We start from the raw sequence: 134,456 nt of genomic DNA on the forward strand, positions 1-134,456 counted from the left end.
GGGTCTCCACGGGGTCGAATATATGGAGGGAATTCTGCTGAAAAAATATTATGAGATATTTCATCACACCAGCTCAGAAAAGGTATCGGGGCGCGGGCGACGCCTGTTGGAGATGTGGGAGCGTGAGGGCCAATCATTTTCATTTTGGGATTGACAAGTTATCCACCCTTTCTGGTCCGAGGTCCACCATCACCTGCAAAACGTGCTTTTGACTGTTCTCCCCCTCACATTTGAAAATATGTATCTGGGCTCTATGGTAATGGATCATTTCAAAGACAAGAGATTGCTCTGTATTCTGTTGGCAGCCAGTAAAAGGCTATTACGAGAAAATGGCTCAGACCCGAACCACCAACAATTGCGGATTGGATTAATATTATACAAGAGATTTATATGATGGAAAAACTGTCTTTTCCCCTCAGAGTACAGAGAGATTCTTTCTATAGAATATGGTCACAATGGACTGAATATGTCAAGCCTGTTAGATCTGACTTTTGTTGAAATGGTGGTTTGGTACTAATGACACTCTGATCATTTTTTCTTTTTTCTTCATTTTCATGTGTAATATCGATCTAGCAAGCGGTTCCCCTACCCGTTTGTTCTTACGTTTCCCTTGTTAAGCTCAAAAATGGAAAGGCAAAAGAAATGTTAAACATTGTATACTTGAATGTAACATATAAATTGCTTCTTCAATAAAAAAGTAAATTTAAAAAAAGAAACAAAAAAAAGAAAACTCACAGTCATGACTGGCCAGTTCTTAATCTCAAGATTTGGAATTCCATCTTATATACTGATAGATGCAAATTTTACAACAGAAAGGAGATTTCCATCTACCAGACCCAGATTATACAAAACCTTTCTCCTCCTGAGCCTCCCCCAAATGTTGACATCACCATCATTAGGCATAGCCCAATGATGACAGGAAGTTGCAGAGTGAGAAAATCTCCCCACACCTAACCCTCCCAGCCCCCAGCTATGAATAATGAAAACACACCAGTATAGGATCTTTACTCTATTTTCATTATTTTTTTAATTTCATTTATTATCACGTCATAATGTGAATCTCACAGTAAACTTACATGAGAATACTGACATAAAACATGTCATACATTGCTGCATGATTAATCAATGAGAATTATTCAATCATGATATGTACATATGTATATTTATATTCATCTTAGTCTCAGTGTTTGCAAGAGTTTTCTCTATTGTGTCTACTGTATGTTCTATGCAGTTGTATTTAAATTGCTCTCTTTTCAGTTCTTACTCCTAAAGCTTCTCTAAAAAATGAAACTTAATCAAACTTTTAATTGCCTAAATGTCAACAAAGGGAACAATCTAAAGTGGCTGATTAAAACAAACAGATTTACTTTTAATAATATGCTTGAAATCTGTGAAGCCTTAAATGACATGAAATCTGAATGGAACAAATATACTATCTGCTGAGATGGTAACTCAAATTCCTCTCAGTGTCTCACCATTTCACACATTGCTTCATATAGATTAGGTTGTGTCTATATCAATTTATTTAGAAAACCAGACCCCACTAACTTGGAAGACCAACAGCTTAACAGTAAAAAAAAACATGACACATTCAAAGATTTTGCTGAGCATTGGGCTTGATTCTCTGGGTAGGAATGCTGAGCTCAGGTGAAGATTAAACATGGTAGTGTAAAGGTGGAGGATGAAAAAATGAGAAAAACACGAAGGACTTCATTTTTTCATCAGCTTCTGTCGGTCCAAAAACTTCTGTCGTCTCTCAACTGGAATCTCATCAAGACTGATGCCATGATTACTGGCCCTGAGAGACAGACAGGTGGAAGCAGAAAGACGGGTAGGGACAGACAGACAGGTGGAAGCAGAAAGACGGGTAGGGACAGACAGACAGGTGGAAGCAGAAAGACGGGTAGGGACAGACAGACGGGTGGAAGCAGAAAGACGGGTAGGGACAGACAGACGGGTGGAAGCAGAAAGACGGGTAGGGACAGACAGACAGGTGGAAGCAGAAAGACGGGTAGGGACAGACAGACAGGTGGAAGCAGAAAGACGGGTAGGGACAGACAGACAGGTGGAAGCAGAAAGACGGGTAGGGACAGACAGACAGGTGGAAGAAGAAAGACGGGTAGGGACAGACAGACAGGTGGAAGCAGAAAGACGGGTAGGGACAGACAGACAGGTGGAAGCAGAAAGACGGGTAGGGACAGACAGACAGGTGGAAGCAAAAAGACGGGTAGGGACAGACAGACAGGTGGAAGCAGAAAGACGGGTAGGGACAGACAGACAGGTGGAAGCAGAAAGATGGATGGAGACAGACAGACAGGTGGAAGCAGAAAGACGGGTAGGGACAGACAGACAGGTGGAAGCAGAAAGACGGGTAGGGACAGACAGACAGGTGGAAGCAGAAAGACGGGTAGGGACAGACAGACAGGTGGAAGAAGAAAGACGGGTAGGGACAGACAGACAGGTGGAAGCAGAAAGACGGGTAGGGACAGACAGACAGGTGGAAGAAGAAAGACGGGTAGGGACAGACAGACAGGTGGAAGCAGAAAGACGGGTAGGGACAGACAGACAGGTGGAAGCAGAAAGACGGGTAGGGACAGACAGACAGGTGGAAGCAAAAAGACGGGTAGGGACAGACAGACAGGTGGAAGCAAAAAGACGGGTAGGGACAGACAGACAGGTGGAAGCAGAAAGACGGGTAGGGACAGACAGACAGGTGGAAGCAGAAAGATGGATGGAGACAGACAGACAGGTGGAAGCAGAAAGACGGGTAGGGACAGACAGACAGGTGGAAGCAGAAAGACGGGTAGGGACAGACAGACAGGTGGAAGCAGAAAGACGGGTAGGGACAGACAGACAGGTGGAAGCAAAAAGACGGGTAGGGACAGACAGACAGACAGGTGGAAGCAGAAAGACGGGTAGGGACAGACAGACAGGTGGAAGCAGAAAGACGGGTAGGGACAGACAGACAGGTGGAAGCAGAAAGATGGATGGAGACAGACAGACAGGTGGAAGCAGAAAGACGGGTAGGGACAGACAGACAGGTGGAAGCAGAAAGACGGGTAGGGACAGACAGACAGGTGGAAGCAGAAAGACGGGTAGGGACAGACAGACAGACAGGTGGAAGCAGAAAGATGGATGGAGACAGACAGACAGGTGGAAGCAGAAAGATGGATGGAGACAGACAGGTGGACAGACACAGAAATAGATCGTGTAAACAGACTAAAAACTAAAAATTACACCAACTTCTTTGGAAATTGGCCAGTTGTTTTTTAATTGCTGAACTTTGAATCCTACATAAGAGGAAATCTTTAAGGTTACACATGATATCACTGGTTTCTACATGGCTTCACACCATCAGTCTGACATGAATACTTTATTATTTACTAGGATGATTTCTAGCAGGAGCTCGGGTATGACTGGCCAGTGAACCCTGGTGTGGTCTGCTCGTAGTGTGATAGCAAACAATCTACTCTGTAAACCAAGAGAGGAATGGATGTCGGATTGTATCTATGTATCATTGCTCATTGTTTACTAGCACTGAACAATGGCTGACAGCTGCCATTTTCAGGCAATTTGACAAGCCAAATTTTATTTTATCTTCTTGGTCAGAAGGCCTGTCCAGGAATATCACCCCTAGTAAGCAGTTGATGTAAGTGTGTGGTCATGTTCAGGTGGTTTGGTCTGCATGAGGAGATTTTTATGTAAAAGGAACCCAGACCAAAGCAAGGTAAAATTTCTTGCAGAATAAAAGAGTCTGCTAGACTATCCTGGTTAATTTGCCCATAGAGAGCTCTACTCCTGGACCTCATGTTTATCATTTAATAATGGTAAATCATTTTAATTTTCATTTCAGACAGATAGGACTTGGAGATTCTCAGTCTATTATTCCTGTCATTATTTATGTTTTATAAATTTTGGGTTCTTACCCTCCAATGAGGTCTGGAGGAGTGGGAAGTGGTTTGTCAAAACCATCTCGGCCCATAAGCCAATATGTGTCCTCTGTGCCCTTTACCTAAGGTAGAAACAGAAGCATGAGTGTCAAAGACTGGATCTGACCAGTTTAATACTGATCAAACTGGTTCTGACCAACTGTTATCAAAGAATAGCCATCTTTTTCATTGACATATCTGTTTATTGTTCTCTTTATAAATGTCTGTGCTGGTGAGTGTACCTGTGCCTTCCTTGTCTCCATGTGGTACCCCGCTTTGAGACTGGTTAGGACTTTGACAGTATTCAGACTGATGTGGATCCTATAGGCTGAAAACAACACAAAAAATAAGTCAAACCCCAGTACTGATAAAAATGAATGCACTTTACAAATGATGGCGTAAGAAATCCTGAACTCTTGCCTCCCTCATATTTAGTCACTGACAGACTTCCTGAAAGGTAGACACCTTTTATTCTATTGAATCATCAACTTCTTAAGCTTGACTGAATATTGTAATGTCTTTAACCAGAAAGTACACTTTTGTTCTGGCCCACTATATTAGCATGCCTGCTTGTTAACTCACTCTTCTGAATTCACTGTGTGGGATGTTTAGTTAGTAGTGAGTCAGTGTTCTGAACTGAATTTAAATTAATCTGAGCTTTACATACGCAGGCCGCTGGATTCCATGAGCGAGGCTGTGGTCACCGTGTCTCCAAACAGACAGTACCTGGGCATAGTAAGGCCAACCACACCGGCTACCACAGGGCCTAAACACAAACAGGGCTTTTCAAAATTGTCTTCTTGTTTTCTAAGACAATGCTTCAAAACCAAACTCCTGATTGGGAAAGCTTTCACTGTTTACATACCTGAATGTAACCCAATGCGTATTTTGACTTTGATCTCAGGCATGTGTTTGATCTTAAAGGCTCCGATTGAATGAAGGATGTCCAGAGACATGTTTGACACCTCAGCTGCGTGTCGATTCCCATTCCTGTTGGGAACACCTGAACCCACCATGTAAGCATCTCCAATAGTTTCAACCTGTACATGGAATTTATTCTTCATTAGTACTTACATTTAATAAACACCTAATATTTACATGTGAAATGTGTGAAATCAGAGTAACATTAATGGGTATCAAAATTAACAACTGCCAACTACCTGGTGAAAAGTCTATCAGCCAGAATAATGGAAACTTAAGGCACATTTGCTGGGACTTAAGACACACCAAGTGGGTAAGACTAGGTACACACTTAAATAGAACCTGAGGCCCAGAAGGATCCAGTATATCATAGCATTTAATGCAGAGTGCAGAATTTATCAAATTAAAACATAAATTTTCACTTTATACATACATGAATATGAATAAACAGACACACACTTTATCCACACACACACACACACACACACACACACACACACACACACACACACACATACTGTATATACACACTGCTCAAAAGAATAAAGGGTTTAATATATGTATGTCTGTGTGTGTGTGTGTGTAGAAGGAAGAATAGAGATGTGTTGGTTGGACGGTGGAAACCCTAAGGCCATTTTCACAGATGGAAAAGATAACATGAGGGAGAATAATGGGAGGAGGCTAGAAAAAAAGGTATATCTACATTGGGCCTAGATGGGCCCACTGTGGAGATAATAAAAACACTTTGGTACATAAAACCACATAATTCAGACATTCACAGCATAGGAAAGCACATGGCGGGGGTTCTCTCATGTGTGGGCGTAGCTAAACTTGAGCACATCCAATCAACCTGCCACCCGGTAGAGGAGGGAGGGGGGAAAGTGTCCAATCAAGGCAGTAAAATCATAGGGGAGGTGTGTCTGTAATGGTGTATGTGAGTGTGCTTGCTTGTGTGTGTAAGTATAAGTAAGTAAGCCTGTGAACTTTCTCCCAATTCCTTTCTCCAGCCCCTGCCACCAGAAGATAGTGGGGTGACCTTGGGAGCTGATCCAGAAAAGGTCCACAGCCCAAGAAAATGGGATGGGGATGGGGGGCAGAGCATCCATCCGCATAACATTCCAGGGGACTTGATAACCGGCCATCCAAGGCCAGTACAGGGAGCCAGATTAAGATAATAGCATTTGTTTTGGTTCAGGCTAGAGCTGTTTCGTCTGCCTTGAGTCTCACAGTGGTCTCACTGTCTACTTAAAAAGCAGTGGAAAAGACAAAGTTGTTGTTTGGCATTTTCATTTCATTTTCTAATCAGCACTATTTTCCTAAAAGATGGAACATCTGGTTAACTTTAGGAATGTACCAGAACCATAAGCTGCTGATGAAACAAAGTAATTAAGAGCCCTGAAATATCAACGTTAGGGTTGAAAGGTCAGTTATGTTAGTGAGTAAAAGGCTCTAGATAAGGACATGCCTTACCTTATAGACATCATGCGTACCAATGATGGCATCAAACATGGTGTACAGGTCATTCAGCAGGTCAACAACCTGCACACACAGTGTCAGTTAAACATTGAAAGATAAAAACAATCAACAGTGGAACAGTTTGTACCTCAATGGGCTCACTGAGAGCTGAGATGGTTGTAAATCCAACTATGTCACTGAAATAGAGTGTGCAGTCTGAGTAATGTTCAGGTTGGACTGGTTTCCCTTTCTTCAGAGCCTGAGCCACGGACCTGAAACATACAGAAAGTCATATTGAACCACTTTTGCTGTTTTGCTGTTTAGATCCAGAAAAACTACTTCATTAATTCATTCTCAAAACCTGATGGTCACTGTCATGTTCAGAATACAGATGTTTTTCATTTAAGCCAACGTTTGTCTTCTAATGACTCGGCAGAAACTGCTGTTTTTATTTTGAAGGTCTGACGGTGACACTTACCCAGGTGAGTATGTACACCAGCTGGATCACCCTACGCTTCATCCACCCACTCATTAAGTCAGGAGGTAATCAAGCAGCATTGCTGGATTCTAACATTTTAGACAAACTGAGTCTCACTTTGGCAGCAGCTGTCCAACCAGCTTGTCTGTCTTGCTCCTCTCGACTTCCAGCTCATCTGTACGTTCTCTGATGAGATCCTCCAAGTTGGAGCTGTATTGCTCCAACATCCTCAACATGGAGTCGATGATGTTCGCTCTTTTCCCTCTGCCGATGCCTCGAAACTGTGAACACAAGGTCAAGGAAACGACATGAGACGGTTGATGATCATTGCAGACAGTTGGGGGCTCGTTCAGCATGAAAAGGCTGGGCCCTGATGTCTCTTCGGACTGGCTGGATCAGATGCTCATCAATCTCCTTCCCGCTGATTGGCTCTACAACCAGCCAATCACCTTGCAGCTCAGTAGAGTCCAGGTAATAAAGGACGGTTGCAGGGATCATTCGGGAGGGAGAGGCTGGACTGTGTCGGTTGCTTCCCTTAACATTTGGAGGGAGAGGCTGGGCCGTGTGGGTTGCCTCCCCTCACATTCGGAGGGACAAGTAGTGTTCAAATGTCCCCGCCCGTACTCCTCTGGCTTTCTAGGTGTAGGAATGGAACGCACCCAAACCACTGCCGAGTACTGCGCATGCTCCAGACTCCGTGTAAAGCATGTGAGAGTTTGTTGGTTCGGCAGGTCTGAGACTTCTGTTAAGTGTACGTGAATGAAGATTCAACCACACACATACACATCATCACACGTCCAGACCCACAAAGAGAACTGTACATGAGTACATCTGTTGGATTTAATAAAGAACTGTTGACCAAGCTCCGGGAGGCTGCAGTTTTTCTGACCGAAGACTTACCCCAGCCTTGTACAAGCCAGCATTACGATAAATAAACATTCACAAGTAGACTGCGGGTGCTGCTTCCCCTCACCTTCGACCATCTGGGCAGACTTATGGTGGCGTGCTGTTTTGTGTACTAGCTGTGCTAGTTGGTAGCTTTTTGTGTGTTGGGCTATTCTTGTGTGTGCAGCAGGACGAGTCCTGGCTGTTTGGGTTCCTGGTGGGGGACGGTATGATAGTCCTTTAAGGTTGGGTTTACCTTCGTGTTCCCAGTGGGGAACATTCTGGGCACCGGCTAGGTTTTGAGCAGCACTTCCTTTTGTGTGTGTTCTGCCACTTCGTTCACTTTGTGTTAAAGTTCGGGTGTGTCGTGTTGGGCTAGTTAGGCCACGTGTTTGATTGTGTCACACTTAGTTTAATGAGACTGCTGCCTTTTGTTATTGAGTTATCACACCAAGTTAAGGGCACCCTTTTGTTTGTTAAATTTGATATTGTTTACTGGCAGGTTTCGTGTATGGTTTCTGGTTTAACTTTTGTTTGTTTCAGCCGTTCCGCTAACCCCAACACTTGGATTTAGGTTAACTTCCTGTTTTACCCCTTTTATTTTATTCTCACCACAATAAAATGATATGTTCCAACTTTACAACTGTCTGCGACTGTCTTTTGTGTTACGTCCCACTCATACCCCCATAACTGGACGTAACACATAAAAACACATCATGCTAAAGTACTTTTCCAGATGATTTGGTTCCTTGTAGAGCTTCCAGGTGAAACCCATGTGAGCCATGGTGCTACAGGGCATGTGTTTGTGGGGTTGTAATCACATGTCCCACCAATGGATGGCACCTACGCTTTGGGAAAGTTCTTTATTCTTTTCTTCATGTCTCTATGTTCTTTTGTACCAGCTGTTAATATACAGGTGCTCGTCATAAAATCAGAATATCATGAAAAAGTTGATTTATTTCAGTAATTCCCTTCAAAAAGTGAAACTTGTATGATGTAGACATTCATTCTTCACAGACTGACATACTTCAAATGTTTATTTCTTTTATTTTGATGATTATAACTGACAACTAATGAAAACCCCAAATTCTGTATCCCAGAAAATTAGAATATTACTTAAGACCGATTAAAAAAAGGATTTCTAGAAATGTTGCCCAACTGAAAAGTATGAACATGAAACGTATAAACATGAAAAATGTGACATGTACAGCACTCAGTACTTAGTCGGGCTCCTTTTGCCTGAATTCCTGCAGCATGCGGCGTTTCATGGAGTCCACCAGTCTGTGGCTCTGCTCAGGTGTTATGAGCCCAGGTTGCTCTGATCGTGGCCTTCAGCTCTTCATTGTTGGGTCTGGCTTATCACATCTTCCTCTTCACAAGACCCCACAGATTTTCTACAGGGTTCAGGTCAGGCCAGTTTGCTGGCCAGTTGATAACAAGGATACCATGGTCATTAATACCGTAATTCCTTTAAAGAGAATTACTGAAATAAATCAACTTTTTCACGATATTCTCACTTTATGACGAGCACCTGTATTGCTTGTTTGTCAGTGTCTGAGTTACACACAAGGCTCTCATTTCCTTTCCTTAAGGAAATTGTGACTGTTGGGGAAATTTCATGTTATTCCCTTTATTATATTGTGTCTACCGATCACTCTCAGGGTAAACATGTTGTTTGGGTTTTTGGTAATTAAGTACTGAGTAGCCTGGCGCTATTATTCATTCTATTATTCATTCTTTAGAACAGTTCGCTCTGACCTGTGTGACTTATCTGATACCAGCCAGGCGCCTCAGGATGACCCAGCCGGGCATCTTGCCTTAAATGTCACTGAGGTTGTTTACGTGCTCAAGAAACTGAAAAACATCTCATTAGGTTTGCTGAAGTGTCTAATCCTGTGTGAGGAACAGACAATCTCTTTGTTTGTATTTCATGATGTGTTGTGACTGATCATTCTGCTTAAAAGATGCTGCATGTATGTTTCTTATCAGATTCTCTTCAGATCTCTGTGCTGTCAGACCTCTGAACAGTGTCTCGGATTGCAATTCTATTCTTTTATATTTTAATCCTGTGTTCAATAAACTTGTAATCTTTTTTCACTTCAGACCAGACTCCTCATTCCTTGACAGAGTAACTTTTTGCCTCAACAACCTGGTGTCAGAAGTGCTCCTGCGTGGTCAGTTTCGGGTTTTACGACGGGTGTCTGATCAACCTGAGTACGTCTCAGCCTCTGTTTATGGGGGACTCCTCGTGGATCTCCTTACTGGCCCGCCAGGACCTCGAACATCTTCCATCCTGTCAAGGAAGTCTGGTGAGTGAGAAATTACTCTAGGATTTTAATTTGCTCTCACGCACACACACATCTCTCCTTTTTTAGAAAAGTAGGAAAACGGGCAGCAAGGGGTTTTGGGAGCTCCGCTTACTAGGAGCAGGCCTGGAAGCCTCATTAGGAGATCTGGGCAGGTTAAAATCCCTTCACAAGGGTGTGAGTGGGTCTCTCGCTGGAAAGCAGTGAGATAGGGCGGACGGATTAGCCGTTATTCCGTATTCTACAGAGACGTCTGTAGTCTAAGGTGTGGGAATATTCCTCCCCGTGCTTAAGGGTAAACATGGGTAATGTAAGCTCCAAAACACCGGCGACGCCCCGCGGTGAACTCTTTGAGTTCATGGAACGTAAGTATGGGAAGGTGTGTGTGGAAGTGTGTGCGGAGTGGATTCAGAATGGTATTTTTCCAGCCGAAGGCTCTTTGAGCCCGGCGGCACTAAAAATAACTAAAGAAGGATTAGATAAGATGAGGGACAAATTAAAATCACAGAAGCGGGTGAAGGTCTCAGATTGGGACCGCTTAGAAAAACATCAGGCGGGTTTAACAAACTGGCTCGCAGAATGTGAGCGTCGACAGAGAAAACAGAACGCCAGAGTTCTTCCAAAACTTACTGACCTTCCACAGACTGACCTGCACCGACCTGACAACAGCCATGATAAGCGGACGGCAACCTCTGTTGCTGTGTCTAATTTTTCTCAGCTGAAAACTAACTCATTGTATCCTCTCTACCTGCATGTCCACCATCGGGCCCGAGGGGCCAGAACACCTCATTCCCGTGCCCAGACCTGACGATGCTGGGAGCCTCTCCGGACCCAGACTTGGACTGCCTACCCCCAGTCCCACCACCTCCTCCTGAGGACCACGACGACGATCCATCCCTGGAGGGAGCTGCTGCCCCTGAACTGATACCGCCCAAGGCCGAACCACAGCCCGATCCGCAGACCACAGAGGAAAAGAAAAAGTCCAAAGCCCCTCACAAAAGCGGCAGAACCTCCCCGGTGACCCTGAGAAAAGATGGCCTGAAATCTGCTCATTTATGCCCCATGGTCGAAGTAGCGGGTCCCACAGGGCCCATTTTGGTCTTCCGAACATGGACTGAGACCGAGGTGGCGGAGGTGGGGGCCCAATTGCCAGACCCTGTCACCTCTGGGCCAAAGTTTGCTGATGAATTTCCTGTTTTCTGCCGGGAGTTCCGCCCCACAGGTGCAGAGATCCGCCGGATGATGGCCAGACGGCTTAAGGTGACTGAACTGTCTAAGATCCAGGCCAAACTCCCCGCCGCTGATCTGAGGCTGGGGAATCCTGACTGGGGCCATGATGATAATCTCCTCTACAAAACTGCGGTAGACAAACTGGCAGAGGAGGTACGTACCAATTTCCCGGCCTCAATGAACATGACCAAAGTTTTCACCTGCAAACAACAGGCAGGGGAGACTTCAGATGATTTCATCCACCGAGTCTGTGCCACAGTCTCAACTTTTGGAGGACAGACTGCACCCTCACCGGGCTGGGAAGCCCGTTCCTCCACCCCTTGGGAAAGTATGTGCGCTGATGCTGTCATTAAGGGCCTCCACCCTGAAGTCGCGGATGAACTGAAGCGACAGTTGGTTGGGTGGGATGTCAGCCCACGTATTGATGACGTTCGCAAATATGCCAGGCATGCTCAACGCCTGGTTGAGGAAAAGCTGTCAAAGAAAAAGACTAAAGAGGACAAGGAACTACATTTGGCCACAATGACAATGTATTCAGCGCTGTCTGGTCCAAAACAAAACCAGGGGGCCAGACGGCGTGACTTTCCACGTGGACGTGGGCGTGGTTTTCGAGGACGGGGCCGCCATCACGATGCATGTCATATCTGCGGACAGCTGGGACACTGGAAGGCTGAGTGTCCGTGTCGCCAGCAAAACGGGGGCCGGCAGCTGGCCATTTCAGACTGACTGGAGGGGGGGGCGGACAAGGATGGGTCCAGGAGATGCCCCTCATCTCTGGGTGATGTAACTCGCACACACACACAAAGTTTTGACCCAGTAACTGAAAGCTCTCTCTCTCTTCCTTCCTGCTCTGCTGCTGACACACAGACACCCAATGTAAACAATCCACAGATAACACAACACACACAACCTGCTCCCACACACACACACGTTGAAGGTCACAACACTGATAAAAACCTGCAGTTTTCCCTCGCTCTGTTGCAATGAAGAAACGCTTGCTGTTTCCTCTGACTTTGACAAAATTAACCATGCCATCTCTGTGCTCGAAAGCAGATGCATACCGACGAAGACTGGGACGTATATGCATTTAACGGCTGAGGCCTACAAGATTTTTCCAACCCTACAAGTCGAGGTGTCGGGTAAGACCGTTGAATTCATGGTAGACTCTGGTGCAACTAGGTCAGTTTTGAGGGCTTCTGAGTTTTCTGTGCCGCTTAAGATGTCTGGTAATTTTGTGCATTCAATCTCTGCGTCTGGGACCACCGTGAAAGAATGGTTGACCGCGCCCCTTGGGTGTAATTTGCTCTCGGGGTGTAAATTTAAACATTCATTTCTGCTGTCTGAAGTTTGTCCGGTCAACCTTTTGGGTAGAGATTTGATGTGTCGGTTAAACATTTGTCTCACATCTTCTCCTGATGGAGTGAAAGTTATGGCCAACCCTGACTCCGTCATCACAGCATGGACACACCCCCTGGGAAATCCTGTGTGCTATTGTTGGGAGTTCCCGAGTGAAATTTTTCTGCAGCAGCTGACTGAGGTAAATCCCTCCCTCTTGGTCTCGAGCCCTGCTCAGAACTGTGTGTGCATTGCTAACATCTCACGGGAGCCCGATGAGAGATTTGAAACACAATGGTTTAATCATTCTCCAGAAACTTTAAAGGTGTCTTCTGTTCTGTGGAATGAGCACGTGGCTGCAGCTGTGCTCAGTCTGACAGAAGAACAGAAGGAATGCTTCCTGCTTCCGCATTCCATCCCAACAATTCCCCTCTTTCGGTGATGATGAAGTTTAGATTGTGTGGATAGTTTTCTGTTTAGTCATCTTAGTTTGTTCTGATTCTTATTCTTATTCATATGTATTCTGATGTGTTTTTTTGCTGGTAATCACATGTGTTGGATTGATTTTGAGGTTTGTTTCCCCATTCAGAGTTATGATGATGTTTCTCGAATCCTCGTGAATTGCAACTTCTGATGTTTGTCTGTATGTATATTGGGAATATGGTGATTGGACTTGATTTGTTGAAGATAATCATTGAGGGTTTTTTTTCCCTAAAATTACATTACATCTATTACATTTCTCTTTTATGGGTTTTCCTGTGTTTTGTTTCTTTGCTCTTTTCATTGTTTTGATTTTGTTTGTTTCCTTTGTTTTTCTTTTTTTTTGTTTTTATGTATTCCTTAGCAGTTTGATATCACCGTAAGAGTTTTTGGGTTCACTAGTTGATTGTGGTGTTCTCCTTTTGTCCACTGTACGACTCCTTGTTTGATGCATCTTTGTGTTTTTTCTTTTATGCTTTGATCTTATGAAATTTTCTTTTCTGATGTGATCAATATGAAATGGGTTTCATTATGATCAAAAGAGGGGAATTGTTGGGGAAATTTCACGTTATTCCCTTTATTATATTGTGTCTACCGATCACTCTCAGGGTAAACATGTTGTTTGGGTTTTTGGTAATTAAGTACTGAGTAGCCTGGCGCTATTATTCATTCTATTATTCATTCTTTAGAACAGTTCGCTCTGACCTGTGTGACTTATCTGATACCAGCCAGGCGCCTCAGGATGACCCAGCCGGGCATCTTGCCTTAAATGTCACTGAGGTTGTTTACGTGCTCAAGAAACTGAAAAACATCTCATTAGGTTTGCTGAAGTGTCTAATCCTGTGTGAGGAACAGACAATCTCTTTGTTTGTATTTCATGATGTGTTGTGACTGATCATTCTGCTTAAAAGATGCTGCATGTATGTTTCTTATCAGATTCTCTTCAGATCTCTGTGCTGTCAGACCTCTGAACAGTGTCTCGGATTGCAATTCTATTCTTTTATATTTTAATCCTGTGTTCAATAAACTTGTAATCTTTTTTTACTTCAGACCAGACTCCTCATTCCTTGACAGAGTAACTTTTTGCCTCAACATGACTTTGTGTTATTAACTGTGAATAATAAAGCTAGTATTTAACTGCTACACTTCGCTTGTGTTTTGTTTTCTTGCCAGCACTCATTCTTTCATGCTCTTTAGTCGTTCCTGGGGCTTTCTGATACTGGTTTGACATGGATTATAGCTAATCTGACATTCCATCTTTACTTACCTGTCGTAACCACCACGCAGGCAGCAATTGTTTCTGGGTTTATGTCTTTAGTTTTAGCACATTTAGCCTCTAACAGTGATCCAACTTAGACTTTGGGACTATTTGTATGATGATGATCCTTTTGTTTAGAAAGACCTCTTACATTTAGAAATGAGGCAGTTGCATTGATGATCTCACCTGCTTGAAGATGTCATCAAAGCTTGGTCTCTTGCTAGGGTCTTCATTCCAACAATCATTCATCAGATTGAGACACTCAGCAGGAGCTTCATCCACAGAAACAACTGGCCTGAAGAGAGGAGGAGGCGCCTTTAGACGCTCCACAATCTCTGAGAGACAGGTGGACAGATGGGTGGACAGGTGATCAGACAGAAAAGGGTCAGACAGGTGGACAGATGGGTGGACAGACCAGGTGATCAGAAAGGTGTTCAGGTGGTCTCACCATGGGCAGGCATGTCCATCATGGCGTATGGCAGTGCTCGTGAGACTACTTCCTGTATGATGATAGCAAAACTGAAGACATCTCCAGCAAACGAGCCGGGTCGAACTGGATTCCTGAGAAGTTCTGGAGCTGTCCACAGCAGATCTAAGTCCAGAAGAGTTGGAAAAGAAACACAGCCCTTTTACAACAAATGTCATTTTTGTTTGTGTTGACATTTCTCAACAGGACAGAGATATTTTCTATGAGCTGTGATCAACCAGAGTAGTTTCATCTCTGTCTGTGGGATTTTTACTTTAGTTCTTGTTTTTGTCATTTTTTTCTTCATTTTGTGCTTTTTGAAAGCCAAAGGCGAATTTATTTGTATAGCACATTTCATATACATGACATTTCAAAGTGCTTTACATAAATCATTACAGCAGGGTGCAGGCAAGTGCATTATATATAATATGCATAATAATAATAATAATAAAGATGAAAAGAAATGCAATTAATGAAATAAAAGCAGAAGGAATATGCAAAAATAAAATAGATAAAATGCAAGAAATAAAAGACAATATTAAAACATGATTCCAGCTTAAAAGAACCAGATTTAGATTTTAGCTTCTAAATAAAAACTAGTCCAGCAGCAGAGAGCAGGTGGGTCTTTAACCTGGATCTAAATAAAAACTAGTCCAGCAGCAGAGAACAGGTGGGTCTTTAACCTGGATCTAAATAAAAACTAGTCCAGCAGCAGAGAACAGGCGGGTCTTTAACCTGGATCTAAATAAAAACTAGTCCAGCAGCAGAGAACAGGTGGGTCTTTAACCTGGATCTAAATAAAAACTAGTCCAGCAGCAGAGAACAGGTGGGTCTTTAACCTGGATCTAAATAAAAACTAGTCCAGCAGCAGAGAACAGGCGGGTCTTTAACCTGGATCTAAATAAAAACTAGTCCAGCAGCAGAGAACAGGTGGGTCTTTAACCTGGATCTAAATAAAAACTAGTCCAGCAGCAGAGAACAGGCGGGTCTTTAACCTGGATCTAAATAAAAACTAGTCCAGCAGCAGAGAACAGGCGGGTCTTTAACCTGGATCTAAATAAAAACTAGTCCAGCAGCAGAGAACAGGCGGGTCTTTAACCTGGATCTAAATAAAAACTAGTCCAGCAGCAGAGAACAGGCGGGTCTTTAACCTGGATCTAAATAAAAACTAGTCCAGCAGCAGAGAACAGGCGGGTCTTTAACCTGGATCTAAATAAAAACTAGTCCAGCAGCAGAGAACAGGCGGGTCTTTAACCTGGATCTAAATAAAAACTAGTCCAGCAGCAGAGAACAGGCGGGTCTTTAACCTGGATCTAAATAAAAACAAGTCCAGCAGCAGAGAACAGGTGGGTCTTTAACCTGGATCTAAATAAAAACTAGTCCAGCAGCAGAGAACAGGCGGGTCTTTAACCTGGATCTAAATAAAAACTAGTCCAGCAGCAGAGAACAGGTGGGTCTTTAACCTGGATCTAACTAAAAACTAGTCCAGCAGCAGAGAACAGGTGGGTCTTTAATCTGGATCTAAATTAAAAACTAGTCCAGCAGCAGAGAACAGGCGGGTCTTTAACCTGGATCTAAATAAAAACTAGTCCAGCAGCAGAGAACAGGTGGGTCTTTAACCTGGATCTAAATAAAAACTAGTCCAGCAGCAGAGAACAGGCGGGTCTTTAACCTGGATCTAAATAAAAACTAGTCCAGCAGCAGAGAACAGGCGGGTCTTTAACCTGGATCTAAATAAAAACTAGTCCAGCAGCAGAGAACAGGCGGGTCTTTAACCTGGATCTAAATAAAAACTAGTCCAGCAGCAGAGAACAGGCGGGTCTTTAACCTGGATCTAAATAAAAACTAGTCCAGCAGCAGAGAACAGGCGGGTCTTTAACCTGGATCTAAATAAAAACTAGTCCAGCAGCAGAGAACAGGCGGGTCTTTAACCTGGATCTAAATAAAAACTAGTCCAGCAGCAGAGAACAGGCAGGTCTTTAACCTGGATCTAAATAAAAACTAGTCCAGCAGCAGAGAACAGGCGGGTCTTTAACCTGGATCTAAATAAAAACTAGTCCAGCAGCAGAGAACAGGCGGGTCTTTAACCTGGATCTAAATAAAAACTAGTCCAGCAGCAGAGAACAGGCGGGTCTTTAACCTGGATCTAAATAAAAACTAGTCCAGCAGCAGAGAACAGGCGGGTCTTTAACCTGGATCTAAATAAAAACTAGTCCAGCAGCAGAGAACAGGCGGGTCTTTAACCTGGATCTAAATAAAAACTAGTCCAGCAGCAGAGAACAGGCGGGTCTTTAACCTGGATCTAAATAAAAACTAGTCCAGCAGCAGAGAACAGGCGGGTCTTTAACCTGGATCTAAATAAAAACTAGTCCAGCAGCAGAGAACAGGCGGGTCTTTAACCTGGATCTAAATAAAAACTAGTCCAGCAGCAGAGAACAGGCGGGTCTTTAACCTGGATCTAAATAAAAACTAGTCCAGCAGCAGAGAACAGGCGGGTCTTTAACCTGGATCTAAATAAAAACTAGTCCAGCAGCAGAGAACAGGTGGGTCTTTAACCTGGATCTAAATAAAAACTAGTCCAGCAGCAGAGAACAGGTGGGTCTTTAACCTGGATCTAAATAAAAACTAGTCCAGTAGCAGAGAACAGGCGGGTCTTTAACCTGGATCTAAATAAAAACTAGTCCAGCAGCAGAGAACAGGCGGGTCTTTAACCTGGAACTAAATAAAAACTAGTCCAGCAGCAGAGAACAGGTGGGTCTTTAACCTGGATCTAAATAAAAACTAGTCCAGCAGCAGAGAACAGGTGGGTCCTTAACCTGGATCTAAATGAACTGAGTGTTTCAGCTGATCTGAGGCTTTCTGGCTGTTTGTTGCAGACATGTGGATCTGACTCTGGGAACTGATAAGAGTTTTTTGAGTTCTCCATCTTGTTTCCTGTTTAATTTTTGTAGACTTGTGTTTTCGGTTCCATTTACTTCCGGCGTCCTGATAATGGGTCGTAATTGTCACACCTGCTTCTCATTTTGCAGTTTAGTTCCTCGGTATTTAAAGGGTTCTTATTCTGCTTTGTGGACTTGTCTGAGCTTTCTCCAGTGTTTAAGTGCTGAACATGAACATGAGCATAATAGAGCCCCTTTAAGCTCCGGATGTCCTTTGCTAGTTCATGGTGTGTGTTTTCTCATTGTGTCAGTTACTGTAGTCCATGTTGTTTTTCATCCTGTTTTTCTTTCCAGTTGTGCTAATTTCAGTTAATCAGTAAGTTATTCTTTACCCAGTTTGGTCTTCTGTTGAGTTGCTTCCTCCCTTTTAGCATCATCTTTGTTTATTTAATATATCTTCAGGTAGGTGTTAACCTGCCAGCCTTCATTCCTGCATTAACCTGTTGAGCCCGACGGACCCACCGGTGGGTCCAACAGGTGTAAACACAAGTTCATGTGTGTAAAAAAGTTACTTTAATGATGTAAGGATATTTTATTTTAGTACTTTGGGTTCAACATTTCTTTAATGTATTCATGTTATTACCTTGTGGATCCTCAGGAAGGCTGATGTTCTGAGACTGAAGGATCATGGGGAGTCCATAGTCTGTGATTTTCAGGACAAAACGTCCATCGACCAAGCAGTTAGTGGACTTCAAACGGCCGTGAGTCAAACCTCGCAGATGAAGATACTTCATCCCCTGAAACAGACCATTAATCCAAGCAATGAAACTGTACACCTGACTCCAAGAATATAAATAGAATAAATAAAAACAATTAAATGGTAAATTGTCCATATTTATATAGCACTTTATTGTACCTGGGATGATACCCAAAGTGCTGTACATCATCCATCACATTCACCCATTTACACACATTCACACGCTGATGGTAGAAGCTGCCATGCAAGGCGTTCAACAATGACCCATCAGGAGCCATCTGGGGTTCGGCGTCCGCTCTAACTTGTTGAGCCATGCCGCCCAATTAGAAAGGACAGTCTAGGTGAAAACCAAAGGATATGGACCAGGGGTGCCTAATTCCAGTTGCCAAGATCAACTATCCAACAACTTTTAGATGCGACCCTTTTCAAACACCTAAATCAAGTGGCTGAATTCCCTCATTACATGTTGTTCAGCTCTGCAGAGGCTGGGTAACAAACCATTCATGTGATTCTGGTGTGATGGAGAAGAGATGCATCTAAAATTTCCAGGATAGTAGATCTCGAGGACGGGACCTAGGCAATCACATCTGGACTGACTTCACAAGGTACCATCAGACTATAAAATTAGAAAAATACCCTCCTTTGTTCCTTTGTTATTAAGTTTAGTTCCAAACAGAAAAAAGATCAGCAGTGTGTTGGACCTTGCAATGCTTTATTACTTAAGATCTCAACCCATTTGAGTCCCGAGAGTCTCATCAACTCAGTGGTTTTGATTTTGTATTCACACAGGTGGAATTCTGGTACCTTGATGAGGTCCATGAGCAGAGAGGACTTGAACATCCAGTCAAGTCTCACATCACCATCAGCCAGCAGGTCTGCCAGACTTCCTCGGGGACAGTGTTCAACCACCAGAGCAAAGATCCCTGAATCCATAAACAGGCCAAGGTAAAGGTTCAGGTTCTCATGACGCATCTCTCGCAACTGGGGACAGAAAAACATATCATTTACTTTTTTGGTCAGAAGAGGCAGTGAGGTAAGTGGAAGTCAGGAGACTTGGGCTGAATCCCATTTAACCCCTTGGCCCTACCATTCCCCCCACCACCCTACCACCACCTTTTTTTGCGTGTTCGCATGTAGGGCGAGGGGTGTCCCAATTTCTTTTAGAACAGAGGGGTCAGGGTAAGTGGTAGGGCTATATTCTCCTTCAAACAAAGTTTTTTCAGAGGCACACAAACGGAGGGGTATTAAAAATTTCCTGTCCTTTATGAGAAAGTGTTTCTATGCACAACACCCTTTCTTAATGTGCAGGGTAACACACACTCACACAAAAAAAGCCACAGAGAAAAAGAGTATGCCCGCACACACAATGAATTTTAATTGCACACAGAAGTTCTACATTACATTCTGCATAGGCCTGTCACAATAAGCAATAATTAATTGGAGAAAAAATGAGTGCGACAAGTTTGCTGGCCGCAATAGTTTTCTTTTTTTAAACTTTTTTCTTCTTATTTTACCATAGGCTGTGTATAACAACAGGTTTCACTACGGAGTATCTCAACTGAACGCTCTAGCTTCGTGATCTCTCTTGTGTCATATTTGACAGCAGCATGTTGCAGCATGAGGCCGTGGTGAAGCACTAACCTGTACGAGCCACTATGCCGCATTTCTTTACAGGGCTGCCAACTATCATGCATCGGGCCATGAAACTCGTGCATTTAAGTGGTTTCATACACTCTCACGCTCCGATTTCTCATGCTGGAATACACATCAACAGCAATGCCGGATAAAGAAAAGGTTCTAGAGCACTGATACTCATTCCGGTCCTACGAGGGCCGCAATCCAGCAGGTTTTCCATGTATCCCTGCACCAACACACCTGAGTCAAATTAATGAGTCATTGTGTAGAACCTGATTGGCTGTTAGAGCCACCTAATTTGACTCAGGTGTGTTGGTGCAGGGATACCTGGAAAACCTGCTGGATTGCGGCCCTCGTAGGACCGGAATGAGTATCAGTGTTCTAGAGGATTCTCAGTGGGCCGTATTACTTTTGGGCCGGTGTCCCGGCGTACATTAAAAAAGGCGCAGTGTTGCGTCACGTTGCAGCAGCGTTGCAGCTGTGTGGTTCACTCACTGATCAGTCTGACACGTAGTGATGCGGGAGATATTTCAGCTTCATAAACAGCAATGATGCACAGTATATATTTTTCCGTTTTACCAGTTTTCTCTGTCTGAGCCCCATGTGTAATATTTGTTTTTAATATATTTTTTGAAAGACAATTTTGTTTACAGAACAGACTTATTGTTTTTGGTTGTTTTTGGTTTTCATTCATTGTTAATGAGAGAACGTTCCATTGTTTTTGTTTTGTTTTTAAAATTCCTTCCAGTTCCAGTGTAAAATGTTCTTTAGTGACTACTGATGATGCATGTGATTATTGAGGGGGTACTGAAAGGGAAGGGGTATCAAAGAGAAAACATAAAAAAACCAAAGAAATTTAAACAAGTTACAGAGAATTTAAAAGTAAAATAGCAGTTGGGATAAAAGATTTTTCACCGCCCACCCAGATGGAGTGCCCAGCAACCAGAAAGAAATATTATTTGACACTAAATAAACTGCTACCAGTCTCAGCTGTATCTGCACAACCCACCTATGCCACCTGTAGTTTGCTTTGCTATGTACAGTTTTATAAATAAGGTCCCAGATCAGCTTTCTGGACAACCTGATTATTGCAGAACAAAGCCAGGTCCCTCTGCTGCACTAATATGATTTCAGAACAAATTTTCACATTACTTTCTAAACTGTTCTTCTCTTTGATAGTTAGCAGTTATTCCAGCAGATAAATGACAAACACAGGAGGTTCTCACTTAAAGCCCGAACCTATACATGATGATGGGACTGACTGAAAACAAGTTCAGTCTCCTCCAGAGATGGATTCTTTATTGAGCCCATTTCAGAACAGCTGCAGTGATGACATCAAACTTAGGCTGGTTGTCAAAGGAAGTACTGAGGTACTTATAGGAGGAAACTATTTCAGTGCCCTCGTTAGGAATAGTACTTTCAGTGGAAAGAACTTTTCTATGTCTAAAATCAAAAATGAGTTCCTTTGTTTTTGTGACGTTTATCTCCAAGATATTAGTCACACCAAGAAATCAAACCAGAGTCCCGTGTTCTGATTCCAGACCGAGAAGCGACAACAGTGCAGTGTCATCTGACATCTTCACCAAGTAACTTTTCAAAGTGTTTTCACATTCATTAGTGTATAAAATAAAAAGAGATGATAAAATGCAGCCTAGAGACGAACCTGTTGATAAAGTCACACAGTCTCACAAACAGTTAGTAACAAGAACTCGGTTTCCTCATAGTCAAGAAATCTAAAATCCAGAGGACCAGCTAGTGAGGCAGTCTAAGTTCGTTTAAGAGCCTCTCCATCAAAAGATGTGGCTGCATTGTGTTAAAAGCAGTTTAGCATCCTCAACTCCTTTTCCTGTTTGGTAAGCAAATTGCATGGGGTCAATTTCCCCTTCAACATGCTCTAGAATAATGCTTTTTACAATTTTTCCAAAAAGTTTCATACACAAGGAGGTTAATGCGACAGGTCTAAAGTCATTTAGTTGTTTTGGCACATCAATCTTGTTTACAGTAGAAGTCTTCCAGCCATGAATGAAATGAAAAAAATGAAAAATACTTTATTAATCCCTTTGCAGGGAAATTCATGTTTTCAGTACAGCCCATCCAAGACTAGACAAAACAACATATGACACAAACAGAACAGGCATACACTGACGGAGCAGCCATTTCTACAGCGCTCCTTGTCTTAGATATAGATGAAAGGTAACATTAGGGGAGTAAGATGTAGCTGGAGAGGATAAAAAAGGCATCTCCACACTGGGCCTAAGGGCCCATTATTGAGATACAAAAACACTCCTCAGTACATACAGAACATAACTCAGACAATCACAACATCAGAAACACATGGCAGGGGAGGAGAGGGGTCTCCCATCACAGCAAGTGCAGACGCAGCTGCATTCACAGAGCGCGTCCAATCAACTCACTGCCCGGGAGTGGAAGGAGGTGGAAGGACAGCAAGGCAGTGAATAACGGGGAGGTGTGTCTGTAATGGTGTACTTGAGTGTGGTGCATGTGTGTGCATAGAAGTGAGCATATGAACTTTGCCCCAGTTCTCCCTCACAGTCTCTGCCACCTGATGATAGTGGGGCATCCTTGAGGGCTGATCCAGGTTGAAGTCCATCGCCCGTGAAGAGGGTGAGGGGGAGGGTGGGGGGACTGAGCGTCCATCAACAAAACATTCCAGGGAGCTTTCAGCCAGCCATCAAGGCCGGCACAGGGAGCCAAATTTGATAACAGCATTTGTTTTGGTTCAGGCCAGAGCTGTTTCGTTTGCCTTGAGTCTCTACAGTGGTCCCACTGGCGACTCCAATCCTCCGAATTTTGGGTCAATTTCCATCCAGCCGAGCTGACAACTTCTCCAAGTTGGTGACCACCTCACGTACAAGCCCAGAAATCGCAACCAGTTTGCCATCCAGAACTGGAATAGCCTCCAGTTTACGATTCAGCTCCTGTACCGCCACAGCCTGATTGTTCATAGCTCGGCACACACCAGCACAGAAATCCGGCAGCTTGTCAGTGACTGCCGACAGTGTCCGAATTTTGCGATATGCCAGGAAACCGCCAACTCCAAACAGCAGAAACCCAGTTATCATGAAACCGAATGTATAGATGTCCTCAGCATCCTCGACAGAAAGAATCGACAGACACATGACTTTCCACACTCCCCAGGAATCCATCACATATCCAGCCGAAAACGTTCCGCCAGGGCAAGCAGGCTCCCCCACGCCTGTTTTCCGGTTCGAATAAATTTGGTCGATTGCATTTAGGGACCAGCTGATCAGATCCATATCCCAAGATTTAGTTTTTGGAAGGAAATGCAGAGAGAGGCTCAGAGAGAGATGACAGGACAGTAGCAGGGCAGAGTGGTAGGGAGGGAGAAGAAAAAGCGTCTGCCTCGGTTGAGAGCCGGAAGAAGAAAGGGACATGATTCGTATTCAGAGACAATGTCATGGTTGCTGCTCTGCTGGGCCTCCAGTCCCTCATCATGCTGATCTGCTCCACCTGTGGCAATCCTGATTGCTCACTCTCTTCACCTGCTCCCCTCCCTACTTAAGCTCACTCCAGTCCTTGCTTCCCTGCCAGATGGTCAGCATTGTTTTCCCTTGTTGATGTCCAGCGTTTACTCTTGTTTTCTGATTCCTGTGTTTGACCCAGTTACGGCCCTTGGACTTCTCTTGCCTCATCCCCTGTCGGACTGCTCCTGCCTTGTGATCTCCTGGATTTTGACCTGTTTTGGAACGACCACGGATATTCGCCTGCCCCAGCTAAGTAGTCTGCCTGCTACCCCTGTTTATGACTCTTGGCTTCTTAAATCTCTGCTCGTTTGGATTGTGGATCATACTGACTGTTTCTGGAGCCCTTTCAGGATATTATTCCCTGCTTTACCTGAGGAAGGCGCCACCGCTTCCTTCTGGACCAAACCCTGCTCATCTCCTCCATTACCCAGACTAAATAAATTACTTTCTTGGAATCTATCACTGTGTGTGTGGCTGAATTTCCAGGTCCTCAGGGAGACACCATGATATGATATTTAGGAGGCCAATATATGACTGCACACAGTATAGGACAAGACGAACCCAGCTCAAAAACATTAAGTTCAAAGCTAGAAAAAGATGATAAAGAAAGCTGCTTACATTTGTAAATATTCCTGTACACAGTCGCTGTTCCTCCTCCTCGACCAGAAGTCCGTGGAGAATTTAAAAAACAGCAATTGGTTGGTGAGTTCAGAGAAGATGCCAGACTCGCCAGCATTCACCCAGGTCTGTCACAGCAATCAAATCCAGTTCGTTAGAGGTAAGAAAAGATGAAAGTTTTGTTTGACGGTGACCTGGCGTTCACCAGACCAAACCTGACAACAGCAGGAGGAGCCAGAGGCTTGAAAGTCCTGGAGACCCGACAGAGAGGCCACAGATTTCCCACATTCACCCCGCGGCACCAAAGGCAAGGAAAAGGGGACGGTAGAGCCGATGCGAGTCATCCAGACCCAGGAACAGGAACCAAGTAGGCGTAGATGGACTCTAATGAGCGCTGGGAAGGAAGGAAGCAATGCGAGACTCCACAGAACAATGTGCCAGATGTCTCTTAAGTCTTGCCAGCCTACCGCTGCGCATACCCCGGCAACGGTGGCGTTTCCTCCTTCAAGGTGGCATCAAGGCACGACACAGGTAAGCGGGAAACACAGATAGGAACAGGGGTAAACTTTTCTGATCTTCATAATTAAAATCCACCAAATTTCTGTTTGAAAAATGTATGGCCAGGAGAGACTGTTGATCATACACCAGTAAAGAGTCGCTATATTGACAGATTGTCAGTAAAAGTACTAAAAACTTAAACTTGCAAATGACAAATGGCCGGCCGCGTACACTGGCACCATCTTGATCCCAAACCAAAAACGGAATGCGACCAAAGGCTGCTGTTAAGTCAAACAAGACCAAACATGGTGTCCAGAGTCTGTTTGCTAAGAGAACATCAGTAAAATCTCTTAGCAGCACTGTGTCGGGGCTGTGCTGAGTGCTGGGTCGTTTCTACTGAGTATCCATTCATAATCATACCTGGCTGAACAGATTCTGGGTGTTTTGATGGACAGCTGTTGTTGCTTTTCCAGTGGAAATCTTCTTCAGCCATACCCAGTCACCCTGCAAACAGAACAGAACTGGTGTAATGGTCTAAGACTGGTAGACAAGTTCAGTCAATGAGAGCTGCAGTCCTGCAGGTTTTAGATAGTTCCCTACCCAGGCATACCTAATTTAACCCTCCTGTTATGTTCATTTGTCAGGAACAACAATGATGTTCACGGGTCAATTTGACCCTGTGCATATTTAATTATCCCAAAAATATCCGAAACCCAAAAAATCCTAACAAGCATTGCTAATATTTCATTACTAGCTCCATTACATACTATTCTATGAATATTGAGTGAAACTGTGTTCCTTACCTCTCACAGGTAGTGGTTCAATTAGGATAATTCCCTTGTTTTTCATAAAAGAAATACATGTTCAATCTAACTGTGTTTTGTCCAGCTCATCCACTTCTCCCCAAAACATGCCTCTCTTCTAGATTAGCCATTTCCAAAATGATTTTCTGTACTGAATTAGGCATGACCAGCCCAAAAGCTGACTTGATGTTTGTCACACGAGTACCTTCCATCCTAGTTGCCCCTGGTACTGTCTTTATTATGTTTTCTGCACAGTTTTGCCTGACACATATTTGGATATGAAGACCACTGTATTTCACCATTTTTTGACATGAATGTCTTCTCTTCAGGAATAGGAATATCATTTCCCTCATCTGGTTCAAAATCAGAATCATTAGAATCAGAATTTATCTTCAGACACATCCTACTCTATTTCACTGTCATGATCAAAGATGACTTCCAGAGCCTCCTGGACTGTCATCTTTTTTTTAAAGGTCTGCCTGACAGACTGTAACCCCTGTTTTACACCGGGTGTGTGTTCAGCCTACGCTGCTATTCGCTGCAGCGTGTATAAGAAGCGTTCCAGAAGCGCGCTGTCATGGCGCTCCGCTAAATTTACGCACCGAGTCTATTTTTGGTGCTTAGCACACGCAGAATGCATCAATTCCACAGTTCAGATAGAGGCAGATGGGAAATCAGACACGGGAGCGCTCACCATAGACAATAATTCTAGTGGATAACATTCTCCACTCCTGTGATTTTGTGATCTCGCAGATCCTTCTACATCAGGCATGTCAAACTGGTCCAGCAAAGGGCCGGTGTGGCTGCAGGTTTTTGTTCCAACCAGCCAAGAGCACACAGTTTGCCCAATCAGCTGTCTGAAGACTGAGATCAGTTGACTGAATCAGTCAAATCTGGTGTGCTGCTGTTTGGTTGGAACAAAAACCTGCAGCCACACCGGCCCTTTGCTGGACCAGTTTGACAGGCCTGTTCTAGATGAACTGCACTTGTGGGCGCACCTGACACGCTCCAGATAAAAATTGCAGAGATCGGAAGAAAACCGTGATGCAGCTGTAATTTGATGCAAACGCACCCATTTTAATGGAGGGGTTATGTTGGTAGAACTCCCATGCAGAGAACCCCGTATGTCTTGCTCCTGCCCTGTTGAGTGTCCACTGAATGTGGGTGGAGGTGTCCCGCGAGAACATAAATGGTTCCCATCAAAAGTCATAACACCTGCACCTGTGTGTCTGTGTGTGTCTCTGTGTGTGTGGTTGGGGTGGAATATGTCTAATAGTTGCAAAGAAAGACATAGTTTGATGCTTCTGACACCCTTTTACCTGCAGTTTGACTGCTGGGTCAAATTGACCCGAACAGTATCTATGTAATATAAACATGCAGGGGATGGTTGCAAATACATGAGATGAACCATTTTCATTTTACATGCTTATTACACCAATTAAGGCAAGCAGAATATTTAAATACCTAACTCTTTTTGCTAGATCTTCAAACTTAAAAACGGGTCAATTTGACCTGTAACATAACAGGAAGATTAAATTAAATGGATCCAATAGCAAATCATGTTCTGCTCAGTGACTCATTCATTTTGACTCAGGTGTGTTGAAACAGGGAAACATCTAAATCTTCCAGGACTGTGGCTCTCTAGACCCGAACTTGCCTTCCTCTGGTCTAAGAACACAAGTCGTGAACACGACAGGGACATGTGCAGGCAGGTGTGCAGGTGTAAATATAAGTACAGGTGTACCTCCAAAATTCCAATGTTGGAGCTCTCAGGTGTTGTTAGAATGTAACTTCTAGCAATGGAGCGGAGGGGAGTTTTCATTTCCAGAAGACTCCTCATGATTGACTCGTCATTCAGTTTCTAAAAGAACATCTCAGTGTTAGCTTGACAACATTCAGGTTGACAAACAAACGAGAAGTACACAATGTCCCCATGTGGTGGAAAATCAGAGAAAACAAAACCCGTAGGCACAAAATTCCATTTTTATAGTTTGTTTTAAATTAACAAGAGTAGTGCTGCTTAAGAGAGTCTTATTTTAACCAGAACAAATACACTGCTTATTTTACTTCATCATTCTCATTATGTTTAGAAGAAGTTACAGGTTTCCTTGCTTGTCCGTGTTGCGGACAGAGCAACCTAAAATTCAACATGTGGGATGAACGTTTGCTCTGAAAGTCGGTTAACCAGTAATAAACGTAAACGTACCTTTCTGCTGACTTGTGTGTCAATGAAGACGATGTCATCCAGAGTCATGATCAGTTTGGTAACGTTGGCGGATTTCTTGTACTTCCTGTACAACGATCAGCATTAATATCTTTAGTAACAGCATCATTAACAATACTTCTCACAGCTGCACTTCATTAATAATATAACTGATCAAGGACACGTTTCTAACTTTATTAGACATGAAATATTAACAGCAGCAATGTAAAGGTGTGAACTGTGTTTTAACCTGATCCAAATGATAAAGGCTGCAGTCAAAGCGCAGACCAACAGGAAGAGGAAGAACATCATGACTGGATCCACACCTGCAGATAAATGGAAACACCATTAATCTGGCTGGATGATCATCACAGTTCACATGAACTGGACAAGGTTCATGGCAGGCTTCCTCTTGAAACAAAACAAACTTAAAATTCCTACATTCTGTGCAGATCAGTGAACACACCTCCGCTGCAGGCTTCCTCTGGACTGAACCAACAGAAGCTGGCTTTGGGGGGTTTTCCTCCAGGGAAGAAGAAGGTGCGGCTGAGTGGTTTCAAACCGCCGACAGTCCCATCGGTGTGTGTTGGTGCAAGTGTGTGTGTTGGCACAAGGCGGTCACCCTCGCAGTCCAACACCACATACCTGGCTTGCAGTCCTCGTCCAGCTCCACCTCCATGCAGCATCTGAGCAGAGGGAAGAAAACAAGGCTGATGACAACATTTGTTATCTAACTGGCCATGCTCACAAACGTGCTTATCTCTCCATCCTCTTCTCACTAGATGTAGCTGATGTTTGTGTGTTGGTACGTTCATCTGCAGGTACGTTTGATGTCTATGGTAATTTATCATATCATCATCCTATTTTTCTTTTGGTATCATCTTGTACTGTCGTAGTTTATGTTGTTTTTTTTTCTCAGAATTCTATTTTTTTTCTTCGGTGACTCTAATACTCTTCCGTATGTAGAAAACCAACTTTCAGCGCAGTTGAATTTTTTGCATTCTTTCGCTTGCTTTAACAGTTTTTTTAATTTTCTGAAATTAGGAAATTATTTTTGGCTTTTTTTCTGTAGAAAATGTAAATAATTGAAATTACTCTGGAAAAAAATGCATATAGAGCCATGAGAAATAAATGCAACAGATTTAATGATTAATGTTGTTTTATAGGCAAGAACTAACAGCATCTGTTAGTTCCAGGCTCAATGTGTGCATTAAGGTCATTTTAAAAAGAGTTTTAATAAACACTGAACCAGTCCGGACCTCAATTTGTTCCGTTTGTTCTTTTTGGCCCACTGTGTTGGTGAGTTTGACCCCCTGCTCTACCTGAATGACCATTTAAATGTCTTTTTTTGTTTGTTTTGTTAAAGATCAGAGCAAAAAAATACATTTTGTGAAAAAATTGTGCCAGAGAATTATGATCTCACTTCTAAGCAAAAAAATCGGGACTTACATTTTTTTCAGAATTGTGCAGCCCTACCACAGATGTTAAAACATGGACGCTATTCACCATGCATGGAGGGTTCCACCCCAGATCCAGAGTCCAGAAACTACACACAAAGCTCAAAGAGGGAGGCCGAGGACTAGTGAGCATCAGGACCACTATCTAAGATGAAACACACTCCATGAATACATCAGGAAGATGGCCCCAAGGGATGAAGCACTTGGGGCCATCAGGTCTGCAGAGATGTGGATGCCCAGGAACCTAAAGGTGGAGACAATCTTCATTGATGGAGAGAGGAAAGTTTATTTCTATAGCACCTCACATCAACACTCCAGCTGACCAAGGTGTTTTACATCATAAAACATATAATACACATCAAAAAGAGGGATGTGTTCCTGCTTCTGGCTGCTGGTATCAAAGAAAATCTATTCTGTTTGGCCATTATTTATGTGGAGGGATTTTTGAGAGAGCCAGGGTTCAATGCCCTTTAAGCAGCAATTAATGGAGTTTAAACTATGTTGAGAACTGGGAGTGTCTGGCAGATAGTTTTGCACATCATCTGCATACAGATAAAGACAGATTATGGTGTTCAATAATCCATCCTAAAGGCAACACGTACACTGAAAAGAGCACAGGCCCCAGAATGGATCCCTGCAGCACACCAGAGGTCAGCGGAGTAGAAGAGGACAAGTCACCTATCAGAACAGACATAGACCTGTCCGTTAAATAGGATTGGAACCACTGTTCCCTGAAGGCCAACCTGCTGAGCCAGATCAGTGATGAGGACTGGATGGTCTACAGCTGTCCTAAGGTCCAACATCACCAGCAGAACAGATATTTTCGCATTAAAGGAGGAGAAAATGCCTATTGATACGTAGGTAATGCAGATTCAGCGCTCTGACGAGACCTGAAACCAGACTAGAATTTTTCTAATATGATGTTATTTTCTAGAAAATAAGTCATTCCTACAATTTGGTGCCGTTTGAGTCTCCATGATCTTACATGGTATATTTTCTTTAAATAACATTCACACCATCACATATTTAATTGTAAGCCCACTCCTACCATCACTTATATAATATTAATAAAAATGGTTACTTAATTAAGAATATTTTTTCTTATTTTGTTGCAAACAGGCCAAACTGACCTTTCCCCACTCTTGTATGCTCGACTAGTTACAATAAAAGTCCCAAAAAAATTTTGGTCAACTTTCTGAACAAATCCAATTTTTTAAAATATATTTTTATTGCTTTAAAACTTCAAAATAAGTTCAGACCATTCACTCCTCCAGTAACCTAACGTCACATCTTTGGACTGTGGGAGGAAGCTGGAAAACCCGGAGAGAACGAACACACGGGGAGAACATGCAAATCCCACACAGACGTTTTATGGACGCAGGTATGAACTGGAATCATGTGGTTTGTTTTACTGCACATACTGAACACAATGGAAATGTTAGAAAAAGAAAAGAAGAACCTGCATTTTACCAGAGGCAGCTGTTTAACTGGTTCTGACCTGATTAAAGCCCTGGAAATTAAAGCCTCCATCTGACTGGAAAAGTTGATCTCCTGTCACCCAGTGCCCGCCTCCTGCCTGGCGACGCTCCTCTACCGCCTTAGCAACAAAGTAGACCATGTTGAAGATGCTCCCAAACATCGGAGACACCTGTGAACAGATCCAGAGCAGACAGTCATACATAAAATACCTCAGAAACTGAGTAGACAGTAGATCTACACTCTTTATACAAAACAAGACAAAAGACTGGAAAACTAAAACAGACTGAAAAAGAACATAAACCCCAGATTATAACATCGCACATCATGGAGGTCATCCTTCTACTACCAAACTCCCTCCTGAAGGTGGTCGACAGCTCAAAGAGACCCTGAAGGAAGAGGTGGAGCCTCTAGAGCCTTTCATACATGCTCAGTGGATATGGTATCTGAGAAGTAAATAGAATATGTCGGATATAATAATAATACATTTTATTTATAAAGGCGCCTTTCTCACACTCAAGGTCACCGTACAATAAAAACACAACAATGAATAAATCCAAATAAAATACAAGAAAAACATAAAACAGTGATTGCAACAATGTACATATTATAATGAGTAAGCCAGTTTAAACAGATGTGTTTTCAGTTTGGATTTGAACAGATGAATAGAATCAGAGTTGCGGAGGTCAGGGGGGAGTGAGTTCCACAGATGAGGAGCAGAGCAGCTGAAAGCTCTACTCCCCATGGTGACAAGGCGAGCGGGGGTGAAGATGAGGTGAATTGCAGAGGAGGATCTGAGGGAACGGACCGGTTTGGCAACACGGAGGAGATCAGAAAAATATGGAGGGGCGAGGTTGTGTATGGCCATAAAGGTTAACAGCAAAATTTTATAGTGAATGCGATGGGTGATGGGGAGCCAGTGGAGCTGCTGTAAGATGGGGGTGATATGATGGATGGATGGGGTTCTAGTGATGATTCTGGCTGCTGCATTCTGTACCAGCTGAAGTTTATGAATTGATTTCTGGGGAAGACCAAACAGAAGGGAGTTGCAGTAATCCAAGCGTGATGTGACCAGGCTGTGTACAAGTATGGCGGTGGTGTGAGGGGTGAGAGAGGGGCGTAGGCGGTTGATATTGCGGAGATGGAAGTATGCGGACCGTGTTATGTTATTAATGTGTGATGTGAAAGAAAGAGTGCTGTCGAGGATGACACCCAGACTCTTTACCTGAGGGGAGGGAGAGATGGAAGAGTCATCAATGGGAATGCAGAAACTATCAGATTTAGAGAGGGTGGATTTGGTGCCAACTAGTAACATTTCGGTTTTACTACTGTTTAATTTGAGAAAGTTTGTAGTGAACCAGGACTTAATGTCATGAAGACAATCTGTGAGTGAGGTAGGTGGGAGAGTGGAGTTTGGCTTTGTGGAGAGATAGAGCTGGGTGTCATCCGCATAACAATGGAAATGTATGTGGTGTTTTCTAAAAATATAACCGAGGGGGAGGAAGTAGATGATGAACAACAGGGGCCCCAGGACTGAGCCCTGGGGCACACCTGTGGTGACTGGGAGTGACTGGGAATGGGATGATTTCAGCTGTACGAACTGAGTGCGGCCAGAAAGGTATGATTTGAACCAGTTAAGAGGGGTGTGGGTAATGCCAATAGAGGAGAGTCTAGTCAGAAGGATGGAGTGGGAAATAGTATCGAAGGCCGCACTCAGATCGAGAAGGATAAGAATGGATAATAAACCAGAGTCAGCTGCTAGAAGGAGATCATTGGTGACTTTTAGTAATGCTGTTTCAGTGCTGTGGAGTGGACGGAAACCAGATTGAAATTCTTCATATAGATTGTTAATGGATAGATGGGCTCGGAGTTGTGAGGAAACTATTTTTTCCAGTAGTTTTGAAATAAACGGCAGATTGGAGATGGGACGAAAGTTATTAAGGTTGTTAGGATCCAAGCCGGGTTTTTTAAGTATTGGGGTGATGGCAGCAGTTTTTAACAATGGGGGGACCAGACCAGTGGTGAGGGAGGAGTGTATGATGCAAGTAATGAGCGGCGCCAGTGAGGAAGCAGATGCTTTTACTAGGAAGGTTGGGATGGGGTCTAGTCGACAGGTGGATGATTTTGATTTCCTTATTAATTCAGTGATGGCAGTGATAGGGGGGAGAGTAAATGCAGAAAGAGAGATGGAAGGAGGCAGAAGGGGAGGTAATGGAGAAGGATTATAAGAAACATTTGGAGCGAGATGATATCTCTGGTCATTACTTCATTTGTTTCCAGGATCCCCATCAGTGTCTGCCAGGGCAGCAGCTAATCTTCCTGGGGTCCACGTATTGAGCAATAATACAAGAAATAATCCAATAAATCGTAATGATACAATTTAGTCCCACAACTCATAAAACATCCAACCCACACTGACCTCCCCCTCAGGGATTAGAATTAAACACAATAAAGATAAAATTTCCAGTACTGACAAATACACAGTCAAGTACCAACAAGAGACAGAATAGATGATTATGTCCAAATGAGTCTATATATCCACACAGGAAATCCATTTAAAAATAGCATTTCATGTCCCCTTAGAATATTATTCCTAATAACAGCAATAGAAAGTACCCGACAGAAAAGAACTTCTGTGGGTACTTTTTGTGTTTTTTTAAACTCATTTTACTGGTACGTGTTCTCAGGAAGCATGGCCCTGTATAAAGCTGTTTTCTGTGTAGCCTATGATGCTGGCATGGCCGAGCGTCGCCTGTCTAGTGATGCGAGTATTGTGAGTTCTGACCGGAATAGGCAGACACAATCGCAGGTAATAATCTAAAGAAGGTTTAATACCAGAGGTCAGTTGGATGAATGCAGGAGCATGAACCAAGACTAGACAATGAACAGAGTGAACTGAGGGCATAAATAGGGATGTGGACAGGTGTTGGTTATAAGGCAGATTGGTGAGCACAGGTGGTATCCAGCTTGGCAGAGTCAGATGGGTTATGGGTATTGTAGTTCATTCCAGGGATCAGTATTCAGGAGAGGAGGAGCGTGCTGGTGGAGGAGGTGCAGGCCTGACACTATGTCTGATACTGCCATGGGAAAAGTTTAAATACAAAGATGGAGACTGAGCCCTGGTCCAAATAAAATAAGACCAAGATATTAGTAGTTCGTCTAACATCAAAGAGCTTTGTGCATCAACACTCGCTGTGATAGAAGAGCTGAACGTGCAGCTTTATTCTGCTCCAACTGAAGATGGAACGGGTCTTCTTGATGACAACGACCCAACAACAACGTGGGCTAGTGCTGTACAGGTTGTACAAGCCTTTACAGGCATGTTGGAAGTCAGAACTCAGATTATTTACCGAAAAAATCATTTGAAATTTGAGGAATGACAAGTTTTTCCATGACTTTATGGAGAGTTGGAATAATCCTGTTGGGCCTGCAGTTAGATCCAAGGAAGGCTTTCTGATTATGTTTAGGTAATGTGAAAACTTTAGTGACTTTCCAAGTCTGGGAAAAAATACTTTCTGTCAATCTGAGGTTAAAATATGACGTACAGCTTCACAAATGCCATCAGTAATAAGTCTAAATTTACCATCAAGACCAAACTGTTCATCGTTTCTACGTGACTAGTTTGTCCACTTCTTCCAGTTCTATGGCCTAAATTTAAATGTACAATTTCTATCTGTCATGATATGTTTTTAAATTATTTCTATAGATTTGTCATAAATAACGTAATTCATGTTGGATCTAAGTGTCTTTACATTATCAGCATAAAGTTATGAAAATAATATCAGTTGGTTATAAACGTCTCTTCTGGCTTAGTGGATGAGGGAACATCATCATTAGGCCTGCATAAAGGTTATTTAAGGTCTGCAAACATTGCTTTCCATCAAGCCGTACTTCTGGAAACAGCTTTTTAACCTTGTTTCTGAGAGCCCGGTAGTATTTTTACAAGGTTTGATCACCTGATTTAACAACTGCACATTTTGTCTCATTCTAGTGGGTCATGCATGTTTTTAATTAATCATCCAGCCATGGGGCAAATGATTTTTTAACAGGTCATTTTTCATCGGTGTACCATGTCTGCAAACTTATTAAAGTAATGTCGGTGTCTTTTAGAGCATAAATTAGATCCCACTTCAGATTTTTAAACTTACCTTCACTGAAATATTTATAGGATCTATACCAGGGATCATCAAATCTGGTCCTGGAGGGCTTGGTATAGAAGTAGGCCCCTCCCACAGCCAAGACGTCCCCCAAGAAGGCTCCAGCCAAGAAAGTACCAAAAAAGGTGGCAGCCAAGAAAAGCCTCCAGAGGCCAAAGGCTGCCAAGAAGCCCACAGTCAAGAAAGCTGCTGTAAAGAAGGCCAAGAAGTCAATCCAAACAAACCACAACCTCACCCAATGTGTCCAAGCAGCACATTGAGGAACATTAGTGTCATCAACACAGACAGCATGTGGTAAGGCATCAAGACCATCACAGAGTCCGAGCCCAGAGACCAGCAGGTCAGCACGACCCCACTCTGTCTGACACCAGGAGCAGCTTCTTCCAGGCTTCGACGCTCCAGTAGCAGAAGTACTGCTCACCTCCACAGCCAGAGGCAGCATCAGCCTCTTACCCTGCAGCTGCACCAAGTCACCTCCACCCTGAGGAGGATCCACATCAGCAAGGCTGCGGGTCCAGATCAGGTGTCGAGTCAGACACAAAACAGTGTGCAGACCAGCTAGAAGAAGTTTTTCTGGACCTCTTCAACCTGTCCCTGCAGCTTTCCAGGGTTCCTGTCTGCCTGTAGTCCTCCATCATTGTGCCTGTCCCAGATAAACAACCATTACCTGCCTCAATGATCACCGCCATCATGAAGGTTTCCAGCAGATCCTCCTAAAGCACATCAAGGACGCCATCCCTGTTGGCCTGTCCCACAGAGAGAAGCGTTTACGGAGGATGCTGTCTCTATAGAGCTTCACACAGCCCTGACTTACTGTCATGTTTTGGTGTCTGAGTTTGCAGGTCAGGGTGAGCAGGTTACCATGGGGACTGAGGGCGGAGTCTGGAGCCACAATTGCTGCCACCTGCAGCTCATCAGCAGGCTCGTCATCTGGCTCTTCTCCCTGCTATTTAGGGGCAAGCAGGAGCTCCAGCCATCGCCAGATTGTCACACTTTACTGCGTGGTAACCAGGCCTCATTCTAAGTCTTACCTTGTGCCTTGTTCTCAGTAAAACTCATCTTGTCGTCTTTATTCCTCAGCCTTAGACTGTGTTTCCTTGGATCACCACAGCACCTTGGATAAGGACTGTCCCCATGCCAAGTCGACTGCCTGCCTGCTCGCCCTGCCTGCAACCAAACTCATTCCACCTCCACCAGAAACCATCTCCTGGCTTACTCCTCCACCGTCAGTCTTCCTCTGGAATACAGTAAGCCGCTGCCATAGCAGACATAACCCAGCACCCTCTCAGACCCACATTAATCCTCTGCCCTCTCATAGGAAGTGCTTCCCGGACCTGGACCAAGCCACTAACATTCATTATAAATAAACATTGTTTGCATCTCCCTCGTCTCACTGAGTGTTCTGCATTTGGGTCCACTTCTTTGTACCGCAGTCCCCGACCGTGTCACTTACCTGCAGAAGTTTATGGACTTCAGCTCAGCCTATAACACCGTTCTACCCGACGTGCTGGCCCTGAAGCTCCACAACTTAGAAGCTAGAAGACTTTTTGGTGGTACATGACTCATTCTTGCTAGTCGGGGTTGACAGGCTCTCATCTTAATCTTATCCCTCAGGTCAGTTGCTTTCTCATTCATCTCATTCATTGTCATTGGGGCTTGGTACCCAGTCTCTGGGGAGAAGTTGATGTTAACTCCCTCTTCTGACCTATTGTCCTGGTTCCCTCTAGCCTTAGTATTAGCCTGTTACTCTTTAGTCTCTCACTTGCCGGTTGTAGTTTGCGGATGCTGGAACACTGGGCTACAAGTTGTTTCAATATCAGTGTAGAATGTGGGTATCAGAGAATCCAGTCCATCTCTTTATGTAGCCTCGCCTACTAGGGTTACTAGAGTAGTAGTATTCCAACAGTGCCTTGTTAGCATCTTGTGTCCAGCAGCATCTATTTTGTGTTCCAGTAGTCCATTTCTCAACATAGTACTCTGGTTCCTCAGTACCTGATGCAGACCTTGTTTGACTGGATGACATCTGAGCGGGTATGTCTCTCTGTTCGATTGCACTCACGATGAGGTGGTTAGACAGTCGCATTAAGGGTCTCGCCTAAGGACCTGTCGGGACAGGTGCGCCTGGATGGATGTGAATGTGTTGTGGTGTTACTTTTAGGTGGGTGGGTGTTACGACCCCAGGCCTGCTGGCCGTGGTCGTAAGGATGACGGCAGCGTCTTCTGGACGACAGCTCCGCCCGTTCTTGCCTTCTGGCTGCTTTCTGATGAGGCTCCCTCTACACCTGGACAGATGTGATTGTCCCGCCCCTCCTCTCCGCCAGCCAATCCAACCCTCCGGCCGGGACTTCATAAGGGAGGAGAATACAGCAATCGGGGCAGCTGTGTTCTTCAGGAGCACAGTGTGCCAGGCTGGGATTTGTGGTGGTTGGAGATCGGTCTTCGAGCTTGCTTAGTGTTTTTGGATGCTATTGGAGCTAGACCTTTGCATACCGAGCGGAGAAGCTCTCACGTTATGTTTGTGTTAAGTTTCCTTTGTGTCTGGAGTTGGATAAACGCTCACCTTTTGTGAGTCGCTTTACGTACTTCTGTTTTGTAGACCTTGGTTAAGTTTCCTTTTTGTAATCATTACTAACTTTATATACCGCAAGGCGGACACCTTTAGTTTCTTCTGCTGTTCTGTTGTTTGTTTTGATTGTTTCTTTACTCTGGGCATTGCAATAAACAGTAATACTGTTTTAGCCCCGTGTCTGTCTTCGATTTGTTAGTGACCCAGATCCCCTAGATCGCCACGGGTCATAACAAAGTGGGGGCTCGTCCGGGAAATTTCTTCTATTACCATCTTGGAGGATCTCCTGGGGTTTTTGCACGGTGTGGTGAATTTGGCCATTTATTTTTTTTCTTGTGTTTGTGATTGGGCGCTGTTATTTTGAAGGGGAGCTTCCGGTTGGCAGCTTCCGGTGGAGCGTGGTGCCGATGGGTGAGTTTACTCCATGCTGCTGGCGGCATTCGGAGCTGCTGAGGACACGACTCCAGTGGGAGCGTGTGTGTGTAAAGGTGATTGGTGCCTGAACTGTAAGCCGCAGCTGTGTAGGGCGCTCTGGCCTAGGGGCGACCCGTCGTGAGGCTGAGGACGTGCCTCTCAATGGTTGCGAGGGTGACGCGGGTTGAGGGCCTGGAGTTCTCCCCTGAGACGCCGTCACTGACTCTGACACCCTGGTGGGGGTGTAGACGGTGCGGACGTGTGAGGGCTGCGCGTGTTCAGGCGCTCTCCTTTATTTGTGCTTTTGCTGCTCCGTGGTGAATTGTGTGCCTGTCATTTGTAGCGTGGTGGGGTGAACTCGCCGTTGGCCCCTTTCGGTTGTGGTGGCCGACAGGGTACGCTCGTGTGTGGTGGTGTTGTGTTTTGTGTGACAGCTGTGCGGATGGGTAGCCTTTTGTTGGTTGGACTGTTCGAGCGTGAGTAGCGGGATGGATCCCGCCGGGTTGATGTCCCTAGTCGGGGACGGTAGAACAGTCCCAGAAGGTTGGCGTACCACCATGTTCTCAGTGGGGAACGTTTTGGGGCACAGGCTGGATTGGAGCAACACTGCCATTTGTGTTTGTGTTTGTGTTTTTGTTTTGTTGTGTTTTTTGTTGTGCCAAAATCCTTGTGAGGATTTCGACACTTAAGGGGGGGTGTGTTACGGCCCTGCTTGTCGTGGACAAGCTGTGGCCGTTTATGTGTGATTAGGGGCGGCAGAGCGCTGCCAGGAGTGGCCAGGGCCAGCGTTTTTGCCCCCGCCCCTTTGAGACTGGCATCCCTCTGGACCAGTCAGGCTGCAGCCTATGGGACAGCTCAGGCTGAAAAGGCTGCAGCCGAGGCAGGTCTGGAGGGGGGGAGATGCCAGAGAGGTTCAGGCCGCTCTCCCCCTCATGTTGTGCACCGGGTGTGTGTGTCGCGACCACTTCATTTATCACAATGGGTGCTTAAGTGTCTAGTTAAGTTTACTTTGTGGATTATTTTAGGGCTGGGCTAGGTTAGCGTTTTATTGTGTTGTGACAACGGTCACTTTAGTTATGGGCCTGTTGCTTTTGTTTGGTTTTAGTCTCACCACCGAGTTGCTATTGTGTCTTTGTGTGCACTCGGTGTGTGTTTGGTATAGGTTTTAGTTTGTTTCTTGTGGGGGCTCGTCCGGGAAATTGTTTTGGACTAACTCTGTGAAGACAGGTTATTGTTTGGTGGTGAGAGTGTTTTCCCCTCGGTGTCAGGTTTCTGCATTGTATTGCGTAAGTGGCTTGTTTAGTATGGCGCCGTTCGATTTGGAGGAGTTCAAGGAGGACCCTTCCTTGGCTCGAGTGGCTGCCTGTCGAAAGGATGATTTGGTACTGATTGCTGACTGTTATGACATCCCCTTACAGAAAAAGATGTTAAAACGGGATATGAGGAGTGTGGTGATAGCGGGTCTAAGAGACAGAGGTCTACTTCCTTGTGATGTGGCTGAAGCACCTGTGCCGGGGTTGCCTGAGAAAACAGGCGCCGGCAAGGCAGAGCCTGCGGGCTCCACAGACTTCGGTGAAAGCGCAATGGCCTCTCCGGACGGAGACGGCGGAGTCACTCCGCCGGCCACGCTCCCTAAGTTCGTTCCTTTGTCCTTGTCAGAGAGCGGGTCAGAAACTACCGGGCTGGACGCTCGAACACGGCTGAGAATCGCAAAGTTGCGATTAGAAAGCCAGTGCAGCTTGCAGCTGGAGCTGCGCCGTATGGAGATTGAGGCTGACAAGGAGGTGCGCATGCGCCAATTGGAGCTTGAAGCTCGTGCTCAGTCCACAGCGGGAGCCTCTGCAGGACCTAGTCAGATGCCGTGCATGGGCACGAGGACCACGCCGACCCTCGACAATCCCTTTGACATCTCTAAATTCATACAGTTTGTACCAGTATTCGGGGATGTAGAGGCTGATTGCTACTTTGCTGCTTTTGAGAGGATAGCATTAACCTTACAATGGCCAAAAGAATGGTGGGCCCTGCTTATACAATGCAGATTGAAAGGTAAAGCACAAGAGGTGGTGGCGGCGCTTCCTCTTCTAGAAAGCCAACGCTATGACACGGTAAAGGCAGCGGTACTGAAGGCGTATGAGCTGGTACCGGAGGCCTACCGCCAGCGTTTCTGAGACTACCAAAAACACAAATCCCAGACCTATGTCGAGTTCGCCAGAGAAAAGAGTAACCTCTTTGACCGCTGGTGTTCAGCTGGTAGTGTGACTACCTTTGATGAATTAAGAGATCAAATTTTGCTTGAAGAGTTTAAGAAGCAACTACCCGAAAGAGTAGTTGTGTATCTGAATGAACAGCGGGTGGCTACTCTGTCCGCCGCCGCTACCATTGCAGATGAGTATGTTTTAACCCATAAGACGGTGTTTAGACCAGTCCAAAACGACTTTAGTAAAGAAAGAAAGAATACGAACAGGCCCTGTATGAAAGAAGAGCGCGCTTGTTTTTACTGTCATAAGGTTGGACATTTGATTGGGGACTGTGATTTATTGAAGAACAAGCCTAAAAGACAATCATCTATTCACCGTGAAAAGGGAGTAGGCTTGATAAGTAGTAACCGGGATACGGGGGTGGTTAATCCGTCTCCAGACCCTTGCTTCCGGCCGTTTACAATGGATGGGATGGTTTCCTTAACAGGAGATCCGGAGGATTCTATAAAAATAAACGTACTGCGTGATACAGGAGCCTCCCAGTCACTTATTCTTGCTGGTGCTCTGCCTTTCTCTGAGGCATCATATGCTGGATTTCGGGTGATTCTGAAGGGGGTAGAACAAGGATATGTTCCAAGACCTGTACATTTTGTGCATTTACAAACTAAACTTGTAAGTGGTGTGTTTCCGATGGCGATATGTCCTGAACTGCCTATTGCTAACGTTTCTCTGCTTCTAGGCAACGATATAGCAGGAGGGCGAGTGACTCCTGCATTAGAAGTACTAGACCAAGTGGAGGAGCTACAACCAAGCTGTGCGGTAACCCGAGCTCAAGCTCGTTTGAAAAACTCCGAGGAGCATGATCCAACCGAAATAACTTTAGCTGATACTTTCATGGTCTCCCTTTCAGACGCTGCACTGCCGGAGGGAGAGGCACAGATGGATAGAGTGGTCCCCGACAATAAAGTGCGGGAGGATCCACCCCATGCTGCTGGCTCTCCCCGACAGTTATCACGTGACATCCTTTGCGGGGAACAGAGGAGGGACACCACACTAGCATCATGTTTTCGGAAGGTGGTAGGGGCCGATCAGCTGACGGAGTCTCGCACAGGTTATTATGTAGAGAATGGTGTGTTGATGCGGCGCTGGTGTCCGGCTGTTCCGGGCTTGGATTGGAACGTGGAGAATCAAATTGTGTTACCCTCCCCGTTTCGAGCCCAGGTCCTGAATTTAGCCCACGACGATCACTGGTCGGGACACATGGGTGTCACCAAAACTTACAAACGAGTATTAAAACATTTTTTCTGGCCGGGTCAGAAACGAGATGTCGCTCGTCATGTCCGCTCATGTCACGTTTGCCAGATGACAGGCAAACCCAATAGCACGATACCTCGTGCCCCTTTACATCCTATTCCAGCAGTAGGTGAACCTTTTGCCTCGTTAATTGTGGATTGTGTAGGTCCTTTGCCCCGCACTCGTTCTGGAAATCAGTTTTTGTTAACTGTTATGTGTCCAGCCACACGATACCCTGAAGCCATTCCCTTACGCCGCATCACTGCTCAAACGGTTACAAAAGCATTGATGAGATTCTGCTCTACTTTCGGATTACCCCGCACTATTCAGTCTGACCAAGGAAGCAACTTCACATCCAACCTGTTCAAACAGGTATTAGCTGAACTGAAGATCCACCACGTTACTAGTTCCGCGTATCATCCTGAAAGTCAGGGAGCACTAGAACGATGGCATCAGACGCTAAAAGCCATGCTAAAAAGATATTGTTATCAGGAAAGCTCCAACTGGGATGAAGGCCTCCCATTTCTACTGTTCGCCGCCCGTGAAGTTCCTCATGAATCCCTTGGATATAGTGCTTCTGAACTGGTTTTCGGACACACATTAAGAGGTCCGTTAAAGGCCCTCAAAGAAACTTTATTAGATAAGAAGACGCCCTCGACCACCAATGTGTGCAAATATGTTAATGATTTTCGTGCACGTTTGCAACGCTCCCGTGCATTCGCCGCCACAGCATTAAAAGAAGCTCAAGTAGAAATGAAGCGACGTTACGATAAGAAAGCGGTGCCTCGCATATTCAGTGAAGGGGATAAAGTTCTGGCCCTTCTTCCAGTAAGTGGCACAGCATTAGATGCGCGATTTGCAGGACCATATGTAGTGAAAAGACGTTCGTCCGACACAAACTATATTATCGCCACCCCAGAACGGTTTAGAAAAACCAGAACTTGTCATATCAACATGCTTAAAGCCTACGTGTCACGTGGTGATACGATCCCACCAATCCGCTCCCGCGACGGTGTGTTGCCGGAAAAGCCGTGTGGACTAGTCACTGTAGCCAATGACGCATGCCCAGACAGCCTCGAACGGATTTCGGCCAAGCTGACTTCTCGTCTTTGTAACTCCGAAATGTTATCCAAACTGCCAGAAGAGCTTCGGAGCCTGACGGAAGCTCGACGACAAGACATCGTGTCCTTGGTTTCTGCCTTCGTTACCTTATTCCAAGATGTTCCCTCTCAGACTCATATAATCCAGCATGACATCGATGTAGGTCAAAACACGCCTGTGAAACAACACCCCTACCGATGTAGCATGGTTAAACGGCAGATTATGACCCAGGAAACGGATTACTTGTTGCAACACGGACTAGCGACACCCAGCCAAAGCCCATGGAGCTCTCCGTGTATTGTAGAAACCAAACCAGATGGCTCCCCGCGCTTCATTACTGACTACCGGAAAGTAAACGCGAAAACAATATTAGATGCCTACCCAATGCCTCGAATAGAAGATTGCATTGATTCGATAGGATCTGCCAAGTTTGTCACTAAATTAGATTTGCTCAAGGGGTACTGGCAGATCCCTCTGACAGATCGTGCCTCAAAAATATCAGCATTTGTCACTCCAGATCGCTTCCTTCAATACAAAGTAATGCCCTTTGGTTTATGTAACGCTCCTGCTACATTCCAACGACTTGTGAACACCCTGTTTTCGGACCTTCCCTGGTGCCGGGCGTACTTGGACGACATAGTGGTCTTCAATAACACCTGGGAAGAACATTTAGAGGCCCTAACTACTGTGTTTATTCGCCTTCGAGAAGCAAATTTGACGCTGAATTTGGCCAAATGTGAGTTTGGAGAAGCCACTGTTTCATACTTAGGCCATCAAGTAGGACGTGGAGTGGTGCGCCCTCTTGAGGCTAAGACAACCGCAATCCGCCAGTTTCCAATTCCTGAGGGACGGAAAGCCCTCCGACGATTCTTAGGAATGACCGGTTACTACAGACACTTTTGCCGCAACTTTGCCACGGTTGCCGCTCCGCTGACAAACTTGTTGAGCATCAAGCGTGACTATGTGTGGACAGAAGAGTGTCAACATGCTTTCGACAGTGCCCGAGCCCTTTTGCAGCACTCGCCAGTCTTAGCTGCTCCTAACTTCCAGCGCCCTTTTAAACTGGAGATAGATGCCAGCGATGTAGGCGCCGGTGCCGTTCTCCTACAAGCTGACGACCACGGGCTTGATCACCCCGTGGGCTATTTCTCCCGGAAGTTCAGCCGGCATCAGCAGCGGTATTCCACCATAGAAAAAGAGACCCTATCATTGCTGCTCGCACTTCAGCACTTTGACGTGTACGTGGGTTCCTCCTCGGCCCCTGTAATAGTCTATACTGACCATAACCCGTTGACATTCCTAGCCCGCATGTACAATCAGAACCGCAGATTAATGCGCTGGGCTCTCATTGTTCAGGAATATCCGTTAGAAATACACCACAAAAAAGGGACTGAAAATGTGTTTGCTGATGCGTTATCCCGAAATTTGGCATAGTGTTCTCTGGGGGTGTGTATGTGTGTGGAGTAACTTGTGTAATTTAAGTTGTTTATTCATTGTAGAGGTGATTCTGATCTTAGTTTCAGGATTCTGAAACTTGAGGGTGGAGGTGTTACGACCCCAGGCCTGCTGGCCGTGGTCGTAAGGATGACGGCAGCGACGGCAGTGGGTGAGATGTTCTGGTGTGGGAATAAAGCTGGAATCATGTTAAAGTACCCTGTAAGTAGATCTATACCACAACTATGCACCTGAATGTGCTCCCCAGTACAGAAATTCTGGAAATAAAGGGTTCACCCACACTAGCCAGTTGATGGGGAGTTTTAGCTGATCGTTAAGGTTACACAGTATGACTAACTCACGTGATCAGTCTGGTGATTAATCAAGTCATTGCTCGTGTGAATTGTTTACCTGTGAGACCCAAACTGTTTTGGTCACAAGACTTATCGTGTGTTTGTTTTCCTGTGGGTTATGTGTTTACCTCGGTTGCAGAGATGGCTGAGCGAATTTCTCGGCTGACCTGAGCCTGACGGAAAGCTTCATAAAAACTCTGGTCAGAGTCCATGGTAACGGTCAGGACAGCACTGTAGGCGTGCCGAAGCATGGTGCTGTTGGTCAGTTGGTGGAAGGTTATGTCCTGATTTAACAAAGGAAAGGAGGCAACCAATCAGAATGCTGCTTTAATGGACCAACAAGGAGATCTTTAGATTGAAAAATCTAGTTTGGAATGGTATAAAACATAACAATTAAGACCAAGAGATTTATATATTCATTCATTTACAAAAGTTTATGTCCGACCAACAAGAATATTCATTTTCTTTATCTTTTTTTTTTTTCTTTTTTGAGAATCTGAACTTGTTCTTTTTAAATAAAAGTCAGTCCTCGAGGGCTGATGTCCTCCAGATTTACCATGTTTTCTGCTTCAACACACCTGACTCAAATGAAAAAGATCCAACAGCCTATTAAGTTTTGCACAGTGACTCAGCAATTTGAGTCAGGAGGTTTTGAAACAGGGACACATCAAAAACCTACAGGATTGTGGCCCTTGAGGACCGGAGCTGGGCACCCCTGGTTTAAATCAACAGCAGCTCCACCTTGTGTCTCAAGTGGAACTACACTTTTAGAAACAATTCCACTGCGAGTCAAGTAGAAAGGTGATCAGTTACCTGGTATGGCATGGCATACAGCAAAGCGTCATAGGGAAGAAACACATAACCATCAGAGATCATCCCCATATCCAGGGCAGCCAACAAGAGCTCTTTCTGATGCTCTCCACCAACCAGAACGGAGCTCATGCACATGATGACCACTACAGAAAAAATAAATTTGTAATGTTTAATCTGTGGATCAGCTGGTTGAAGCTGAAATACTTATATCTAATCACAGAGATTATTAATTAGCATTTAGTTTTCCTTTGCAGACCCCGTTACCCAGGTAACCAGAGATCAACCAACTCTGCTAGTCTGCCATTAGTTCATTCGCTCTTTAGGGTAATCGTTTTATTGTGTATTCATTACCATCTGTAATGTCTTTGTTTTATGTGAAGCACTTTGAATTGTCCTGTACATGAAATGTGCTGTACAAATAAACTGCCTTGTCTTGCCTTCATTGCAACTTAGCCTCCAGCAGCAGCTACTAAGATATTAATAACTATCATAATAATCTAATGTACCTTACTAATCTAGCACTTTGTGCTGATATTGTATAAAAAGTGCTTTATAAATAAAGTTTGATTTGATAATGTGCAGTGATTGGCTACATTGTGACGAAAGAAGGTCACCTAAATGTTATATGACAAGCATTAGAGGCCCCTGAGGTTTCATGACCCCTGTTTCTTTGGCTTGTTTTCACATTAAGTGATGCATTCACTGACCGACAGCAGCTTAGCTATTTTGCTCTTCTCTGACCTTTGACCTTGTCTGCTTGTCTTATTTCCCTCAGCGCCTCCCGTGCTCCACCCTTGTTCTTTGCTTCCATGGTAACTACAGGACCAATTGGCAGGCCCATAGCACGGAGAGCAGAAGCCACTTCCTGTCCAGTGCTTTCCCACAGGTCAGTCGGAGCTGATAAGAAAATAAACAACATCAGAACAAAACATCTATGCAACAGGTTAGTCCATTTGGGTCCACAACATTTGAGGAGAATCCAAAGGCATGAAAATGTGAACATTGTACATCGCAGGTTTAAATCTGTTTATTTAAGTTTCTAAGTCCTATATTGTATCAAACAACAGTTTTTCCAAATAATGTTGTATATTTTTTTATTACATTTAATCAGTTCATCACAGTTTTTGCAAAGTGTGCAATAGCAAGCATTAAAATTGGATATGAATGATAATTCTGTTAAGGAAATTTATCTTATTTGAGGTTTGATACAGAACACTGATACAATCAGCTATGTTTATTTAAAACATGATCTTTGAGACAAAAACAATGTTGACTTGCCAGTCCATCATGTAAGTTACCTCCCCACCACATGAGTTATAACACCATCACATGAGTTATAACACCATCACATGAGTTATAACACCACCACATGAGTTATAACACCACCACATGAGTTATAACACCACCACATGAGTTATAACACCACCACATGAGTTATAACACAATCACATGAGTTATAACACCACCACATCAGTTATAACACCATCACACGAGTTATAACACCATCACACGAGTTATAACACCACCACATGAGTTATAACACCATCACATGAGTTATAACACCACCACATGAGTTATAGCACCATCACATGAGTTATAACACCATCACATGAGTTATAACACCATCACACGAGTTATAACACCATCACACGAGTTATAACACCACCACACGAGTTATAACACCACCACACGAGTTATAACACCATCACACGAGTTATAACACCACCACATGAGTTTTAACACCATCACATGAGTTATAACACCATCACACGAGTTATAACACAACCACATGAGTTTTAACACCACCACATGAGTTATAACACCATCACAGGAGTTATAACACCATCACATGAGTTATAACACAACCACACGAGTTATAACACCATCACACGAGTTATAACACCATCACACGAGTTATAACACCACCACACGAGTTATAACACCATCACACGAGTTATAACATCATCACACGAGTTTTAACACCATCACATGAGGTTTAACACCATCACCTGAGTTATAACACCATCACATGAGTTTTAACACCATCACATGAGTTATAACACCACCACATCAGTTATAACACCATCACACGAGTTATAACACCATCACACGAGTTATAACACCACCACATGAGTTATAACACCATCACATGAGTTATAACACCACCACATGAGTTATAGCACCATCACATGAGTTATAACACCATCACATGAGTTATAACACCATCACACGAGTTATAACACAACCACACGGGTTATAACACCATCACATGAGTTATAACACCACCACAGGAGTTATAACACCATCACATGAGTTATAACACCACCACATGAGTTATAACACCACCACATGAGTTATAACACCATCACATGAGTTATAACACCATCACACGAGTTATAACACAACCACATGAGTTTTAACACCACCACATGAGTTATAACACCATCACAGGAGTTATAACACCATCACATGAGTTATAACACCACCACATGAGTTATAACACCACCACATGAGTTATAACACCATCACATGAGTTACAACACCATCACATGAGTTATAACACCATCACATGAGTTATAACACCATCACACGAGTTATAACACAACCACACGAGTTATAACACCATCACACGAGTTATAACACCATCACACGAGTTATAACACCACCACACGAGTTATAACACCATCACACGAGTTATAACATCATCACACGAGTTTTAACACCATCACATGAGGTTTAACACCATCACCTGAGTTATAACACCATCACATGAGTTTTAACACCATCACATGAGTTATAACACCACCACATCAGTTATAACACCATCACACGAGTTATAACACCATCACACGAGTTATAACACCACCACATGAGTTATAACACCATCACATGAGTTATAACACCACCACATGAGTTATAGCACCATCACATGAGTTATAACACCATCACATGAGTTATAACACCATCACACGAGTTATAACACCATCACACGAGTTATAACACCACCACACGAGTTATAACACCACCACACGAGTTATAACACCATCACACGAGTTATAACACCACCACATGAGTTTTAACACCATCACATGAGTTATAACACCATCACACGAGTTATAACACAACCACATGAGTTTTAACACCACCACATGAGTTATAACACCATCACAGGAGTTATAACACCATCACATGAGTTATAACACCACCACATGAGTTATAACACCACCACATGAGTTATAACACCATCACATGAGTTACAACACCATCACATGAGTTATAACACCATCACACGAGTTATAACACCATCACACGAGTTATAACACAACCACACGACTTATAACACCATCACATGAGTTATAACACCATCACAGGAGTTATAACACCATCACATGAGTTATAACACCACCACATGAGTTATAACACCACCACATGAGTTATAACACCATCACATGAGTTATAACACCATCACACGAGTTATAACACAACCACATGAGTTTTAACACCACCACATGAGTTATAACACCATCACAGGAGTTATAACACCATCACATGAGTTTTAACACCACCACATGAGTTATAACACCACCACATGAGTTATAACACCATCACATGAGTTACAACACCATCACATGAGTTATAACACCATCACATGAGTTATAACACCATCACACGAGTTATAACACAACCACACGAGTTATAACACCATCACACGAGTTATAACACCACCACATGAGTTATAACACCAACACATGAGTTATAACACCACCACATGAGTTATAACACCACCACACGAGTTATAACACCATCACACGAGTTATAACACCACCACATGAGTTATAACACCACCACATGAGTTATAACACCACCACATGAGTTATAACACCACCACACGAGTTATAACACAACCACACGAGTTATAACACAATCACACGAGTTATAACACCACCACACGAGTTATAACACCATCACATGAGTTATAACACCACCACATGAGTTATAACACCATCACACGAGTTATAACACAACCACACGAGTTATAACACCATCACACGAGTTATAACACCATCACATGAGTTATAACACCACCACATGAGTTATAACACCACCACACGAGTTATAACACCATCACACGAGTTATAACACCACCACATGAGTTATAACACCACCACATGAGTTATAACACCACCACACGAGTTATAATACCATCACATGAGTTATAACACCACCACATGAGTTATAACACCATCACACGAGTTATAACACAACCACACGAGTTATAACACCATCACACGAGTTATAACACCATCACATGAGTTATAACACCACCACATGAGTTATAACACCACCACACGAGTTATAACACCATCACACGAGTTATAACACCACCACATGAGTTATAACACCACCACATGAGTTATAACACCACCACACGAGTTATAATACCATCACATGAGTTATAACACCACCACATGAGTTATAACACCATCACACGAGTTATAACACAACCACACGAGTTATAACACCACCACATGAGTTATAACACCACCACATGAGTTATAACACCACCACATGAGTTATAACACCACCACATGAGTTATACCACCATCACACGAGTTATAACACCATCACAGGAGTTATAACACCACCACATGAGTTTTAACACCATCACACGAGTTATAACACCACCACACGAGTTATAACACCATCACACGAGTTATAACACCATCACATGAGTTTTAACACCATCACACGAGTTATAACACCACCACATGAGTTATAACACCACCACATGAGTTATAACACCATCACACGAGTTATAACACCATCACACGAGTTATAACACCATCACACGAGTTATAACACCATCACACGAGTTATAACACCACCACACGAGTTATAACACCATCACACGAGTTATAACATCATCACACGAGTTTTAACACCATCACATGAGGTTTAACACCATCACCTGAGTTATAACACCATCACATGAGTTTTAACACCATCACATGAGTTATAACACCATCACATGAGTTATAACACCATCACACGAGTTATAACACCATCACACGAGTTATAACACCACCACATGAGTTATAACACCATCACAGGAGTTATAACACCATCACATGAGTTATAACACCACCACATGAGTTTTAACACCATCACATGAGTTATAACACCATCACACGATTTATATCTGTCTAACATGAAACCTGAGTTATATCTAGTTTACATTTCCTATTCACCAGTAATCATCTGACGCCCCCTACTTTGTTAAACTACAGACACTACTCTACAGAAAACACCATGGAGAAACACCACTGTGGTTACCAGCCTAAAAAGAGAAAGCAGAAAAACTGAGCGGAAATGGCGGAAAAATAAACTTTAAATTTACTATGAGCTGTAGAAACAAAGCCTGCGTAACTATAACAATGAGCTGTGAAGGCCAGAGAGCTGCTTTTATCTGGAATGATTAACAGGAACGTTAATAATTCTCTCTGTTTGCTATGATTGAAAAACTTACTAATCCTCCTAAACAGATAAGCCCTGAGCTCCTTTCCACTTAGAAATCAAACCAACTTTTTTAGCCAAAAAATTTAAACACTTAGGCAAAATATTAATTCCACACAGTCAAACAAGAAAACTAGTCTGTGTCTAAAACCTGGAAATATTTCTGATGTCATGACGCAATTTAAAATGGTGAATTTAAAAGTCCTACAAGAAACAGTTTGGCATTTGAAATCAACAACATGCACTCTGGACATGATACCATCCGACTTTTTAAAACCAGATTTTACCTCAGTAGAAAGTGGTCTCCTACTGATAGTTAACAGCTCGCTGGCATCAGGCATTTTTCCCAAGTCACTAAAGATGCTGCTATTAAGCCTCCTAAAGAAAAGGACTCTAGACGCCTCTATAACGAACAACTACAGACCGTCTCTAACCTCTTTTATTTCCAAGATTATTGAGAAAGTTGTATTTCACCAGCTTCATGACTTTTTAAATGAAAGTGGAAATCTGGATAAATTTCAGTCCAGCTTCCGACCTCATCACAGCACTGAAACAGCTCTGGTCAACGTGGCAAAGGACTGGTTCTGGTCTAGTATCAGTCCTGGTTCTGGTCCAGTATCGGTTCTGATTCTGGTCCTGTATCAGTCCTGGTTCTGGTCTAGTACCAGTCCTGGTTCTGGTCAAGTATCAGTCCTGGTTCTGGTCCTTTATCAGTCCTGTTTCTGGTCCAGTATCAGTCCTGATTCTGGTCCTGTATCAGTCCTGGTTCTGGTCTAGTACCAGTCCTGGTTCTGGTCAAGTATCAGTCCTGGTCCTGTATCAGTCCTGGTTCTGGTCTAGTATCAGTCCTGGTTCTGTTGGATCTCAGTGCTGCGTTTGATACTGTAGATCACAGAATCCTGTTTTCAGGCTGGAAAACTGGGTTGGACTTTCTGGAGCGGTTCTTAACTGGTTCAGGTCCTGTTTAGAAGGCCGGAGTTATTTTCTTACGATCGGCAGCTATGAATCCGAGCGAGTGGCCATGACTTGTGGAGTCCCCCAGGGGTCAGTCCTTGGACCTCTTCTGTTCAACTTGTATCTGCTCCCTTTGGGTCAAATATTACAGAACTATAACATTAATTATCAAAGTTATGCAGATGATACACAACTTTATGTCTCTGTCATCAGACAACTGCAGTCCAATAGACTTATTGTGTCAGAGTCTGGAGCAAATAAACACCTGGATGAAGGAGAATTTCCTACAATTAAATGAAGATAAAACTGAGATTATTGTGTTTGGTAGAAAGAGAAGAGGGTCAGCATCGGTAAACACCTGGAGACTCGGGCTCTTAAAATCACCGACCAAGTTGGTAACCTGGGAGTGTTGATAGACTCAAACCTGACTTTCAGCAGCCACATCAAAGCTTCACTAAGAAGCTTTTTACCATCAACAGGATTAAAAGTTTAGTCTCCCAGAAAGACCAAGAGAACCTCCTCCATGATCCATCTCCAGTAGGCTGGATTACTGTACTGGGTGCTCATTTATAAAACTCTGCGTAGGATTCCTACTAAAAGTGGACGTCCGCCAAGAATCCAGAGTTTGCGTAAGCAACAAAATATTCTGATTTATAAAACTGTGCGTGCGCACAGGTGCAAGCAATTTTCCCTTTATAAATCACACTCTGCCTGAAAGCTTGCGCAAGTGAATTCTGCTGCTAGCCCGCCCCCTACACGCCCACATTCTACTATAAATGGTCAATGCAAAGCACCTCATGGACATTTCTGCATATAAATGAACCAGCTGATCTCTGCTATTTAAACCTAAATCATGGCAACCGAAAAGACGAGGAAGCGTAATTTTACGGAGACGGAGGTGGAGGTACTTGTTGGTGAGGTGGAGGCTCGCAAAAACATATTATTTGGCGGCCTCGGTAGTGGCATCAGCAACAAACGGAAAACAGAAGAGTGGCAACACGTTGTTGCAGCTGTCAATAGTGTGGGGGTGACGGAGAGGTCCGTGCCAGACATTAAAAAAAAGTGGTCGGATCTCAAGGTGGAGGCAAAGAGGAGGATGGCACGCCACCGCCAGGGAATGTGTGCCACAGGCGGGGGTCCTGCCACACCAAACCCCACGCCGCTGGAGCTGAAAATAGCCTCCATTCTTGGGCCCGCAAGCATCTACGGCATAGTGCCAGAGAATGAGGGGGACACAGACCAGGCGGACGCCACAGCAGAGACCGGTAAATGATTGTTTATTTAATTTAACAGCCATGTAAAAAGCAGCGAATAACATTTTTTATTTATCTCCAGTCACTCTACAGATGGAGGCAGTGGGTGAGGAGATCCCCGGTACATCCACAGAGGAGATGGTCAGACCCACCACGAGTGCGCCCCGGGCGCACGGCACAGCTGGAGGTGGCCGCGTGCTGACAGATGCGGTCCTCCAAACACAAAGGGACACCATCGACACTGTGAAGGAAATTCGTGATGAATTACATCAAATCCGTCATGTAATTAGCGGAATGTGTGCTGTACTGTCTGAAATTTCCACGTCATTAAAAGAACTTGTTAAAAAATGAGATTTGCCTACTGTATTCCTTTCACAAACACTGCATGACTTGCTGACGTAGCCTGGCTCCCCGTTGGTGGTCTTCATGCCGGGGAGGGGGCTGTGCGTCAGGATCCTCATGGTGAATGGGAGGGAGGCCAGGTGGGAGGGGAACACCATTCCTCAGTGCCACGTTGTGCAGGACACCACACGACATGATGATCCTGCACACCTTATTGGGCTGGTAGAGAAGTCTCCCCCCCCGACGCATCAAGACACCGCCACCGGTTTTTAAGGAGGCCGATGGCTCGCTCCACAACAGAGCGCGCACGAACGTGGACGGAATTGAAGCGCGCCTCCTCTGCGCTTTGCGGGTTCGCAAAAGGCGTGAGGAGCCAGCGTCTCGGGATAGCCACTGTCACCTGCAGGTTATGCAGATTAATTCAGAACAGAGACTTTGTTGAGATTTCCACAGTGTATGTTGATACTTACCGAGAAGCCACCCATCCTGCGAAGCACCTGCCTGCAGTCTATTCCCTACACTGCTGTGTGCCAGGATGAATGAATCATGGGTTGACCCAGGCCACCGTGCCACTAAATTTGTCAGAAGCAAGTTTGAGTCGGAAATGACTTGCACGTTAACTAAATGCACATTTTTTCGGTTAACGTAGACAAACTCATTCTGACTTGGAGCCCTTATAGCAACGTGAGTGCAGTCAATCGCGCCGATTACATTTGGGAAACCGGTTGATGCTGCAAATTGCCTTTTAATGTTGGCCTGTTCCCCTACAGTGTATGGAAACTTTATGTATCGACTGCTCATTTTTATAATGCCATCCAAAACGGCAGGCATTACATTACTCAGCGATGGCTGAGATATTCCAGACCTAAAATGGAATGTAACAACTTATTGAAACCCACTGAGTGTTGGGCTGGAACATGTCAGCTTAGATTAAATTAAAATTACCTGTCGGCTAATTCCCGCTGGAAAGAGCCGGTTGCCAGAATCCCGAGAGTTGTCAGCACCTGCATATGCGCGGGTATGGCATGGTTCCGGCGGGTTGATCGCGCCAACACTGGGCCCAACTCAGCACATAGATTTAAGAGCACTGCTCTAGGAAATCTAAATCGGCATATCAGCCAGTCATCATCGTTGGCCAGGAAATCTTGATGGTCTCTAAAAACTCTCTCCATCCTGATCCTGCCGTTTGCGAAATCTTCAAGGAGTGCCAGCGCATCCATTGTGAAGTTCTGCATTACGCACGGTCGTAATTCACCTATTTATGTTTACTCAGTAATTACACTCATTACTACACACCTTGTCACAATTAGGCTTCTGTGAACAAATGAGTGCATTTGCTTTACGATCAAAACAAGTAAGACCATACTGCACTGACAACATTAAATTCCTATGGGGTGCCTATAAGTCGGCTACAGGTATGATTTCAGGAACGCATCTATATTTCAGGCTTCTGTGTTTATGATTCTATGGCACTAGTGTCGGATATGATGGCATGATGGCATGCATGAATGAAGGTGAAGTTCATCACCTCACCAGCAGCACCGCCAGTTTCCCGTCTCCAAAATGTTCGTAAGCAAGTTTCAGAGTTTACGTACCGGTACGCACATTTTCCCGCCACGTTAGTTTTTATAAATCAGAAACTTTCCGTAGAAAGTCACTTACGCCGCTTTTTGTGCGTAAGCAAGCTTTATAAATGAGCACCCTGGTCTTTAACAGGACTTCCTAAAAAGAACATTAAACATCTTTACATTGGTTTCCAGTTTATACTGGTTTCTAGTTTGTACTGGTTTCTAGTTTACACTGGTTTCTAGTTTACACTGGTTTCTAGTTTATACTGGTTTCTAGTTTACACTGGTTTCTAGTTTATACTGGTTTCTAGTTTGTACTGGTTTCTAGTTTACACTGGTTTCTAGTTTATACTGGTTTCTAGTTTACACCGGTTTCTAGTTTACACCGGTTTCTAGTTTATACTGGTTTCTAGTTTACACTGGTTTCCAGTTTATACTGGTTTCCAGTTTATACTGGTTTCTATTTCAAACTGGTTTCCAGTTTATACTGGTTTCTAGTTTATACTGGTTTCTAGTTTACACTGGTTTCCAGTTTACACTGGTTTCCAGTTTATACTGGTTTCCAGTTTGTACTGGTTTCCAGTTTATACTGGTTTCTAGTTTACACTGGTTTCCAGTTTATACTGGTTTCTAGTTTGTACTGGTTTCTAGTTTACACTGGTTTCCAGTTTATACTGGTTTCTATTGTACTGGTTTCCAGTTTACACTGGTTTCTAGTTTATACTGGTTTCTACTTTACACTGGTTTCTAGTTTATACTGGTTTCTAGTTTACACTGGTTTCTAGTTTATACTGGTTTCTAGTTTATACTGGGTTCTAGTTTATACTGGTTTCTACTTTACACTGGTTTGTAGTTTATACTGGTTTCTAGTTTATACTGGTTTCTACTTTACACTGGTTTGTAGTTTATACTCGTTTCTAGTTTATACTGGTTTCTAGTTTATACTTGTTTCTAGTTTACACTGGTTTCTAGTTTATACTGGTTTCTAGTTTATACTGGTTTCTAGTTTATACTTGTTTCTAGTTTACACTGGTTTCTAGTTTATACTGGTTTCTAGTTTATACTTGTTTCTAGTTTATACTTGTTTCTAGTTTACACTGGTTTCTAGTTTATACTGGTTTCTAGTTTATACTGGGTTCTAGTTTATACTGGTTTCTACTTTACACTGGTTTGTAGTTTATACTGGTTTCTAGTTTATACTGGTTTCTACTTTACACTGGTTTCTAGTTTATACTGGTTTCTACTTTATACTGGTTTGTAGTTTACACTGGTTTCTAGTTTATACTGGTTTCTAGTTTATACTGGTTTCTAGTTTATACTTGTTTCTAGTTTACACTGGTTTCTAGTTTATACTGGTTTCTAGTTTATACTTGTTTCTAGTTTATACTTGTTTCTAGTTTACACTGGTTTCTAGTTTATACTGGTTTCTAGTTTATACTGGTTTCTAGTTTACACTTGTTTCTAGTTTATACTTGTTTCTAGTTTACACTGGTTTCTAGTTTATACTGGTTTCTAGTTTATACTTGTTTCTAGTTTATACTTGTTTCTAGTTTACACTGGTTTCTAGTTTATACTGGTTTCTAGTTTATACTGGTTTCTAGTTTACACTTGTTTCTAGTTTACACTGGTTTCTAGTTTATACTGATTTCTAGTTTATACTGGTTTCTAGTTTATACTTGTTTCTAGTTTATACTTGTTTCTAGTTTACACTGGTTTCTAGTTTGTACTGGTTTCTAGTTTATACTGGTTTCTAGTTTACACTGGTTTCTAGTTTATACTGGTTTCTAGTTTATACTGGTTTCCAGTCAGTCACAGAATAGATTTTAAACCCTTCTGCTTGTTTATAAATGAATTTATGGTTTAGGCCCAGAATACATCTGTGATATGTTCAGAGAATATAAACCTAGCAGAGCTCTTAGATCCAAAGACTCTGGTCAACTAGTCTAGACCAGAATCCAGACCAGAGTCCAGACTAAACATGGAGAAGCAGCATTTAGCTGTTATGCTGCAAACAAGTGGAACAAACTGCCAGTGGAGATTAAACTTTCCCCAAATGTAGACATTTTTAAATCCAGGTTAAAAACATTTCTTTTTTCATGCACCTATACATGAAATCTGCACGGTAACTTTTTAACTTATCTTGCTTTTAATCATTTTAATGTAATGTATTATTTTATTGTGATTATGTGTTGATGCCTTTTACTATTCTAAATATCTGTAATGTCTTTGTTTTATGTAAAGCACTTTGAATTGTCCTGTACATGAAATGTGCTGTACAAATAAACTGCCTTGCTTTGCCTTACACCCTGTAACATGAGACTGGAGCCTCACCTGAGATGACAGCAACATGTGCCCAGCGGAAGAATCGGAGGACAGTGAACAGAACTTTGTTGGGAGGAGTGATGGGTGGCAGGTTTGGCCAATCAGCATCTAAGCAGCCAGGAGATGCAAGCCCCGCTTCCCAATGTTGGGCCAATAAAGAAGCAGCATGGCAGAGGGCGGGATTAAAGGGCCCAATGTAGGCGTGGCCATATCCCTCCATCTCCCCAAATTCCATCAGAGCTGGGAAGAGAATAATCTCAATGTGTTCCAAAGGAAATATGACTATATTTGTATTTATACAGCCAAAATGTTTTAACACTTCTGAATATTAGCTTATTTAATTTCAGCTGATTTTAAGCAAACCTTTGGAGGCGGAGCAATCCTCATCGAGAAGTTTCACATCATACCAATATCCTCGGCTCAGGTCACTGTCACTTCGTAACCGTGACAATGCCAGATTGGCTGCTGCTGTTGGCATTGCTCGGGAGAACATTGGGTCACATGACCATGGACCAACCAGGGCCAGCTTGAATGTTGCTGTCCAGACCTCTGTAATGCATAGCAACCACAGACATGCCCCTAGCAACCAGGTAAGTTTCTTCATGATAACCTGCAGGAGATTAAAGCCAGAGTTTATTTTCTGCTCTAAATTTATTTAAATATGCGCTAACATGTTGATAAATTTCAGGTAAACATTCAAAGTTGCAAAGAAGTAGACATTCATTTTTTTTTGTTTAAATTTGACACAGAACCACAGTTTGATAAAAAATGATGACATATACATCACAGACACGGTCAGAAACCAGAACAAACCCCAAACATTTGATGAACTGAACTCAAACAATAAGCTGGAAGTGTCCAGGAAGTGTCTTTTTAAAAAGAGACCTGGCCAAGAAGGCGTGCTATAGCAGTGAAGAAATTTTAAACAGCAACATGTAATAAAAAAGTTGAATAAAACTATAAAAGCAAAAGATCATGTTAGAAGCAGCATTAGATATGCATACACGAAATGGGTTTTCTAAAAAAAAAGTCCATCAGGCAGCTGCAGTTAGTCCAGAACACTGCTGCTTGAGTCCTCACTACGAAGAAGAAACATGTCCAGGTTCTAATGTGTTCCTACAAGTAACAGGTCCAGGTTCTGACAGGTCCCAACAAATAACATGACCAGGTTCTACCATGTCCAGGTTTTAATTTGTCCCAACATGTAACATGTCCAGGTTCTAATGTGTCCCAACAAATAACATGACCAGGTTCTACCATGTCCAGGTTTTAATTTGTCCCAACATGTAACATGTCCAAGTTCTAATGTGTTCCTACAAGTAACAGGTCCAGGTTCTGACATGTCCTGACAAGTTGAAACATATCCAGATTCTGACATTTCCAGATTTTTTTAAAAAATGTATCCAGATGGGACACATTTTTGTAATGTCCAGAGTCTAATGTGTCCAGGTTATATTATGTCCCAAAATGTAACATGTTCAGGTTCTAGCATGTTCTCACAGGTTGTAACATGTCCAGATTCTGTTGTGTCCCCACATGTAACATGTCCATGTAACATGTCAAATATCTAATATGTCCCTACATGTAACATGTTTAGGTTGTAGCATGTGGAGATTCTAATGCCTCCCAACATGTAAGATGTCTGTGTAACATATCCAGAGTCTAATGTGTCCCAACATGTCCAGAGTCTAATGTGTCCATAATCTAATGTGTCCCAACATGTAAAATGTCCATGTATCATGTCCAGAGTCTAATGTGTCCCAACATGTCCAGAGTCTAATGTGTCCATAATCTAATGTGTCCCAACATGTAAAATGTCCATGTAACATGTCCAGAGTCTAATGTGTCCCAACATGTCCAGAGTCTAATGTGTCCCAGCATGTAACATGTCCAGGTAACATGTCCAGAGTCTAATGTATCCCAACATGTAAAATGTCCATGTAACATGTCCAGGTAACATGTCCAGAGTCTAATGTATCCCAACATGTAAAATGTCCATGTAACATGTCCAGAGTCTAATGTGTCTCAACATGTAAAATGTCCAGGTAACATGTCCAGAGTCTAATGTGTCCCAACATGTCCAGAGTCTAATGTGTCTCAGCATGTAACATGTCCAGGTAACATGTCCAGAGTCTAATGTATCCCAACATGTAAAATGTCCATGTAACATGTCCAGAGTCTAATGTGTCCTGACAGGTTGTAACATGTCCCGGTTCTAATGTGTCCTAACATGTAACGTGTCCAGAGTCTAATGTGTCCCAACATGTAACATGTCCAGATTGTAGCATGTCCTGACAGGTTGTAACATGTCCCAGTTCTAATGTGTCCCAACATTTAACATGTCCAGATTGTAGCATGTCCTGATAGGTTATAACATGTCCAGATTGTAGCATGTCCTGACAGGTTATAACATGTCCAGATGATAAAATGATAAGTTTACCTCAGATAATTGAGCTGATTCCTTTGTCTCAGAGCTCCATTGGTCCACAGAAATGTTCAGCTTTAGTCCACAGAAGATCCCCAATCTGAAGAAGTAGAAGCAGAGCAGCAGAGAGCCTGAGTCAGAAGAGGATTAGCTGTAATCCTGTTTGGTGGATCAGGACTTCACTGTGTATGTGGGGGTGAATTGTCAACTTGTGGGGATTACCTGTAAATGTTGCATCCTAAGCTGGTTTCTGAGGGTCTCATTTTATACTTTATCAGAAATTAAACACACACATGTATATGTGTGTGTGTGTGTGTTTTGTGATGAAGCAGTCCTCTGCTGGCTCAGTGTGTGGTTGTCCGTTCTGTATGGGTTCAGGACGAGCTGTTAATCCTGATCTGGATTAGATGTTCAGAGATCACAGGTCTGCTGATCTGCAGCCAGGAATAGCCTGGAAAGACCCTGGAAAGGCTTGGAACAGGTCTGGTCCCCAACCCCGGTTCTCAAGGCCCCCTTTTCTGCAGGTATTCAATGTTTTCCTGCTGCAACACACCTGGTTTAAATAAAATCTCTGACCAGCTGCATTAGTCTGATAATGAGCCATTATTTTAAACCAGGTGTTGAAGCAGGGAAACACTGAAAGTCTGTAGGACAGTGGGTCTTGAGGACCAGAGACGGGGATCCCTGTGTTAGAGTGTCTGGCCGCAAAGTTATCAGAAACATATAGACTATTATCCAAACTAGAAGACTCAATCTGTCTTCCAACTTCAAAATGGGAGGGTGACTTATCCAGTAACTTTAATAAAGATAAATGGTCACAAATATGTTTAAACACCTTTAAAATGACTAAAAATTCAAATATGCAACTAATACAATTCAAAATTCTGCATAGAACTCATTATACAGGAGAAAGGATGTTCAGGATGGGTCTGTCACAATCAAACATCTGCACACACTGCAATGAAAACACACCAGATAACTACCTCCATGCCTTGTGGTCCTGCACACCTGTCCGCAGGTTCTGGCTTCAGGTATGTGTGGACATGTCAATGTTAATATTTGCAGTAATATTACATTCCTGGATACACATGATACGCACAGCATTATGCCTTGGTAAAAAGTTCCACCTTTGTCTCATGTGTCCATAGGACATTCTCCCAGAAGCTTTGTGGCTTGTCAGCATGTAGTTTGTCTTTTTATGGTTTGTTTTTAACAATGGTTCCTCCTTGGTCGTCTCTCATTAAGTCCACTTTGGCTCAAACAAGGACGGATGCTGCGATCTGATGTTCCTTCAGCTTGAAGTTCACCTTTAACCTCTTTAGAAGTTTTTCTGGGCTCTTTTGTTCTTATTATCCGTCTCTTTGGTTTGTCATCAGTTTTCCTCCTGCGAACACGTCCAGGGAGGTTGGCTACAGTCCCATGGATCTTACATTTCTGAATAATATGAGCAACTGTAGACACAGGAACATCAAGCTGCTTGGAGATGGTCTTATAGCCTTTACCTTTAACATGCTGGTCTATAACTTTCTTTCTAACCTCCTGAAACAACTCTTTCTTTGCTTCCTCTGGTCCATGTTGAGTGTGGTACCCACCATGTCACCAAACAGCACAGTGACCACCTGTAGCCGATATATAGACCCACTGACTAATTACAAGACTGTAGACACCTGTGATGCTAATTAGTTGACACACCTTGGATTAACACGTCCCTTTGGTCACATTATTTTCAGTCTTTTCTGGGGGCACCATCATTTTTATTCAGGCCTGTTTCATGAGTTTATTTTTAAATAATTCTGTTGAAACATGGTTGAAAAGCAACGTCTGACTTTCACTGGTTAAATTTCTCAGAATTTTTATTTATTATTATTTTTGTCAGATTCCAGTTATTTCTGTGACCGTTGTGTTTTTCTTAACCGAAGGGAACCAACAATTTTGTCCACGTCTGTATAAGCTAGCTCACTTTGCTCCATATTAGCTCATATTTCTGAAGAAAACTCTGGATTTTATTCATTTCACTGTTGTTTTAATCCAACAATCAAGGCAGGCAAACAATAAGCAAGCTGCTCTGCTAAAAAAAAAAAAAAAAAAAAATAGACGAAGCAGATGCTGCCAGACCCCGCCCCCTTCCCCACCTGAACATGTCCAGGTGGTCCTGAGGAAGGAGGTGATTAATTATTGTGTAGAAAAAAAACATGATATAATAGAAAAAAATGGTTCTGAATTATTAATAGTAAATAAAAACTGTTTGTATTTATTTCAGACGGATTTGAACGGTTCTCAGCTGTCTCTGTAACGTAGGTCAGGTCAGTAGTTTGGACTCATCCTCCTCTTTGCAGTAGGAACATTTCTAGAGCAGCAGACTGGGTGACCGTTTCAATCCAACCAGAGAAATATTTACATTTACAAGGACTCCTACCTGAGTAGTCTGGCGGGGCCCTTATCCACCCTTTGTATGGGTGGCAACCGCCACCAGGTTGGTGAATTTGCGGGCTGAATACCTCACCTTTCCTGGAGCAGCTGACCTATGGTTAGAGGACGCTGTCCGAAAAGCGAGGGCTGAATGCCGTCCGCCGGCTCCATGCCTCATGTCATGGGTGACGCCACCGGCTCCACGGTCAGAGTCTCTGGTCTTGCAACTGATTCCAAGGTCCATGTTCCCAATGTCGCCACTAGCTCCACAGTCCATGTCACAGGTGCCACTACTGGCTCTGAGGTGCTTGTCACAGGTGTCGTCACCAGCTCAGATGTCACTACCAGCTCTGAGGTCCATGTCTCCGGTCCCAATGCCTGCTCCAAAGTCCTGCCCAGCACCGCTGTGTCCGATGCCAGCTCTAAGGTTTGGTTCTAAGTGGTTCGATCTGTGCTCCTGCTAAAGACCCAGTTCCACTCTGCAAGCCTCCCTGAGTTCCAACCCCAGTCTGTGTGCGTCCAAAAGATCCAGTTCGAGTCTGCACTGCTTCCTGAGGTCCAGTGTCAGTCCATACAGCACTCTGGCCATCCACCAGAGTTCCAGCCTGCACATCTTCCACGGATTCAGCCTCAACCAGTGCGCCTCCCAGAGATCCAGCTCCATGCAATTGGCTTCCAAAGATCCAGCTTCTGTTAGTGTTCCCATGCATCAAGCTCCAGTTCATACTGCCCTATGGCCAGCCTCCAGAGACCCGGTCTGCCCATCTTCTGGAGGTCAGCTTCAGTCAGTGCAGCTTTCTGGCCATCCGCCAGAGATCCAGTCTGCTCATTCTACAAGTCTTCCTCCAGTGACCCGGCCCATGTATGCTCATCCTCCAGGTCTTCCTCCAGAGATCCGGCCCATGTAAACTCATCCTCCAGGTCTTCCTCCAGAGACCCGGTCCATGTATGCTCATCCTCCAGGTCTTCCTCCAGAGACCCGGTCCATGTATGCTCATCCTCCGGGTCTTCCTCCAGAGACCCGGTCCATGTATGCTCATCCTCCGGGTCTTCCTCCAGAGACCCGGTCCATGTATGCTCATCCTCCAGGTCTTCCTCCAGAGACCCGGTCCATGTATGCTCATCCTCCGGGTCTTCCTCCAAACACCTGGCCCACGTCTGTTCACCCTCCAGAGATCCTGCTCCGGTCTTCTCGGTCTTCGGGTCAACCCCCTGAACCAAGTTTGCTATCTATGCGGCCTCTGTTTGACCTTTGTTGCCCGGCTTTTCCTGCTTGGGTCTGGTCCCTCCTTCGGGGCCCCCTCCGCCTGCCCAGCTTCACCCCCTGTCATGTGTGGTTCCCTGTCCTGCGTTTGACAATAAACCTTCTGTTAACCATGTTTCTGTCAGAAAAAGAAAATCTAAACTGTGAGAAATGATGAATCATTAACTAACAGTGATTGTTGGACAGAGATCTAACATTAAGTACAGCTAGTTTTATGAAGTTTACTCTGGTCTCTGTTATATTCTGAGTTATACAAGGTGCAGTTAACAGATTAGATCCATTCACCCCACAAACTGACCGTGTTCGATTCCTTATTTTACTAACACAGGAATCCTACTGGGTCCAGGCTTAATCTCAGAACAGCTGTCAGTAGTAGCAAAACTACAGCAAGGACCCTGAACGCATCATGGATGTTATCTTTGTTGTGAATTCTGCTGCTCTGTGAACCTCCTGCACCTCCTCCCGTGTCCTGCTCTGCCAGGACAGATGATCTAATAGGAGGATGAGGAGGGGGAGGAAGGGGAGCCCTGTATTTCTTGGTAGATGGTGGTTGGTGGGGTCCGGTCCGGGATAGAGACATCCTTTGAAGACCTTGGGTGATGTGGAGAAGAGGGTCTGGTGAAGGGGGAGAGCTGGGAGTAGATCTCCTCTCTGCTGTGTCCTTCGCTCTTATCTGTACATCATGTTTGGGTTTACCGTCCCAACAGCATGACGCAAGTCTGCACCAAATAATCTGCATCCAGTTAGACCTGGATGAACACCATCAGGTCTGAATCGCTCCTTACAGTTCCAAAAGATACTGAAGTTATCAATGAACTTTATCCCATGGGTGATACATGCGTTTGATAACCATGTGTTCAGGCCAAGAAGTCTACTGAAAAGTTCAGTTCCTTTACGCGCTGTAGGAACGGGTCCTGAAATGTAAACATGGTGCTCCAAACTGACACAGTGTCTCAGGGCGGGACTGGGACAAAACGTCAGACCAGGAGACATTCACTCACTCAGGCCACCCCTGATCAGATACTGCACACAGAGGCTCACACCTATGTGTGCACAACCACAAATCCATGCACCCACATATGGGTATGCAACTGTCAAAAGCCCATTATTCTATTTCAAATCAAGTTTATCTTTAACAGCCACGAACACAAAACTAAAAGCCACCAGAGCTTTTCACTTCCCCACTCATCAAAAGCTTCAGTACGACAGCACAAGATTCCTGATGAGCTAAACATGACTTTTATTTTTATTTTACTTTTTCTATGCCAGATTACTATAATAAATTTAATAGAAAATGAAAAAGTTGACTCAACTTAAAAAGATAAGATACAGTCCAACCTTATAAATGCTTCCCAAACTCGTTCAGCCCACCTGTAGAGCCATGTTTGGTTCAGCAGAAGCCACCAAATATTAGTGTTTGTTCATGTTTAGCTGTTTAGGTTTAGGTTTCTGATATTAGTGTTTGTTCATGTTTAGCTGTTTAGGTTTAGGTTGCTGATATTAGTGTTTGTTCATGTTTAACTGTTTAGGTTGAGGTTACTGATATTAGTGTTTGTTCATGTTTAACTGTTTAGGTTGAGGTTGCTGATATTTCTGTTTGTTCATGTTTAACTGTTTAGGTTTAGGTTTCTGATATTAGTGTTTGTTCATGTTTAACTGTTTAGGTTTAGGTTGCCAATATTTGTGTTTGTTCATGTTTAGCTGTTTAGGTTTAGGTTGCTGATATTTGTTTGTTCATGTTTAACTGTTTAGGTTTAGGTTGCTGATATTTGTGTTTGTTCATGTTTAACTGTTTAGTTTTAGGTTGCTGATATTTGTGTTTGTTCATGTTTAACTGTTTAGGTTGAGGTTGCTGATATTAGTGTTTGTTCATGTTTAACTGTTTAGGTTTAGGTTGCTGATATTAGTGTTTGTTCATGTTTAACTGTTTAGGTTTAGGCTGCTGATATTTGTGTTTGTTCATGTTTAACTGTTTAGGTTTAGGTTGCTGATATTAGTGTTTGTTCATGTTTAACTGTTTAGGTTTAGGTTGCTGATATTAGTGTTTGTTCATGTTTAGCTGTTTAGGTTTAGGTTGCTGATATTAGTGTTTGTTCATGTTTAACTGTTTAGGTTTAGGTTGCTGTAAATCTACACATTCATTACTCATTCCTGTAACAATTACTAGTCCTGCTGTTGCTCTGTACCTGCTGCCAGTTCCTCTTTACTTCTAGTGGAGCGTCCTCCCTCTGAAACACCTGAATTATATCCAGATTTGCATCATATGGATTTGTGAACATAAACCTCAGACATCAAACAGCAGTGATAAAAAGTTGCATCATATCATTTATAGTAAAACCAGATAAACACACTGATAAACTGATTAAATCAAAAGAACAGGGACAGATGTGGACAGGGACAGATGTGAACAGGGACAGATGTGGACAGGGACAGATGTGGACAGAGACAGATCTGGACAGGGACAGATGTGAACAGGGACAGATGTGGACAGAGACAGATGTGAACATGGACAGATGTGGACAGAGACAGATCTAGACAGGGACAGATGTGAACAGGGACAGATGTGGACAGAGACAGATGTGAACAGGGACAGATGTGAACAGGGACAGATGTGGACAGGGACAGATGTGAACAGGGACAGATGTGGACAGAGACAGATGTGGACAGAGACAGATGTGAACAGGGACAGATGTGGACAGAGACAGATGTGAACAGGGACAGATGTGAACAGGGACAGATGTGGACAGACTGTTATAGCCAAGCGGTCAAAGTAATAAAATATCCAGCTGCCAGTTTAATAAAACACAAACAATGAACTAGTTCTTTATTTTATTCAGGTTAAACCAGGAAAGCCAGACATGAGCTGGTGTGTAGAAACGGTAGCATGTCCATGTGTAGGTGTGTGTTTGTGCTGATGTGGTTGAATAATAAAACATTTCCAGTAGAATGAAGTTTAGACAGCAGCTAGTATCCTACCAGCTCATTATTACAGCTACATAAAAGGCTCATGGAGAATCTCCACCAGGTCTTCATGTTATCTTCAAAATAAAAGTTTGCCCCCCCTCCTGCATCTCTCATCTATTAAACGTTAACTCAAGGTCACGCGATGACTGGACACCTCTGCTGGTGGAGGATTTGAAAATATCGGAAATTTTCCGGCATTTCCCGCCTCCTCTACAAGCATCTTTTTCTCTTTCTGCTCCCCCTTTCCTCTTTTTTATTTTTTTATTCGGCTACCAGCACCAATTCCTCTGTCTCTCTGCTGTTCTCTCCTCTCCTGTTGATTAGTTCTCCTGTTTATTAGTTCTCCTGTTGATTAGTTCTCCTGTTCATTAGTTCTCCTGCTGATTAGTTCTCCTGTTTATTAGTTCTCCTGGTGATTAGTTCTCCTGTTCATTAGTTCTCCTGCTGATTAGTTCTCCTGTTTATTAGTTCTCCTGGTGATTAGTTCTCCTGGTGATTAGTTCTCCTGCTGATTAGTTCTCCTGTTTATTAGTTCTCCTGTTGATTAGTTCTCCTGTCGATTAGTTCTCCTGTTTATTAGTTCTCCTGTTGATTAGTTCTCCTGCTGATTAGTTCTCCTGTTGATTAGTTCTCCTGTCGATTAGTTCTCCTGTCGATTAGTTCTCCTGTCGATTAGTTCTCCTGTTTATTAGTTTTCCTGTTGATTAGTTCTCCTGTCGATTAGTTCTCCTGTTGATTAGTTCTCCTGTTTATTAGTTCTCCTCTGATTAGTTCTCCTGTTGATTAGTTCTCCTGTTGATTAGTTCTGCTGTTGATTAGTTCTCCTGTTGATTAGTTCTCCTGCTGATTTGTTCTCCTGTTGATTAGTTCTGCTGTTGATTAGTTCTCCTGTTGATTAGTTCTCCTGCTGATTAGTTCTCCTGTTGATTAGTTCTCCTGTTGATTAGTTCTCCTGCTGATTAGTTCTCCTGCTGATTAGTTCTCCTGTTTATTAGTTCTCCTGTTGATTAGTTCTCCTGTTCATTAGTTCTCTTGTTGATTAGTTCTCCTGTTGATTAGTTCTCCTGCTGATTAGTTCTCCTGTTGATTAGTTCTCCTGTTTATTAGTTCTCCTGTTGATTAGTTCTCCTGTTCATTAGTTCTCCTGTTTATTAGTTCTCCTGTTGATTAGTTCTCCTGTTCATTATTTCTCCTGTTGATTAGTTCTCCTGTTGATTAGTTCTCCTGTTGATTAGTTCTTCTGTTGATTAGTTCTCCTCTTGATTAGTTCTCCTGTTGATTAGTTCTTCTGTTGATTAGTTCTCCTGCTGATTAGTTCTCCTGTTGATTAGTTCTCCTGTTTTATTAGTTCTCCTGTTGATTAGTTCTCCTGCTGATTAGTTCTCCTGCTGATTAGTTCTCCTGTTGATTAGTTCTCCTGTTGAAAATAAAATGTCACCACTGATAGTTTTAATCAATCACTAATTAGTGAAGGTGAAAACTAACAAACACAAATCAGTTTTCTGGTGGGCGGGTGCCAGTTTCTGCAGACCAATCAGCTGCACCGATGTAGTTCCCCCTGATTCCTGGCCACCGGGAAAAGTCCCGCTGCTCCCGACGGCCAGTCCGGGCCTGATGAAGCATCAGAGAGCCACAGAAAAGCCATGGTTTCTTATGTTACGTGCTGATGTGTTGATTCAGAACTGAGAAAACAGTTTGACGGTGAATGTCAGTACTGGACCGACGTGCTAACGAGGGTGGTTTCAGTCGTAAAGTTGTGGCAAAGAGAGGACGGCCCTTCAGGGGACATAGAAAAATTTTGGGGCAACCTGACAATGGAAACTTTACGAGTATTTTGGAAGTTATTAGTGAATCTGATCCATTCTTGAAAGCGCACATAAAAAAATACAGCAATGCAGGCAAGGGAAGGCCCTCTTACCTCTCATCAGCTACAGTGTTAAGAACTGATGGGGAAACAAGTCCTGACACAGATAATTAGCCAGATAAAAATGGCAAATAGTGTTGATTCGACTCCTGGTATTACACATGCAGACCAGCTCATGGTATGTGTCACCAGCTGGTTGCGTTGCAGAGCGTTTCCTTAAGGTTTTGCCAATGTGTTCTCAATATTGTACAAGTTATGGGGCTTGATATCAGTAACTGCAGGGGCCAGTGTTATGATGATGCTGCCAACATGTGGCCTGAAAGCACTCATCAAAGAAATTAACCCTTTGGCCGAGTGGGCACCGTGCACACACTTAATTTAGTGGGGCTTAACAGTGTTACCTGCTGCATTGAAACAGAGGAGTTTTTCAATTTTATACAGACGTTATATAATATTTAATCTAAATCCACGTCCAGTTGGCAGACTGTTACAGCTACAGGTTTACAGCCTAATGAAAACACAGGATAGAGACTTTAAAAGTCTGTCTGACACTAGATGGTCAACACGTTACGGAGAAAAGCACTAAAGCCAGAACCATGGCAAAATTCAGGAATCACTTCAAAAGTTGAGGGTTAGGGTTAGTCTAACTGCTCGTAATGAAACCAGAACTCTGCACATGAAGATGGGTTAGGGTTAGGGTTAGTCTAACTGCTCATAATGAAACCAGAACTCTGCACATGAAGATGGAGAAACTGGAGAAAGCCTAGATAAGTGCTGCTCTGCAGGCAGCTGAACCAGACTTATGTAACGCTGTTAACCGGATCAGTTTGTTGAGGGATTACGTGCTACCTCTTCCACATGATTGACAGCTTTGAACGTGATGCCTAAAACATGTGTCCCAAACTATAAAGTGGACACGCTCAGACCGAGGACGAAGAAAAAACATGCAGATGAATCAAATAAACCTGAGGCTGAGCTGTCAGGCCGTTACAAGTTTAGAACAAGTTTTTATGGCCATCACAGACAGAACTGGATCGGACGTATCACTCCTACAAAGACATTCAGCAGATATTTGGATTTTTTAACAACTTTGCATCATCTCACAGGCACGGCTAATCTCTAGAAGAAATATCCAGGTGATCTGGAGGAGGACTTGGTGAATGAACTTGGACAGTTTAAACAACTTGTTAAAGAAAATGAGGACACACCAGCCGGGGCACTTCTGCAGTTTTTAAGAGGATCTTCTCTGTTTCCAAGTGTTGACATAGCACTGCAACTATTTATGACTCTACCTGTAGCTAACGCCAGCGGACTAAAAATCTGCTATGGGCCAAAACAGGCTGAACCTCTCTGATGTCCACTGAAAGTGGATTTTACATGACTGATTAAAGACTTCCCCATCAGAAAAGCAAGAAAGAAAAGTTCTAACACGGTAGGAATGAATATCTGACGTGTAGCTGCATAATGATGCGGTGTGCCGCTTGTCTGTACTGCTGCAGATTATAATGCATTTGTTGGAACAGTTTTATTCTGGAGTTGCACCGTGCAGTTCTGTCTGCCTGTGTGTTGTAATTTTCTCTCACTAGTGCCGCATGTTTGCATTCAAACTGAACAAGTAAAAGCTTTTTCATCTGTAAGATGTTGTCATTTCATACATGAAAAACATGGGGCCCATGACCATCTTAATCACTGCCTGCACGTCCAACTCCTGTTTCAGTTTCCAGAACCAGAGCACACCAGAGCGCCTTGCCCCGCCCACAGGGTGGCTATAAAAGGTCAGGTGACCACCTGTAATAAATGTTCTTCACATCATTTCTATGATGGATTAGGAGGGAAAATGAGGGAAGAAAAGGATTTCTTTTGAGATCCTGATGAAACCGGCTCCCAGGTTGACTCCAGGAAGCGGGACCTCCAGCTATCGGACCCTCTCTGTGGAACCGGCTCCCAGGTTGACTCCAGGAAGCGGGACCTCCAGCTATCGGACCCTCTCTGTGGAACCGGCTCCCAGGTTGACTCCAGGAAGCTGGACCTCCAGCTATCGGACCCTCTCTGTGGAACCGGCTCCCAGGTTGACTCCAGGAAGCGGGACCTACAGCTATCGGACCCTCTCTGTGGAACCGGCTCCCAGGTTGACTCCAGGAAGCGGGACCTCCAGCTATCGGACCCTCTCTGTGGAACCGGCTCCCAGGTTGACTCCAGGAAGCGGGACCTCCAGCTATCGGACCCTCTCTGTGGAACCGGCTCCCAGGTTGACTCCAGGAAGCGGGACCTCCAGCTATCGGACCCTCTCTGTGGAACCGGCTCCCAGGTTGACTCCAGGAAGCGGGACCTCCAGCTATCGGACCCTCTCTGTGGAACCGGCTCCCAGGTTGACTCCAGGAAGCGGGACCTCCAGCTATCGGACCCTCTCTGTGGAACCGGCTCCCAGGTTGACTCCAGGAAGCGGGACCTCCAGCTATCGGACCCTCTCTGTGGAACCGGCTCCCAGGTTGACTCCAGGAAGCGGGACCTCCAGCTATCGGACCCTCTCTGTGGAACCGGCTCCCAGGTTGACTTCACGAAGCAGACACTGTCTTTATGTAAAAGCGTTCCTTTCTGTTGAATCTTATATCTATGTCTGGCTTCTTGGGCCTCATCCATCCCTTGACATCTGGCCACTGTGTCTCCAAAGAGACCAAATCTGGGCGTAGGGAGGCCAACCACAGCTGGGCCGTTCTGTCCTGGATGCATTCAGGCTGCATGTCAGCTAAACTTTTCACACCAAGACTGAAGATATCTGCCACAGTTCACAGGTTTAATGATTACAAGGAAAGTGTGAAACTGAAGGAAAAGTAGATGCAATACTTCACGTGAATAATTTGAACAAAGATATATACAACACACAATAGTAGCACAACACTAGCATGAAGCTAGTTTAAACAACATGGCTGAAGCTAGTACAATTTAACACGCTAAACATTGTGGCCATAGGTACCGAAGCTGCAACCGTAGAGCAAAAGCTGAGTGAAAGCACTGCTGACAGACAATAATGTTAAATGAAACTGTCTGTTGTCACTGTTAACTTTCCTTTTCTCAGTAAAACAAAATGGCAAACAACTTTAAGCCATACCTAAAGAAGCCAGTAGGTGGCAGCATTGCCTTAAAAACACTGGTTTGTGTAACATAAAAATGAAACTGCAAATACCAAACCCAGTTTGGTTCCATGTAAAACCTTTTTCAACTTGCATATCAGAATCTTAGCTCAGGCAGAACAAACAGGGGTTTCCTGTATTCCTGTTCTTGTTTTCTAGCACACTGCTTCAGAAACAAACTGATTGGTTCCTGGTTTCTTTTCAGCCTGACAGGAGAGCCGACCTATAGTTCAACAGTACGAATACACCGTCAGTATTTACAACCTACATCAGCTCATTTACACATTAAAATATGCCTTCAGTGTGTTGCCCACCCAGTCACAATTTCAGATTTTTGAACTGCTGAACGATAAGTTTCTATTTCCTTCAGCAGGGAAAGAAACAGGAAAACCAGCGGATTGCATGATAGAGACTAGGTCTGGTCTAGCTAGCTGAACAGGGACAAATTAACACTTTCCAAAGAAAGTTCTGTACAGCATCCAAACATCCAGCATAACCATGGAAACCGAGGTATGACCTTTAAAAGGATTTTATCCTTTTTCACATTGTATAGCGTGGAGCACTTCCCAGACTCACCTGCTGGCAAACTGAGGAGTGTGAACAGGAAATGACATCACAAAAGGAAACCAAGATCACATTAAAAAAATAAATAAACATAACACAGAAGAAAGTGCACACCCACATACAAGGTGGATCTTTGATTAGAGTCCTTGAACACACCTTCTATATTAACATGGATCATTTACTGTATTTACTTCAGGTGGATTCTGCCTGAACTACAGCTACTGGATTGAATTCTACACTATCTGTGAAGAGCCTTTAGATTGCTTTGTTCTGAACGCAGCTTCATGATTTATTTTGTTTATAAGGAATCAGGTGTTTTCCAGCCACAGCTGCTGGAATTCCTGGGATGCTTGGTGCAGTGGTGGGAATTTTTAATGAAACTGGCCCCGCTTCATTTTTCCTTCCCAATTATTTCCTAAACGTTACAAGAAAATTTGCTGTAACAATAAAATGTACAAAAAATCAATTTTTACACTTGTATTGCTTTCTGTACCCTGCTGAAAGGTTTTATGTAAAGCACTTTGAATTGTCTTGTACATGAAATGAAATATATTTGCCTTGTCTAAGTTAACCCAGCATTCCTGAATAGATACGGACTAAGTTAATCCAGCATTCCTGAATAGATACGGACTAAGTTAACCCAGCATTCCTGACTAGACTCAGACTAAGTTAACCCAGCATTCCTGACTAGACTCAGCCTAAGTTAACCCAGCATTCCTGACTAGATACTGACTAAGTTAACCCAGCATTCCTGACTAGACTCAACCTAAGTTAACCCAGCATTCCTGACTAGATACTGACTAAGTTAACCCAGCATTCCTGACTAGACTCAGCCTAAGTTAACCCAGCATTCCTGACTAGATACTGACTAAGTTAACCCAGCATTCCTGACTAGACTCAGCCTAAGTTAACCCAGCATTCCTGACTAGATACTGACTAAGTTAACCCAGCATTCCTGACTAGACTCAGCCTAAGTTAACCCAGCATTCCTGACTAGATACTGACTAAGTTAACCCAGCATTCCTGCCTAGACTCAGCCTAAGTTAACCCAGCATTCCTGACTAGATACTGACTAAGTTAACCCAGCATTCCTGACTAGACTCAGCCTAAGTTAACCCAGCATTCCTGACTAGATACTGACTAAGTTAACCCAGCATTCCTGACTAGACTCAGCCTAAGTTAACCCAGCATTCCTGACTAGATACTGACTAAGTTAACCCAGCATTCCTGACTAGACTCAGCCTAAGTTAACCCAGCATTCCTGACTAGATACTGACTAAGTTAACCCAGCATTCCTGACTAGACTCAGCCTAAGTTAACCCAGCATTCCTGACTAGATGCGGACTAAGTTAACCCAGCATTCCTGACTAGACTCAGCCTAAGTTAACCCAGCATTCCTGACTAGATGCGGACTAAGTTAACCCAACATTCCTGACTAGATTCAGCCTAAGTTAACCCAGCATTCCTGACTAGATACTGACTAAGTTAACCCAGCATTCCTGACTAGACTCAGCCTAAGTTAACCCAGCATTCCTGACTAGATGCGGACTAAGTTAACCCAGCATTCCTGACTAAACTCAGACTAAGTTAACCCAGCATTCCTGACTAGCTACTGACTAAGTTAACCAAGCATTCCTGACTAGAATCACCAACGACCTTCTCATAGCTTCAGATTCATGGTTTACTATCCATTCTCATCCTTCTTGACCTCACCGCAGCATTTGACACTATCTCTCACAGCATTCTCCTCAACAGACTATCATCCATCGGCATCACTCACATCCCCCTCGCCTGGTTCACTTCTTACCTTTCTGGCCGCACACAATTCATTCGACTAAAATCCCATGAATCAAACTCTTTCCCTGTCTCTGCTGGTGTGCCCCAGGGCTCAGTCCTGGGGCCCCTCCTTTTCATTATCTATATTCTTCCACTTGGTTACATCCTTCGCAGACACAATATCAATTTTCACTGTTACGCGGACGACACCCAGCTCTACCTCTCTACCAAACCATCCTCTTCACTTCCACCAACCTCCCTCACCACCTGTTTACAAGAAATTCATTCTTGGTTTTCATCCAATTTTCTCAAACTCAACAGTTCTAAACCAGAAGTCCTCCTGGTAGGCAAGCCCCCCACTCTCTCCAAATCTAACAGTTTTCCTATTTCCATGAACAACTCACCTGCCCTCCCCTCAGGTAAAGAGTCTGGGTGTTGTCCTCGACAGCACTCTTTCCTTTCACTCCCACATTAACAGCATCACCCGGTCAGCATATTTTCACTTAAGAAACATTTCTCGTCTCCGTCCCTCTCTCACCCCCCACACCACTGCCATCCTCGTCCACAGTCTTGTTACTTCCCGGATTGACTACTGCAACTCTCTTCTCTTTGGTCTCCCCAATAAATCCCTCCAGAAACTGCAGCTCCTCCAAAACTCTGCAGCATGCATCATTACACAGACCCCTTCTACTCACCACATCACCCCCATCTTACAACAACTTCACTGGCTCCCCGTAAAACAAAGAATTAACTTTAAAATTCTCCTCATTACATTCAAAGCGCTCCACAATCTGGCCCCTCCATATATATCTGATCTCCTGCACATTATCACTCCGATCCGTTCACTTCGCTCCTCCTCTTCTCTCCAGCTTCTTGTCCCCCCTGCCCGTCTCGTCACCATGGGGAGCCGAGCATTCAGCCGCTCTGCTCCCCATCTCTGGAACTCTCTTCCCCCTGACATCCGTACCATAGACTCTCTTCCTCTCTTCAAATCACAACTCAAAACACATTTGTTCAGACAGTCCTATGTTATCTAGTCATTCTCCATCTTTCTGTTGTCCTCCGTTCTGCTTAGTTTTGTACTTATTGTTTTAACTGTTTTAATGTTTGTTCTGTACATAGTGGTTTTTAAACTATTTTAATGTTCCTTTGTACAGTGTCCTTGGGTGTTTTGAAAGGCGCTTTTAAATAAAATGTATTATTATTTTATTATTATTAGATGCGGACTAAGTTAACCCAGCATTCCTGACTAGATACTGACTAAGTTAACCCAGCATTCCTGACTAGACTCAGACTAAGTTAACCCAGCATTCCTGACTAGATACTGACTAAGTTAACCCAGATTTCTCACTGCATTAAGACTAAGTTAACCCAGAGTGTCTGAATAGATTCAGACTAAGTTAACCCAGCATTCCTGACTAGATTCAGACTAAGTTAACCCAGATTTCTCACTGCATTAAGACTAAGTTAACCCAGAGTGTCTGAATAGATTCAGACTAAGTTAACCCAGATTTCTGACTGCATTAAGACTAAGATAACCCAGTTTCTGGCAAGATTTAGACTAAGTTAACCCAGAGTGTCTGAATAGATTCAGACTAAGTTAACCCAGATTTCTGACTGCATTAAGACTAAGATAACCCAGTTTCTGGCTAGATTTAGACTAAGTTAACCCAGAGTGTCTAAATAGATTCAATCTAAGTTAACCCAGATTTCTGACTGCAATAAGACTAAGATAACCCAGTTTCTGACTAGATTCAGACTAAGTTAACCCAGATTTCTCACTGCATTAAGAATAAGATAACCCAGTTTCTGGCTAGATATAGACTAAGTTAACCCAAAGTGTCTGAATAGATTCAGACTAAGTTAAACCAGATTTCTGACTGCAATAAGACTAAGACAACCCAGTTTCTGACTAGATTCAGACGAAGTTAACCCACGTTTCTGACTGCATTAAGAGTAAGATAACCCAGTTTCTGACTAGATTCAGACCAAGTTAATCCAGATGTCTGACTACAATAAGACTAAGATAACACAGTTTCTGACTAGATTAAGACTAAGTTAACCCAGATTTCTGACTGCAATAGGACTAAAACAACCCAGTTTCTGACTAGATTCAGACTAAGATAACCCAGATTTCTGACTACAATAAGACTAAGATAACCCAGTTTCTGACTAGATTCAGAATAAGTTAATCCAGATTTCTGACTACAATAAAACTAAGATAACACAGTTTCTGACTAGATTCAGACTAAGTTAACCCAGATTTGTGACTGCAATAGGACTGAAACAACCCAGTTTCTGACTAGATTCAGACTAAGTTAACCCAGATTTCTGACTGCAATAGGACTAAAACAACCCAATTTCTGACTAGATTCAGACTAAGTTAACCCAGTTTCTGACTAGATTCAGACTAAGTTAACCCAGAGTGGTTCACAAGATGCAAACTAAGTTAAGTAATCAATTAGACCAAGTCTAAGTTATCCAGAAGTTCTGACTAGACTCTAAGTAAACAATTTCTGACCTGTATTATGTAGTAATCTTAAATCTAATATGTAATAATCTGACTGAGTCTAGTCAGAAACTGGGTTAATTTAGTCCAAGTCTAGACAGAAGTTCTGGATTAACTTAGACAGGCTCTAATTGGTTACGTAGTCCAAGTCTAGACAGAAGTTCTGGATTAATTTAGACAGGCTCTAATTGGTTACGTAGTCTGAGTCTAGACAGAAGCTCAGACAGAAGGAGGTGAACCTGCTTTCTGACCTAGATATGAGACTACTAAAAGATTAATACATAATACAGGTCAAATTACTAAATGTTAGGGGTCAGATTACTACATGTTACAGTTTAGATTACTACATCTTAATTATGAGATTACTACATGTTAAATTTTCAGATTACTACATGTTAACGGTCAGATACTACATATTAATGGTCAGATGACTACATGTTAATGATCAGATGACTACATGTTTATGATCAGATTACTACATGTTAATGGTCAGATTACTAAATGTTAATGGTCAGATTGCTACATGTTAATGGTCAGATTACTACATGTTAATTGTCAGATGACTACATGTTAATGATCAGATTACTAAATGTTAATGGTCAGATTACTACATGTTAAGGGTCAGATTACTACATGTTAAGGGTCAGATGACTACATGTTAATGATCAGATAACTACATGTTAATGGTCAGATTACTACATGTTAAGGGTCAGATTACTACATGTTTAATGGTCAGATGACTACATGTTTAATGGTCAGATTACTACATGTTACTGGTCAGATTACTACATGTTAATGGTCAGATTACTAAATGTTAATGATCAGATTACTACATGTTAATGGTCAGATCACTACATGTTAATGGTCAGATTACTACATGTTAATGATCAGATTACTACATGTTAATGGTCAGATTACTAAATGTTAATGGTCAGATTGCTACATGTTAATGGTCAGATGACTATATGTTAATGGTCAGATTACTACTTGTTAATGGTCAGATTACTACATGTTAATGGTCAGATTACCACATATTAATGGTCAGATTGCATGTTAATGGTCAGATGACTACATGTTAATGGTCAGATTACTACATGTTTAATGGTCAGATTACTACATGTTAATGGTCAGATGACTACATGTTAATGGTCAGATTACTACATGTTTAATGGTCAGATTACTACATGTTAATGGTCAGATTACTACATGTTAATGGTCAGATTACTACATGTTAATGGTCAGATTGCCACATATTAATGGTCAGATTACATGTTAATGGTCAGATGACTACATGTTAATGGTCAGATTACTACATGTTTAATGGTCAGATTACTACATGTTAATGGTCAGATTACTACATGTTTAATGGTCAGATTACTACATGTTAATGGTCAGATGACTACATGTTAATGGTCAGGTGACTAAATGTTAATGGTCAGATTACTACATGTTAATGGTCAGATGACTACATGTTAATGGTCAGATTACTACTTGTTAATGGTCAGATGACTACATATTAATGGTCAGATTACCACATATTAATGGTCAGATTACTACATGTTTAATGGTCAGATTACTACATGTTAATGGTCAGATGACTACATGGTCAGATTACTACATGTTTAATGGTCAGATTACTACATGTTAATGGTCAGATGACTACATGTTAATGGTCAGATGACTAAATGTTAATGGTCAGATTACTACATGTTAATGGTCAGATGACTACATGTTAATGGTCAGATTACTACTTGTTAATGGTCAGATGACTACATATTAATGGTCAGATTACCACATATTAATGGTCAGATTACATGTTAATGGTCAGATGACTACATGTTAATGGTCAGATTACTACATGTTTAATGGTCAGATTACTACATGTTAATGGTCAGATGACTACATGTTAATGGTCAGATGACTACATGTTTAATGGTCAGATTACTACATGTTACTGGTCAGATTACTACATGTTAATGGTCAGATTACTAAATGTTAATGATCAGATTACTACATGTTAATGGTCAGATTACTACATGTTAATTGTCAGATGACTACATGTTAATGATCAGATTACTACATGTTAATGGTCAGATGACTACATGTTAATGGTCAGATGACTACATGTTTAATGGTCAGATTACTACATGTTACTGGTCAGATTACTACATGTTAATGGTCAGATTACTAAATGTTAATGGTCAGATCACTACATGTTAATGGTCAGATTACTACATGTTAATGATCAGATTACTACATGTTAATGGTCAGATTACTAAATGTTAATGGTCAGATTACTACATGTTAATGGTCAGATGACTATATGTTAATGGTCAGATTACTACTTGTTAATGGTCAGATTACTACATGTTAATGGTCAGATTACCACATATTAATGGTCAGATTGCATGTTAATGGTCAGATGACTACATGTTAATGGTCAGATTACTACATGTTTAATGGTCAGATTACTACATGTTAATGGTGAGATTACTACATGTTAATGGTCAGATGACTACATGTTAATGGTCAGATGACTGCATGTTTAATGGTCAGATTACTACATGTTAATGGTCAGATTACTACATGTTAATGGTCAGATGACTACATGTTTAATGGTCAGATGACTACATGTTAATGGTCAGATTACTACATGTTTAATGGTCAGATGACTACATGTTTAATGGTCAGATTACTACATGTTAATGGTCAGATTACTACATGTTAATGGTCAGATTACTACATGTTTAATGGTCGGTTTACTACATGTTAATGGTCAGATGACTACATGGATAATGGTCAGTTTAGTACATGTTAATGGTCAGATGACTACATGTTAATGGTCAGATTACTACATGTTAATGGTCAGATGACTACATGTTAATGGTCAGATTACTACATGTTAATGGTCAGATGACTACATGTTAATGGTCAGATTACTACATGTTAATGGTCAGATTACTACATGTTAATGGTCAGATTACTAAATGGATAATGGTCAGATGACTACATGTTAATGGTCAGATGACTACATGTTAATGATAACATTAGTACGTGTTAATGGTCAGATTACTACATGTTAATGGTCAGATGACTACATGTTTAATGGTCAGATTACTACATGTTAATGGTCAGATTACTACATGTTAATGGTCAGATTACTACATGTTAATGTTCAGATTACTACATATAAATTGACAGATTACCTCGTGTAACTGCAGGTGACAGATACTAGCATGACGAAAACACGCGGTGGACACAGATTACGTTCAAAGTGTGACTTTAATCCATAACTGAGTTCATTGATCACATCGGTCAGATGCTGCACATGAATGAGAAACAGAAATCTGGTAAAACACTTTAACTCTGACTCCGCCCACTGCTGGTCAGCTCTACATCCACATTGGTTTAAAACTGCTGATTGTCATCATCAAGATCAGTCATTGGAAGGATTTTTATTGCTCTTTTTGTCCACAGTGTTCGTTCTGCTGGTGTCAATAAAGTTTTTTTTTTCATTCAGGTTGTTCCTTTGAATTTTTATAAAGTTACCGCTGTTTGTCAATAAAGTTTGTTTAAAATGTTTAAATACTTGTTCTGTCAAAGCTCAGTTTGTGTTCAAAGCAGCTCACAGGCTAATTGTAGCACTGCAGGGAAGACATCATAACATCATCATCATCATCATCATAACATCATCATAACATCATCATCATCATCATCATCATCATAACATCATCATCATTATCATAACATCATCATCATTATCATAACATCATCATCATTATCATAATATCATCATCATCATCATCCTGGGTTCCCAGCAAGATTTTGGCCTCTTGAAACACTCCACTGGTTTCTGAACCTGCGCGTCATGTTGACATGACAACCACCAACACAATGATATCATCTTCATCATCATCATCATCATCATCATCATCATCATCATCATAGTAGTCCAGTAAACACACACACAGAAGTTCTCTATGAGTGTATGTTTGTACAAATAAATATGTGCTCATTGGTGCTCATTCTATATGTGTGTGTGTGTGTGTGTGTGTGTGTGTGTGTGTGTGTGTGTGTGTGTGTGTGTGTGTGTGTGTGTGTGTGTGTGTGTGTGTGTGTGTCAGTGCTCGTTGGGCATATGTCTGATGGTGTGGAAGATCCAGTCCATCTTGGTGCTCCATCCTCCATGATGGGCGTCGTTCATCTGCTTGGTGAAATACTCCAACGCTTCCTGCTGGCTTTTCTCTGAGAGATGGACAGAGAGACAGCAGGACAGGCAGAGAGAATGAAGAATTTATTGACTCTGTTGTAGCTTCTGTACAAGCTACTGAGTTGTCAAATGGATTGAGTCACATCTTCATACGTGAAGGCATGTCGAATGTGGAGCCTCCTGCTACAGACCAGGCTGATACACTTCCCTGGATGTGTTCAAATGACACTGGAATAGCTGAGGAAAATCCCAAACCGGACAGTCAGACTGATGACGATGAATGTAATGCAAGGACCTATAAAAATTCAAGAAATAGCCCTAAAAGTCAGCCCAGGGCTAACCAGACCAGGAGGAGAGGCCAGAATCCCACAAACAGGAGGACTAGAGAAGCTATCGGACTCAGTTCTGGTTGGAGACTCTATAACAGCATGTGAGGATGGAAAAGACGGGAAATCTAACACTTTTTGATACATCAGTCAGGGAACTGATGGAGATCTTTAGACCATTCTGTCTTCACATCCAGATGGTATGAAGATTATTGTCCACACAGGGTCTTTTGATATTCTGAGGAGGAAAACTGGCTCCGAGATCCTGAAGAAAGACTTTCCTCTGCTGTTGGAGAGACTGCAGGCCCGGACTGGCCGTCGGGAGCAGCAGGACTTTTCCCAGTGGCCTGGAATCAAGGAGATCTACATCGGTGCAGCTGATTGGTCTGCAGAAACTGGCACCCGCCCACCAGAAAACTGATTTGTGTTTGTTAATTTTCACCTTAACTAATTAGTGATTGATTAAAACTATCAGTGGTGACATTTTATTTTGAACAGGAGAACTAATGAACAAGAGAACTAATCAGCAGGAGAACTAATCAACAGGAGAACTAATCAGCAGGAGAACTAATCAACAGGAGAACTAATCAGCAGGAGAACTAATCAGCAGGAGAGCTAATCAACAGGAGAACTAATCAGCAGGAGAACTAATCAACAGCAGAACTAATCAGCAGGAAAACTAATCAACAGGAGAACTAATCAACAGGAGAACTAATCAGCAGGAGAACTAATCAACAGGAGAACTAATCAGCAGGAGAACTAATCAGCAGGAGAACTAATCAACAGGAGAACTAATCAACAGGAGAACTAATCAACAGCAGAACTAATCAACAGGAGAACTAATCAGCAGGAAAACTAATCAACAGGAGAACTAATCAACAGGAGAACTAATCAGCAGGAGAACTAATCAACAGGAGAATTAATCAGCAGGAAAACTAATCAACAGGAGAACTAATCAGCAGGAGAACTAATAAACAGGAGAACTAATCAACAGGAGAACTAATCAGCAGGAGAACTAATCAACAGGAGAACTAATCAACAGGAGAACTAATCAACAGGAGAACTAATAAACAGGAGAACTAATCAGCAGAAGAACTAATAAACAGGAGAACTAATCAGCAGGAGAACTAATCAACAGGAGCACTAATAAACAGGAGAACTAATAAACAGGAGAACTAATCAGCAGGAGAACTCATCAACAGGAGAACTAATCAACAGGAGAACTAATCAGCAGGAGAACTAATCAGCAGGAGAACTAATAAACAGGAGAACTAATCAGCAGGAGAACTAATCAACAGGAGCACTAATCAGCAGGAGAACTAATCAAGAGGAGAACTAATCAACAGGAGAACTAATCAGCAGGAGAACTAATAAACAGGAGAACTAATCAGCAGGAGAACTAATCAGCAGGAGAACTAATCAACAGGAGAACTAATAAGCAGGAGAACTAATCAGCAGGAGAAGTAATCAACAGGAGAACTAATAAACAGGAGAACTAATCAGCAGGAGAACTAATAAACAGGAGAACTAATCAGCTGGAGAACTAATAAACAGGAGAACTAATCAGCAGGAGAACTAATCAACAGGAGAACTAATAAACAGGAGAACTAATCAACAGCAGAACTAATAAACAGGAGAACTAATCAGCAGGAGAACTAATCAACAGGAGAACTAATCAACAGCAGAACTAATAAACAGGAGAACTAATCAACAGGAGAGGAGAGAACAGCAGAGAGACAGAGGAACTGGTGCTGGTAGCCGAATAAAAACATAAAAAAGGGGGAGCAGAAAGAGAAAAAGATGCTTGTAGAGGAGGCGGGAAATGCCGGAAAATTTCCGATGTTTTCAAATCCTCCACCAGCAGAGGTGTCCAGTCATCGCGTGACCTTGAGTTAACGTTTAATAGATGAGAGATGCAGGAGGGGGGCAAACTTTTATTTTGAAGATAACATGAAGACCTGGTGGAGATTCTCCATGAGCCTTTTATGTAGCTGTAATAATGAGCTGGTAGGATACTAGCTGCTGTCTAAACTTCATTCTACTGGAAATGTTTTATTATTCAACCACATCAGCACAAACACACACCTACACATGGACATGCTACCGTTTCTACACACCAGCTCATGTCTGGCTTTCCTGGTTTAACCTGGATAAAATAAAGAACTAGTTCATTGTTTGTGTTTTATTAAACTGGCAGCTGGATATTTTATTACTTTGACCGCTTGGCTATAACAGTCTGTCCACATCTGTCCCTGTTCACATCTGTCCCTGTTCACATCTGTCTCTGTCCACATCTGTCCCTGTTCACATCTGTCCCTGTTCACATCTGTCTCTGTCCACATCTGTCTCTGTCCACATCTGTCCCTGTTCACATCTGTCCCTGTCCACATCTGTCTCTGTCCACATCTGTCCCTGTTCACATCTGTCTCTGTCCACATCTGTCTCTGTCCATATCTGTCCCTGTTCACATCTGTCCCTGTCCACATCTGTCTCTGTCCACATCTGTCCCTGTTCACATCTGTCTCTGTCCACATCTGTCCCTGTTCACATCTGTCCCTGTTCACATCTGTCCCTGTCCACATCTGTCTCTGTCCACATCTGTCTCTGTCCACATCTGTCCCTGTTCACATATACTGTCCACATCTGTCCCTGTCCAGATCTGTCCCTGTCCACATATACTGTCCACATCTGTCCCTGTCCAGATCTGTCCCTGTTCACATCTGTCCCTGTCCACATCTGTCCCTGTCCAACACACAAGTAGCTGTACAGCTGTGAGAGTGAGGAAACTTTCATTATTCCAGGTTAAATGCTGATGAAGGAACTTTTGATTTAATCAGTTTATCAGTGTGTTTATCTGGTTTTACTATAAATGATATGATGCAACTTTTTATCACTGCTGTTTGATGTCTGAGGTTTATGTTCACAAATCCATATGATGCAAATCTGGATATAATTCAGGTGTTTCAGAGGGAGGACGCTCCACTAGAAGTAAAGAGGAACTGGCAGCAGGTACAGAGCAACAGCAGGACTAGTAATTGTTACAGGAATGAGTAATGAATGTGTAGATTTACAGCAACCTAAACCTAAACAGTTAAACATGAACAAACACTAATATCAGCAACCTAAACCTAAACAGCTAAACATGAACAAACACTAATATCAGCAACCTAAACCTAAACAGTTAAACATGAACAAACACAAATATCAGCAACCTAAACCTAAACAGTTAAACATGAACAAACACAAATATCAGCAACCTCAACCTAAACCGTTAAACATGAACAAACACAAATATCAGCAACCTAAACCTAAACAGCTAAACATGAACAAACACTAATATCAGCAACCTCAACCTAAACAGTGGAACATGAACAAACACTAAAATCAGCAACCTAAACCTAAACAGCTAAACATGAACAAACACTAATATCAGTAACCTAAACCTAAACAGTTAAACATGAACAAACACTAATATCAGCAACCTAAACCTAAACAGCTAAATATTAACAAACACAAATATCAGCAACCTCAACCTAAACAGTTAAACATAAACAAACACAAATATCAGCAACCTAAACCTAAACAGCTAAACATGAACAAACACTAATATCAGCAACCTAAACCTAAACAGCTAAACATGAACAAACACTAATATCAGAAACCTAAACCTAAACAGCTAAACATGAACAAACACTAATATCAGCAACCTCAACCTAAACAGCTAAACATGAACAAACACTAATATCAGCAACCTAAACCTAAACAGCTAAACATGAACACACACTAATATCAGCAACCTAAACCTAAACAGTTAAACATGAACAAACACTAATATCAGCAACCTAAACCTTAACAGCTAAACATGAACAAACACTAATATCAGCAACCTCAACCTAAACAGTTAAACATGAACAAACACAAATATCAGCAACCTAAACCTAAACAGTTAAACATGAACAAACACAAATATCAGCAACCTAAACCTAAACAGTTAAACATGAACACACACTAATATCAGCAACCTAAACCTAAACAGCTAAACATGAACAAACACTAATATCAGCAACCTAAACCTAAACAGTTAAACATGAACACACACTAATATCAGCAACCTAAACCTAAACAGTTAAACATGAACAAACACTAATATCAGCAACCTAAACCTAAACAGCTAAACATGAACAAACACTAATATTTGGTGGCTTCTGCTGAACCAAACATGGCTCTACAGGTGGGCTGAACAAGTTTGGGAAGCATTTATAAGGTTGGACTGTATCTTATCTTTTTAAGTTGAGTCAACTTTTTCATTTTCTATTAAATTTATTATAGTAATCTGGCATAGAAAAAGTGAAATAAAAATAAGTCATGTTTAGCTCATCAGGAATCTTGTGCTGTCGTACTGAAGCTTTTGATGAGTGGGGAAGTGAAAAGCTCTGGTGGCTTTTAGTTTTGTGTTCGTGGCTGTTAAAAATAAATTTAATTTGAAATAGAATAATGGGCTTTTGACATTTGTTTACCCATATGTGGGTGCATGGATTTGTGGTTGTGCACACATAGGTGTGAGCCTCTGTGTGCAGCATATGATCAGGGGTGGCCTGAGTGAGTGAATGTCTCCTGGTCTGACGTTTTGTCCCAGTCCCGCCCTGAGACACTGTGTCAGTTTGGAGCACCATGTTTACATTTCAGGACCCGTTCCTACAGCGGGTAAAGGAACTGAACTTTTCAGTAGACTTCTTGGCCTGAACACATGGTTATCAAACGCATGTATCACCCATGGGATAAAGTTCATTGATAACTTCAGTATCTTTTGGAACTGTAAGGAGCGATTCAGACCTGATGGTGTGCATCCAAATCTAACTGGATGCAGATTACTTGGTGCAGACTTGCGTCATGCTGTTGGGACGGTAAACCCAAACATGATGTACAGATAAGAGCGAAGGACACAGCAGAGAAGCGATCAACTCCCAGCTCTTCCCCCTCACCAGACCCTCTTCTTCAAAAGATGTCTCTATCCCGGACCGGACCCCAGCGACCACCATCTACCAAGAAATACAGGGCTCCCCTTCCTCCCCCTCCTCATCCTCCTCTTAGATCATCTGTCCTGGCAGAACAGGACACGGGAGGAGGTGCTGGAGGTTCACATAGCAGCAGAATTCACAACAAAGATAACATCCATGATGCGTTCAGGGTCCTTGCTGTAGTTTTGCTACTACTGACAGCTGTTCTGAGATCAAGCCTGGACCCAGTAGGATTCCTGTGTTAGTAAAATAAGGAATCGAACACGGTCAGTTTGTGGGGTGAATGGATCTAATCTGTTAACTGTACCTTGTATAACTCAGAATACAACAGAGACCAGAGTAAACTTCATAAAACTAGCTGTACTTAATGTTAGATCTCTGTCCAACAATCACTGTTAGTTAATGATTCATCATTTCTCCAGTTTAGATTTTCTTTTTCTGACAGAAACATTCTGAAATCGTAATCTTGTATTTAAATAAAATGACAAAAAAAAAAAAAAAAAAAAATTAATTACATGCACTGCACTAGCACTACATGACAGCACCTGGGTCCAATTGGACTCAAAAGCGGTCTGACTGTCACTTAATTATGACGTCCCATCTTGTTTGAATTCATGCTTGTATTGTTCTTACTCTCAAATGTAAGTCGCTTTGGATAAAAGCGTCTGCTAAATGACTGTAGAATAGAATAGAATAGAATAAATAGCAGATCCATCAACAACAAAACATTCATTTGCTACGATTTTATTACTAGCAATTACTTGGACTTGTTGGTTTTACCAGAGATCTGGCTAACCCAAGGCGACTGCACACCACTCATTGAAGCCCCAGGAGTCCAGGAGGCATCCTAACCAGATGCCCGAGCCTCCTCATCTGGCTCCTCTCGATGTGGAGGAGCAGCGACTCTACTCTGAGCCCCTCCCGGATCACCGAGCTTCTCACCCTATCTCTAAGGGAGAGCCCGGCCACCCTGCAGAGAAAACTCATTTCGGCTGCTTGTATTCAAGATCTCATTCTTTCGGTCATTACCCACAGCTCATGACCATCGGTGAGGGTAAAACGTAGATTGACCGGTAAATCGAGAGCTTTGTCTTTTGGCTCAGCTCCTTCTTCACCACGACAGACCGATGCAGAGTCCACATCACTGCAGACGCCGCACCGATCCGCCTGTCCATCTCCCTCCATCCTTCCCTCACTCGTGAACAAGACCCCGAGATACGTGAACTCCTCCACTTGGGGCAGGACCCTATCGCAGACCCGGAGAGAGCACTCCACCCTTTTCCGGCAGAGGACCGTGGTCTCGGACTTGGAGTTGCTGATTCTCATCCCAGCCGCTTCACACTCTGCTGCAAATAACTCCAGTGAGAGCTGATGATCACATCCCGATGAAGCCAACAGAACCACATCATCCGCAAAGAGCAGAGACCCAATCCTGAGGCCACCGAACCAGATCCCCTCAACACCTTGGCTGCGCCTAGAAATTCTGTCCATAAAAGTTATGAACAGAATCGGTGACAGAGGGCAGCCTTGGCGGAGTCCAACCCGCACTGGAAACGATTCTGATTTACTGCCGGCAATGTGGACCAAGCTCTGACACCGGTCGTACAGGGACCGGACAGCTCTTACAAGCGAGTCCGGCACTCCATACTCCCGGAGTACCCCCCACAGGAGTCCCTGGGGAACACGGTCAAATTCCTTCTCCAAATCCACAAAACACATGTAGATTGGTTGGGCAAACTCCCATGCCCCCTCAAAGACCCCAAAGAGGGTGTAGAGCTGGTCCACTGTTCCACGACCAGGATGAAAACCACACTGCTCCTCCTCAATCCGAGGTTCGACTATCTGACGGACCCTCTTCTCCAGAACCCCTGAATAGACCTTACCGGGGAGGCTGAGGAGTGTGATCCCCCTGTAGTTGGAGCACACCCTCCGGTCCCCCTTTTTGAAGAGGGGGACCACCACCCCAGTCTGCCAGTCCAGGGGAACTGTCCCCGATGTCCACACGACGCTGCAGAGGCTTGTCAACCAAGACAGCCCTACAGCATCCAGAGCCTTAAGGAACTCTGGGCGAACCTAATCCACCCCCGGGGCCCTGCCACCAAGGAGCTTTATAACCACCTTTAGCGACCTCAGCCCGAGAGATGGAAGAACCAGCACCAGCTACCCCAGATTCTGCTTCCTCATCAGAAGACGTGTTGGTGGGATTGAGGAGGTCTTCGAAGTATTCCCTCCACCGCATCACAACGTCCTGAGTCGAGGTCAGCAGCCCCCCATCCCCACTGTACACAGTGTTGATGGAGCACTGCTTTCCCCTCCTGAGCCGCCGGATGGTGGACCAGAATCTCCTCGAAGCCCTCCGGAAGTCATTCTCCATGGCCTCTCCAAACTCCTCCCATGCCTGAGTTTTTGCCTTAGCGACTGCCGAAGCTGCACTCTGCTTAGCCCACCGATACCCATCAGCTGCCTCTGGAGTCCCACAGGCCAAAAAGGCCCGATAGGACTCCTTCTTCAGCTTGACAGCATCCCTTACTGCTGGTGTCCACCAACGAGTTCGGGGGTTACCGCCACGACAGGCACCGACGACCTTACAGCCACAGCTGCGGCTGGCCACCTCGACAATAGAGGCATGGAACACAGCCCATTCGGACTCAATGTCCCCCGCCTCACCCGGAACATGGTTGAAGCTCTGCCGGAGATGGGAGTTGAAACTCTTTCTGACAGGGGACTCTGCCAGACGTTCCCAGCAGACCCTCACAACACGCTTGGGTCTACCAGGCCTGACCGGTATCCTCCCCCACCATCTGAGCCTCTGTTTTATTTCACATGAAAACAACCACATCTTGATGTCGTACCCACCAAATTCCTCAAAGATGTTTTTAGCACAGTTGGGCCCAGCATTTTATCCATCATTAACCTGTCCTTGTCAGAAGGTGTTGTCCCTCCTTCTTTTAAACATGCTGTGGTCCAACCGCTTTTTAAAAAGCCTAGTTTAAGCATCGATGATTTTAACAACTTTAGACCGATCTCAAAGCTTCCCTTTTTCCCTCGACAGCACACTCTCTTTTCACTCCCACATTAACAGCATCACCCGTCTGCATATTTTCACTTGAGAAACATTTCTCGTCTCCGTCCCTCTCTCACCCCCCACACCACTGCCATCCTCGTCCACATCTTGTTACCTCCCGGATTGGCTACTGCAACGCTCTTCTCTTTGGTCTCCCCAATAAATTCCTCCAGAAACTGCAGCTCCTCCAAACCTCTGCAGCACAGACCCCTTCTACTCACCACATCACCCCCATCTTACAACAACTTCACTGGCTCCCCGTAAAACAAAGAATTAACTTTAAAATTCTCCTCATTACATTCAAAGAACTCCACATTCTGGCCCCTCCATATATATCTGATCTCCTGCACATTGCCACTCCGATCCGTTAACTTCGCTCCTCCTCCTCTCTCCAGCTTCTTGTCCCCCCTGCCCGTCTCGTCACCATGGGGAGCCGAGCATTCAGCCGCTCTGCTCCCCATCTCTGGAACTCTCTTCCCCCTGACATCCGTACCATAGACTCTCTTCCTCTCTTCAAATCGCAACTCAAAACACATTTGTTCAGACAGTCCTATGTTATCTAGTCATTCTCCATCTTTCTGTTGTCCTCCATTCTGCTTAGTTTTGCACTTATTGTTTTAACTGTTTTAATGTTTGTTCTGTACATAGTGGTTTTAAACTATTTTAATGTTCCTTTGTACAGTGTCCTTGGGTGTTTTGAAAGGCACTTTTAAATAAAATGTATTATTATTATTATTATTACTATTATTATTATTATTATTATTATTATTTGGGGGCGGCGTGGCTCAGCAAGGTAGAGCGGTCGTCTTGTAACCCGAGGGTTGCCGGTTCGATCCTCAGCCAAGTCGTGTTCATGTCGAGGTGTCCTTGGGCAAGACACCGAACCCCTAGTTGCTCCTGATGGGTCGTGGTCGAGCGCCTTGCACGGCAGCTTCCGCCATCAGTGTGTGAATGTGTGTGTGAATGGGTGAATGTGCTGTATACTGTAAAGCGCTTTGGGTATCCTGGTACAGAAAAGCGCTATATAAATACGGACCATTTACCATTATCCAAAGTTTTAGAGAAAGTTGTGTCTAATCAGATTTTAGGTTTTATAAATGGAAATGACATCAGTCTGGTTTTAAAGCCCTACACAGCACTGAAAGAGCTCTCCTCAAAGTCTCTAATGAGCTTCTTTTAGCCTCAGATAGAGGAGAGAGCATCATTTTAATTTTTTTACATTTCAGTGCTGCATTTGATACGTTGATCACAATATTTTAATTGATCGTCTTGAAACCTGGGTTGGCATCACAGACACTTGATTGGTTTTATTCTTGTCTTTTAGATCGAACCTTTGCGGTTACCACAGGTCATACTGAAGACAGTCTCGGTCCTCTCTCCTCTAATGTCACCCCCTCTGCCAGAAACCTGGGTGTTATACTTGATTCCAGTCTTAATTTTCATCTTCACATGAAAAAAGTCAGCCAGTCCTGTTTCCTTCACCTCCGCACCATCAGTAAAATCAAACCTGTCCTCTCCCGGCCCGATTTAGAAAAGTTATCAATGCTCTACTTTTCTCCAGACTCGACTTCTGTAACTCCTCCTCTCCGGTCTGGAAAATAAATCCTCTCTCTCCTCCAGCTTGTTGAAAACTCAGCAGCTCGGCTTCTCACTGATTTTAGTAGAAGACAACATATGACCCTGTTTCAGCCTCGCTGGCTGTACGTTTTAGAATTGATTTTAAAGTTTTACTGATTACTTTTAAAACTTGTTTAGGTCTGGCACCCGGCTACATGACAGAGTTACTGACACCCCACAAGCCTCCCCGCAGCCTTAGATCCTCAGGCAGGTCCCTTTTAGCTGTGCCAGGGTCCAAACCAAAGACCAGAGGTGACCGAGCTTTTTCAGTCCGAGCCCCTCGACTCTGGAACGACCTGCCTGAGGAGATAAGGCTGGAACCATCAGTTCATCTTTTAAGTCACTTCTTAACACACATTTTTATCCACTGGCTTTGTTATAACATTTTTATTTACTTTATTTTCAAAATGTACTCGTGCACATATCTTTTCATTGTTGATTTTATTACCTGACTTTGCTGTGTGATGTTCAGCACTTTGTAAACCTTGGTTTTTTAAAAGTGCTATACAAATAAAGCTTTATTATTATTATTATTACTGAGACGCTCTGTAAGCCAGGGTCTCCAGGTCCTCAGCTGCCTTCCACTTGTGCAAAATGTGGCTGCCCAACGTTTAATGAGCACGACCAGATGAGAGCATGCGCCAGGATGTGCCCACGATCCGAAGTTCATCTGTGAAGCCCAGTGGACGGGACTTCTTCGGGCTCATTGATCTTCATGATGATGCAGCACAATGAAGAGAAAAAGTAACCAGAAACATTCTGACTGCTAATTTAAGGGATGATACAACCAAACTGACTGGAAGATGCTTCATCACAGTAGAATGATAGAGGAGCTCATCAGGGGAAAGATGTCAGCCAGATGTAAACGCCATAAAGCAGCATTTTAATGCCGTGGGAGGGACATGCAGCTAGATATGAAGTTCCACTTTAACTCCTGCTCACCTAGAAATGTTGTTGTAAGAATAAATTTATCTACCGAGGTGTCATATAACGAAATTAAAGCTGAAATGGGTTTTTTTTTGTCTCATATTTATCTTTTATATCAAATCCAAATGTTTGTAGTCTACAGCATAAAAACCTGTTCTCATACTGCTGGAGGGAAGTGTATGTTGAAGTCTGACGAGGACAGGATTATGGCACACTGACATCTATAGGGTGATAACTAGGACTTAAATTTTGCTTGTTTTATCTGCATAGGACCTGGAGGGGCAACATTTTACGTGGTCTTTTTGTTATTATTCTCAGCAAATTTTAACTAGCACATCACAGAAACTCACCGGTTACACGACATGCACCATCACATCATCATTTCTGCATCTGACAGTTATCACGTCTAATTATGTTTAAGAAAATGAAGATTTACACTTCACTTCTTCCTCTCCTTCTCTGTCTTACCCAGGGCGAGGGTCTTCCGCAGGTAGGCGATGTCATCAAAGCTCTGCAGTTCAGGCATGCCGCAGCCCAGCATGAGGGAGAAGAGGTTGATGAAGAGGCTGGCATGCTGACGGATGGCCAGGTAGGCTTTATAGCACATCTCTTGAAACCTACAGAACCCACAGACAGGTGAGCACAGGTGAGGCGGGGTCAAAGCTATACAGCAGGAGCAGCAGCAGACAGGTGAGTAGCAGGTAAGACCTCTCAAACTCTTTCGTCTTAGTGGACTCCTGGACCCCTTTACTGATGACGATGAGGAAATCCTGAGTCAGGACGAAGGGTACCCGTTCCCTTTTATAGCCAAACTTTTTCTTCTTGTGGTCCAGGAAGTGACCAAAGTCAATGTGGAACAGCTGTAGGAAGACCAAGAAGAAGAGTCAGGGGGAGGAGTCAGGAAGAGTCAGAAGGAGGAGTTAGTGGTGAGGAGTCAGCAGACGTCAGGGGAGGAGTCAGGCTCAGGAAAAGAAGTCAGGAGGAGGAGTCAGCGGTGAGGAATCAGGGGGAGGAGTCAGGAAGAGTCAGAAGGAGGAGTTAGTGGTGAGGAGTCAGCAGACGTCAGGGGAGGAGTCAGGCTCAGGAAAAGAAGTCAGGAGGAGGAGTCAGGAGGAATCAGTGGCTCACCTGTCCATTTTCCTTAAGCATGATGTTGGAATTGTGCCGGTCTCCAATTCCCAGGATGAATGTGGCGACACAGTAACCAGCACACGACCTGGTGAATAGGTCAATGGCCCGATCATACCTGAAAAATACAGACAGGTGTGAGAGAGAGAGGAGGGGCAGGTGTTAGCGAGTTAGAGGGAGGTAGCAAATGTTCAGACCGACAGGTAAATAGTCAGAAATAAAGATATGTAAGCACACAGACGAACTCTGTATGCTTACATTGTCAGACAGACAGGTACATTTTTAGAAAGGCAGGTACAATGTCAGAGTCAGGAACATTTTCAGACAGACAGGTATATTGTCAGAAGGACAGGTAAAATGTCAGACAGACAGGTGTTAGCGGACAGACAAACTGTCAGAGAGGTTTGTAAGCAAACAGAAAGGTACATTGTCAGACACACATGAAATTTGTCAAAAAGACAGGTGAACTGTGTAAGCCAACAGACAGGTATATTGTCAGAAAGACAGGTAAATTCTCAAACAAACAGTTGTGTGAGTTAACAGAGATGTACATTGTCAGAATGGGGCAAATTGTCAGACAAACAGGTGTCTATACAGACAGGTACATAGTTAGACAGACAGGTATGTAAGCAGACAGTCAGGTGGTGTACGTTGTCAGACAGACAGGTATGTAAGCAGACAGCTACAGTCTCAGACAGACAGGTGGTGTAAGTTGTCAGAAACACAGGTATGTTAACAGACAGGTACACTGACAGACAGATAGGTACATTGTCAGACAGACAGGTTTGCGAACCGACAGACAGTTACGTTATTAGACAGACAGGTACTCTGTCAGACAGACAGGGTTGTAAACCGACAGAGTGGTACATTGTCAAACAGACAGGTTTGTAAACCGACAGACAGGTACATTGTCATACAGACAGGTGTGTAAACAGACAGGTACATTGTCAGACAGACAAGTACATTGTCAGACAGGCAGGTTTGTAAATCGACAGACAGGTACGTTGTCAGACAGACAGGTTTGTAAACCAACAGACAGGTACGTTGTCAGACACACAGGTTTGTAAACCAACAGACAGCTACATTCTCAGACAGACAGGTGGTGTAAGTTGTCAGAAACACAGGTATGTTAACAGACAGGTACATTGACAGACAGATAGGTACATTGTTAGACAGACAGGTTTGTGAACCGACAGACAGTTACGTTATTAGACAGACAGGTACACTGTCAGACAGACAGGTTTGTAAACCAACAGAGTGGTACATTGTCAAACAGACAGATTTGTAAACCGACAGACAGGTACATTGTCATACAGACAGGTGTGTAAACAGACAGGTACATTGTCAGACAGGCAGGTTTGTAAATCAACAGACAGGTACGTTGTCAGACAGACAGGTTTGTAAACCAACAGACAGGTATGTTGTCAGACAGAAAGGTGGTGTACGGTGTCAGACACACAGGTGTGTAAACAGAAAGGTATGTTGTCAGACAGACAGGTACATTGTCATACAGACAGGTGTGTAAACAGACAAGTACATTGTCAGACAGACAGGTACATTGTCAGACCGGCAGGTTTGTAAATCGACAGACAGGTACGTTGTCAGACAGACAGGTTTGTGTACAGACAGGTACGTTGTCAGACAGACAGGTACTTTATCAGAAAGAAAGGCTGTGTACATTGTCAGACCGACAAGTGTGTAAACAGACAGGCATGTTGTCAGACACACAGGTTGTAAACTGACAGACAGGTACATTGTCAGACAGACAAGTGGTGTACATTGTCAGACAGACAGGTGTGTAAACAGACAGGCATGTTGTCAGACACACAGGTGTGTAAACAGACAGGCAGGTTGTCAGACAGACAGGTGTGTAAACAGACAGGTACATTGTCAGACAGACAGGTTTGTAAACTGACAGACATGTACATTGTCAGACATACAGGTGGTGTACATTGTCAGACACACAGGTGTGTAAACAGACAGGCATGTTGTCAGACAGACAGGTGTGTAAACAGACAGGTACATTGTCAGACAGACAGGTTTGTAAACTGACAGGCATGTTGTCAGACACACTAGTGTGTAAACAAAGAGGTACTTTGTCAGACAGACAGGTATGTAAACTGACAGACAGGTACATTGTCAGACAGACAAGTGGTGTACATTGTCAGACAGACAGGTGTGTAAACAGACAGGCATGTTGTCAGACACACAGGTGTGTAAACAGACAGGCATGTTGTCAGACACACAGGTGTGTAAAAAGACAGGTACATTGTCAGACACACAGGTGTGTAAACAGACAGGCATGTTGTCAGAAAGACAGGTGTGTAAACAGATAGGAACACTGTCAGACAGACAGGTACGTCGTTAGACACACAGGTGGTGTACATTGTCAGACAGACAGGTGTGTAAACAGACAGGTACTTTGTCAGTCAAACAGGTGGTGTACATTGTCAGACACACAGGTGTGTAAACAGATAGGTACTTTGTCAGACAGACAAGTTTTTAAACCGACAGACAGGTACGTTCTAGGACAAACAGGTGTGTAAACAGACAGGTACTTTGTCAGATAGACAGGTACATTGTCAGACAGACAGGTACGTTGTCAGACAGACAGGTACTTTGTCAGAAAGACAGGTGGTGTACATTGTCAGACACACAAGTGTGTATACAGACAGGTACATTGTCAGACAGACAGGTGTGTAAACAGACAGGTACGTTGTCAGATAGACAGGTACATTGTCAGACAGACAGGTGTGTAAACAGACAGGTACGTTGTCAGATAGACAGGTACATTGTCAGACAGACAGGGTTGTGAACTGACAGACAGGTACATTGTCAGACAGACAGGTGGTGTACAATGTCAGACAGACAGGTGTGTAAACAGATAGATACCTTGTCAGAAAGAAAGGTGGTGTACATTGTCAGACAGACAGGTGTGTAAACAAATAGGTACGTTGTCAGATAGACAGGTGGTGTACATTGTCAGACACACACGTGTGTATACAGACAAGTACATTGTCAGACAGACAAGTTTGGAAACCGACAGACAGGTATGTTCTAGGACAGACAGGTGTGTAAACAGACAGGTACCTTGTCAGAGAGAAAGGTGGTGTACATTGTCAGACAGACAGGTGTGTAAACAGATAGGTACTTTGTCAGATAGACAGGTACATTGTCAGACAAACAGGTGTGTAAACAGAAAGGTACCTTGTCAGAAAGAAAGGTGGTGTACATTGTCAGACAGACAGGTGTGTAAACAGACAGATACGTTGTCAGATAGACAGGTACATTGTCAGACAAACAGGTGTGTAAACAGATAGGTACCTTGTCAGAAAGAAAGATGGTGTACATTGTCAGACAGACAGGTGTGTAAACAGACAGATACGTTGTCAGATAGACAGGTACATTGTCAGACAAACAGGTGTGTAAACAGATAGGTACTTTGTCAGATAGACAGGTACATTGTCAGACAAACAGGTGTGTAAACAGAAAGGTACCTTGTCAGAAAGAAAGGTGGTGTACATTGTCAGACAGACAGGTGTGTAAACAGATAGGTACTTTGTCAGATAGACAGGTACATTGTCAGACAAACAGGTGTGTAAACAGATAGGAACACTGTCAGACAGACAGGTACGTCGTTAGACACACAGGTGGTGTACATTGTCAGACAGACAGGTGTGTAAACAGACAGGTACTTTGTCAGTCAAACAGGTGGTGTACATTGTCAGACACACAGGTGTGTAAACAGATAGGTACTTTGTCAGACAGACAAGTTTTTAAACCGACAGACAGGTACGTTCTAGGACAAACAGGTGTGTAAACAGACAGGTACTTTGTCAGATAGACAGGTACATTGTCAGACAGACAGGTACGTTGTCAGACAGACAGGTACTTTGTCAGAAAGACAGGTGGTGTACATTGTCAGACACACAAGTGTGTATACAGACAGGTACATTGTCAGACAGACAGGTGTGTAAACAGACAGGTACGTTGTCAGATAGACAGGTACATTGTCAGACAGACAGGTGTGTAAACAGACAGGTACGTTGTCAGATAGACAGGTACATTGTCAGACAGACAGGGTTGTGAACTGACAGACAGGTACATTGTCAGACAGACAGGTGGTGTACAATGTCAGACAGACAGGTGTGTAAACAGATAGATACCTTGTCAGAAAGAAAGGTGGTGTACATTGTCAGACAGACAGGTGTGTAAACAAATAGGTACGTTGTCAGATAGACAGGTGGTGTACATTGTCAGACACACACGTGTGTATACAGACAAGTACATTGTCAGACAGACAAGTTTGGAAACCGACAGACAGGTATGTTCTAGGACAGACAGGTGTGTAAACAGACAGGTACCTTGTCAGAGAGAAAGGTGGTGTACATTGTCAGACAGACAGGTGTGTAAACAGATAGGTACTTTGTCAGATAGACAGGTACATTGTCAGACAAACAGGTGTGTAAACAGAAAGGTACCTTGTCAGAAAGAAAGGTGGTGTACATTGTCAGACAGACAGGTGTGTAAACAGACAGATACGTTGTCAGATAGACAGGTACATTGTCAGACAAACAGGTGTGTAAACAGATAGGTACCTTGTCAGAAAGAAAGATGGTGTACATTGTCAGACAGACAGGTGTGTAAACAGACAGATACGTTGTCAGATAGACAGGTACATTGTCAGACAAACAGGTGTGTAAACAGATAGGTACTTTGTCAGATAGACAGGTACATTGTCAGACAAACAGGTGTGTAAACAGAAAGGTACCTTGTCAGAAAGAAAGGTGGTGTACATTGTCAGACAGACAGGTGTGTAAACAGATAGGTACTTTGTCAGATAGACAGGTACATTGTCAGACAAACAGGTGTGTAAACAGATAGGTACCTTGTCAGAAAGAAAGGTGGTGTACATTGTCAGACAGACAGGTGTGTAAACAGACAGATACGTTGTCAGATAGACAGGTACATTGTCAGACAGACAGGCTTGTAAACTGACAGACAGGTACATTGTCAGACAGACAGGTGTGTAAACAGACAGGTACTTTGTCAGTCAAACAGGTGGTGTACATTGTCAGACACACAGGTGTGTAAACAGACAGGTACATTGTCAGACAGACAGGCTTGTAAACTGACAGACAGGTACATTGTCAGACAGACAGGTGGTGTACTAACGCCTCTCCACGGTTCTTGTCCTTGATCCAGTGGTGCAGCGTGTTGGAGTTGAACTGCAGCGCCCCCTTCAGGCCTCCTTTACACTGAATCTGCATGATGGTGAAGCTGTTCTTCACCACCTCGATCAGACCCACACAGTCCCCAATGGACAGGCAGCCGTACGGCAGCATGCTGGAGAGGAACAAGAACGCGTACAGGTAAGCCCTGCCTGGTATGATGTCACACACTCTGATGAGGTCACAGACTCACCGCAGGTCCAGGCCTTGGTTCTGCCAGATGTTTTCCATGATCTTAATTATCTGGAGCGTCAGCATGTCCTGACGTAGGTCTGCACACAGAAAAGTCTTGGTTACCCACAATCCCCTGCACTGCTCTGCTGCTAGCACGGTTAGCATGGTGCAGTGAAAACAGTGCTGGGCCCGCTACCGTCTCCGTTCTTGAAGATGATCTCATTGTTGGTGAAGAGCAGCTCAGACATGATGTCAGGGTTCTCCCAGTTCAACCACAGGGGGCGCTTGGCCGAGGACATGATCCTGCACACCTCCAGTCTGCAGACAGTACGGGGTCTTACTGGAGTTTCGTCCTTCAACTCATTTTATTAGCCAGTCAGTCAGCCAGTCAGTCAGTCAGTCAGCCAGCCAGCCAGCCAGCCAGCCAGCCAGCCAGCCAGCCAGTCAGCCAGCCAGCCAGCCAGCCAGTCAGTCAGTCAGTCAGTCAGCCAGCCAGTCAGCTAGCCAGCCAGCTAGTCAGTCAGTCAGTCAGTCAGCCAGCCAGCCAGGCAGCCAGTCAGTCAGTCAGTCAGTCAGTCAGCCAGCCAGCCAGCCAGCCAGCCAGTCAGTCAGTCAGTCAGTCAGTCAGTCAGTCAGTCAGCCAGTCACTGAGGAATTATCTACCTGAGGTTTCCCAGCTGATGAACTGGGTTCAGAGGAGAGACAAATCCTTGAAGAGCTTCCATGTAGTCTGGACGAGACATGTGTTCAACCAGGAACTTCATCTGAGTCTGACAACCAATCAAAGCACAGCAACACGTCACTCTCAGCCAATCATAGCACAGAGTCAGATGTCAGAAGATGCTGGTTGGTCGTTTACTTTCTGAGTCTCATCTTTTTTCTCCTGCTTCAGTGTGTCAGTGAGATTCACCAGTTTCTCCATGGCCTCCACCTGCACACCCACCCACGCACACACACACACACACACACACACACACACACACACACACACACACACACACACACACACACACACACAAAACTGTGGTTTCACACTGAACCACCAGATGGCAGTAGCTTAAATAATTAATGACCATTAGAAACAATTACACTGATTCATTACAGAGCCAGCAGTCACTTTCCAGTTACTGGAGTGCTCACCTGTCTGTGCTCACCTGTCTGTGTTCACCTGTTTGTGTGGAAATGCTCACCTGTCTAGGTGTTGGAGTTCTCACCTGTCTCTCCAGGTGGCGTGCTCACCTGTCTGTGTTCACCTGTCTGTGTTCACCTGTCTGTGTTCACCTGTCTGTGTTCACCTGTCTGTGTGGAAATGCTCACCTGTCTGTGCTCACCTGTCTGTGTTCACCTGTCTGTGTTCACCTGTCTGTGTGGAAATGCTCACCTGTCTAGGTGTTGGAGTTCTCACCTGTCTCTCCAGGTGGCGTGGTCACCTGTCTGTGCTCACCTGTCTGTGCTCACCTGTCTGTGTTCACCTGTCTGTGTGGAAATGCTCACCTGTCTAGGTGTTGGAGTTCTCACCTGTCTCTCCAGGTGGCGTGCTCACCTGTCTGTTTAGGTGTTTCAGGTACATGCCGCAGGCTCTGCAAAAAGCTTCCAGCAGTAGACCGAACCTTCTGGAAACAGTCTTGTTGTGCATCTCTGACCTGTAACATGATCACACAGACAGGGTTTAGAACAGGTAGCGTGTTTATCACAGGTCCATTCAGGTAAGAATCAGGGCTTTGTACTGACTTAAGGTGCCAGAAGAAGAAGTGTCCTATCCTCTGATTGGTTAGAGCTTTCTTGATGAGAAATCGAGCCAACGGGTTGTCCAGGTACATCTCATACTTCAACACCTGCTGACATACAGATCTTGTACTGACATGCATGACCCAACGATTACACAGACCATGAAGGCAGGTTTGAAGGTATGAACGCACCTGTACGAGCTGCAGCAGGTACTGCGACAGCTTGTCGTCCGTCAGGCCCTGTACCAGGCAGCGCAAAGCGAACTCCCTGACCATCGGATCCGGAAAGTTACAGTCCAACAGCTCTAGAGCTGACTCCGGCTCCATCAGTGGCCATTCCCTCAGTAAACAGTACATCTGAGAACGAGGAGGCGGGTACAGGTGGGTGGCAAAGGTGAGTGACAGGTGGAACTAAAGGTGTGAGAGAATCAAACCTGACAATGGGTTTGTACCTGTGACACTTCATCTCTGGAGTTCCATTTGACGGAAAGAAGCAGCTTAGGAAGAGATTCTGGGATGTTAACACAGTAATGTCTGTAGACAGACAGGTGGAGACAGATGGGTGGAGACAAATGAGTGGAGATAGATGAGTAAAGATAGATGGGTGGAGACAGGCAGGTAGAGACAGATGGGTGGAAACAAATGGTCAGAGACAGACAAGTGGAGATAGATGAGTAAAGATAGATGGGTGGAGTAAGGTGGGTAGAAACAGGTGGGTGGAAACAGATGGTCGGAGACAGACAAGTGGAAATAGATGAGTAAAGATAGATGGGTGGAGACAGGCAGGTAGAGACAGATGGGTGGAGTAAGGTGGGTAGAAACAGGTGGGTGGAAACAGATGGTCAGAGACAGACGAGTGGAGATAGATGAGTAAAGATAGATGGGTGGAGACATGCGGGTAGAGACAGATGGGTGGAAACAGATGGTCAGAGACAGATGGGTGGAGATAGATAAGTAAAGATAGATGGGTGGAGACAGGCGGGTAGAGACAGATGGGTGGAAACAGATAGTCGGAGACAGATGAGAGGAGATAGATGAGTAAAGATAGATGGGTAGAGACAGATGGGTGGGGTAAGGTGGGTAGAGACAGATGGGTGGAGACAGGCAGGTAGAGACAGATGGGTGGAGTAAGGTCGGTAGAGACAGACGGGTGGAGATAGATGAGTAAAGATAGATGGGTAGAGACAGATGGGTGGGGTAAGGTGGGTAGAGACAGATGGGTGGAGACAGGCGGGTAGAGACAGATGGGTGGAAACAGATGGTCGGAGACAGACGAGTGGAGATAGATGAGTAAAGATAGATGGGTAGAGACAGATGGGTGGAAACAGATGGTCGGAGACAGATGAGTGGAGATGGACGAGTAAAGATAGATGGGTAGAGACAGATGGGTGAGGTAAGATGGGTAGAGACAGATGGGTGGAAACAGATAGTCGGAGACAGACGAGAGGAGATAGATGAGTAAAGATAGATGGGTAGAGACAGATGGGTGGGGTAAGGTGGGTAGAGACAGATGGGTGGAGACAGGCGGGTAGAGACAGACGGGTGGAAACAGATGGTCGGAGACAGACGAGTGGAGATAGATGAGTAAAGATAGATGGGTAGAGACAGATGGGTGGGGTAAGGCAGGTAGAGACAGATGGGTGGAGACAGGCGGGTAGAGACAGATGGGTGGAGATAGATGAGTAAAGATAGATGGGTAGAGACAGATGGGCGGGGTAAGGTGGGTAGAGACAGATGGGTGGAGACAGGCGGGTAGAGACAGATGGGTGGAAACAGATGGTCGGAGACAGACGAGTGGAGATAGATGAGTAAAGATAGATGGGTAGAGACAGATGGGTGGGGTAAGGTGGGTAGAGACAGATGGGTGGAGACAGACAGGTGGAGACAGATGGGTGGAGACAGACGATAATCAGATATAGAGGCAGAAACAGGCAAAACCACAAAAACTGTAAGAAACTACCTGAGAACAGAAACAGAAGCAGTCGAGTGGAAAAGCTTCATTTAGGTTTTATAATTATGTTTTAACTGAAGCTGTGAAATGATTAAAATATTTAATCAGATTATTTACAATTTACAAAGGAATTAATCACGATTAATCACTATTCACGACTTTGTAATCTGCCTGTTTTTATTGTGTCAACAGAAAGAGCCAAACCTCACTTGGGTTTTCTTTGCTTTTGTACATTAGATAATGACTTTAATCAGTTCATTATTACATAAAATCAGGAACTTAAAACAATCATTTGTGCCCCCTTTTCCTGGTCAGCGCTCCCGCCTGGTTCCCCATCAGACCTTTTCTAAACCCCTAGTTTCTACCTCCTGAGCTGAACGCTCCCGCCTGGTTCCCTATCAGACCTTTTCTAAACCGCTAGTTTCTACCTCCTGAGCTGAGCGCTCCCGCCTGGTTCCCCATCAGACCTTTTCTAAACCACTAGTTTCTACCTCCAGAGCTGAGCGCTCCCGCCTGGTTCCCCATCAGACCTTTTCTAAACCGCTAGTTTCTACCTCCAGAGCTGAGCGCTCCCGCCTGGTTCCCCATCAGACCTTTTCTAAACTGCTAGTTTCTACCTCCAGAGCTGAGCGCTCCTGCCTGGTTCCCCATCAGACCTTTTCTAAACTGCTAGTTTCTACCTCCAGAGCTGAACCATAAACACACGCAGCGAAAGAGAAAAGCTGATCAGCTGATCACCGATGGCGGTTCCGACTCCTCTGGAATGTCTTGTTGATAGCCCCCCCACTACCACTATTCTGTCTTTCTGACACCAGTAACGTCCACGCCGTGCCCACCAGGTAAACATTTTTACCTTTTCCAACGTGGTCCATCAAGTTCTCTGTCTCACACCCCAAAAATTCCACTTCTCCCCTCTGTTTCCCTCCCGAGCCGTCATGGAAATGATGAGAAATGATTAGATCAACATGTATTACAGGCGTCCACCTGAACATTTATAGCCACCATGTAGGCGGGGCTAGCTGTTCCCTCACCTGCGCCGGCTATTGAGTTGATACTGATTTGTAAACGGAAACAGGTGGACGACGTGCGTGGGCACGCTTTTATAAATCTGACAGTAGAAGTGCAGGATTTGCTTTTTGCGCTGCAGACGCCGCCTGTAGTTTGCTTTGCTAGGCTCAGTTTGATTAATAAGGCCCCTGGTGATGACACCTTTAAAACTCGGTTGGAGAGTTAGAAAAAGGGTGATGTTCCAAACAAGGTATATTTAGTTTTGCTGTCATTCAAGTGCAGAAGGTTTCGTACCAACTGCTGCTTTCCATCATTTCTACAGTCCAGAAGCTCAGTAAGGGGAGGTGTTTTCATCTGGCCTCATGGCAGGAATATCTGCACATCGTTAGCATAGAAAAGACACACTATGTTTTCTCAGGAATGGGAAAGCTAGTCTGAACCCCGCCCTCACATGTCTCCACCCAAGCCTCACTCTTACCTGTGTCTCCACCCGAGCCTCACTCTTACCTGTGTCTCCACCCGAACCTCACTCTTACCTGTGTCTCCACCCGAACCTCACTCTTACCTGTGTCTCCACCTGAGCCTCACTCTTACCTGTGTCTCCACCCGAGCCTCACTCTTACCTGTGTCTCCTCCTGAGCCTCACTCTTACCTGTGTCTCCACCCGAGCCTCACTCTTACCTGTGTCTCCTCCTGAGCCTCACTCTTACCTGTGTCTCCACCCGAGCCTCACTCTTACCTGTGTCTCCTCCTGAGCCTCACTCTTACCTGTGTCTCCACCTGAGCCTCACTCTTACCTGTGTCTCCTCCTGAGCCTCACTCTTACCTGTGTCTCCACCTGAGCCTCACTCTTACCTGTGTCTCCTCCTGAGCCTCACTCTTACCTGTGTCTCCACCTGAGCCTCACTCTTACCTGTGTCTCCTCCTGAGCCTCACTCTTACCTGTGTCTCCTCCTGAGCCTCACTCTTACCTGTGTCTCCTCCTGAGCCTCACTCTTACCTGTGTCTCCACCTGAGCCTCACTCTTACCTGTGTCTCCTCCTGAGCCTCACTCTTACCTGTGTCTCCATCAGAGCCTCACTCTTACCTGTGTCTCCTCCTGAGCCTCACTCTTACCTGTGTCTCCACCTGAGCCCCACTCTTACCTGTGTCTCCTCCTGAGCCTCACTCTTACCTGTGTCTCCACCTGAGCCTCACTCTTACCTGTGTCTCCTTCTGAGCCTCACTCTTACCTGTGTCTCCACCCGAGCCTCATTCTTACCTGTGTCTCCACCTGAGCGTCACTCTTACCTGTGTCTCCACCTGAGCCTCACTCTTACCCGTGTCTCTACCTTAGCTCCGTTCTCACCTGTCTCCACCCGAACCTTAGCCCCACTCTTACTCGTCTTTACCTTAGCCCCACTCTGACCTGTGTCCCCACCTGAGCCCAACTCGTACTGAGCCTCACTCTTACCTGTGTCTCCACATTAGCCCCATTCTCACCTGTCTCTCTACCTCAACCCTGCTCTTACCTGTGTCTCCACCTGAACCGCTCCTTCACCTGTGTCTCTACCTAAACCCTGATCCGACACGTGTCTCCACCCGAGCCTCACTCTTACCTGTGTCTCCACCTTAGCCTCGCTCGTACAATTGTCTCCGCCTGAACCCCGCTCTTACCTGTGTCTTCACCTGAGTCCCTCCTTCACCTGTGTCTCTACCTGCACCCTGGTCTGACATGTGTCTCTACCTGAGCCCCGCTCTTACCTGTGTCTCCACCTGAGCCCGTCCTTCACCTGTGTCTCTACCTGCACCCTGATCCGACACGTGTCTCCACCCGAGCCTCACTCTTACCTGTGTCTCCACCTTAGCCCCGCTCGTACAATTGTCTCCGCCTGAACCCTGCTCTTACCTGTGTCTCCACCTGAGCCCCTCCTTCACCTGTGTCTCTACCTGCACCCTGGTCTGACATGTGTCTCTACCTGAGTCCCGCTCTTACCTGTGTCTCCAGAGGAAGTCCTTCTCCTGCTCAGACAGCTCATACAGTGGATCTCTGGAGCAAAGAGAATGAAGCTGCTCTGCATCTGCGGCTGAAACACTGCTGTCACAGGCCAGACGGCTGCTCTATAAAAAAAATGGAAGCTACTATCACAACCTTTAAAGGATACAGTGATTAAAGTGAACAGAATTTTATTTGATTTTAATTTATTTAATTTTGTTTAAGTTACTTTATTTTCATTTTATTCATTTTAGCACATTATTTAATGAAGTCCTTTGTGTGTATTTTTAGTATTGCTACTCTTAGTTGTTCATATTGTTTCTAAAGGTAATTTAATCTTTGTTTTAACTCCAGTCCAAATTCAGTCCAATTGCTCAACAACAAACATCTGACTGGTGAAGATCTGTTAAAATGTTTGACCCATCATTACCAGGTTATGGTACTGATGGGTTTCTTTTATTGCACTAAATCACACTCCAGCAACTGGATATCAACAAACAGCCATTTTAATGCCACCATAGCTGATTTGATAAAGAAACCCAAGAGGATCTTATCGGACGAGGAGAGAAAAAGAAAGAGAGGAAGGGACAGAGTAAGAGAACAATGGTCAATATGAGACAGATTTTTACTGGCTGGATAGATGTCAGAGTAGAGACAGGTTGCAAGTTGGATGCTGGATTAGCCATCGTTAGAGGGTCCCAAAAGTGAGAACATCTGCCAATGTTCAGTTGTTGATAATTTGGGGGAATTAAATCACATCACATTAGCTGGCAATGTCAAATGCAAGCTGAAGAACAGGAGGAGGAGAAGTACCAGTCCTAGGCAGTAGTTGTAGCCCAACTCTCTGCTGATGGTCCAGTTGGCGTGTTCTTCAATCTGCTGTTCGTCAGGAAACACCACTGTCTGGTTGAACCAGGAGAACTCCAGCTCCACACAGGGAGTCTCCTACAAACCACATGATCAACGATCAGTCAGCTCAACAGTGGTAAATGGTAAATGGTCGGTATTTATATAGCACTTTACTGTACCTGTAATGATACCCAATCCATCATACATCACATCCACACATTCATAAACTGATGGAGGAAGCTGCCATGCAAGGCACTCAACCACCACCCATCAGGAGCAATTTGGGGTTTGGTGTTTTGCTCAGGGTCACCTTGACATGAGCTCTACAGGCCGAGGATCTAACTGGCAACCCTCAGACTACAAGACAACCACTCTACCCACTGAGCCACACCGCCCATGATAGGCACATGTCTGCATGTCTGCAGTAGTACCTTGTTGGGGTTTGAACTAGCAACTCCAATGGGATTGAGAAGGTCCTCGAGGCCGTGAGGTACTGGCCAAAGACTGAGAGCCACTTTACCAGAGACCAAGATGTCCTGGTAGTCGAAGAGGTTGACGTTCCCCCAGGCCAGAGGACAGTGCTCCTGTAGGACATACAGGTGAGACAGAGAAGCTTCAGACATCCACTCACTGATTCATTCATCTGTGTCCTCATCTGCTTCCTCTCCTACCTCCTTAGCTCCTTTCCTCCCCTTTACAGAGCAAATGGAAAGACAGAGTCTGGCTGATCGAGGAAGATCCGCCAAGTAGATGTCATAGGTCAGCCACTCATTCCACCTGTAGAAAGGTCCACACAAGTGAGTAAGAGCAAGGCCCTATTTACACAATGACATTGAGACAGTAAAACACAAAACGTTGAGTTTAGGCCTCACATTTCCACGGTAACAGAGTTTTGGGTGGACAGGAAACATGGAGAGGATTAGCCCCTAACCCCCCTGTCCATATAAACATGGAGTGGGCAACCATGACGTCTTCATGTCACCATGCATTTGTGCACTCAGGCCCTCGTTTAAGAATCTTCAATCAAAACCTGCTTCTTTGTTCAACATTTATGCCGTCAGCAAAGAAATAAAGATTGGATGCACAAGATAACCACTACAGCTCTATGCAAGCAGTTGTTATTTCCTCAGGTCTTATGAGGATGTCAAGCACATGTTGGGTTTGTCCTTACAAGGCTTCACTGCCCCCTACAGGCCTGCCATGCACACTACATCTTTCCACTACTACTTGTGTTTTCAGTTGGCATTGAAGTAGTTTTCACTCCGATGTTATGTACAGGCAGTTTTTTCAAATACACAAAGGGCAAGTATGGAGGCTTTGCATGAAAGCATTATGCAAACATGGCCTCAGATGATAAGATGAGATGAGATGAGATGAGATAAGATAAGATAAGATAAGATAAGATAAGATAAGATAAGATGAGATAAGATGAGATGAGATGAGATGAGATGAGATGAGATGAGATGAGATGATGAGATGAGATAAGATGAGATAATCATTTTTGTACCACACCGGGGAAATTTCAGTACTGTAGGTTTTCAGTGTGATGATTACCTGGGGTTGGAACAGGGGACTCTCTGTGTGTTGACGTTATCACAGAGTGGCTCTCCTCCATGATAGATACCTGTCCTTACATAAATCTGCACAAACACACATAAACACAGGTAAATATGTTGACATGTGACTTGAAATCACCCCAGACACCAAAAACACCTCACTGAGAACCAAAATAAATCTCCCTGGTTTTAACTAATCACATTTGTTGAGAAGATGAGAGACATACATGAAGAAGTCCTGAGAAGACAGCTGATGAGGAGATGAGAGACATACATGAAGAAGTCCTGAGAAGACAGCTGATGAGGAGATGAGAGACATACATGAAGAAGTCCTGAGAAGACAGCTGATGAGGAGATGAGAGACATACATGAAGAAGTCCTGAGAAGACAGTTGATGAGGAGATGAGAGACATACATGAAGTCCTGAGAAGACAGTTGATGAGGAGATGAGAGACATACATGAAGAAGTCCTGAGAAGACAGCTGATGAGGAGATGAGAGACATACATGAAGAAGTCCTGAGAAGACAGCTGATGAGGAGATGAGAGACATACATGAAGAAGTCCTGAGAAGACAGTTGATGAGGAGATGAGAGACATACATGAAGAAGTCCTGAGAAGACAGCTGATGAGGAGATGAGAGACATACATGAAGAAGTCCTGAGAAGACAGCTGATGAGGAGATGAGAGACATACATGAAGAAGTCCTGAGAAGACAGTTGATGAGGAGATGAGAGACATACATGAAGAAGTCCTGAGAAGACAGTTGATGAGGAGATGAGAGACATACATGAAGAAGTCCTGAGAAGACAGTTGATGAGGAGATGAGAGACATACATGGAGAAATCCTGAGAAGACAGCTGATGAGGAGATGAGAGACATACATGAAGAAGTCCTGAGAAGACAGTTGATGAGGAGATGAGAGACATACATGAAGAAGTCCTGAGAAGACAGTTGATGAGGAGATGAGAGACATACATGAAGAAGTCCTGAGAAGACAGTTGATGAGGAGATGAGAGACATACATGGAGAAATCCTGAGAAGACAGCTGATGAGGAGATGAGAGACATACATGAAGAAGTCCTGAAAGGACAGCTGATGAGGAGATGAGAGACATACATGAGGAATATCTGAGAAGACAGAGTGACACATGGAATAGGACATAAATTAAGACAGTAGCTGAGAGAGACTGCTGAGGAGACAGGTTGTTGAAAGTAAACAGTCCTCCAATTTCAAACATGGAACAAAGGACAGTCTGAGGACAACTGTGGACACACTACACCAAAGCAGACAGACCGGACTAGATCCTTGTCCCTGTCTCTGAAGTTTACGCTAACCCAGGTAGAACACACTGAAACAGAAAACAGGTTGAACATCTAACGTCTGTGGACACAGACTGTGACTACCGACAGACACAAGAGAAAAACAAACACAATGACAAGTATGAGGGACTGAAAGAGGACAAATGTAGAACATACAACATGAACAGATTAAGCCCAGACAGAAGACAGCAGACCTTGTCAACGTCTCTGATGTTAACAATAACGTAGGCAGAATAAATTGAGAGTAAGAAGAGTACCAGGCAGATAGAGGACATTGAGGACAGGGGACACTGAAGAAAAACATGGGAAACATTATAGACACGAAGGACCAAAGACCTTATCAATGTCCCTGATGTTGACACTGACATAGGTGGACCGATGGACCGAGACTAAGAAGAGTACCAGGCAGATAGAGGACATTGAGGACAGGGGACACTGAAGAAAACATGGGAAACATTATAGACACGAAGGACCAAAGACCTTATCAATGTCCCCGATGTTGACACTGACATAGGTGGACCGATGGACCGAGACTAAGAAGAGTACCAGGCAGATAGAGGACATTGAGGGCAGAGGAAATTTAGAAAACCTGTGGAACATTACAGAGATTGAAGACCAAAGACCTTGTCAATGTCCCTGATGTTGACGTTGACGTAGGTGGCACAGAGCAGCCGGACCCTTAGTAGAGTGTTGAAGGCCCAGAGAGAACGAGGAGGAGAACCATCCACTCCTCCTGGACAGGGAGATGGCTGAGGAGTCCTCCGACTAGAACATAAACATCATGTCATCGGGACACTTGCAGCACACCTGTACCTGCTCCTGATTGGTTATGACACTTGTTTCTAAGAGACTGCCCACTTACCTGTAGGAAGGCGTGACAAAGCCAGAGGCAGGGAGCTGAGAGTAAAGACTGTCTTTGGACACAAGCATCAGGTGGGGAAGACGTCCCACTATAATACATGAACGAATGTACTGCAGACAGATGAGGGGACAGGTGGAGACAGGTGGACATAATCAGATACGTCCACAGGAAAGAGACACACAGCTGAGGTTTCAGACTGGAGGGATTACCTTGTACTGGCTGAGAGGAAACTTCTCTAATAGGTACTCATCACAGCCACACACCTGAGGGATGCAAACATGTGATCCATACAGACAAGTACGTTCAGAATACGGGTGAAACAGACGGGTACCTTCAGGATGTACTGGCCCTGGTACTCCTGCACACAGAGACGCAGCTGCTGAGGGGACAGGTGCATTGATCGGCTCTTCTTCCTTATGGATTCAGCAATCAGCTGCTCAGGTAAACTGTCATGGTTCACCTGGACACAGAAACACCCGGTAAACCTTTCAGTTCTGTCAGCTGCCTGCAATCAGATGACCATCAGCAACTTTATCTGTCCTCACAGACCAGAACCCAGAGAGGACAGACATTTCCTCATAGACCAGAACCCAGAGAGGACAGACATTTTCTCAAAAACCATAACCCCACAAGGACAAAAATGTGTCCTCATAGACCAGAACCCAGAGAGGACAGACATTTCCTCATAGACCAGAACCCAGAGAGGACAGACATTTCCTCAAAAACCATAACCCCACAAGGACAAAAATGTGTCCTCATAGACCAGAACCCAGAGAGGACAGACATTTCCTCAAAAACCATAACCCCACAAGGACAAAAATGTGTCCCCATAAACCAGAACCAAGAGAGAGGACAGACATTTCCTCAAAAACCATAACCCCACAAGGACAAAAATGTGTCCCCATAGACCAGAACCCAGAGAGGACAGACATTTCCTCAAAAACCATAACCCCACAAGGACAAAAATTTCTCCTCGTAGACCAGAACCCAGAGAGGACAGACATTTCCTCAAAAACCATAACCCCACAAGGACAAAAATTTCTCCTCGTAGACCAGAACCCAGAGAGGACAGACATTTCCTCAAAAACCATAACCCCACAAGGACAAAAATGTGTCCTCATAGACCAGAACCCAGAGAGGACAGACATTTCCTCAAAAACCATAACCCCACAAGGACAAAAGTATGTCCTCATAGACCAGAACCCAGAGAGGACAGACATTTCCCCATAGACCAGAACCCAGAGAGGGCAGACTTGTCCTCATAGACCAGAACCCCACACGGAAAAAAATGTGTCCTCATAGACCAGAACCAAGAGAGAGGACAGACATTTCCTCAAAAACCATAACCCCACAAGGACAAAAATGTGTCCTCATAGACCAGAACCCAGAGAGGACAGACATTTCCACAAAAACCATAACCCCACAAGGACAAAAATGTGTCCTCATAGACCAGAACCCAGAGAGGACAGACATTTCCTCAAAAACCATAACCCCACAAGGACAAAAGTATGTCCTCATAGACCAGAACCCAGAGAGGACAGACATTTCCCCATAGACCAGAACCCAGAGAGGGCAGACTTGTCCTCATAGACCAGAACCCCACACGGAAAAAAATGTGTCCTCATAGACCAGAACCAAGAGAGAGGACAGACATTTCCTCAAAAACCATAACCCCACAAGGACAAAAATGTGTCCTCATAGACCAGAACCCAGAGAGGACAGACATTTCCACAAAAACCATAACCCCACAAGGACAAAAATGTGTCCTCATAGACCAGAACCCAGAGAGGACAGACATTTCCTCAAAAACCATAACCCCACAAGGACAAAAATGTGTCCTCATAGACCAGAACCCAGAGAGGACAGACATTTCCGCATAGACCAGAACCCAGAGAGGGCAGACTTGTCCTCATAGACCATAACCCCACAAGGACAAAAATGTGTCCTCATAGACCAGAACCCAGAGAGGACAGACATTTCCCCATAGACCAGAACCCAGAGAGGACAGACATTTCCTCATAGACCAGAACCCAGAGAGGACAGACATTTCCTCAAAAACCATAACCCCACAAGGACAAAAATGTGTCCTCATAGACCAGAACCCAGAGAGGACAGACATTTCCTCAAAAACCATAACCCCACAAGGACAAAAATGTGTCCTCATAGACCAGAACCCAGAGAGGACAGACATTTCCTCAAAAACCATAACCCCACAAGGACAAAAATGTGTCCTCATAGACCAGAACCCAGAGAGGACAGACATTTCCCCATAGACCAGAACCCAGAGAGGGCAGACTTGTCCTCATAGACCATAACCCCACAAGGACAAAAATGTGTCCTCATAGACCAGAACCCAGAGAGGACAGACATTTCCCCATAGACCAGAACCCAGAGAGGACAGACATTTCCTCATAGGCCAGAACCCAGAGAGGACAGACATTTCCTCAAAAACCATAACCCCACAAGGACAAAAATGTGTCCTCATAGACCAGAACCCAGAGAGGACAGACATTTCCTCAAAAACCATAACCCCACAAGGACAAAAATGTGTCCTCATAGACCAGAACCCAGAGAGGACAGACATTTCCTCAAAAACCATAACCCCACAAGGACAAAAATGTCTCCTCGTAGACCAGAACCCAGAGAGGACAGACATTTCCTCAAAAACCATAACCCCACAAGGACAAAAATTTCTCCTCGTAGACCAGAACCCAGAGAGGACAGACATTTCCTCAAAAACCATAACCCCACAAGGACAAAAGTATGTCCTCATAGACCAGAACCCAGAGAGGACAGACATTTCCCCATAGACCAGAACCCAGAGAGGGCAGACTTGTCCTCATAGACCAGAACCCCACACGAAAAAAATGTGTCCTCATAGACCAGAACCCAGAGAGGACAGACATTTCCTCAAAAACCATAACCCCACAAGGACAAAAATGTGTCCTCATAGACCAGAACCCAGAGAGGACAGACATTTCCTCAAAAACCATAACCCCACAAGGACAAAAATGTGTCCTCATAGACCAGAACCCAGAGAGGACAGACATTTCCTCAAAAACCATAACCCCACAAGGACAAAAATCTGTCCTCATAGACCAGAACCCAGAGAGGACAGACATTTCCCCATAGACCAGAACCCAGAGAGGGCAGACTTGTCCTCATAGACCATAACCCCACAAGGACAAAAATGTGTCCTCATCGACCAGAACCCAGAGAGGACAGATATTTCCCCATAGACCAGAACCCAGAGAGGACAGACATTTCCTCATAGACCAGAACCCAGAGAGGACAGACATTTCCTCAAAAACCATAACCCCACAAGGACAAAAATGTGTCCTCATAGACCAGAACCCAGAGAGGACAGACATTTCCTCAAAAACCATAACCCCACTAGGACAAAAATGTGTCCTCATAGACCAGAACCCAGAGAGGACAGACATTTCCTCAAAAACCATAACCCCACAAGGACAAAAATGTGTCCTCATAGACCAGAACCCAGAGAGGACAGACATTTCCTCAAAAACCATAACCCCACAAGGACAAAAATGTGTCCTCATAGACCAGAACCCAGAGAGGACAGACATTTCCTCAAAAACCATAACCCCACAAGGACAAAAATGTGTCCTCATAGACCAGAACCCAGAGAGGACAGACATTTCCTCAAAAACCATAACCTCACAAGGACAAAAATGTGTCCTCATAGAACAGAACCTAGAGAGGACAGACATTTCCTCAAAAACCATAACCCCACAAGGACAAAAATGTGTCCTCATAGACCAGAACCCAGAGAGGACAGACATTTCCTCAAAAACCATAACCCCACAAGGACAAAAATGTGTCCTCATAGACCAGAACCCAGAGAGGACAGACATTTCCTCAAAAACCATAACCCCACAAGGACAAAAATGTGTCCTCATAGACCAGAACCCAGAGAGGACAGACATTTCCTCAAAAACCATAACCCCACAAGGACAAATATGTGTCCTCATAGAACAGAACCTAGAGAGGACAGACATTTCCTCAAAAACCATAACCCCACAAGGACAAAAATGTGTCCTCATAGAACAGAACCTAGAGAGGACAGACTTGTCCTTATAGACCAGAAGCCGGAGAGAAGACACTTGAAGATCTTTCTTTCTCCCGGTAGGATGTGTTGGTACCAGTCCCAGGTCACGAGGTATCCTGACCAGATGCCTGATCCACTAATTTGGCTCCTCTGGATGTGGAGGAGCTCTGATCTCCTCCTGGATCACTGAACTTTTCATCCTATCTTCAAGAGGGAGTCCAGATATCCTTAAGAGGAAATTCATTTCATCTGCTTGTATTCATGATCTGTTTCTCTTAGACAGTACCCACAGCTAATGACCAGAGGTGAGGGTAGGAATGCAGATCAACCGGTAAAAATTCCTCATCACTGCTGAAGCTTCACTGATCCTCCTGTAGATCTCCCAGTCCATCCTTTCCTCACTCCTGAACAAGACCCTGAGATACTTGAACTCTTCCACTTGGGGCAGGACCTCATTCCCGACCTGGAGAGAACACTGCATCCTTTTTCCAGCTGGTAATACCATCTCTGCTCCAAACTGGATCTGGAAGAGCTGATTCTTATCTAAACTGCTTCACACTTGGCTGTGATTCAATCCAGAGTTGGAGATCATGGCCTGATGAAGTCAACAGAACCACATTATCTGTAAAGCAGAGACCAGATCTTTAAGCTACTAAACTGGACCCCCTCAACACCTCAGCTGCACCTACGAATTTTGTCCATGAAAGTTATGAACAGAATCAGTGACGAAGGGCAGCCTTGGAGGAGTCAAACTGCAGCTCCTCTATCCCAGGTTCAGCTATCCAATGGGTTCTCCTCTCCAGGATCCCTGAATAGACCTTACCAGGATTGTGATCCTCTGTAATTAGAACACATCCTTTGGTTCCCCTTCTTAAAAATAGGGACCCAGTCTGCCAGTCCAGGGGCACTATCCTCAATGTCAACGTAATACTGCAGAGGTGTGTCAACCAAGACATCCCCACAGTCTCACCAACCTCGGGGCCCTGCTATGGAGGAGCCAGCATTCAGCCTCAGAGATATGGAAGGCATATCAGTGGGGCTAAGGGAGTCTTCAAAGTATTCTCTCCATCAAGCTACAATGTCCCAAGTTGAGTTACTGTCATCTCATCCCCACTTTACAAAGTGTTGATGGCGCCCTGCTTCCCCTTCTCATTCCACCTGAAGCATGGAGCTCATACAAACCTTCAAAGTGTACTTCTGTTTGGAGTTAGATGGAGACACAATCACCCAGATGGTCACGATCAGCCGGCCTGCAAAGAGAGAGGTAAGTGGACTCAAACATTTCTGGAAAGGTAGACGTCCGCAGCAGGACAGGTACATACAGACATTTACAGGGAACAGAAGTGTCTCAGCACCTTTGTCCAGCTTGCTGTAGATGTGTGGGGGCAAATGAGGGCTAGACTCCACATTAGGGGGATAAACATATAGGGCCTGACTGTGGGCCCCACCCCCTTCCCTCTCCTCCATGGCTTCTCTGCACACACTCAGTATGGAGCGACGGAAGTCCTGGATTTCTGGGTCCTTCATCATCTCAAACTCACAAACTGGCATCCCAATTGCAAACCCTGTAGGGTGGCAGGGTTAGTCTGGAGCAGAGACGGTATTACCAGAATGATGACAACTGGAAGGGGGTGAATCCTACCAATCTCCCGGTTCAGAATCTTCTCCTCACGGTTTCCCAGCGGTTCAATGACCTTCAGGATTGGGTGAAAGAGTCGCAGGTCACACAGGCGACGAGTCTCATCGTAGAATTCCTCTCGCTCTGCCTCCTGGGTCACGCCCACAAAGATGTAGCATGACTCTTCCTGGGCAATCAGAGGGCAGAGGTCAGAGCTGCTAGGTGTAATGTGTGAAGTCCCAGGTAGCAGTAGGTGTACCTGAAGCAGGTGGTAGAGTGGGTACTTCCTGGCCTCTATAAAGAGCTGCTGCTTAATGCTGATGAGGGGCATTTCTCTAAGGCACTCCAGACTCACCATCATCCCTGAAACACATGAAACACTATGAACAAATACACAAAGTAGAAGTCCTGCAAAGGACCGGCGACCGGTCCAGACCCTGCCTCTCGCCGGCTGACTGCTGGGATAGGCTCCAGCTGAACTGGATAAAGCCGAATAGAAAATGAATAAATGAGCAGCAAAACACAGTGGAAAACACACTGGACATGTGGTAAAAAAAATACAGCAGAAACAGTGGAAAACACACTGGACATGTGGTAGAAAAATACAGCAGAAACAGTGGAAAACATACTGGACATGTGGTAAAAAAATACAGCAGAAACAGTGGAAAACACACTGGACATGTGGTAAAAAAATACAGCAGAAACAGTGGAAAACATAGTGGACATGTGGTAGAAAAATACAGCAGAAACAGTGGAAAACACACTGGACATGTGGTAGAAAAATACAGCAGAAACAGTGGAAAACACACTGGACATGTGGTAGAAAAATACAGCAGAAACAGTGGAAAACACACTGGACATGTGGTAAAAAAATACAGCAGAAACAGTGGAAAACACACTGGACATGTGGTAGAAAAATACAGCAGAAACAGTGGAAAACATACTGGACATGTGGTAAAAAAATACAGCAGAAACAGTGGAAAACATAGTGGACATGTGGTAAAAAAATACAGCAGAAACAGTGGAAAACACACTGGACATGTGGTAAAAAAATACAGCAGAAACAGTGGAAAACACACTGGACATGTGGTAAAAAAATACAGCAGAAACAGTGGAAAACACACTGGACATGTGGTAGAAAAATACAGCAGAAACAGTGGAAAACATAGTGGACATGTGGTAAAAAAATACAGCAGAAACAGTGGAAAACATAGTGGACATGTGGTAAAAAAATACAGCAGAAACAGTGGAAAACACACTGGACATGTGGTAAAAAAATACAGCAGAAACAGTGGAAAACACACTGGACATGTGGTAAAAAAATACAGCAGAAACAGTGGAAAACATAGTGGACATGTGGTAAAAAAATACAGCAGAAACAGTGGAAAACACACTGGACATGTGGTAAAAAAAATACAGCAGAAACAGTGGAAAACATAGTGGACATGTGGTAAAAAAAATACAGCAGAAACAGTAGAAAACATAGTGGACATGTGGTAAAAAAATACAGCAGAAACAGTAGAAAACATAGTGGACATGTGGTAAAAAAATACAGCAGAAACAGTGGAAAACATAGTGGACATGTGGTAAAAAAAAATACAGCAGAAACAGTGGAAAACATAGTGGACATGTGGTAAAAAAATACAGCAGAAACAGTGGAAAACATAGTGGACATGTGGTAAAAAAATACAGCAGAAACAGTGGAAAACATAGTGGACATGTCGTAACAAAATACAGCAGAAACAGTGGAAAACATAGTGGACATGTGGTAAAAAAGTACAGCAGAAACAGTGGAAAACATAGTGGACATGTGGTAACAAAATACAGCAGAAACAGTGGAAAACATAGTGGACATGTGGTAAAAAAATACAGCAGAAACAGTGGAAAACATAGTGGACATGTGGTAAAAAAATACAGCAGAAACAGTGGAAAACAGTGGACATGTGGTAAAAAAATACAGCAGAAACAGTGGAAAACATAGTGGACATGTGGTAAAAAAATACAGCAGAAACAGTGGAAAACATAGTGGAAACTTATTAGAAACAATAGGAATTTACTAAACACAATAGAGACAAATAAATGCAACAGAAAAAAACTCAGTAGAAAACACAACAGACACACAGTATAAATACAGCAAAAATACAGTGGAAGCATTAGAAAAACAATAGAACAATTAGAAAACACCATAGACATGGAAATTAAATAGAAAATGGAGACTCGCCATTAGGGAGGCAGCAGTCCACCCGGATCTGAGGGGGCATCAGATGGAGTCCCCATAGTTCACCTGATGATGGCCTAGGCGCCATGGCAACCACCAATCCCGATGTGGTTCACCTCAGTGTAGGGCTACCTGTAGAAACAGACTTCCTGTTATCATGTTCCCCATGATTCCGGGTTCTTTTTCTCCTCAGAATTTCTCATATAGAGTAAAATGACCTGGTGTTTGATATGGGCAGCGCTGGACACCGGGACACTGGGACACCGGGACACTGGGACCAGTAACAACACGATGGAACAACAACCATATAGAGGACAGTTGCTTGTGAACGTGTAGAGAGTTATGTTATGTGAAGTGTGAATCCAATTTTCTTTATACCAACTCTCTGAGAATAGAATGAAGTCAAATGTAGAAAAAAAATCTAAATAATAAAACTCACCAACAATGCTCTTATATACATCTATTTATCTCACTGTACGCTGGTTATTTTCAGTAGTGATGATAGTTAGCATCACTACTCATTTTAATGATGGAAGCATTGTTAATAATACCAATAAAGGTAACGACTGTCATGATCATGGGCTGTGTGTGGGTCATGTTTGTCGTTTTCTAGTTATGGTTTTGGGTTTATAGTTCTGGTTTTTGTCGTTAGTTTCTGCTTTAAGATCATGGTTTGGGTTTTTGGCTTTGTCATGTTAAGCTAGTTTTTTCCTTGTGTGCTCTGTGGTTTCTGTTTCTGCCTCGTTAGAACACCTGGTCTAATTATTCATCCACTTCACCTGTTTCTCATTACTCCCTCCGTGTCCTTGGTTTCCAGTTACTCCTCGTCAGATCCTTATATGTGGTACATGTTGTATGGATTATCCCTGTCGTGTATGGTTCCCTGTCTTGAGTTTTGGGAAATAAACCTTGTCACCTGCACCGATTCTGCCTCCTGCCCGGACTGCCTGCAATTGGGTCCTCACTTCCACCGCCAATTCATGACAGAAGGATCTGACCAGAAATGGACCCAGCAGGCAGAAAAAAACGGCTCAGCATTGACCAAGAGGGCCTCCCTACATTCCATCTGCAGTACTGGAGAGATGGCTATGGGGAGTGATCCCTGGATGAGGGATTCCCCTGACATGGACCGGTCTCATTCAGATGAGGCTGAAGTGGTGGCGGACTTCTCAGACAGGGGATTCATCTGAGAGATCCCCATTCTGGGGGTCCAGACTGGCGACAACCAAGACAACGTCAGAGACCACGACAACGTCAGGGACCAAGACAACGTCAGAGACCGAGACAACGTCAGAGACCAAGACAACGTCAGAGACCGAGACAACGTCAGAGACCACGACAACGTCAGAGACCGAGACAACGTCAGAGACCACGACAACGTCAGAGACCGAGACAACGTCAGAGACCGCGACAACGTCAGAGACCGAGACAAAGTCAGAGACCGAGACAACGTCAGAGACCACGACAACGTCAGAGACCGAGACAACGTCAGAGACCACGACAACGTCAGAGACCGAGACAACGTCAGAGACCACGACAACGTCAGAGACCGAGACAACGTCAGAGACCGAGACAACGTCAGGGACCGAGACAACGTCAGAGACCGAGACAACGTCAGAGACCGAGACAACGTCAGAGACCGAGACAACGTCAGAGACCGAGACAATGTCAGAGACCACGACAACGTCAGATACCAAGACAACGTCAGAGACCAAAACAACGTCAGAGACCATGACAACGTCAGATACCGAGACAACGTCAGAGACCGAGACAACGTCAGAGACCGAGACAACGTCAGAGACCGAGACAACGTCAGAGACCACGACAACGTCAGAGACCGAGACAACGTCAGAGACCACGACAACGTCAGACACCGAGACAACGTCAGAGACCACGACAACGTCAGGGACCGAGACAACGTCAGAGACCGAGACAACGTCAGAGACCACGACAACGTCAGGGACCGAGACAACGTCAGAGACCGAGACAACGTCAGACACCGAGACAACGTCAGAGACCACGACAACGTCAGGGACCGAGACAACGTCAGAGACCGAGACAACGTCAGAGACCACGACAACGTCAGGGACCGAGACAACGTCAGAGACCGAGACAACGTCAGAGACCACGACAACATCAGAGACCACGACAACATCAGAGACCGAGACAACGTCAGAGACCTGCTACTGGTGGTCCTCCCCCTGAAAACCGTGGGTCTGGAGGTCTGAATGAGCTTTGAATGAAGCGTGCGTCCTCTGCAGGGTCATTAATAAAAGACCGAGCCATGGTAACCAGAAAGGAAGCCTGTCTCTATCTATCTATACCTTCCTCCGTCCATCTCTTTAGACCAGCTTTCTCTCTTTAAACACCTCGGCCTGTATGGACGGGGCTCAGCTGATCCCAGTTTTACTGGTAGCCAACCAGAGACAGTGGAGGTCGGGTTCCTGAACCTGGGGAGGGTTAATAAGGTGTTAACTAGTTTTAATGAACACCATGTTCTTTTTATTTCATGTTCAGTACGTGTATAGTCGTGTTTCTTTAGTTAAACTGGTGCTGACACAGTTATGATGTAATATCAGGTGTTTCTTATTTTATACCAGAATGAGGCGGAGCAGCTCTACCAGGTGGAGCAGTTCTACCAGGTGGAGCAGCTCTACCAGGTGGAGCAGTTCTACCAGGTGGAGCAGCTCTACCAGGTGGAGCAGTTCTACCAGGTGGAGCAGCTCTACCAGGTGGAGCAGCTCTACCAGGTGGAGCAGCTCTACCAGGTGGAGCAGCTCCACCAGGTGGAGCTTTCTTTAGTCTGTATCAAACCTTAGAGACACGGCTAAGCTAAACGTTAGACTGCCCCCGAACAAGCTAGTTTTGGTGCATCGGTTACCATGGTTACACAGCAGCATTCACATAAGCCACGTAGATGGAACAGAACTCTGGATTAAATGAGCCAGACTTAAAGCTTTCCCTTCATCCAGCTTCATGGAACACCCCCCTGGTCCGGATCAGACTGGTTCTCCAGGACTAGTTACTATGGTAACTGAGATATAATCAGACTTTGATGATCCAGACTTGTGGACATAAATCCGGAATCCTGCTTTCTGGAAAACTGCTCAGATCTCAGTATTTGCTTTTTAACGTGTTTTCTGGCTCAGAGTAAAGTTTATCTTTCAGATTCAGAAACATCCAGAACGTCAGGTTTTCCCTCGTACGTCCACGTCTTCCTCACGTCTCATTGTCTCCGAGTCTTTGTGTTTTCTAACAAAGCGTCAAACAAAGAAAGTAGGACACACACACACACACACACACACACACTGGGAAACAAAAGCAGCAGAGTAATCAGAGTATTTCTGCAGATTATAGCACACATGCTGCTGCTTTTGTTTCTGTGTGTGTGTGTGTGTGTGTGTGTTTGTGTGTGTGTGTGTGTGTGTGCGAGGAAGCCGGCTTCCTTCATTTCACTTCCTGTTGACCAGCTGATGTAAAGGAGCAGTCCGTGATGTCAACCAAACCTCCGTCCACACTTTATTTACACTCTGATGGTAAACAAACAACGAACAGCTGATCTCAGTCAGGAAGGAATCGAAACACAAACAACTCAACGAATCAACAAACAACCATCGTTGTTGTTTATTTACTGACAAAGTTTATGTTTGTTGTTTCACTGATGCATCAAATGTTCAACAAAGAAAATGATGACATCACGGAAACATCATGTGATCTTTAACCTTCGGGTTATTGGTCCTTCCACAGTGATGGCTTGATTGACAGGTTTGTTATGATGTCACAAACAGAACACACACTTACATCACCTCTACATCACGTCCTCCTCTTCGTCTCCTCCTGACCTCAGACTATTAAATGGTTGCCATGACAACAGCAGTGAGAGCATCAGTGTGTATGAAGCAGATGAAGAGGAGGAGGAGGAGGAAGAAGGACTCTTTGTTCGGAGTGAGGCTCACCTGAGTTCGTTCCTGTCTCTCCAGTCATGCCGTCCTCCCCTCTTTGTCTCCTCATGCCAGAACCGGTGGATCCATCAGAGTTCCTGCCCTGTACAAACAGACCCAGACCCTGTTCCGGTCCTGGACCTGGTCCTGAAGCCAATCCCGGCCCCAGTTTGGGTCCCGGTTCCCTCTTGCTGTCAGAGAACAAGCAGTGTATCTGGGGGGCTCGGGGGGCTGCAGTGGCGGGAGGGAAGCGGCTTCTGGCCGGCAGCAGCAGAACAATGTGTTTGAGAGGATGAGGAGGAGGAAGGGGGGCTTAGGTGTGGGCGCTTCCTGCCATCTTAAAGGGCCAGTGGCCCCCAAAGACTGGAGAGAGCAGACAGAGCTCTCACTCTGTTACAGATCCATGATTTATGACAGATGTGCAGGATCTCCAATTTAAAGCAGAGACCAGGGCTGGTTGGAGCAGAATAACTAAGCTAGTAATCCTAAACATGATTCAAGTAGGAGTAAAATATAGTAATCCTAACAAAAATATACAAAGTGGTTTACAGAAAACATTAACAGCATCACAGATGGAGCAAAGAAACCATCAGATCTGAGTCTATCAACACTCCCAGGTTACCAACTTGGTCGGTGGTTTTAAGAACCCGAGTCTCCAGGTGTTAACCAATGCTGACCCTCTTCTCTTTCTACCAAACAGAATAATCTCAGTTTAATCTTCATTTAATTGTAGAAAATTCTCCTTCATCCAGGTGTTTATTTGCTCCAGACTCTGACACAATAAGTCTGTTGCACTGCAGTCATCTGGTGACAGAGACATAAAGTTGTGTATCATCAGCATAACTTTGATAATTAATGCTATAGTTCTGTAATATTTAACCCAAAGGGAGCAGATACAAGTTGAACAGAAGAGGTCCAAGGACTGACCCCTGGGGGACTCCACAAGTCATGGGCACTTGCTCGGATTCATAGCTGCCGATGGTAACAAAATAACTCCGGCCTTCTAAACAGGACCTGAACCAGTTAAGAACCGCTCCAGAAAGTCCAACCCAGTTTCCAGCCTGTGCAACAGGATTCTGTGTCTACAGTATCAAACGCAGCACTGAGATCCAACAGAACCAGGACTGGTACTAGACCTGAACCAGAACTGATACTAAAGAAAGTCCAACCCAGTTTTCCAGTCTGTGCAACAGGAAAGACAAATACAACCTGTGGGAAATGTGAAAATGTCCAGGAACGATGTATAAAATTACTGGAAAATATTAATAAATCCCCTGGGTACACTGAATAAATCTTCCAAAAAAGGAATAATTAAAAACACCTTGGAAAGATGAATAAAACCCCTGAATGATGTAAAACGTGGGAAAGATGTCTAAAACTTTAGAGAAAGTTGACTAAAATCCTGGAGAATGATGTACAACATTTGTGTGAAAGATTAATAAAATTCCTGACAACAAAGAATACACCCATCAGAAAAAAGCTCCCAGGAATAAAGAATTACACTCCCGGTTAACAACACTGTGGTAGAATTATGGACACCAGGCGTTCTTTGGTTACTGGCCTGTTTGTCAACCATGCCATGGGAAATGTATTTAAGACACTAAATATATTTACATCACATAAACTTTCTCTGAGACAATAAAAATATTTTTACTAGAAAATCATCATATTCTTTATCCATAAACGCAGTAGGTTCACATGAACTTAGCTAAAACCGGGCTCTGGGGTGTCGGGTCTCCCCCCTCTCCTGGGGGTGGGGGGTCTGCCGCTGCTGGGGGGGGCTGGGCCCGTCCGGATGTGCCGTGCCGGGGGTTGGTCCGTGCCCTGGTGCTTGGTCGCAGCCCCGGAACCTGGGTGGGGGTGTGTTTGTATATAGGTGGGTGTGTATGTGTGTGTGTCTGTAGGTATGCTGGTGTGTGGGTGGGTGTAGAGGGATGTGTGTGCTGTATGTGTGTGTGGGTGTGTATGAAGGTCTAGGTGTGTGCGTGTATGTGTGTGTGAGTGGTGTGCGGGTGTGTGTGTGGAGGTCCATGTGGGATGTGTGTGTGGGTGTGTGTGAAGGTGTGTGTATATGAGTGTGTGCACGTGGAGGTCGAGGTGTGTGTGGAGGAGTGAAGGAGTGGGTGGAGGCGTGAGTATGTATGGAGGTGCTTGTGTGTATATGCAGGTATGTATGTGAGTGCGTGTGTAGTGGTGTATGTGTATGGAGGGGTATGAGAGTATGTGTGTGTATGTGGGCACCGGTGTGTGTGTTTATAGGTATGTGCGTGAAGTGTGTGTGTGGAGGTATGTGCACGTATTGAGGTGTTGGTATATAGAGGTGTGCGAGAGGGTGTGTGAGTGGCTGGGGGGAAAAAAAAAAAAAAAAAAAAAAAAAAGTGTGTGCGTTTGCAGGGGGTTAGGACGTGTCCTCTGGGGGGCGCCCTGGCCGGGTGTTGGGGGCGTGGGCCTGGGGTTCCCTTCCTTTGCCTCGCCCCCCTCCCACTCAGAAAGAGGAAAGTGGCCCCTTGGGCTGGTGGCTGGCCCCTGGGGGGGTTCGTGGCGTGCCTGGGTTGGGGTGCCTGCTCCGGGCCTGTGACGCCCTTCGCGGCCGGCGGGGGACGGGGGCGCCCTAAGCCACTGGTGGGTCGTCTTCCAGGGGGGAGGCTTACTCCCCTCTGGACCTACATCTCCTGACCCCTCCCCTCCCCCACTCTTCACTACATACACAGGTAGGGCTGTGGGAGGTGTGCTTGTTGCGCTGGGCGGGGCAGGGGGTTCATCATAGTGGCCCTGTTGCTTCGCCGAGCGGCAGCATGCCTCCCAGCTTTTAATTCCACTTAGTCACTGAGCACAAATAACATTTGCAACATACAAACACGTTTTGGGGGGTGGAACATGCGAGGTCAGGTGGGTGGGACTGCTCAGGTGGCCCCGCCCCCTCCTCAATGCAGTTACTGCCCCCAATTTTAACCCTCTTTTTTTAATTGCAAACAGCACATAATATATTCCATCACTAGTGGGGGAGGGAGGGGGGATGGGGTCTTCAAGCGCCCCTGTCTCCATGGATGGCCCGGGGGCGGGGCGGGCCGGGTGGCCTGTCGCGTTGGCCCGGGGCGTAGGCGGGCTGTCCCGGGGGGTTTTGGCTGCTGGCCCTGGGGGGAAGGTGCTGTTTTGGGGGTGGGGAGTGGGGGGCGGGGGCGGGGTGGGGGGTGGGGGCCTGGCTCGTGTCTCCTCGCCTCCTGGCTGGGGCTGTCCCCCCGCGGCGTGGGGTGGCGGGAGGATGGTGGTGGGGGGATGGTGTTTGTGTGTGTGTGTGTTGGGGGGGGGTGGTGTGTGGGTGGGAGAGGGGTGTGGGTGTGGGGGGATGGGTGGTGGAGGGATGGTGTGTGGGAGGGTGGGGTGTGTGGAGGTGGATGCGTGGTGTGTGGGAGGGGGGGTGGTGTGGTTGTGGGAGGATGAATGGTGGAGGGATGATGTATGTGTGGGAGGATGGGGTATGTATGGGAGAATGTATGGTGCAGGGATGGGGGAGTGTGTGGGAGGATGGATGGTGGAAGGATGGTGTGTGTGCGGGAGGATGGATGGTGTATGGGAGGGAGGATGGTGTGTGTGTGGGGGAGTGGTGTATGTTTGGGAGAGTGGGTGATGGAGGGGTGGTGTGTGTGTGTGGGAGGATGGGGTACGTGAAGGTGGATGTTTGGTGTAGGAGAGGGAGGACGGTGTATGTGTAGGAGAATGATGTATGTGTGGGAGGATGGGTAGTGGAAGGATGGTGTGTGTGTGTGTGTGTGGGAGGTGTGAAGGTGGATGAATGGTGTATGAGAGGGAGGATGGTGTATGTGTGGGAGGATGAGTGGTGGAGGGATGATGTGTGTGTGGGAGGATGGGGTAGGTGTGGGAGAGTGTATGGTGGAAGGATGGTGAGTGTGTGGGAGGATGGGGTAGGTGTGGGAGAGTGTATGGTGGAAGGATGGTGAGTGTGTGGGAGGAAGGATGGTGTGTGTGTGGAAGGATGGATGGTGGAAGGATGGTGTGTATGTGTGTGGGAGGACAGAGTATGTGAGGGTTGAATGGTGTATGCGTGGGAGGATGAATGGAGGAGTGGAAGGAGAGTGTGTGTGTTTGTGTGTGTGTGTGTTGGTCTGGGGGGGGGGGGCAGGACTGGTTCTCGGGGTGTGCGGCTGGGCGCTGGGGTGTGGGGCTGGCCTCTGGTGGTGGCCGTCTGGGCGGGCCGGGTCCCCCCGGGTGGCGTGCTGGCCCTCGGCCTGTGGGGGAGGGGGGTGTCCCTGCGCTCCTGGGCCCGGGCCCTCTGCCCCGTCTGTCGGGGACTGCTGGCCTCGGCCCGCCGGGGCCGGTGCCCTGTGTCCGCGGGGCGGCTCCTGCTGGGGTCTCCTGCTGCTGCCTTCCTGGGCGGGCGAGTGGTCGTCTCTGTGGACCGGTCGGGATCTGTTGCCTGCGGGGGGGCTGGTGGCCTGGGTCTCGGGACCGCTGGCCTGACTCTGGCCTCTGTTCAAGTGAGGTGGCATCTGCATGATCACTCTGCATGGTCACTCCTTCCTGAACGTCTCCACACAATCTTTGCGTCGACGTGTGGCCGAGTTCTCCAACACATCCACACAGGTTTCTCTGCGCGTGTTCTTGAATACAGCAGTTTCACTTATATCTATTATCATATTTTTTTTTCTTTTTTTTATTTTTATTATTTCTGTTCTTATTATTATTATTACTCTTACTCTTATTATTATTATTGTTACTATTATCAACTAGTTGTGTAATGACCTACTGGCTAGGATGATCTTAGCTATGTATGTTGTAAGTAGTATGGATTACATGGTTTTCTGTATGATGTTTCAAGTCCCCACCCGCACTCCCCACACCCTTTCTGTCCCTCTCTCTCCCCTCCCTCTTCTCTCTACTTTCTTTTCTCTCTCTCTCTCTCTGTCCCCTCCGGTCGAGTCCAGCATTAAGAGTCTGATTTAATAAAGTTCCTCATGTCATCAAGAGGGACTTTATACATGTAGTATAAATCCCTGCTTGATAGAGTAAAATTGCCCAGCACCAGACAGCAGCCAGACAATCATTCTGTTTGCAACGATGCTGGACAAGACAGGTTAAAAAAAAATAAATAAAAAAAAAGAACTCAGCTAAAACTTCAGCACCCATAACGACAGAAATAAAACACAAGCCTGCTGCATGAGTCTGCTTCAGCCTTAGTGGCATGCCGCTGCAAACGTCTTCGAATTCTGACAGGATGTCATGACGTCCCGGGTTCGTGCATAACACAGAACAATCCTGACTCCAACACAGTGGTTCCACTGGAAATGCTCATTTAAACACATTTCAAATTACAATAACATAAATAAAGAATATTTATTTTTAACGAACATAAATTTATTAAACTCAAGATTATCAAGAGAAATTAAACTCTGCCACTGATGGTAGCTACACCTGGGAAAGGTGAATAAAACCCCTGGGAATAATGAAAAAAATGCACAGGAATCATGAATAAAATTTCCAGGAAGGATTTATAATATTCCTCGAAAAGATGAATAAATTACCTGGGGACAATGAATAAAACCTGTAGAAAGAAAGAATGAAAGTCGGGAAAAGATTAATGAAACTAACTAACTAATTAAGGCAACTTCAAGTGATCAAGGAGGACTTGAACTGCTCTGTGAGGTGGGCATGTGTGTTGGGCAGATTGTCCAAAGCCATCTTGAGTAAGGTGGGGTGAAATGAGGTAGAGGATGTCTCGGAAGGCCATATGACGTAGCAGCCAGGAGCTCCATGAGGTCCGTGTCTGGAGCCGACCTGTGACTTGGAGGTGGCATGGTCACTTGCTGTGGCAAAGGTGGCATAGCGATGTATGGATAAGGCAATGTATTGATAGCCTGTAGTGCTGGCAGTTGAGGTGGGAAAACTGGGAGCACATGCTGGGTCTGGGCTTGAATGTAAGCCATCTGTGGTTGACTAAGTGGGGCCTTAGATCGTTGTATGGCTGCTGCAGAGGCTTTGTCTAGCAGACTGCACTGCTCATCCACTAGCGTCTGTTCCACAATCTGCCTCTGTAACTCTGCTAGCTCCATGCGCTCTACCTGCTCCTCCAACATGGTCCTCTGTAGTTCGGATAACCTCTCTGCTATGACTTCCGGATATGTGAGTCAGTGCTGTTTTGTTCTGTCAGTGAGGAGGCATCATTACAGATCAAATGAGTTTACGCTCTAAACTTTATTGCGCTCTTGTTCAAGTGTCAATACTGGGCTTCTTCATGTCTACTAGCTTATATAGTCTTGTCAGTTCAGTAGCGCCCTCTGCTGTTACAACCACTTCACATAATACATCATCACATATCATAACAAGTGCTAGTTTGAGTACTCGGCCTGCTATGGTGGGAGGATCCAGAGGATCGGCTTGACCGTGCTCTCATACGGGGTAGAGGTGAAAGCGGATGTGGGGCAGTGGTGCCAATGGCTGGAGCGGATCCTCCTGGTCCCTCCACTCCGGTGGGTGGAGGTCCTATGATTCCTGGTAGGTATCCAACTTCAAAGTCTTCAAGGTATACTGGTAACTGTCTCTCTCGCTGGGGTCTAGGACTCACTGCTGCTTCAGCAGATGGTTATTCTGACTTGTCTCCAGAAAGTCCAGCTTGAAGGACCATGTGATAGAGTTGGACACTCTGATGTGGATGATACTGGATTGATAAATTCCTTTTGACAGAGCTCCGGTCAGAGACAAGGGCACAAAGAAGACAGTTCCTTAATCTTCTTTATTGTAGTTGGGTAACAGGATGGTTTGTGTTTATCTGTGGGTGGATGAGTGCAGGAAATGTGTGTGTTAGGCGTGTGTGGGAGATTGGCATGTGTCTCTGTGTGTGTGGTTTCTTATTCATGCATGCATACAACTTACACTTTTAGTTTGGAGTTGTAAAATGTCATTTCTAATTTTCCATTGCCCCTTTCCTCCGACTGATGGCAAAGCAACCCTCAGACAAGGTTAGGGTTAGTAGTTAGGTGCATTTGAAGTGCCGAAAGAATACAGAATATTCTGAAAGAATACAGAATACATCTGTCGTGCACACCGACCATAGTGAGCTACTTTTTTCTGCATAAGCTTGCCCCAACGTGTCCGATTCCATCTCGTATCGGATGGTAACATCAAGGACTAGAGCGATACTGCCTTTTGTGCATACCAGGTCAGGGATCCTGAGTTCCCCTCGGGGGTTGTTAGTTGGAATTCCCTGGCAACACTCCCGCCAGCCCGTTCAGCCTTGATGGTGAGAAGCTTGCATATCTTGTGATGCTGGCGTACCCGGCTTCCCTTCACGAAGGGACACTGTCCCAAGATGTGTAAACAAGATTCCAACCTGGCGCTGCAACGCCTTTTCACATATATGGACATCCTCGCAGCGGTGACCAGCATGCTCATAGTTCTGTCACTGCACGTTCGGCTAAAGAGTCCTCCCTCGCTCAGCTACTGAAGGTTTGAGACTCCGGAGTTGGAGACTGTGGCTTATCGTCTGATTGGTTGGTTTTCGGCCTTTCTCCCTTGTCTCTGATAATCTTTCACCTTTCCTTCAATTTGGCCACAACCAAGATGTTGTAGAAAACAGAGGTAACCTAAGAGAGAATGTTTATGGAACTGTTATATTGTGGAAACAATTGTGGCACTTACGTCTTTAAAGATTGTAGCAAAAAATACCCAAGCTAAGGTCAGTGCTAGCTAAGAAGAGCTGTATCTATTTTAACCATTAGCATTACCATGGTAAGTTAAAGAAACCTTTACACTAATGTTACTTTGTCATGTTGACCTGCTAAGATAGCGAGAGTTGCAGGACGCAGCGTGCCGGGTGGTGTCCCTGCTGCAGAATGGCGGACGCAATGTGCCGGGTGGTGTCCCTGCTGCAGAATGGCGGACGCAACGTGCCGGGTGGTGTCCCTGCTGCAGAATGGCGGACGCAATGTGCCGGTTGGTGTCCCTGCTGCAGAATGCCGGAGGCAACGCGCCGGGTGGTGTCCATGTTGCAGAATGCCGGACGCAACGCGCCGGGTGGTGTCCCTGCTAAAGAATGGCGGACGCAACGTGCCGGGTGGTGTCCCTGCTGCAGAATGGTGGACGCAACGTGCCGGGTGGTGTCCCTGCTGCAGAATGGCGGACGCAACGCGCCAGGTGGTGTCCATGCTGCAGAATGCCGGACGCAACGCGCCGGGTGGTGTCCCTGCTGCAGAATGGTGGACGCAACATGCCGGGTGGTGTCCCTGCTACAGAATGGTGGACGCAACGTGCCGGATGGTGTCCCTGCTGCAGAATGCCGGACGCAATGTGCCGGGTGGTGTCCCTGCTGCAGAATGCTGGACGCAACGTGCCGGGTGGTGTCCCTGCTGCAGAATGCTGGATGCAACGCGCCGGGTGGTGTCCCTGCTGCAGAATGCCGGACGCAACGCGCCGGGTGGTGTCCCTGCTGCAGAATGGTGGACGCAACGTGCCGGGTGGTGTCCCTGCTGCAGAATGGTGGATGCAACAGAATGCCGGACGCAACGCGCCGGGTGGTGTCCCTGCTGCAGAATGCCGGACGCAACGCGCCGGGTGGTGTCCATGCTGCAGAATGCCGGACGCAACGCGCCGGGTGGTGTCCCTGCTGCAGAATGCCGGACGCAACGCGCCGGGTGGTGTCCCTGCTGCAGAATGCTGGATGCAACGCGCCAACTAGAGACAGGGAGGACTGTTGCTGTTGTCATTGTTAATTTACCCACAAGCAGTGATTAAAAGAAAGCAGGTTTACAGCACCATATTTTACGTATTTATTATGTAAATGCAGCCTTGTGAGAGAGTGGTTTTGCTGTGTTTGAAATGAGGAGACTCAGTAAACCAGGGACAGACTGCAGGACAAGGATCTCAAAAGCAGAATAAGCCCAGCAAAACAGAACATGGCGAAGTTTGTTACATTAAGGCATTAGTGCTCAATGGCCCTGTTTTCACTCATGTTGGGATCATATCTGAATTTCACTATAATCATCAGTGTTATTTCTTTTTCCAAGACTGTAACACAGTTTAATCTCCGATTTTATTGTTCTGCAGATTCTTTCCAGGACTGCAGGACTTCCAGGACAGAAATAAAATATGGAAAAAAGAGACCACATGCTACTGTCATTGATTTCAAAAGGAGGCTAAACCCTGTCAAGTGTTTTCCCATGCAGTTTTATCTTGTCAACAAATATATGGGGAAAACCCCAAAGATTATGAAACTAGATGGTCTTCTAAGCCTGGTCCAGCAAGAAAGAGAAACTTGCAGGCTGCTGTTTGTTCCAGGATCTTTTGGCAAGGTGAGGTACCGTTCACACCCCTTGAACTTTTTCACATTTTTCCACAAACTTTTTCCACAAACATAAATATATTTTATTGGAATTTTAGTGGTACACAGTTATTAAGAATATTAAACATGACTTAATAAATTTTTAATAAATGAAAAACTGAAAAGTGTATTTAGCCCCCTTTCCTCTGAGTCCCCTGTGTGCCACTTTGTGAAGGTCTTTTCCATAAAATTCCAATAAAATATAGTTGTGTTTTTGGTAGTGTATCTGCACTGGTTGCACAGAATCCACGCTTCATACTGATGTCCACAATCTGTTTATTCCTTCTCTGAAGACTCATGGAACACCGTGAAAACTAGAAACAACAGAATGTTTGAATAACAACATCACATATCAGCCTTCACAGTATGAACAAAATAAAATCAGTCTTTACCGTGTACACCACGTAAACCAGTGGTAGATAAGATCGGTAAGCATAAAAGTCCTGTGCCTTGCTCGTGCGATGCCTCTTTTCTCTGTCGGACTCCCGCTCGCCACTTCCGGGTCATGTGACTCACGTAAACTTAACTCAATAATTTTAACCAAGTAGTTTTAACAACTTATGGCAGGAACCTTATGAGGTGCAGTGCAAGTATTTAATTATACACATACTAAAAAAAAAGAAAAGCCACAGCAACATATTACGTCTCAGCGTTGTCATGGAAACACATAAACAATCACACTCGCGTCAGCTACAGGTATTAATGTGACAAAATGTGGAAAAGTTCAAGGGATGTAAATACTTTTGCAAGGCACTGTACTAAAGTCTGGAGTTCACCCATCTTGTCTTCTGTAAGAGGGCGCTCATATTCAGGCACTAAACACCTGTTTCTGTGTCAAAGCCGTAGTAGTCAACAGCAGTCTCGCAGTCAGCATCTGGCTCTTGTAGGTCCTGTAAATTTATATAAAAACATGACTTAGTTTATGACAGTGTATCTCACTACTGTCACATTTCCATATTTCCATCTGATGCTCAAATGCTAGAGAGGAACATGTTTGTCTTAAATTTACCTGCCAGCACAGATTGACCCACTCAAGTCACATCTTAGGATTCTCTCACCAGGGTGGACATTGGTATCAAGAATCTGGGCAATATCCCAGATCCGAACTCCAGCTATAGGACATAAGATAAGTCTATATGCTGATGATGTATTACTTTTCCTCCAGAACTCACCAACGTCTCTCCCCCAGACAATCACACTTATTAACACATTCTCATCAATATCTGAATACTCTATTAACTGGTCTAAGACTATTATTATGCCCATCAACTGTGACCTACAAAACACACCCAATACTACAATACAGTCTGGAAACATTAGATATTTAGGCATTAACATTTCCCCCAGGTTATCAGAACTAACAAAGCTAAATTATGTCCAGCTACTTAAAGCAATAGAGGATGATCTCTCACGGTGGAGGCGCTTACCCATATCACTCATGGGGAGGGTTGCCACAGTTAAAATGATGGTTCTATCTAAAGTAAACTACCTGTTTTCAATGATACCCACTAAACCATCCTCCAGCTGGTTTAAGTCACTGGACTCACACATATCTAAATTTTTATGGAAAAACAAGCCATCATGTATCAGTCTAAAAACTTTACAACAGACTAAAGATAGAGGCGGATTGGAGCTACCCGACTTTAATCATGTTTTCTTAGCTAACAAGCTGCAGTATATCTCCAAATGGCTTTTGCACTATGCAAAACAAAAAGCTTATCAATTTTACTCAATGGAAAAATAAAGGAATAAAACAGTTAGAACATATAATAGAAAATGGAAACTTCTTCTCATTTAATATTCTCACTTCACAATATGGAATCAGTAGCAAAAGTTTTTTAGAATATCACCAGCTTAAATCAGTGGGGTGTATGGAACTTCCAGTTTCCAGTCAGTAAGACAGTAAGAACGTTTCTGTGGGTAGCGTTGTTGACGTAGATTGCAGCACTGAGGTAAACAGAGGAAAGAGATTTTACTTATAATCGAGACAACAGATAGTATAGTATAGTATAGTATAGTGTAGTATAGTATAGTATAGTATAGTATAGTATAGTATAGTATAGTATAATATAGTATAGTATAGTGTAGTGTAGTATAGTGTAGTGTAGTGTAGTATAGTATAGTATAGTATAGTGTAGTATAGTATAGTGTAGTGTAGTATAGTATAGTATAGTATAGTGTAGTATAGTATAGTGTAGTGTAGTATAGTATAGTATAGTATAGTATAGTATAGTATAGTATAGTGTAGTATAGTATAGTATAGTATAGTATAGTATAGTATAGTGTAGTATAGTATAGTATAGTGTAGTAAAGTATAGTATAGTATAGTATAGTATAGTATAGTATAGTATAGTGTAGTATAGTATAGTATAATATAGTATAGTATAGTATAGTATAGTATAGTGTAGTTTAGTGTAGTATAGTATAGTGTAGTGTAGTGTAGTGTAGTATAGTATAGTATAGTATAGTATAGTATAGTATAGTATAGTATAGTGTAGTGTAGTATAGTATAGTATAGTGTAGCATAGTATAGTATAGTATAATATAGTATAGTATAGTATAGTATAGTATAGTGTAGTATAGTATAGTATAGTATAGTATAGTATAGTATAGTATAGTACAGTATAGTTTAGAATAGTATAGGCCTTCTTTTAAAGGAAAGAGACATTTTGCGCGTAACAATGTGATTAAAAATTTTAATCGTTGCCCAGTACTAGAAATAAGATATAAATCTTTGGATAAAAGCGTCTGCTACATGACTGTAGAATAGAATAGAATAGAATAGAACTAGCAGGATGTCGATGCTAAACAACAGAAGCCTGTTTTAATTAGACAGTTTGCATGTATGTTACATATTGTTTGCATTGTTTTCGTGATATAACTTGTGGGTATAACTGACGTTTGCTGGAGCTTCAGCTGTAGAATCTGCTGGTCATTAAACAGCCAGACGGATCAGGTTCAGATATCTGAATATCAAGAGGGAACAAGCGAGTGTCGTATTATATTCTTTAGAAAGGCCAGTTCACCTTTTAGAGACCATGAATGTGGAAACTTTCTAAAATAAAAAAACATAGGACCCTGTCTCACAGCTGACAGGTGGCAGGAAGGTTTTCTACTTCAGATATGCAGGTGTGAGTCTAGTTCATCACAAGCACCATACAAATGATAGATTTTCACAGCATAAGGCCTCTGTGAGAACTTGCTGAATCTGACAATAATATAGTATGGTGAATATTTTCCTACTTATCTTAATTTACAACAAAAAAACAACTTTAATTTCTTTCAGGTTAAATAAATTATTTCCAGGTTTGCATCTTATGACCACCTGATGCGGTTTTGGTGGGTCATTCAGCCGAGGGACCAGGTCACCTACTGATGATGCTGCACGCTGTATCCCACGGTAGGCCCATGATATTTGCAATTATGTGATTCCTAGATAGAGTACATTGTAGAGGTACAGCCAACCATTTAACTAATCTTTGTGTTTCACAGGGACAGGTTCTACATCCAATAGATGAAATGTTCCCGAATGACCTTCCCTTGGACTGAAGCAGAGGAACCAGGCTGATCCTATCAGATCCACCAGGCTGCTGTAAGCAGAATAATTCTCACGTGGAGCATTTGTTTGCTTTCTGTCCTTGGTGCACAGAGAATGTGGATGACACCAGAGCAGATAAAGAGTACCTACCTTTGGAGTTCAGAGACCATGCTGACACCACTGTGGTCCTGGACTGAGCGCTACAGAGTGAGGTCTACTCAAACTACAAGTCCTACTTACCCTCAAACTACAAGTCCTACGTACCCTCAAACTACAAGTCCTACGTACCCTGAAAGGAACGATTGGCAGAGCCCCCCATGGTGACCTTTGTTTCCCCCCTTTATGCTGGTCCAATCAGTGACAAGCAGCTGTTTGTGGAATCAGGATTTCCAGGTTTCTCCATCCAGACTCTGCGATCATGGTGGACAGAAGCTTCCTGATTGATAACTTTGTGCCCTGTAAGGAGTATAGACCCTCATTTCTGTCGGGAAGACCTCAGATGCCTGAAGACGAGGTTAGGGAAACACAAACACCTCAGGGTGAATGTGCAGCGTGTAATTCGAAGATTGAAAGAACACAAGTTCTTTGATTCAGTCATCCCTTTGAATGTGTTTGGTAACATCAATCAGCTGAACATCGAAGCCTGTCTCCTCCTGAATTATGAAAATCGCCCCCTGGTTAAAGCTTGGGCAAAGTACAACCATCAGGTCTGATACAAGGAAAGTAATTATTGTAGAATAATTACAGTCTTTGATGTGATGTTGTTGTTGATGCAGTAAAATAAAAGTGATCTCACAGCCTTCGTTTGGGACACAAAAACACAGAATTTTAATTGTTTTGTGTTTTTTTACAAGCAATAAAAGTGTGATAGAATTTTCATGCTAAAAGCAGATAAATGTAAAAATAGAAGTAATCAGCCTTTTCTTTGATTGCTTGTAGAACTCCATCATCCCTATAAATTCTCTGAATGAACCGGTGGTTGAATTCGTCTACGGCCTCTATGCTTCATTTCAGCAGTTCGGTAGCCTGACGGAG

General features: G+C 44.2%; 3 protein-coding genes and 3 long non-coding RNA genes across 7 annotated transcripts; 3 read left to right on the top strand and 3 right to left on the bottom strand.

The window, feature by feature from the left end:
- Positions 1–1,118: 1,118 nt before the first annotated feature.
- Positions 1,119–57,461, bottom strand: LOC121639480 (retinal guanylyl cyclase 2-like). The gene is made up of 23 exons (XM_041984722.1): positions 57,221–57,461; positions 56,867–57,097; positions 45,646–45,801; positions 44,905–45,047; positions 44,220–44,375; positions 30,598–30,747; positions 28,109–28,328; positions 27,893–27,968; positions 27,646–27,730; positions 27,184–27,300; positions 25,057–25,140; positions 19,184–19,360; positions 18,266–18,419; positions 14,726–14,869; positions 14,464–14,612; positions 6,901–7,064; positions 6,454–6,577; positions 6,321–6,389; positions 4,795–4,969; positions 4,597–4,695; positions 4,172–4,257; positions 3,927–4,012; positions 1,119–1,798 (listed from the first exon to the last, which is right to left on the bottom strand). Exons 1-23 carry the CDS (start codon positions 57,459–57,461, stop codon positions 1,711–1,713), a joined length of 3,174 nt encoding a protein of 1,057 aa, XP_041840656.1. The 3' UTR covers positions 1,119–1,710.
- Positions 9,685–24,019, top strand: LOC121639481. Its single transcript, XR_006010170.1, has 3 exons — positions 9,685–9,695; positions 12,778–12,781; positions 23,660–24,019. It is a non-coding gene; the product is annotated as an uncharacterized LOC121639481 (long non-coding RNA).
- On the top strand, positions 51,925–54,663 carry LOC121639479 (nuclear apoptosis-inducing factor 1-like). The gene is made up of 3 exons (XM_041984721.1): positions 51,925–52,637; positions 52,708–52,989; positions 54,400–54,663. The coding sequence occupies exons 1-2, from the start codon at positions 52,226–52,228 to the stop codon at positions 52,974–52,976; spliced, it is 681 nt and encodes a 226-aa protein (XP_041840655.1). The 5' UTR covers positions 51,925–52,225; the 3' UTR covers positions 52,977–52,989; positions 54,400–54,663.
- Positions 57,462–79,814: 22,353 nt separating the features above from the next.
- zgc:158659 (uncharacterized protein LOC791141 homolog) lies at positions 79,815–121,094 on the bottom strand. Of its 2 annotated transcripts, XM_041986115.1 has the most exons (28): positions 120,568–121,089; positions 116,615–116,743; positions 114,653–114,756; positions 114,418–114,580; positions 114,131–114,340; positions 113,958–114,025; positions 109,038–109,166; positions 108,916–108,969; positions 108,707–108,816; positions 108,468–108,609; positions 106,523–106,608; positions 105,640–105,745; positions 105,400–105,552; positions 104,933–105,064; positions 104,120–104,244; positions 99,638–99,719; positions 99,378–99,542; positions 99,190–99,293; positions 99,002–99,101; positions 98,318–98,389; positions 98,122–98,228; positions 97,655–97,776; positions 97,478–97,556; positions 97,229–97,399; positions 92,054–92,171; positions 91,634–91,785; positions 91,394–91,542; positions 79,815–80,008 (listed from the first exon to the last, which is right to left on the bottom strand). In XM_041986115.1, the coding sequence occupies exons 2-28, from the start codon at positions 116,697–116,699 to the stop codon at positions 79,884–79,886; spliced, it is 3,213 nt and encodes a 1,070-aa protein (XP_041842049.1). In that variant the 5' UTR covers positions 116,700–116,743; positions 120,568–121,089; the 3' UTR covers positions 79,815–79,883. The 2 variants fall into 2 exon arrangements, with proteins under 2 accessions (XP_041842049.1, XP_041842050.1); XM_041986116.1 differs by lacking the exons at positions 79,815–80,008; positions 91,634–91,785 and having other exon boundaries at positions 91,400–91,542; positions 120,568–121,094.
- On the top strand, positions 99,883–100,511 carry LOC121640402. The gene is made up of 3 exons (XR_006010453.1): positions 99,883–99,897; positions 100,066–100,261; positions 100,388–100,511. It is a non-coding gene; the product is annotated as an uncharacterized LOC121640402 (long non-coding RNA).
- LOC121640403 lies at positions 103,333–103,750 on the bottom strand. The gene is made up of 3 exons (XR_006010454.1): positions 103,656–103,750; positions 103,565–103,597; positions 103,333–103,417 (listed from the first exon to the last, which is right to left on the bottom strand). It is a non-coding gene; the product is annotated as an uncharacterized LOC121640403 (long non-coding RNA).
- Positions 121,095–134,456: the final 13,362 nt, after the last annotated feature.

The sequence above is a fragment of the Melanotaenia boesemani genome, chromosome 5 (genome assembly GCF_017639745.1).
Source record: "Melanotaenia boesemani isolate fMelBoe1 chromosome 5, fMelBoe1.pri, whole genome shotgun sequence".
Taxonomy (NCBI): domain Eukaryota; kingdom Metazoa; phylum Chordata; class Actinopteri; order Atheriniformes; family Melanotaeniidae; genus Melanotaenia; species Melanotaenia boesemani.

Coding starts and splice junctions, on each gene's coding strand:
- zgc:158659 (XM_041986115.1), bottom strand. CDS start 116,699: ATGGCGCCTAGGCCATCATCAGGTGAACTATGGGGACTCCATCTGATG. Junction 114,757..116,614: donor GGACTGCTGCCTCCCTAATG/GCGAGTCTCCAT, acceptor CATGTGTTTCAG/GGATGATGGTGAGTCTGGAG. Junction 108,610..108,706: donor TTTGTCACGCCTTCCTACAG/GTAAGTGGGCAG, acceptor TTTATGTTCTAG/TCGGAGGACTCCTCAGCCAT.
- LOC121639480 (XM_041984722.1), bottom strand. CDS start 57,461: ATGAAGAAACTTACCTGGTTGCTAGGGGCATGTCTGTGGTTGCTATGC. Junction 25,141..27,183: donor CCAACATTGGAATTTTGGAG/GTACACCTGTAC, acceptor TTCTGTTTGCAG/GGTGACTGGGTATGGCTGAA. Junction 1,799..3,926: donor CCTCCAGACCTCATTGGAGG/GTAAGAACCCAA, acceptor TCTGTCTCTCAG/GGCCAGTAATCATGGCATCA.
- LOC121639479 (XM_041984721.1), top strand. CDS start 52,226: ATGGCAACCGAAAAGACGAGGAAGCGTAATTTTACGGAGACGGAGGTG. Junction 52,638..52,707: donor GGACGCCACAGCAGAGACCG/GTAAATGATTGT, acceptor ATTTATCTCCAG/TCACTCTACAGATGGAGGCA.